The sequence below is a fragment of the Amblyraja radiata genome, chromosome 9 (genome assembly GCF_010909765.2).
Source record: "Amblyraja radiata isolate CabotCenter1 chromosome 9, sAmbRad1.1.pri, whole genome shotgun sequence".
Lineage (NCBI taxonomy): Eukaryota > Metazoa > Chordata > Chondrichthyes > Rajiformes > Rajidae > Amblyraja > Amblyraja radiata.
In genome coordinates this window covers 20346925-20491103 of record NC_045964.1, presented here as the reverse complement: position 1 = coordinate 20491103, position 144179 = coordinate 20346925, and the positions used below count along the sequence as shown (strand labels likewise).

The 144179-nt window shown below is 42.9% G+C and overlaps 2 protein-coding genes across 2 annotated transcripts in view; one reads left to right on the top strand and one right to left on the bottom strand.

The window, feature by feature from the left end:
- Positions 1–937, bottom strand: part of med6 (mediator complex subunit 6) — a 20651-nt gene extending 19714 nt beyond the window's left edge. The window contains exon 1 of the mRNA XM_033026828.1: positions 876–937. Coding sequence (XP_032882719.1) covers positions 876–909 — 34 coding nt within the window. The 5' untranslated portion in view covers positions 910–937. The remainder of the gene's footprint in view (positions 1–875) is intronic.
- A 45816-nt stretch (positions 938–46753) lies between these two features.
- Positions 46754–109622, top strand: ttc9 (tetratricopeptide repeat domain 9). Its single transcript, XM_033026827.1, has 3 exons — positions 46754–47704; positions 98067–98249; positions 107150–109622. Exons 1-3 carry the CDS (start codon positions 47302–47304, stop codon positions 107227–107229), a joined length of 666 nt encoding a protein of 221 aa, XP_032882718.1. The 5' UTR covers positions 46754–47301; the 3' UTR covers positions 107230–109622.
- Positions 109623–144179: the final 34557 nt, after the last annotated feature.

Here is a 144179-nt window from a genome sequence, read left to right as displayed (position 1 = left end):
TATCGATTTCTCTAACTTCAAGTAACCCATGCATCCCCCCTCTATCCATCCCTCCCCCACCCGAGTACATTGTAGTAGTTTCAATATCGTCCCGGTGAGTTTCATTGTCCGTATAACTCGTCATCACCTAGCCCTCAGCCAACAATGGTCTATTGTGGGCTCCACCTTTCCTTGATCGTCGTTACTTTTTTGCATATCTTTCATTCATTTAACCTATATCTCCCTTTATCACCGTCTCTATCTCTCGTATCCCTTTCCCTGACTCTCAGTCTGAAGAAGGGTCTCGAACCCAAACGTCGACCTTTTTTTTCTCCAGAGATGCTGCCTGTCTCGCTGAGTAACTCCAGCACTGTGTGTCTATCTTCGGTTACACCCAGCATCTGCAGTTCCTTCCGACACAACTAATCATTAGTGACTTGGTTACTTCGTAATCGGACCAGAAACACTAGTCTTTCTCTTCTCTCATCAGCTTCCTACTCAAAACGGTGCCTGATCCCAGCTGAGCGCTTCTGCAGTCCCATGACCCACTCCGTCAGCGCCTCCTCTGCCCCCACCGCTAGTGAGCGGGGCCCGGAGCCACAACAACCCACCGCTAGTGAGCGGGGCCGGAGCCGCGACAACCCACCGCTAGTGAGCGGGGCCCGGAGCCGCGACAACCCACCGCTAGTGAGCGGGGCCCGGAGCCACAACAACCCACCGCTAGTGAGCGGGGCCGGAGCCACAACAACCCACCGCTAGTGAGCGGGGCCCGGAGCCGCAACAACCCACCGCTAGTGAGCGGGGCCCGGAGCCACAACAACCCACCGCTAGTGAGCGGGGCCGGAGCCACAACAACCCACCGCTAGTGAGCGGGGCCCGGAGCCACAACAACCCACCTCTATTGTCCGCCGCCGCCGCCACCGCCGCCATGTCAGCTACACCTCGGCGCACAGTCGTGCGTCACAGCCAAATGGCGCATGCCGATGACGATCGTCAGCTGAGCCGAGCCTGAGGAGGGGGCGGGGCGAGGATGGTCTCCTAGCAACGGCCCTGAGCTCCTGGGGCAACCTGCCCAAGGTGATGTGGTCCAGAGCCAGCCTGCCCAAGGTGAGGGTAGCCTACCTGAGGTCCAGAGCCAACCTGCCCAAGGTGATGTGGCCCAGAGCCAACCTGCCCAATGTCAGGGTGGTCCAACTGCCCAAGGTGATGTGGTCCAGAGCAGTGGCCCAGAGCCAACCTGCCCAAGGTCAGGGTGGTCCACCTGCCCAAGGTGATGATGTTGTCCAGAGCAGTGGCCCAGAGCCAACCTGCCCAAGGTCAGGGTGGTCCAGAGCCAACCTGCCCAAGGTCAGGGTAGTCTACCTGCCCAATATGAGGGTGGTCCACCTGAGGTCCAGAACCAACCTGCCCAAGGTGAGGGTAGTCTACCTGCCCAATGTGAGGGTGGTCCAGAGCAGTGGCCCAGAGCCAACCTGCCCAAGTGAGGGTAGTCTTCCTGAGATCCAGAGCCAACTTGCCCAAGGTGAGGGTGGTTCACCAGCCCAAGGTGAAGGTGGTCCAGAGCAGTGGCCCAGAACCAACCTGCCCAAGTGAGAGTAGTCTACCTGTCCAAGGTGAGGGTGGTCCAGCTGAGGTCCAGAGCAGTGATCCCAAGCCAACCTGTCCAAAGTGATGTGGTCCACCTGTGGTCCAGAGCAAATCTACCCAAGCTGAGGTCCAGAGCCAACTTGCCCAAGTGAGAGTAGTCTACCTGCCCAAAGTGAGGATGGTTCACCTGAGGTCCAGAGCAAACCTACCCAAGGTGAGGGTGGTCCACCTGAGAACCAGAAGTGATCCCAAGCAAACCTGCCCAATGTGATGTGGTCCACCTGTGGTCCAGAGCAGTAGCCCCGAACAAACCTGATGGGGTTTCTTGAAAGAACAAAACAATCTCCTGTGGTCAAACAACAGACCCAGAACAACTTGCGACATGCAAACAATGATCATGAAGCACTCATTCTACATTTTCCTTGATTGTCGTCCTCTTTGATCTCTCATTTTCACATCTTACCCTTCCATATCTTTGTATCTGTGTCTCCCTTTCCCCTGACAGTCTGAAGAAGGGTATCGACCTGAAACGTCACCTCCTCTGCCTAAATATTATTCTGCAAGTGGAAAACTTATTCTCTGATACTTTGCTGCAAGTAAAAAGAATAGTTGTTTGAGGAAGAACAAAAGATAAATCAAATAACACTATTAAAGAAGATTTAAAATTGGATATCTCCTTTGTTGGTTTTGCTAAACATAGGCTGTTAATAGCATTCACAGCAACTTCAATCTACTGAATCAATTAAGTGAAATGGGGCAAATTCACAATAAATGTAGCATTGAGGATTTGCACATGGATTCTTATGCTAAAATCTTCCTGAGCAATATCTGCCAAGGTCTCTGTGTCAAGCTCAGTGCTGTCATTTAATAATAATAGATGGGATTTATATATTTCATTGTCACAACGGCTTCTGGAGTGAGTCGGTACTCAAAGAACCTTCCCAATGGAGGCAGCAGTAAATGTTGCCAGGCAAGAGAAGGAAAATGCAGGGAAGTGGGAATGTAGAGGACCAGTGCGACAGGGACCTCTCTTCCCCCCCCCCCATCCTTCCCTTTATATGATCAAGACATTTGTTGATTAGTACAGGTGTCAGAGGTTATGGGGAGAAGATAGGAGAATGGGGTGAGGAGGGAGAGATAGATCAGTCATGATTGAATGGCGGAGTAGACTTGATGGGCCAAATGGCCTAATTCTGCTTCTATCAATACAATACAATACAATACAATACAATACAATACAATACAATACAATACAATACAATACAATACAATTTATTTGTCATTTGAACCTCGTTGAGGTTCAAACGAAATGTTGTTTCTGCAGTCATACACACAAGAAAAAGAACCAAGACACAACACAATTTACGCAAACATCCATCACCGCGCATCTCCTCCTCGCTGTGATGGAAGGCAAAGACTTATCTCTCCCCTGCTCTCCCCATTCCCCTCCCGATGTCAGAGTTAAAGCCCCCGGAGGGCGATGGTAAGTGTCCCGCGGCCATTCAAAGCCATTCAAAGATGATGTAAGGCCCCGCTCCAGGCACTCTTCAACCCCGCAACTCAGGCGGGAGAAGTCGCCGTTGCGGAAGCCCCGAAAAGCGGTCTCCCAGCAGGTGTTACTGTCTACCAGAACTGCGGTAAGCCTCTGAATCTCCGGGGTCGGGTCGCAGCCGAGCACCACCACAGCTCCTCCTGCTCCAAACTTGGCCAGCTCCACGATGGTAAGTAGGTCCGCAGCTCCGCGACTGGAGCCCCAGGTCGTTCCGGTTGGAGGCCGCTCCACGGTGCTCGGCCCCAACGACAACGGAGACCCGACAGAGAAAAGGTCGGGTTCTCCTTACAGGGAAAAGATTTTAAAGGTTTCCCCCACCCCACACACATACCCACACACATACGCAAAAAAATAAATAATAAAAACTATATTCAAACGAGACAAAAAATAATAAAAAGACAGACGGACTGCAGAGGCCGCTGCGACGTGAGTCGTGCCGCCCACCGCCCACATGATCTTATGATGATGAAACGGCCTAATCAACATTTTTCCCGTATCTCCAAATCTGCATGAGGTGTGAGTTAATCTGCCTGACTGATGTGAGATGAGCCACATAGCAAAAAGATGATCATAACACATGAGATGGGTGTGATTCATTCTTCTGTCTCCAGATCAATTGTCTAGATCTTCACATTCCAGTCCATTAATTATTGGGTGATTATACCATATAATATCACATTGGAAGGGGTTATGAACCTTTTCTCACTAATTTGGTGAACTCTTTGTATCTCCGTGGCATTGGAAAGAATTGTTGCAACTTCAATTTTCTTACTGGCCAACGATCCCTTGCCGGGGATTGCCGTAGAAGAGCTCCGACCGCCGGCCTGCGGCCTATAACATCCTGAAGCCTTGGTCTGCGGTAGGAAAGTGGGCACTCCAAGCCGCGGAGTGTGTTTCACCAACCCGACGTCGGAGGTTTGATCATCCCGATGAGAGGGTCTGTACATCGGGCCGTCCGTAGCAGCGACTACGGAGAGTTTATGGCCCTGACCACGGATGAACAAAGGAGGAGGACTGACTTAAATTTGTTGCCTTCCACCACAGTGAAGAATGCTGTGGTGGATGTTTGTGTTAAATTCTATTGTGTATTGTGTGTTCTTTTTAAGCGTATCGCTGCTGGCAAATTCATTTCACTGCACCTTCAGGTGCATGTGACGAATAAAATTTGACTGACTTTGATGCACATTAGTTTAATGTACAATCTAGGCAGGGTTGGGGGTAGTGGAAATCAAGGAATCCTCTTTGGTGGCTAAGCTTGCTTGTGAAAAGTAACATTACATAAGATCAAGGAAGACCTCCTTTCTCCATCTGCATGGGAACACGGTGAGGCTTGTAAAATTAATTGAATATGGAAATGTGAGCCGAACAGAAATGTAATTCACATGGGTGATCCTTTGATTGTTGGCCATGATCATCTATTGCAGGCTTGGCTCTGTTTCTTTTGCACTTAATAAGCAAAGATTGGGCAACTATGACCTTGACCTCCACAGGAAAGCTGTTCAGGCACACATACAACTTCATTAGATTTTGTGGAAGGTCACAGATCTAAGTGAAGACAGAAAATACAGTTTTGAGGATTGACCTTATAAATAGCACAGTCTAAGGGGAATTGGTGTCCATAACGGTTGGCTACTCTGTATTTTACATATTGCAGCACTGGGTGAATTTCACAGTGGAATAAATGTATCAGAATAGAAATCCCACCCCAAAATAATCAACTGACAAATTTCCCAGTGGATGCCAAGTTACCTGGAAATGTGTGAACATTTGCTCTGGTTTAATCCCACTTTCGACAGCACAGTACCATTGCTTATGAAGCTGTGTTTTGGAATTTCTAGGTCATTTCTGTTAAATGTCACAGAGAACTAAAAAATTCATGACCGTTTTTTCTTTTAAACATTTATGAATGCATTGGAACTACTTATAAACATCAATAACGGGTTATTTCCCATTTCAGTTTTTTTGGTTCTGCCCAGAGCTGGCTCTGCAAATTATAAATCCGCAGTACTTTTGCAAGTGAAAAATATATTTTTCAGCTTGTATCATATTTTTCATATTTATCATATTTTTCAGCATGATAGGGAGAAATTAAACTCCCGACAATGGATGCATTTGTGTATATTTTTAATGCACAAATCCTCAGAAATGTGGTTTAATCAGTGGTGGGTTATGCTTGTGTTCATTTCCAGTTAAAATATTTGGATTAGGAACCACGGCATGTGATTCATCTTAGTATGGCTAATGAAAGTATTCTGACAGGATGCATCTCAGCCTAGTATGACAACTGCTCTGCTCTTGACCACACAAACCTCAGAGAGTTGTGAACACAGCCCAGTCCATCACAGGCTCACGGATTCTTTCCATCTGGTTTCTCTTCATGGTGTAGATTCTGCAAAAAATGTTGATAGATTAAGAGAGTGGCCAATAAAAGGTGGAAGTTGACAATTATGATAAGTAAATATTCATTTTAATAGGACGAATAGAGAAATCAAATACATTTTAAATTATGGGAAACGAGTAGATATTAGTGTTCAGAAGAATCTTGGTGTGCTGGTTCATGAAACACAGAAAGTAAACATACAGCAGATAATTGTCATGTAGTTTTTAATGTTGCTTTGAATTGCAAGCCAGTGCTTTGTATACAATGGGTATGGAACATAAAGAAGGCATCCCCATCTTTCTGAGTTGCATCATATACACTGTTTAAATTCCAGTCAAAACATTCTAACAGCTCTCATTGTGCTACAGTTAATTTTGTTTACATGCAACAGGTTTCAGGGCACTTTTCCTGGTATCCAACAGCAGCAAATGCTAGCTTTGCAATTAAGAAGGAGCCAGTAGGTGGTGCAATGAGGATATATTGTCCTTGTCAATCAGTCCCTTTTCAGAGTGATGAACGGGATTTTCACCTGGAAGATTTAGAATCAACCTAAGGACTTTCCACTTTATGTTCTTGAAGTGGTGGCGAATACATTAGTGCTGGTAGAGATTTTATATTGTAGGCCAGACACATACTCCAGCTTGACTCAGTATCGAGCGATTTTGTCACCAAGATGTCAGTTGGCAGGCTTTCATTAAAGGCATGTTGGTTATGGAGTGTTTCAAGTAAAGGGAGGCAGGATCTGGCTGTTCCAACCGTTAATCCCTTTCTCTCTCACATCTCAACATGAATTTGTTGATACAAGGATGCGTTATACCTTCTAAGAATGGAGCATTTTATGTTTGGATATTTGCTGTCATCTTGTACGTTATTTTCTAATGTTGCTATTTATTTTGCTCCCTATATACTGATATGGAAGGTTCATGATGTGGCAGAGGGTGCAGCACGATTCACTGTATTAGCAGCAGTTATGTTAATAACTGGTAAAAATCATTACAGGTCTGAAAGCAACACTGGCTCTACACAAATGTTCACGGTTGTGCGCTTGTAGCTTCTTTTTAATAGAATTTTCAGATAACATTTTACTTACACTAGAATCACATCCATTTTATCAACTAAAACTTCTTAGCGAAAGGGCAAATAAAAGACCATATTGGACCTGAAAACCAGTCCCATTTACCAGCGGTACACAAAATTGCTGGGGAAACTCAGCGGGTGCAGCAGCATCTATGGAGCGAAGGAAATAGGCGACGTTTCGGGCCGAAACCCTTCTTCAGACTGATGGGGGGTGGGAGAAAGAAGGAAAAGGGGAGGAGGAGAAGGAGCCCGAGGGCGGGCGGATGGGAGGGTGGGAGGAGACAGCTAGAGGGTTAAGGAAGGGGAGGAGACAGCAAGGGCTAGCAAAATTGGGAGAATTCAATGTTAATGCCATACGGACGCAAGGTCCCCAGACGGAATATGAGGTGCTGTTCCTCCAATTTCCGCTGTTGCTCACTCTGGCAATGGAGGAGACCCAGGACAGAGAGGTCGGATTGGGAATGGGAGGGGGAGTTGAAGTGCTGAGCCACCGGGAGTTCAGGTAGGTTATTGCGGACTGAGCGGAGGTGTTCGGCGAAACGATCGCCCAACCTACGCTTGGTCTCCCCGATGTAAATCAGCTGACATCTAGAGCAGCGGATGCAGTAGATAAGGTTGGAGGAGATACAGGTGAACCTTTGTCGCACCTGGAACGACCATTTACCAGCCCCATGTCTCCGTCTTTGTATCCCACCCACCTAATCCTGCATGGTTAACCCTCTCACAATTGTTGAAATCTTAAAAGTTGCGCGCTACTTGATAAACACCTTGATCATTTGATCTACAAATGCCCTTTTCTCATTCCTCCTATGATCAAAATAGGCTAAATCCTATATTCTCTCACATTCTTGGAACATGGTTTTGTTGAACTTAAGATATCAGATTCCCCACTTCCCCATGACTCTAGAATTTCTTACCTTCCTTAGTCCTTAATAACAACAACATATTATGCTGCACTTTCAATTCAATAAAATGTGTTACACAACAAGATCTAGGGGAAATGAGCCCCATGCAATGCAGATGGAATTTAATGCAGACAAATGCACGGTGTTGCCTTTTGAGAAGTTAAATCAGCACAATAAATGGCAGGGTGCTGGAGAGTGTTCTAGAACAAAGAGAGCTGGGGAACACTTGTGTCCATTGAAAATGGTGACCCTAGTGATGAAGTAGGCATTCAGTACGCTTGCCTTCATTGGTTAGGGCAATGAGTACAAGAGCTGGGACGTTATGTACAAGATATTAGAGAGACAGCATTTAGAGTATTGTATGCCGTTCTGTATGCCGTTCTGTATGCCGTTCTGGTTGCCACATTATAGGAAGGATGTCATTAAGTTGGAAGGGGTGCAGAAAAGATTAACAAAGATATTACTGGGCTGGAGGGATGAGTTAAATAAAAGAGACTATATAGGCGTGGCTTTTTCCAAAGGAGACTGAAGGGCATGCATTTAGAGACATATAAAATCACAATGAGCGTAGATAAGGTGAATGGTCACAGTCACTTTCCTTGGATAGAGGAGTCTTAAACTAGAGGGCATAGGTTTGCAGTGAGCGAAGAAAGATTTAAAGGGGTCAGAGGCCACTTTTCCCACACGGATTAGTGGGAATTTAGAATGAGCTACCAGAAAAAGTGATGGAGGTGGTTACAACTACAACATTTAAGACATGTAAACAGATACATGGATAGGAGAATAAAAGCATATGCAAGCAAATGGATAGCTCAGGTGGACAACCTGGTAGGCGTGGTTGAGCTGGGCTGAATGTAAATACCATGTTATATGATACCATGTCCCTACGATTCTAATGACAGGGTCACACTCAAATAATGATACCAAGGTAAGAAATAATACTATATCGTGTGGCAGCAGGGTCTGGCTATCAAAGGTTGGAAAGAGGCTTCCTATAATTTTCCCATTTTTAATATTCTACACTACTTTATTTACCCAGTGGTTTATATTTTCTAGCCTTGGTAGAAAAACCTAAACCATATATTCTCTTCATAACTGTTGATATCCCTAACCCACTATCGACCGGAACACAAATATTTGCTGACACTCCAGTACGGTGTTGAGTAAGTGCAGCATTGTTGGCAGGGCTGACTTTTGGATACAATGCTAGACCAATATTTATCCTCTTAGGTGTTGCAAAAGCTCCCACGGTACAATTTCACCACAGTAATCTTGACCAATATTTTATCCCTCATAAACAGATTATTTGGTTATTATCATATTGCCAACACTGAAGGCTCAGTCTATGTAAATTGGCGGCTGTATTTCCCATATTACAACTCATCTGCTGTGCATAACTAGGTTAACTACTCCAGTTCCCTACGTCTCAACACGCTCCCATTCCTCTGAGCATGTTGCCTGTCCTTTTCCTCTCATTCAATCATCGTCTTTAAATATTAAAAGGTAGCTGGTTGTGAGACTCATTCCTGTAATGGCTTAATGGCATTGAGACATAGCGTGTTTATATCCAAGAGGTAAGACCTTATTTTAAAGACAGAATACTTATCTATTTGAGATCTGGAGATAACAGACTGAATGGCCCAGACTTTTTGCAGTAATGATAAATTGCTGCAAGGTGACAATACCTCATGATAACCATATGGACAATATTTTGATCTGGGGAAAACAGTGTATTGATTCTTAAAATTGCGCCATAGTCTCCTTTCGCTTCAGCAAAAGTGAAGTATAAACAACTTAGCTGTTGTTTGTCGGCACTAACAAACACAGCCCACTGCCCGCAGAATGTTCTAGCCCATTATTTCATTGTTGAATTAGAAAGGAATAAATATTTAATTTTCAAAGCTTTCAACTGGTAATGTTTAGGTTTCTAAAATGAGAAGCACAAATTTTATTCGAAGTTTCTATATGGTAAACTCCAGAAGGAAAACAATAACTGTTCCATTTTAAAATGCCAACTTGCACACAATGTCAGATAACTATATTTGTCTCTGATTGGCCTACTGACGTCATTTAGAAAACACATTGAGTTTAGGTGGAACATTCAGTCCGACCAGTCCATGTACATTTCACACATATAAAAATTCAACAAGTAAAGAAATCATCCTGTTTGTTGTTACCACTTTGCTGGATGCAGTCATCATGTGGTTAATCAGGCCAGGGCAGTTCAATACATACCATGGTTTCAATATAAATGCTCCCCACAAGCATCTTGTACATCTCTGGAGCCTTGCCCAAAATAACCATACAATTTCTGCCATCTTAATGGATCTGATCTGAGCCTCTTTAGCTCATAAACAACAGGAGTAGACACATTTCAAGTTTCAGATGCTTGGAATTGACGAAGTACAAATCGATACCAAGTTGGACAGGTTATTAATGCTCATTCTCTCAAGCTTGATTATTGATTTGTTTGCTGGTCGTAAAAGAGGAACAGATACACCAGATAAGATGTTATGACAAAGTTCTACAGTATACGTTTAACAAATAGAGGGAAAGATGCATTTAAATATTTGCTTTGCATGAATAGCAGAAATCATTTCCTTTCGCCTGAATAGCATGTAATTTGAAGTTGCCAGAGTAGCAGTTTCATGTTTTAACCACAGAGCAACTTGCTGACTATTGCACATATTTCCATAGTTACTAACAGCCCAGGCAGCTGAATATTGGAATTTCCTAACAATTGTATTCATTTGTGAAAGGTTAATATTCCAAGCAGTTTCATATTCCTGCACATGTTCATTTTAAAAAGCCACTCCTGTATAACCTGGGTGATTTAATGGAAATTTTAATCAATTCGACCATGTCTGTAGTATTGATAGAAAAAAATCTACTCCCATTTGCTGAACAGTGGAACAGGCTGGGTCTTGCACTATCACAAAATCAACAAAACATTTTTTCAGTTGCAGCGCACGCTGAAGATCGGGCATTCCAGCGATCAACATAACAAATTGTGAAATCTTTTAAGTTTGCGATCCAATCCTAAAGTCCTATCCATTTTGTATCTTGTTTCAGGAAGCTTCTTCGAAGGAAGTGCACATTCTCTGCATTCCTGATGAGCTTGCCTCAACAGCATTAACTATTCTAGCCAGCAGTAAATTGCTCCATTTCTGAGTAACCCCATGGTATTCAGTAAGATTACTGGCTGATTTCAGTGTTTTAAAGTGAGGTCTCAGACCTTTATCCATTGTTGAAAAGCATGTTTTATCTGCTGAATGAATCTTCCAATCCTCGTTATATCAATTATCTGTGTGATTTAGCTCAAAAGTTGCATCAATGTTTTTCACCTAGAAAAGTATTACGGGCTTGTTTATTGATTGAAAGATACAACATAAAAACAGACCCTTCAGCCCACTGAGTCTACACCAACCATCGCCCATTCTAGCTCAATGTTATCCTACTTTCTATACTCCACTCCACACCCTACACACTCAGGGCAATTTACAGAGGCCATTTAACGTGCAAACCCGCATGGGTTTGGAATGTGGGAGGAAACCTGGAGTCATTGTGCAAACTCCACACAGACAGCATCCAAGGTCAGGATTGAACCTGGGTCTCTGGCGCAATGAGGCAGCATTTTTACCAGCTGCACTACTGTGCCACCTCTTTAGAGAAATGTTAATTGAGTAACGCTGAGATGATGATATCTCTGATGGGATTCTTTTATAAGCTGAGTCCCAGGTTATAGAGTGTAACAATTCAGTTTAAATGCAAATTTGAAACTTGAAATGATCAAGTGCTTAGACAAATTTTAAGTATGCCAAGTTCCTGTTATAAAAATTGAAGTTTACCAGATGCTGGAAATCAAAGATAAGCACAGAACATGCTTGAGAAGCACAGCAGGACAGGCTGCTTTTGTGCAGATAGTAACTCCGAGATTGTTACTGTGGTCTCCCAAAATTAAAGGTTGTTTTATTGAATGCAACTATAATCAACTCAAACAGAATAAATAATTGAGTGAGCAATATCCCTGTGATTGAAGGAGAAGGTGACATTTTGGGACTCCAAAACAAAGCAAGCATAAAGATTTCTATTGGAGATTGGGGTCATAAGCATATATCTTTTCACCCAGAGGTTAAAGATGTGTTGTTTAAAGATGGTTGAGGGAGTCGGGAATGGAGGGAGGTTTGATCAATGCAGGAAGTCAAATGATTAAATTTCTAGGAGTACATTCAACATTGGAGTTAACCAAAACAGTGAAAGAATCAAACAGGAATGCATTGCAATAAATGTATTCTTTTTTAAATAGAAAATTGTCGACATATAGCAAGAATTTGGTACCCATATTTTGGATGTTGCAAGAATACTTACAGGCCAAAGAATGGCACGTGTTATGGATACGATTTAATGGCATGTGTCTCATTATTAATAAGTACATTAACATTTGTGCACTGAATGCAGATTATGGCACCAATTAATATGCAATGCGGACACTGATTTGATGCCAACGAGGTCATGTTATAGCTCAACTCTGGAGAATGCTCAATCTTCAACAAGCTTGGCTGAATATTAATAAGTCCTGTCCTGGTCAGTGAGGATAATCTACCTGCTCTTCTTCAAATAGCATTGTGCGATTTTCTTTTTGTTGTCCGACTGAGAGTGAAGTAAATATGTCACATCCAAAGGTTAACACTTCCAATAGTGTGGCACTTCCTCAGTGCTGCACCAGATATGTGGAAGGGCCTTTACATATGCATGTTCTTCCATTTTTATCATTTTCTAATGAAAGCAAGTATTAAACTAGTTACAAGTAAATTAGTTAATGTTCCATTTACATAAGTAGCGTTATGATTTCTCGACATTGATTTTTACACAATATGTTTTTCAAATGGATTATACCAACAGCAAATTGGAGTTGAAAATGGCATGTTGGCCTTCATAACGAGAGGATTTGAGTATAGGAGCAAAGAGGTCCTTCTGCAGTTGTGCAGGGCCCTGGTGAGACCACACCTGGAGTATTGTGTGCAGTTTTGGTCTCCTAATTTGAGGAGGGACATTCTTGCCATTGAGGGAGTGCAGCGTAGGTTCACGAGGTTAATTCCCGGGATGGCGGTGCTGTCATATGATGAAAGAATGGAATGACTGGGCTTGTATTCATTGGAATTTAGAAGGATGAGAGGGAATCTTATAGAAACATATAAAATTATTAAGGGATTGGACATGCTAGATGCAGGAAACATGTTCCCGATGTTGGGGGAGTCCAGAACCAGGGGCCACGGTTAATAATATGGGGTAGGCCATTTAGAACTGAGATAAGAAACATTTTTTTCACCCAGAGAGTTGTGAATTTGTAGAATTCCCTGCCTCAGAAGGCAGTGGAGAACAATTCACTGGATTCATTCAAAAGAGAGTCAGGTACAGCTCTTAGGGCTAGCGGAATCAAAGGATATGGGGAGAAGGCAGGATTGTGGATGATCAGTCATGATCACATTGAAGGACCGAATGGGCCAAATGGCCTACTCCTGCACCTACTTTCTATGTTTCTATTTGGAAATCATAGCTGAAGAGTGCATTAAGGTTTTAAGAGTGGCGTTGAGGATCACATGAGAGAGAGATTATATGAGAAATAATTGCAATGTTGTGGGGATGCCCTGAGCACTAGCATGCAAATGTTAGGGTGAATGCCCTTTATTGATGGCATCGGGCATAAGAGATATACAGCAGAGAAACAGGCCTTTTGGCCTGAGCCCTTTGGCACAACTCATCCATGCCAACCAAGATGCCTCATCTAAATTAGTCCCATTTGGTCCTAGCCTGCATCTCCTCTTACAGCTCAGGCCATCGGGTCTTAGCAACATCCTTGTAAATTTTAACTGTACTTTTTCCAGCTTAATGGCATCTTTCTTATAGCAGGTTGACCAAAACTGAACACAAGATAATATCTGTATCAAAATATGTTAGAAGAGGTGAGATGCTGCTAAATATCCCCCCAGTCAGTTAACCTACTAATGTTCACACTGCATGTTAAGTATATATTGAGCTGCAAAAAGTTAGGAAAACTTCGAAAAGGATTATGGTCACAAGAACCAAGTGTGAGTAATTAGGAATGCAACTCATCAAGTCTTAGATATTGGATTAATAAAGCACTTGCAAGCTTTTAAAAGTGAGCAGAAGGGAGACACTCCTCAGAGTATTCATTGTTATAGCTTTTCCTTTCAGTGAAATGTTGTCTTACTCGGAACACAAAGGCACAGACTGGGAGGTGGAGGCAACAATTGGAATAAAAGGACAGGAAACAGGTTGTAAGGAGGTTGGAATATTTAATGCTGATGCATTTAAGGACAGGTTGTGCAAAGTGAATGAAGGACATTATGCAAACAGTAAGGGAAGATTGTTGCAGGTCTAGTTTTGGAATAAACAGGAATAGACCTTTAAATTCCAGTTCAAAGTCAAAGATCCTCTGAAATTCCAGTTCAAAGTTCCTCTCACAATTTCGTACACCTATTGGCTCTTCTATTTGAATTCTACACCTTTAAACTGGGAAAGCTGCCATTTTGAGAGTTTATTCATGATTGATGTGCGCTGACCGCTCAGGAAAAACGTTGTTGTTTATACTTGTTGGGTAAAGTTGCAGCTGTCTTATTTATTGTATACCCCATATTCCAAATGCAAACGTACACATTATGACAGATTACGTACGACAAGGTACTTCATGGGTACATGGAACTGTAGCTCAACAATGGTCAACGGGTGCCCTTCATTAACATCATTTCATCTCCTTCTCCACCTCTCCATCCAGAATTCCAACACAGATCTTTCCCTGCCCGCTTTCCTGCTGCAGTCTTCAGGCTTTCCTGGAAGACAGCCAGCCTGTTAAGTCAGGCCAGCTGTCAGCCAAGAAATCCATGGAAAAAGTAGGCTTGTTCTCAATTAAAATCCGTGGTGTACTATGGGAGATTCGCACTTCTGAGTTTCCTATCCATTATTTCTCCCCTTGACACAATGAATAGCTTTTGGAGCACATCAAAACCCAGATGCACTTAGAATTTCCAATTTGTACATCTTTAGTTATATTCACCTCAATGTCAGCAAAAAAAGTCAACATTTATTTTAAACTCATTAATTGCCGCAAAAACTAGCAGAGAGAGGAAACGTTGTCAGCTGAATCCCAAAAGTTAATTGGAAAGTGAAGGGTGACCAGGCAAAATTAACAGAGTTTACTTGCAGAAATAGTCTTGTTCTGTTTTGCGATTTTCTAATTTAGCCAAGAAGGTTTCTTGAATAAATAGATGCAGTTACAACTAATAGTCTACTGGTACCTTAAAGCCTAAGTTCAAAAAGCCCCATCAAATGAGCCTGACCTGCATAGATGGAATTAACATGTTGGAAAAAACAAGCTTTTCCCTCTGCCCTAAAGAGCCATGTTTCTATGATTTTACCTCCAATGTGAACAACAATAAGGCAAATGAAAGGCAGTATTAATTTTTTGTGAGCGTGGCAAGGGGGTGATGGCAAATAAATGTCATTAATAATCCAAGTTAGGTAGAGAGTATTGATATCTTTACTGGATGCATTTCAGATCTGATGCATGAAACCTCGATAGCAACACACAGAGCAACAACAATCTATTTTAGTGTTTGCCAGTAAGAAACCTCGAGTCATTTACAGAATGTAACTCCCTGTGGAATACTTAAGCACCAATGATATTATTCAGAGGCGGGGAGAATATAGCTGCAGTGAGCTTAGTTGGCTAAGATCCACATGCTGCAGTGAATGAATGTGCAGAAAAAACTCAAGCCAGGTGGCAAAAAGACTCAGGAGACTGCAGATGCTGAAACATTGAGCACAAAAACAGACTTGGAGTCATAGAGTCATGCAGCATGGAAACGGGCTCTTTTCCCAGCTCGTCCATGCCAACTGAGATCCCCTATCTAAGCTAGTCCCATTTCCCTTCATTTTGCCTTGTGTAGGAAGGAACTGCAGCTGCTGGTTTATACCAAAGATAGACACAAAAATGCCAGAGTAACTCAGTGGGTCAGGCAGCATCTCTGGTGAAAAGGAATAGGTGATGTTTTGGGTTAGAACCCTTCTTCAGACTGTGTCTATCTTCCCTCTAGTCTAAACCTTTCCTATCCATGTACTTGTCCAAATATCTTTTTTTTTAAGCTGTGTTTTAAAGACAGTTTTGGTACCTGTCTCAACTGCCTCCTCTGGCAACTCATTCCATATACACACCATCATTTGGGTGAAAGAATTGCCCCTCGGGTTCCTATTAAAACTTCTGGAATATTTTGGTGGGATCGTGTTGAAATTGGCAGAAGTGACAGAGAATGTTGTATTGGATCTGGAGGCAGATGGGGTGAACTCTACCTCTTTTCTGTCTGGGGGGTGTCGTGGGGGGAAACAATTCCTGGAGAAAGAGGACATCTCAGATACCCTAGAGTGGAAAGCTTCACCTTGGGGGCAGATGCAGCAGATGGTGGAATGCATTTTCCGTCAGGGAACGGCCAATTCTTCAATAAGGAAAAAGGATACATTACAATTTCAGCCAAATTAGTATGTATTTCTACACACAGCCTCACATTTGCTTGGTTTATTGCATTCCCTCAAAATTCACCAATTATTATCAAACTAATCAGGGCAGCATGGTGGCGCAGCGGTAGAGTTGCTGCCTTACAGTGCTTTCAGCGCCAGAGACCAGGGTTCGATCCCGACTACAGGTGTTGTCTGTGCGGAGTTTGTATGTTCTCCCCGTGACCACATGGGTTTTCTCTGAGATCTTCGGTTTCCTTCCCATACTCCAAAGATTTACATAACGCATTGGTTAATTGCCTTAGTATACGTGTAAATTGTCCCTCGTGTGTGTAGGATAGTGTTAATATGCGGGGATCATTGGTCGGCACAAATGGGCTTGGTGGGCTGAAGAGCCTGTTTCCGCGCTGTATCTCTAAACTAAAACTAAACTAATGCTAAGGAAGGGCAGGTGTAAATTTTCCACTTCAATATTCAATATGGTATGGTTCATCATTGTCTAAAAACAAAGTCATTGAGTCTTACATCACAGAAATAACCTGTCGGCCCATTATGTCTTGACCAATCATCTAGTATCCATCTATACTAATCCTACCATGTTTTGGAGATTCAAGTGCTCATCTAGATACTTTACAACTCTTGTCAGAGTAGCCATTTCCATCAGCTTCTCAGCCAAAGCATTGCAGATTGCTCTAAATGATGGCATAAATCTCTGTTCTGCCCAAGTATACTTCTTCACATCACTTTTTCCCCCCTGAATGAACTATATCTCTATTATAAATTGTAGCAATCTCCCGATCCACCAAAGATTTATTGAAACCTCTCTTATTCTTTCTTCCAGGCTGCATGATTTCTTGACTTAGTATCATTAGCAAACTTCAGTGTGAATTTCCTTTCCCAAGAAAACACAGGTAGTTTCAGCACAGATTCTAATCCAAGAAACATTCAATTGTCTACATTTTACTTCCTATCTACTGGCATTCCCTGTATCTTTATAGACTGTATTCTATGTGCCTTAATTTTAATAAAACTTCTTTCACGAGGCAAATTTTCCAATGCCTGCTGAAAAATTAAATCCATTATATCATTCAAGCATGACCTGTTCTTTACAAGTCCATGATGAGTGCTTTGGCTTTCTAAATGTTCATTAATGTCATGTCATATTATGAATTCCAGCTAGACGATTTTGTGCTCCATGCAGTGAGTTCTGCTCAGCCACCATCTATTATGGGGAATTGAGGGTATGATTTTCATATTCGTCAAGGGGCGGAATGAAAAATCACAAATAATGCCGTGGCAGCACGAATCAAGTGGTTTTAGGAAGAGAGGCTAGAAGACAAAAGGGAAGACGTGACAATGTCAAGACATGTTAGGGAATGGAATCATGAGTGATGTATCCTTTAATTCAGGTGAAATTAGGATATTATTCTGCCTGGAGCCCTGTACAGTTATTTTTGTCACTGAGTCTAGGTTTTGTCCAGTCTTCTACGACAACTTTTCCTATAAAACGTTGCCGTGCAATACTTTCACCATCACCTTCCCATCTCCCTCCACAAAAGTTTTCCCCTTGTCTCTTCCTGTGCTCACCAATTTCAGCAGCACTTTACTCTAGATTAGAGATCATGGCGTGGAAACAGGCCCTTTGGCCCATCCTTGCATTGCACATTTACACAGTTTGATTTTTTTTGTACTCTGGTATTTCAGATTTCATTAATCTACCTCTATTTGCACCTCCTCCAGTCATGCTTTCACCATCATCTTTCAGCCAGCATTGCTTGGCCTTCCTTGATCCTCCGCCAGAGATTCCCTTCCACTTTTGTTGATAGAGTTGATAGTGTAGTTAACCGTACAACTGGCATTGGCTTTAGTTCTCTCCACACCCCCCCCCCCCCCCCCCACACACACACTTCTCTGCAATTGAATGCTTATTTCATTTCAAGCTTTTCACAGTACTGAGGAATGTAAAATGTTAACTCTGTTTCCCTCTCTCCACCAACATTTCCTGAATTGGTGAGTATTAGCAGTGGGGTTTTTTCAGATGTCCATTCTATGGTGTATTGACATTTATCCTATTCTTTTTTGCGACTTTGTTCACTCGAGAAGAAGCTGCCACCAACATTTAGTAACAAAACATGTCGTATAATTGGAAAGATTAATAATAGCAAAAAAATAGAATGTATAGCAATGGTTATCAACATTCAAATTAGAAAAGCCAACAAGAGATACTTCATTAACTAAGCACAAGCTCGACATTGTACATCGGCGAGTCCAAGTGCAGGCTCGGCGATAGTTTCGCTGAACACCTCCGCTCAGTCCGCCTTAACCTACCTGATCTCCCGGATGCTCAGCACTTTAACTCCCCCTCCCATTCCCAATCTGACCTTTCTGTCCTGGGTCGCCTCCATTATCAGAGTGAGGTCCAGCGCAAATTGGAGGAACAGCACCTCATATTTTGCTTGGGTAGCTTACACCCCAGTGGCGTGAACATTGACTTCTCTAACCAAATAGCCTTTGCTTTCCCTCTCTCTCCATCCCCTCCCCTTCCAAGTTCTCCCACCAGTCTTACTGTCTCCGACTACATTCTATCTTTGCCACTGACATCAGTCTGAAGAAGGGACTCGACCAGAAACGTCGCCCATTCCCTCTCTCCAGAGATGCTGCCTCACCTGCTGAGTTACTCCAGCATTTTGTGTCTACCCACAAGAGATACTTCCTAGGTTGTTGAGAGATGTGGAAATTCCACTATCAAAGTTCCCTTTGATCTGGGAATGAGATAAGAAAACCAAAGTACATATTGTAAATATTAGATAGGCACGAAGTGCTGGACTAACTCAGCAGGAAAGGCAGCATCTCTGCAGAGAGGGAATAGGTGATGTTTCGGGTCAAGACCCTTCTTCAGACTCCAGTCTTGACCCGAAAGGTCGCCCATTCCTTCTCTCCAGAAATGCTGCCTGTCCCGCTGAGTTACTCCAGCAATTTTGTGTAAAACAGCATCTGCAGTTCCTTCCTATACATACTGTAACTATTAAATCTTTGTTCAAAAAAAGGGAGAGGGAAATTGATGTCCCAGCCTAAACACACTGGTGGGGGCATTTTAGAGCAATTGCAAGGATCACAATTAATTGTCATATGGCTGCACAGAATTTTAGTCCCATTTATTCACCCTTCTTCTGTTGAGCAAAACCTTATCAATTTCAATCTTGTAACAGAAATTGAAGGTGTTAGATCAGTAACTAGGCCAAGGAGAAAAAAATACATTAAAGTGAGGTTTAGTTTGACAGGGTCTACTGGGTACAAATGAAGCAGATGACCTGTCATTGTCAATCAAAATACAACACACTTCTGTGTTTTCCTTTGTGCTGCTTAACACATGAATAAGATTGCAGGCCACAGGCAATGAAAGGCAAGTGAATAGCAAACCATTGCCTCAGGTAACTGAATCTAATTACTCTGCATCAGCATGCAATTTGAAGTGCCATTGAAATTTTTTCTTGGAAGAAGGAGATGCAGTCTGATATTGAGTGATGGTTTGATGTTACATATTGCCCTGACAGCTCTTATATGGAGAATCACAGCAGCTGAAGCACATTTGATATCTATCAGTTCTATTTATTGGTGTTACAATAATAAATGGTCTTTTGAGGGTCACTGGCAGAACCGGCAGCACACTTAGGTACACAAAAATGCTGGAGAAACTCAGCGGGTGCAGCAGCATCTATGGAGCGAAGGAAATAGGCGACGTTTCGGGCCAAAACCCTTCTTCGGCAGCACACTTACATTGTTTTGTCAGTCACATTTCGGGGAAATAACTGGTTCTGTTTGAAACAAATGCAAGCAAAGTGATTTAAAAAATATAAAATAAGCTTAGAAATTATACCATTTAGCCGAAAAAACAAACTAATTTTAGTGCAGAAAATCATCACTGCACTTTATATTTCCCGGTCTAGCAATTATTCAGCACCTGAAAGATATGTTGAAGTGTTTGCAATGGGTAAATCCTTGTTTTGTGAGGAAGAACACAGCTGCAAAATTGCATTGCATACATGGTTCAAGGCCTTGTGTGTAATAGAACAGTTCTTGAATACTTGCGGATGACACAACCCTGATAGGACTGATCCAGGATGGGGAGGAATCTACCTACAGACAGGAAGTGTCACAGCTGGCGTCCTGGTGCTGTTGCAACAACCTGGAGCTCAATGCTCTTAAGACAGTGGATTTGATTGTAGACTTTAGGAAAGCTCCCCCTCTCCTCACCCCACTCACCATCAACAACACCACAGTCACATCTGTGGAGTGTTTTAAGTTCCTGGGAACCATCGTCTCCAAGGACCTTAACTGGGGGGCTACCATCGACTCCCCAGTCAAAAAGGCACAACAGAGGATGTACTTCCTACGGCAGCTGAGGAAGCACAATCTGCCACAGGCAATGATGGTCCAATTCTACACAGCCATTGTAGAGTCTGTTCTCACCTTCTCCATCATGGTCTGGTTTGGCTCAGCCACCAAGCACGACACCTGGAGACAGCAGCGAATCGTCCGATCAGCAGAGAAGGTTAGTAGACAAAAGTGCTGGAGAAACTCAGCGGGTGCAGCAGCATCTATGAAGCAAAGGAAATAGGCAACGTTTCTGGCCGAAATCCTTCTTCAGTCTGAAGAAGAATTTCGGCCCGAAACATTGCCTATTTCCTTCGCTCCATAGATGCTGCTGCACCCGCTGAGTTTCTCCAGCACTTTTGTCTACCTTCGATTTTCCAGCATCTGCAGTTCCTTCTTAAACGGCAGAGAAGGTTACTGGCTGCAACCTTCCCTCCATTGATGAACTGTACACTGGAAGGGCCAGGAAGCGAGCAGGCAAGATTATCTCTGACCCCTCTCACCCTGGCCACAAACTCTTTGAATCACTTCCCTCTGGAAGGCGACTCCGGACTGTCAAAGCTGCCACAGCCAGAAATAAAAACAGTTTTTATCCACGGGTAGTTGCTCTACTCAACAGCCAAAAATCTGTAGCCTCCCTTTGATCTAGTATTTTGTTGGTTCACATGCTTGATCAATGGTGTTTTATCATGAATGTTTTATTATTATTAATGTTTAGTGTTTTCTGAGTCATTCGTGACCATCACTGTATGTTGTTACTTGTGGGTGGAGCACCAAGGCAAATTCCTTGTATGTGAATACTTGGCCAATAGATAGATAGATAGATAGATAAATACTTTATTAATCCCCTTATTCAGGGGAAATTCTGATGTCCATGCAGCACACTAATAAAAATACAACACAGTATTCAAAGAAATTCAACACCAAAACATCCCCCACAGTGATTCCCACTGTGGGGGAAGGCACAAAGTCCAGTCCCCATCCTCTTGTCCACCCATAGTCGGGCCTATTGAGGCCTCCACAGTCGCCGCCTCGGCGCCCGATGTTCTCGCCGGGTGATGGTACTCCGGCGTCGGGAGAACCCTCAGCAGCTTGGGGTGCCAGGAACGGCCGCCTTCCCACCGGAGCCTGCGGCTTCCAAGCCAACAGACCACGCCAGACGGAGCTCCGCACACTGGTGATCTCGGCGAGATGTTAGTTCAAACGCCGCAGCTGGCCGCTCCGCAGAACCGCGGCTCCAAGATGTTTTCCTCGGCGGTCCCAGCATACCGGAGTTCCAGCGCGGCGACCCAGGAAAGGCATCGCCCGCTCCGCAATAGCGCTCCAGCGCTGTGCCGCCGCCAAAGCCGACGTTCCGCGCCGCCGCCGCCGCCGATGTTCTGGCCAGGTCCTCAGGGAAACGTCGCTCCAGGACCCGCTGGTAGGCCGCGAGGACAGGTCGAAGTCGCTGCTCGGAGGAAGGCAACCCCTCAGACCAGGTAGGGACTTAGAAAAGCAGTTTCCCCCTTCCCCCCCACCACCCCCCACACATAAAAGATTTAGGCCCCCTGACTATACATTTAACGAACTAAAAATAATAAAAAAGAAGGGGAAAAAACGGACAGCTGCAGGACAGGCAGCCGTTCAGGACAGCGCCTCCTCCGGAATAAACTTACTTACTTACTTAACATGCTGTAAGACCTTTCTCTTGCTTGCTCTGACATTATTGACGATATGGAGAAAAATGTCTGGTTCACTGGTCTGGTTTATAGGATGCTGAAATTGTCAATGGATGTGAAACACTTGGACTAGAACAGGAAGAGGAGAATTGGTTGATCATTTGTGAGATGGAGGGCCAGGTTAATGCCATGCTTGTAAGGGATTCCGAGGGAAAGCCACTGTATAGAGAGGAAGAAATCAAGCCCTTTAACCCAATCAGACTAGGTTGACCATCAACAACACATTTACAATAATCCTACACTAACCCCATTTCATTCTCCCATCTCCCCATCAAACCTTCTGGACTCTACCACTCACCAATGCACAAGGACCGATTTACAATGGCCAATTAGCCAACTTGCACACCTTCAGTTTGTGGGACTGGAGGAAGCTGCAAGCACTCAGGATAAACTCAAAGCACACCGAGTCACAGGGAGAACGTGCAGGCTCCATGCAAACAGCAACAAAGGACAGGATTGAAGCTGGGTCACAGGGGTTCCACCAGCTGTGCCACAATGACTCACAAGGTATTTTATCTATTTAAATGACACCTACCCACAGCAGTTCCACAATACCTGCTTTCATAGGCTGATATTTTCTCAGGCAGTAAATCCCAAAACTCCAGATGCTGAAAATGTGAACGAAAAACAGAAAAGAGAAAGCTGCAAAAGAGAGAAGCAGGCTCATTGCTAAGCTTAGCTCCACACCGTTTATACAGGTGTCATGGTTATAGTTATAGAGAGATGGAGCATGGAAAAGGCCCTTCGGCCCACTGAGTTTGCACTGACCCTAAACTTACATGTGTTTGAAATTTGGGAGGAAACCAAAGCATGTAAAGAGAACCCACACTGCTAAGGACATAATGTGCAAACTCCACACAGACAGCAACTGAGGTCAGAATTGAACCTGAGTTCCTGGAGAGAAAAATAGAATTAATGTTTTGTATCGATGACCTTTCATAAGAACGTGGTCATGAACTGTTTCTCCTGGCCGCATGTTCCAAATATAACTCCTGGAAATCTCCAAAATGGCTGGATTAATATATGCCTTCAAAGTTCTTTCAGTGTCAATGTAAGAAACATCATCTATGGTTTGTGGCTTTAACAAACTTGTTCATTTTTACATTTCTCTGGCCCTACACCTAGGGTTGCTATTGCCTTCTTTCCTTTCACATACAGCTTTGCTGTTCTGCTCTCTGTCCTTCCCTGGGATATTGAAATTATCAATTGCTCTGAGGTACACTGGCACCCATGCCATGTACAGAATGAATGGTTGCGACCTGTCATACCTCTCCAGCTAACCGCATGTCTGCTGCCTGGAGTTATTGCTGCTATACCTGGAGGCCTCCTTTTTTGCTCACCTTGATTACTTCCTTGCCATTTTCTCCACAGCAAGATCCCAAAGCTATCACCGATGGAACGTCAGTAGGTTCTTCTACATTATTGTTCAGCAAGTCAAGCTAGAGGATAGCATTTCCACCCACACATCCCTTATTATAGGCAAACAACACTCACTGAACAACAGTGGCTGATACAACAAAGTTTCCAATGTCACACCATTGATGGAATGCATATTTCTTAAAGGTGCAGTTTTGGTCTCCAAATTTGAGGGACATTCTTGCTATTGAGGGAGTGCAGCGTAGATTCACAAGGTTAATTCCTGGGATGGCAGGACTGTCATGCTGAGAGAATGGAGTGGCTGGGCTTGTATACTCTGGAATTTAGGATGAGATGAGACATATAACTTTTGGACACGCTGGAGGCAGGAAACATGTTACCGATCTTGGGGGAGTCCAGAACCAGGGGCCACAGTTTAAGAATAAGGGGTAAGCCATTTAGAACAGAGATGAGGAAACACTTTTTCACACAGAGAGCTGTGAGTCTGTGGAATTCTCTGCCTCAGAGGGCGGTGGCCAGTTCTCTGGATACTTTCAAGAGAGAGCTAGATAGGGCTCTTGAAGATAGCGGAGTCAGGGGATATGGGGAGAAGGCAGGAACGGGGTATTGATTGTGGATGATCAGCCATGATCACATTGAATGGCGGTGATGTCTCGAACGGCTGAATGGCCTACTCCTGCACCTATTGTCTATTGTGAAAACACTCTATATGCTAATCATTTTGCACAATTTTTCCATGGCTAAATGGTATAATTCCTAAGCTTATTTTATATTTAAAAAATCACTTTGCTTGCCTTTTGTTTCAAACAGATTCAGAGCTTCACCAGTTATTTCCCCAAAATGTGACTGACAAAACAATGTAAGTGTGCTCCCGGTTCTGCCAGTGACCCTCAAAAGACCATTTAATATTGTGATTGTGGGTCTTAGGTGATAACATGCACAAATGCACTTAGTGATGTGACGCGGAAAAAAAATGTTCTATCACATCACACCTGCTGAGAAAGAAAGAAAAGCCAGCAGGAAAGAAAGGGGAAGGAATACAAAGGTGTCCATCTAAACTAAAACTGACAAACACATGGAGGCAGGGGGTGAAATTCCCCTTTGGCTATCAATGCTAAATGTGCAAAAGGATATTAACTGCCTGCAGCACAGTCTGCCACACATTCTGTCCTAATGACACATTCTGTCCCAGAGTGCAACTATAACTGATTTTATCAAATGCGTTAAATATTGAATACCAGTGATAAATATTCCCCCTGAACTAGCTTCTCTGCATCTCAAGAGATAAAAAAGACGTTATCCTATCAATTTGGACCATCGAGGGAACCTCTGTGGCAGGTCGGAGGCAAGTCTCGGAATCTGTCCTGTGTCAGATGGCAAGAGCTTCCAGGCTCTTTCTTGTGATGTTGGAGTCTGTAGCCGTGCGTTGCATTGCAACAATGTTGAAATGGTTCCTGAAGGTGTTTCCAGCGTGTCTTTTCATTAGAATGCGCAAGATGTGTTGTGTAAAATGATATAGAAATGACTCAGAGTAGTAGGACCTGATGATTTCTCTTGATGAGAATGTGGCATCAACATTATCTTGCATAGATATCGCGTCTTTAAATGAAGCAAAATAGTCTGAATTGCTTCCCAGGAGCATTATCAATAAAATCCTGACATCAAGCATTGGAGATTGATAACCAAAGGCTTAGTTTTAAAGATAATTTTAAAGGAAATAAGTGTAAAGATTGAGGGAGAGAGTTCTAGAAATTCAGCCTTTAACAGCAAAGGATTGGGCACGAACTGTGGACCAATTACATTTACAGACGATTAAATGGCTACAACTGGAGTTGGCAGAGATATCTCAGAAGGATTCAAGGCAAGGAAGATTACAGAGATAGGGAGAGTTGGATCCAGGGAGGGATTGGAAATCAAGCGTGACAATTATAAAACCAGAAGCATGGCTTTCAGTCATCAAACACAGAAGGAATGGGAAACATTAGTAGGTGCAGGTAGGACAGAGAAATCAGCAATTTGGACCACTTCAAATTCACAGTCATACGAGGCTGGAAGAACAAGAATGGACAAGGCTAGAGGTAACAAAGATATGGATATTGGTTTCTGCAACAGAGTATCTAAGGCAAAGGCAGTCAGACATGTCAGTGTTAAAGAGATGGATTTAGGCAATTGTTACAGCACAGCTACATGGGCAGAAGATCATCACAAGGTTGCAAATGGTTCCACTCTAGATATGTGCCAGGGATAGGGATGGAATCTTCAGCTAGGGAATGGAGTTTGCCCTGGGGACCACAGAAGGTGGCTTTGACCTTCCCTATACCCGGCTGGTGGAAATGTCAGCTGATTTACCATCCTATTTTGGTTTGCCAATTTAGACAAAGCAGAGAAGTGGTGTGGAGATAGAGCTGACCGTCATTAGTGCACAGACATTTCATCATGATGTCACCAAGTGCCAGCGTGCAAATGAGAAATAGGAAGAAATGGGATACACCAGAGGTAACCTTAGGATACATCAGACGTAACAGTGCAGCTAAGCGTATCACTGATACCAGCTTTTTATTTCAAGAATTTTATTGCGAGATTCATTTTCAAATTGCTGCTGTGGTATTTCACTCACATTAGGTGATGGCCCTCGAGTCTAGTAATATAATCATTACATGACTGTTCCTTATAATGCATTAGCTACTATAAAAAGCTAAGACCAGGCAAGCACGTGGTTGGCGTCATGAAAGAGCAACTTCTACTTAGACTAATTGTTACAAACAACCTGTTTTTGTGTTATGAATTCAAGATCGTTCTTTGTGAAGAAAGGAATACTTGAATTGATTGGACACGGAGGTATGTTGGCTCTTTGTTTACGAGCAGTTTTCCATCATGTCGAGTTAACACTGCCAGTTTCAGTATGTTTGCTTTATTACTGCATGCCGCAGCCAAGTAGGAAGGAATTGCAGATGCTGGTTTATACTGAAGATAGACATTAAATTCTTGCTATTGAGGTAGTGCAGCGTATGTTCACCAGGTTAATTCCTGGGATGGCAGGACTGACGGCAGCCTCGCCAGCAGCTTGTGTGTTTTAAAAAAACTTTTATGTTCTTTTTGGTGTGTCTAAATGGATGTTTTAATGTCTCTCGGTAGGTTTGATGTGGGGGGTGGGGGGAGGGGGGGGCGTTGGGGGAAACCGTTTCCAGTCACTTATCTTGATGGAGATGCGACCGCCCTTGCGGCCTAACAACTGGATTGGTGCGGTCTCTCCAGACCGAAGACAGGCCCAGGGCTTCAAGCAGCAGGCACGGCAGACTTACCATCGCGGAGCGGGTGATGGCATCCTTTGCCGAGAAGCGCCAGTGTTGGAGCTCCGACCGCGGGTGCCTGTTGACTTTAACATCTTGAGGCCGGGGTCTCCGGTAAGAAGCGGCCGATTCGGGAACTCGCGGAATGTGTTTCGATCCGTTCCGGTGTCGGAGTTTTGATTATCCATACGAGAGAGCCTGAACATCTATGGTGGCGACTGTGATGGGTTCAAGGCCCCGACCACGGATGAACAAAGGAGGAAGATATCTGAACTTTATTGCCTTCCATCACAGTGAAGAATGCTGATTCCACTGTGGTGGATGTTTATGTTAAATTCTAATGTGTATTGTGTTCTCTTTACTAGTATGGCTGCATGGTAACTCAAATATCACTCTACCTTAATTGGTGCACATGACAATAAATGTGAACTTGAACTTGACATATGATGAAAGAATGGGTCGACTGGGCTTGTGTTTACTGGAATTTAGAAGAATGAGAGGGAACCTTATAGAAACATATAACATTCTTAAGGGATTGGACGGGCTAGATACAGGAAAAATGTTCCCGATGTTGGGGGAATCCAGCACCAGGGGTCACAGTTTAAGAATAAGGGGTAGGCCATTTAGGCCTGAGATAAGGAAAAACTTTTTCACCTAGAGAGTTATGAATCTGTGGAATTCTCTGCCACAGAAGGCAGTGGAGGCCAATTCACGGGATGTTTTCAAAAGAGAGTTAAACCCCTGCCCCACGGTACAAGTTCATTCCAAGAATTCTCCAGAGTTTGCCCTGATTCGAACTTGGAGATTTACGGTAATGGCCACTCGTCGGTACTCGGGGCTCTCGTGGACATTTTTCATCATGTTGAAAAATCTTCACAAGTCTTCCCGTGCTTACCTGCCGTTAGCGAGTCTTCCCGAATACCTACCGTTAGCGCTAAGAGACGTCCCCAAGCTCCGACGTACCCACTACGTTCATTCTCTGTGCTTACCACGAGTTTGATTTTTTTAAATCTCGGGAGAGCTCTTGGAATGAACTCGTACCGTGGGACAGGGCTATTAGATTTCACTCTTAGGGTTAACAGAATCAAGGGATATGGGGAAAAAGCAGGAACGGGGTACTGATTTTGTATGATCAGCCATGATCATATTGAATGGTGGTGCTGGTTCGAAGGGCGGAATGGCCTACTCCTGCACCTATTTTCTATGTTTCTATGTTAAAATGCTGGAGTAAGGCTGGAGTAAATGCTGGAAGAAGGGTTCCGACCTGGAACACCACCTATTTCTTTTGTCCAGAGATGCTGCCTGACCCACTGAGTTACTCCAACATTTTGTGTCTATCTACAGCCAATGAAGTACAGTTATTCCAGGAAGAAATGAATGAACAGTCCTTGGGATATACCAGAGGTGACGGTGCAGGGTAAATGTATTGCTGACACCAGCTTCTCATTTCAATATTTCCATCCATCTTTTTATTCCCATCAAAGATGAGAGGAGCAAAGTATAAAGTATAGAGGAAGTGTATGGGGGTGGGGCTACTTCTTTTACACTGTGGTGGATAAACGGATAACGCTTTCAGGATAGTGATGGAGGCAGATATGATAATGGCATTTAGGAGACTTTTAGATAGTACGTGGATATGCAAGGAATAAACAGATAAGACCACAGGCAGGTAGAGGAGGTCAGTTTAACATGGTATCATGTCCAGCACGGATATTGTGGGCCATGGGGTTTGAACTTGTGCTGTACTGTTATATGTATTACTTTCAATGTTATCTCTAATAGATGAACTATCATTAAAAACAAAGATTTTCCTGTCTGTAGTTTGGCACGCATGATCTTGAAATTAGCACCTCCCAGTTACATCAGGCACCAAGGGTAAACCACTGATCAATGGGATGCGAGCTGTAATCATTGTATACTATTCAGAATTTTGATGAACGATTCTATCTTAGACGCCACACAGTGTGGAAATAAAAATGACAGCTGCTGGCAATTCCTGCCATTCATTTGATTCAAACATCTAGCTTTATTTGAAGGGAGGAACTGCAGAAGCAGGTTTAAACCGAAGATAGGCACAAAAAGCTGGAGTAACTCAGCGGGACAGGCAGCATCTGAAGAAAGGGTCTCAACCCAAAATGTCACCCATTCCTTCTCTCCAGAGATGCTGAGTTACTCCAGCTTTTTGTGTCTATCTAGGTTTATATCACAGTCATCCACAGAGCCTCAATCGCTGATGATATTTTCTACTTCTAAAACAGCAACAAGAGCTTGCATTTATATTCCAAACTCTAACACAGAGAACCCACACAGGTACTTACTTCACCAAGGACATCAATGGTCAAAAGACAATCGTGCTTTATTTGTCACATATGCAACTGCACAGTGAAATTCTTTTTGCATATATTATACATGAGGGCACCACCATTCAAAATCCATCGGAAGAGGGCTGCTGAGACAAAGCAGGAGAAATTGGCAAGAGTGGTCCACTGTGTATAAAACAAATATATAACAGAAGATGTTGGATATAGAAATAACAATGGCATTGGTGGGAAGGAAAACAGTTAAATATGTTCAATGTGGTGTTGGGGTAACTCAGCGGGTCAGGGAACATCACTGGAGAACACGGATATGTGAAGTTTCACGTCAGGCTAAAGAAGGGACCTGACCCGAAAAGTCACCTTTCCATGCTCCCCTGAGATGCTGCCTGAGCCACAGATTTGCTCCAGCACTTTGTGTCCTTTTTTGTAAACCAGCATCTGCAGTTTTGTCTAACCCATTATGGCATTATGTGTCAAGTGGATGAAGAATGGGAGATGAATGAATTTTTGATGAGCGTTTCAATGAGTGTCATTTTGGAAGGAGGAGATGAGGTGACTGTGGAATCCATTATCCATTCCATTGTAGATGCCTAATAGAAAGGGAGAATGTGCAAAGACCTGCAGCTGGAGAAATTGGGAGATTATTGTGGGGAACGCAGGGGCAGTTGCTGGATTAAAGGAATTTTTGGTGTAAGTGATGAATGATCCAATGGCAATGCTAGGGTGGGAACTTGGAGGCACTTGGGAAACAGCAAGCAGTAGATGGAGGTAAAGAGAAAGAAAAATACCAGTTATGCCATGAGACTCAAGAGGCAGGAAGGAGTGTTTTATTTTCATATGTCCTGCAACAGAACAAGAGATTCCTACTTCTCGCAGCGTGACATTAATGTAAACATAGTACCCAGTAGACACTATAATAAACAATAAAAAGAAGTTCAATATATAAAGACAAACAGTATAATACAAAGACAAAATAATGCCCCCAACTCCCTAGTGCAATCAAGGCAGTTTATAGTTCAGAGTTTAGTTGGAGTATGTAGTGTTCATCAGCCTGATTCAATAAGGTGATTGAAGTTTTTAAAAACTCAAGTTTTTCTAACAGGAGCACTGATAGCCAGGGGAGCACTGGAATAATCAATGCTCTATGTGATTACTGCATGAATGAGGATTTCAGGAATGGAATTTGCATCAAAGCAAGAAATCATGGTTTTGATCTTCCCATGTTTATCTGTAGGTGGTAGTTATATAATAGCTGTTAGAAACATAGAAACATAGAAAATAGGTGCAGGAGTAGGCCCTTCGGCCCTTCGAGCCTGCACCGCCATTCAATATGATCATGGCTGATCATCCAACTCAGTATCCTGTACCTGCCTTCTCCCCATACCCACATCTAACTCCCTCTTAAATATAGCCAATGAACTGGCCTCAACTACCTTCTGTGGAAGAGAATTCCAGAGATTCACCACTCTCTGTGTGAAAAATGTTTTTCTCATCTCGGTCCTAAAAGATTTCCTCCTTATCCTTAAACTGTGACCCGTTGTTCTGGACTTCCCCAACATCGGGAACAATCTTCCTGCATCTAGCCTGTCCAACCCCTTAAGAATTTTGTAAGCTTATATAAGATCCCCCCTCAATCTTCTAAATCTTCTGTTGAACAGGTTGAACACTAGAGGAGGGACAGAAGTTGGGGAGGAGGACAACAGAGCAGAATATAGAAGTTAATCCAATGTGACATTGTTTGCCAAATGGATGTAGAATTGGAGGGTCAAAGGCTGAATATTTGGGGAAATATTAGTTTTACCCTTGAAGCTGCCACTGCAAAATTCTGCAGCCCTTCCGGCCAGGCTCCCTTGGAGTCTAAAACCACTCGTGCATGCACCCAGATACCCAGTTGCTCAAGGTGTTGGAGGAGGCTGGTGTAATTGATCATGTCAATGACTGCAGAGACGTTGAGGGAAATCAGAACACATAATGTCCACTGCCATAGAGGTTGCTGGTTGTGCTTTGGCTGGGTTTGATTTAGTTCACTGGGAGAGATTCAAAAATGGATCATTCAAAGATAGAAGTGAATAAGAGTTTGTTGTGCTTCACCATAGAGCCTCAACTGGATTTACAGCATGATTCTGCGTAGCTTCTGTGGGAAATTAATCTAAATGTCCTCTTGTGACATTGGCGTATCAAAATGCTCCACTGGTGAAATTAGAGCATGTCCCGGATATTCATTTATTTTTCTTTTATGTAATCAAGAAAACATTAGAGAACTAAACAGCAGAATCTGCAATTATTTATACAATTTTGTTTTATCCACCTATCATTGAAAATCAATGTTAGTTGCTGCTACTAATCGCCAGCTACTGAGAAAACATTTATCTACACTTTAATCTGATCAATGACTTTAATGAGATATTTCTGTTTCTCCACCAGTGTTCAGTGACCTTTCTTAGATTACTTGCATTGTACTAAAGCACGTATAAAGGTTCAGATAAAAAGACTCAAATCTCATTACATTGATCATATTGGACCTAGAAAACCAATAGTAATATAACTGAAAGTTAAAGTGCATGTGATTTTCCAAACAGCCGATCTATCTTTGTTTTTCTACAATTTAAATTCTTAAAAAATAAATTTGTAGCCATAATGCTAACTCAGTAATTTTATGTAGCATGCAAAGTTTCAGTATATAGATTACGCAGTGAAAGTTAGCTTTTAAGTCAAACATGTAAAAGGTATTAGAAAAATGCCTGAAATTATTACTATTTACTGTCAGATTTTCTTTGTTTTTTCTCGTAGATGAGTCCAGCTAATAACCATATAACCATATAACAATTACAGCACAGAAACAGGCCATCTCGGCCCTTCTAGTCCGTGCCGAACACTTATTCTCACCTAGTCCCATCTACCTGCACTCAGACCATAACCCTCCATTCCTTTCCCGTCCATAAACCTATCCAATTTATTTTTAAATGATAAAATCGAACTTGCCTCCACCACTTCCACTGGGAGCTCATTCCACACAGCTACCACTCTCTGAGTAAAGAAGTTCCCCCTCATGTTACCCCTAAACTTCTGTCCCTTAATTCTCAAATCAAGCTGACGAACATTGTGATCTAAATCAAAAAATATCTAAAATTTAATGCATTAATAATTAATGAAAGATAGTACACTAATTTATCAAACTATATTGCACAGATGCATTTGAGTTCTGGTATATTTCTGTTATATTTGTGAAAAATACACAACTACGTCCTAATCATTGAGAAAACTTAATGACTTTATATTTCTATGGCTCCGTTAACACAGATTCACTCTTCTATAAGTCTGTGAAACTGAGGTTATGAATTTTTAGCGTGATCTTGGATGGAGTAATCAAAATACATCTCAGTAAATAAAATCATTATTAAAAAAATATTTTAAAGTTATTTATTTGTTGAAATAAAAACATACAAAATTTTATTGCAGGTCTCATCATTGATGATATATGTAGATTCACAAGTTCTGATAGTCTGTTACTCTTTACGAAGTTTATTTCCAACTTCGTCCTGATCTTGGCAACTCTGCCACTGATATAGCAACAGAAAATAGTTGGAACAGTGGGTCATTCGACCCTTCAAATAGGGTCAGTCAAAACATGATTAGCTAGAGTGAATGTGGAGAGGATGTTTTCACTAGTGGGAGAGTCTAGGACCAGAGGTCACAGCCTCAGAATAAAAGGATGAATCTTTAGAATGGAGACTAAGGGGGAATTGCTTTAGCCAGAGGGTGGTGAATCTGTGGAACTCATTGGGAATCTGTGGAACTCATTGCTATAGATGGCTGTAAAGGCTAACTTTGTCTATTTTTAAAGCAGGGATTGATGGGATCTTCATTGGTAAGAGTGTCAAAGATTACAGGAAGGTGGCAGGAGAATGGGGTTGAGAGGGGTTGAAAACTAGATCAGCCATGATTTAATGTTGATGCAGACTCGAAATGCAAAATGGCCTAATTCTGCTCCTATGTCTTATGATTGTGGCTGATCTATAACATATTTCTTCCCATGCCACTTGATGTCCTGTGTCGGGAGATCTGTCTACCTCCTTAAATATATTCAACAGTGTGGTCTCCACTACGTTCTGTGCAAGGAATTTCAGAAATTCATCAGGAATGTAGAAATCTCCCCTCTTCTCAGTTCTAAATGTCTTAACTGCCCCAAATCCTAAAATTGTGACTCTTGATTTTACTTCGGAGTCACGTGGGTGACTACGTGAAGAACCCGCTCAGTGCGCAGGCGCGGCATTACGCCAGCAGTGCAACAGCGGCTTGCAACGGGAGCTAGGCACTCTCATTACAGCATGAACCGGACCGTCAGGTGAGTACCCTGAGGTCGGGTTTTCTTTTACAGGTGAGCCTTTTTCTGCTTGTGTTTTACAGGCAGAGAAAAAGGCTCTGGAACAAAACTGTCCCCCGTTTTCCCGTTGGGGAGGGGGGCAGCAACAGGCAGTAGGAGCGTTACCCGGTGTTCCGTAATTCCCCGACACCGTGCCAAGGCCAGCCCGCTAGTACCTGAAGCAGCGGGCTGGACGCATAGCCACTCGAGAGGCATCCGGCAGGTGTTCCCGATGTCGGACGGGACGTCTCTCCACCCGCACGGGGGGGAGAGAGAGCCGCCTGAGCCGCTGGAGTGGCTCACGGAGCAGTGCCTGCGAGACGCACTCCTTGAGGGACGCTCTCGCTACTACAAGGCAAAAGCTCCAGAAGAACCTGTCCCCCGCTCGACTCCAGCGGAGGAGCGTTCCATTGCAGGGGGGGCAGCAACAGGCGGTAGGAACAATAACCGGGCGCCCCGCTATCCCCATCACCGCGCCGAGCCCAGTCCCGCTAGTGCCTGAACTGCGGGCTGGATGTCTAGCCATCCGAACAGGCATCCGGCCGGTGGCGTCCGATTCGTCGGACGGGGACATGTCTCCACCTAAATGGAGGAGAGACAGCCGCCTGAGCTGCATCCAACAGCAATTGGAGCAGCTCCAGCGAGATGCGCAGAAAGAGCGCTCTCGCGGAGGGAGGTCAGGCACCCCCTCCACAGTGCCTCATGCACTGCCCTTTGCTCCCTCATTACTGGAGGCTAGCATTGGTGACCAGGGCTGGGCTGGTCTGGAACAGGGGCAGGCGGACGAATTCGGGAGTATGCCAGGGGTGCAGGAACATGAAGAGCTGTTGGGTGTGATGGACCGCTTGTAGCAACCCCACGGGCTGGAGCACCGCTGGAACCAAGAATGGCGGCCAGCATCAACCATTACTGGAAAAGGTGCTCGCTGAGGTGCTGAAACAACACAGCACCAGAAAACGGTGAGGCCCTCAAAGTAAAAAGTGTCAACAGCCAAATCTGGGGGCATGTGGGTCACACATCCAGACCCAAGAACTCAAGCTACAGCGGATCCTAAGGCTCCTGACGTCAGCCATCACAGCCTTTGCTCGTTCCGTGGAGACCACGGAGATGGATACCTGCCAGCAGGATGTGCTGGCATTAATGTGTACCACACAATTTGAGATCAACAATCTCCGGAGGGAAACATAAGACCTGCCCTCAATCCCAAATTTGCTGGCTTGTGTAAAGCCCCAGCTGCGGAGACGGACGCGCTGCCATTTGGGAAAGATTTCAATAACAACTGAAGGAGATGCAGGAAGCATCAAAAACCTTCGGCCTAATGAGGGCAGGCCCCGGGACGAGCAAACCAAGACCTCCGATACCCAAGTGGCAGCACCCCACGGCATCCACCAGTCGACGTCCGCAATATGGGACTGGTGAACGCTTGGGGTCCGCACATTATCCCCAAAGATCTTTCAGATCAGGGCCCGCAGCGGACCCTCTGGAAAATGCGCCTCCCCCCCAACATCACCAGCACGTCAGAACAAAATCTTCAGGAAAATGAAGAAACAGAATCGCCAATAACCATGGAGGTAGGTGGGTCTGGTCCCTACCAGCATATAGAGAATAAGGGTGCTTTATTAACAGGGGGGAGATTACACTTGTTTAAAGAAGCATGGGGTATGGTCACGAGTGACAAGTATATACTCAACAACATTACAGGATATAAAATACAATTCATGTCAGAAAAAACGCCGCCAGTTCAACAATGGCCCCAAAGGGTATTTCTCCCTCCGTCAAAGAGAAACGTGAGGGACAAGCTGAACTGGTGAGACTTATCACAAAGGGGGTCATCAAAAAGACCAAACATGAACCTTTGGAAATTGTATCGAATATATTCACTAAAACCAAAAAAGATGGTGTCTGTCGCATCATCATTGACTTAACATCACTAAACAAATTGTTAAGTATATACATTTCAAAATGGAGACATATGTTACTGCCAAACAACTGAATTCCAAAGGACACTTCATGGCAAGCATTTATCTTAAAGATGCTTACTATCTAGTACCCATATACAAGGATCATCGCAGATACCTAAAATTTATCTGGATGGTACAAAGCATTGCTCTATGGGCGAACTTCAGCCCAAGATTATTCACCAAAATATTGAACCCAGCCATGGCAATACTAAGAAAACAAAAACATATTGTCATGGCATATCTGGAGGATATTCTCATAGTAGGGAAAACGATGGAATTGGCTGTGGCAGCAGTATCAGCTACAAAACAGCTCCTCGAAACTCGGGTTCGTCCTACATCCAGATAAATCTAAGTTGAAGCCATCCACTATCATGGACTACCTGGGCTTCACAATTAACTCAGTCCATATGACTGTTACCTTGCCAAAGGCAAAAATGGTTGAATTAGCACAATCGTGCAACAAATTAATGGTCAACGAGCGACCAACTATTCGACAAGTAGCAAGAGTAATTGGGGAAATGGTAGCAGCATTTCCGGCTACACAATTCGGACCTTTGCACTATCAAAACATTTTACAGAGAGCAAAGGTACGGGCAATAAAACGGCATACAGGTCACTATGATCGTGTCATGAACTTACCCACTGAAGCAATATCAGAGCTACAGTGGTGGGCAGAAAACGTTTGGCATAGTTTCAGCCCTATCTTTATCACTAACCCTACTTTAGTTATTCAAACAGATGCCAGTGCTCAAGGCTGGGGAGCGACTAACTCCATATCCAGCACAAATGGTAGATGGACTAAACTAGAGTCATCATTGCTACTTACACTGGGCATTAACTATCTAGAAATGTTGGGCGCCTTTTATGGTTTAAAAGCATATGTATCTAATATGCAGCACTTGCATGTTCGGTTACAAATTGATAAATACTACGGTGATGGCTTATATTAACCATATGGGTGGCATAAAATCATTATCATGCGACAAATTGGTCAACATGATTTGGCAATGGTATGTCGAAAGACATATTTGGCTATCAGCTACTTACCTACCAGGTAAGCTAAACACCCATGCCATGAGAAAATTAAACGCCAGGGTTGCAAGTTTGAACAGACCTTACCTGGAACTGGGATTGTCCAAACAAACCATCACCACCATGTCGGCATCCCTTCGAACATCCACCAAGAGGCAGTACTTAACCAGCATCAAAAAAGGGAGAAGTACTGCCAGGAAACATGGACAACAGCTACAGCCACCAACATACTGGAGTTCCTGGCCATCTACACCACGATGTAGGGATCAGCTACAGTGCCATCAACACAGCGCAGAGTGCTCTTTCTGCTTATCTCAAACCAGCGGCAGGACAACAGGCGATGGGATCCCATCCACTGGTGGTAAAACTGATGAAGGGCATTTACAATATCAAGCCCTAAGCCCAGGTATACCTATATTTGGGATATCAGTGTGGTCCTGACATATCTCAGGGAATGGCCACCAGCCAGATCCCCCGGCCTCGAGCAAGCTACACTAAAGACGCTTAAGTTGATGGCACTTGTATCCGCTCAGAGGGTCCAGTCACTACACCTATTGCGACTGGACAACATGATCACAGCTCCAGACCAGATCTGTCGTTATCCAGCGACTGGTCAAACAGAGCAGACCAGGAACACCTAATCCAGTCGTGGCTTACCCACCAGAACCACGGTTATGTGCCATGACCTACCTACTATCCTACATAGACACAACCAGAATATTCGAGGGAGATGAAAAGCCTTGTGGGTCAGTCACAAAAACCTTATGGAGGGGTACGAGCCAAACCATTGCGAGATGGCTCAAGCAGGTGCTAGAAACTGCTGGGATAAACACTAACATGTACAAATTTTATTCCACCAGGGCAGCATCCATGTCGACGGCTAAAGAATGGACATGCCTATACACCACATCCTGGCTACAGCAGGATGGTGGGAAGGGAAAAGACCGTTCAGAAATTTTATAATAAGCCATTGGCAAAACCTGGTTTATTTGCAGTAAAGATTTACGAACTGCAAATATTTAATTTAAGCCCAGGGGAGCAACTTAATTCTTTGTTGTTATTGTTTTAAAAAATACCATTGTGTTTTTCTACAAATAGACTCATTGGTTCATTACGATAACACTTCCTCCCTCAAGAACTTCGGCAGTGAGTGAAATGAAACTGTTACACGGTTTGAAATCACAGAGCTTTGAAATCTTCACGTAGTCACTCACGTGACTCCGAAGTAAAATAGTAAGATTAAACGAGAACTTACCAGTTTGAAGTTTGATCTGTATTTTATGAGGAGTTACGATGAGGGATTACGTGCCCTCCGCTCCCACCCTCATTATATGGATCAAACTAATAAATTGATGTCTCCTTATCTTTACTATGTTTACTTCAAAATAACTGTGTCTATCTGTGATTCCACACCGCTGCTTGGAAGTATGCCGCGCCTGCGCACTGAGCGGGTTCTTCACGTAATCCCTCATCGTAACTCCTCATAAAATACAGATCAAACTTCAAACTGGTAAGTTCTCGTTTAATCTTACTATTATAGAATGTTGCTGTATCTCTATGACTCTTGCAATGTGACCCTGTGACACTGCAAAATGCAAACAGGTGAAGGAAGCATAGATGGGGAATTTTGTCTGCATGGGCAAATAGGGCTGCAGAGCCTCTTTCCATTCAGTATGACTCTATAACTGTAAAGGTGTGGAGTCTGACACACTGTAACCTTTACTGAGTCTTTAATCAAGGCACATGTTACACACGTCCCAGTACTGACTGCATCTAGTCTTCAGGCGTACTGGAACCAAAGGGAGGAACAAGGGGAGGATATCACAGTTATACTGATATGGCTGGGCGTGGTTAGTGGTGTTGAGGTAGCTACGTTATAGGTTGCATGCATAAACCATCTACATCCTTTCCCTTAGAAATTTAAAATTGAAGTCATAACAGTGGCAGGGCGGTTATACAACACCTGCAAATCTAAACGAAATCACCGTAACGGTCAGGAGGTTTGACAATCCGACCCGAGCGAGTGCGCAAGGCACCCTCACCCTCCCCCCCCCCGAAAGAAGAGTAGGAGGAGCAGGAACAGCCGGGGAGGAGAAAGCCGGCGGAGACCCAGCCGGGAATGCGGAAGGAGACCCGACCGGCTTTCTCCTTCCCGGCTGTTCCTGCTCCTCCTACTCTTCTTTCGGGGGGGGGGAGGGTGAGGGTTTCTAAGGGAAAGGATGTAGATGTCGGGGGAGAAAGAGGAGAGCGGGCAGGGGAGGAGAACCCCGGAAGAGCAGACGGAGGAGACCGCGGCAAAGCGAGCTGAGGGGTAGTTAGTAGTGGGAGGCTCGAAACGCAGAGGAGGAGCATATGGGGCCACAGGAGGAGGCTTAGGCTCTTTGACAGCCAACAAGTGCTGGCGACTACGGCAGTAGATAGTTCCTTCAAAGTCCACCAAGTAGGATCTTGGTGAATTGTCCACCCCCACCACGGTTGCTAGTCGGGAGAAACCGGTGACAGTCTGCATGCGGACGACCTGGCCAGGCAGTAGTGGTGAGAGAGGGCGGCAGGACTTGTCGTGAGAGCGACGCTGAACTTCGTGTCTATGAGCAATCCGTCGCTGGACGGCAGCAGGCTGGAGGACATGGGCAGAGGGGATCTGACAATTGGGCTATTAATCTGACTGGTGTTGCTATGCCCCGTCGCAAACAAGGCAACTTTCGCCCTACGCCGCGGCCGTCTTATGCCCCTCGGGTCCCGCTTGTCAAGAAGTGTCCCAACTGCAATTATATCCACTCCATGCAGTCGCAATGCCCAGCACTTGGCAAAGCTTGCAATTTCTGTAGGAAGATGAACCATTTTTCAGCTGCCTGTCGTTCCCGTGGGAACGTTCCCTCAGCTCCTAGACAAGTTTTAAACAACCTTCAGCAAGCTGATAGCGATTTCGATTCCCAGTCTTCTGTCGACACTGCCCTCGACTCTGAGCCCAGCTGTTCCATGGGAGATGCCAGTGTTTACACTCTCCTTCATGGCCGATCTCGCCTCCCTGATCCTTCTGTACTCATTACTGTCAACAACAAGTCCTTCTCCGGGAAGCTCGACACGGGGGCGAAAGTGAATGTTATGTCAACATCCCTATTCAAACGGATAAGAAATAATGAGCTGTTGACTGCTGATCGCTCCATATTGCGTGGTTAGTGGTGTTGAGGTAGCTACGTTATAGGTTGCATGCATAAACCATCTACAATAACTGTGACTATAATCTTGAGAGAGGAACTCTCTTCTTGCAATCTTCTATCTTTCTTAGGCCCCTTCAGTCATGGCTGAATCTGGGGTGCTATTTCCTATATGGAGGATGCCCGTGCGTGACTTTGTGTAATGTGGGGAGGCTGGTACACAGACAGCCACCCCACGGTCCTTGACAGATCTGGGTCGGGATCCAGTGGCATGGAGTCCAAGACGACCGGAGACCCTTTTCTGCTGCAGCCTTCATCCTCCTTCCCAGCCGTTGTGACGCTCCACTAAGGTTAGCCATCATCCTCTGCCTGTTCCACCGTTGAGGTCTTGGTTGGATTCTATCAAGCCCTTTTAAAATATTTTACATTCCAATGAGATTCCCTCTCATTTTTCTAAACTCTAGTGAATACAAACTTGGTCAACCCAATCTCTTCTCTTCTAACATTTCTGGAATCATTTTAGTGGATCTTCACTGCATTTCCTCAATGCAAAATCAGGATCCAAGCCCGAGTTTCTGGCACTTTGAGCCAGCAGCTCTACCAACTGTGTCACCTTGTGCCATCCTCAAGAAAATTTACAGCAATGTCCTGGAGCTGAAATGATTGACTTCCACCAACCACAACTATCATCCTTTGTGAAAGTTGTAACTCCAACTATTGAAGTGATTTCTCCTTGAAATTAGGGTTGCTTGATGTGACATTTGGTTAAGGGTGGACATTCTCACCTCAACCCTGGAATTCAGCTCTTTGGTCCACAAGAATATGATGAAGTCTGAGCTGAGTGGTCTTGGTGGAACACTGAGTTTTGGTGAGCATCTTGGTGACTTGGTGCTGTTCGATAGCATTGTCAGCAACATCCTCCTTCAAATATCCTCTACTTAGATGGGACACCCCCATTGATTTTTGTACACTTGGACTTGAAGGAACAAAATTGGTTATAGTTCACGTAACTGATTCCTGATCATTCTCCAGTCCTATTTGCAGGGAAGCATGTTTGCCAATATCAAGGCCTGGATTGATTATTGTTTCGCTCAATAAGCCGTAAGAACAAGTACAGATGTGCAATATCAGAATACTACTCTTACTCTGCCTATCCTTACCACTGCCCTATTACTGCTGGCAATCTTAGAGTTAGAAGCAAACAATGCCCTCTAATATACTGTTCATACTGGAAATAATATTGCATATTCTCAGGCAGGTGATTCTTGAGTTTGTACCTGAAACATGTATCTGCCATTAAAAAGGAGACATCAAATAAATATTTAGCATTAAGGCATGGTATCCATGAACATTCACCCCTGCTCTCATTTAAATAATGTGACCATCATCAAAATGACGTACCTTGCAATTATGGAAACAACATGGCAGAAAGAGATACTTCTCTGCCATGTTTCTATGCTGGTGCTGGCTATTCACTCCAATTGTCTACACTAATCTCCCTTCCTATAACGATTATTTTTTTTCAAACACTTAGCTAATTCCATATTAAATAAGATTGCAGTCTCCACTTCAGTACCCTCTTGTGGTGAAGGGCTGCAAAAATATTCTTTGTTCCTGTTTATCTGCCTTTGTTCTTTACGTTTACAACATGGATATTTTCTGATTCAAGACTGCTGCGTCCATAAATAATAAATAGCGGCGGGTTGTTACTATACAACCTGTACTGTGCATTATGTAGCTTCACAAATAAGTTACATCACAAATGTAAGATCTACTAAAGTATGCAGAGACACTAATATTATACAAGGCTTTACAATTCATATTATATAGACAGCTAACATCATGGATCACAGGGATTACGGATTATGATGATCTTAATTAAGGATTATCAGCTCCATTTAATACTCAAGCAAGAAAGCATGATGCACAACACTAATAAATTGTAATATGGGACATATAGGCTGGTAGTGGGGGTCAAATAGCTGAAACAAACATATAGACTATGGACAAGAATTTAAATATAATTCCATAAGAATTATACTTCTCTGAACCATTGAATGGCACTGCATTCTTAGCATCTAAGGATTTATCAGACAGAAGCTCTAGTATATAATCAGTGATTATTTCAAAGTTCAATGGGATATACAGGTCAAGAGAAATGTAGCATTATCGTAACCTTTAACATAAAAACATGCTGTCAGAAGATTTGAAATTCACAGAAAGGCACATTAGTATATAACCTTGTTCTCCTGACCTTTCTTTAGACTGAGAGTCAAGGGAGAGGGTCAGACCACTTGACCCGAAACGTCACCCGTTCCTTCTATCCAGAGATGCTGCCTGTCCCGCTGAGTTACTCCAGCATGTCTATCTTTGGTGTAAACCAACATCTGCAATTCCTTCCAACATTTTGAGGTAGATCTTTACTGCATCCCATTCATCCCTGTTTATCTAATTGGAAAACATTGTTAAACACCTGCAAATTAGATTTCAGAGCCTAAGCATCATCACACATTTATCTGAGACTGAAAGATAATGCATTGGACCATAAAGTACATGATGCAGTGTTAGCTAAGTTGTACTTAACACCTTCATATGAAACAGCCTGATCTGATATTTTAACAGATTGCTAACCTGTTTATTTTGAATTTGACTCCAAACTAAAAGATCTAACAGCTGTTAAAATGACAAACAAATTAATTTTATATGAATGTACCAAGAATTTCTGTGCAAGAAAGTAAAACTTCAAGCCTATTGCCTGGAGTCGTTCAACAGACATTCATAAAATATCAAAATAATTGATATTTACTTGTACTGGAGTCTACCAGGGAGAAAGCAATTCGGGATTTAATGTTGAACCGGATTTGATAAGGTAACTCGAGGTAAAGGAGGTAGTGCCCTTAATATGATAAGTTTTAATCTACCATTTGAGACGGAGAAGGGAAAATTGGAAGGGTCAGTATTACAGTTGAGCAAAGGGGACCATGGAGCCATGAGGGAGGAGCTGGCTAAAGTTGACTGAAAAGATACCCGAGCAGGGATGACAGTGGAACAACAATGGCAGGTATTTCTGGGAATAATACAGAAGGTGCAGGATCAGTTCTTTCCAAAGAGGAAGAAAGATTCTAAGGGAAGTAAGAGGCGACCGTGGCTGACAAGTGAAGTCAAGGACAGTATAAAAATAAAAGAGAAGTATAACACAGCAAAGATGAGTGGGAAGCCAGAGGATTGGGGAACTTTTAAAAAGCAACAGGTAAGGAGGTATGAAGGTAAGCTAGCCAAGAATATAAAGGAGGATAGTAAAAGCTTATTTAAGTATGTGAAGAGGAGAAAATTAGTTAAGACCAAAGTTGGACCCTTGAAAACAGAAACAGGTGAATTTATTATGGGGAACAAGAAAATGGCAGATGTGATGAACAGGTACTTTGGATCTGTCTTCACTAAGGAAGACACAAACAATCTCCCAGATGTACTAGTGGCCAGAAGACCAAGGGTGAAGGAGGAACTGAAGGAAATTCAAATTTGGCAGGAAATGGTTGTTGGGTAGACTGACGGGACTGAAGGCTGATAAATGGCCCGGGGTATGCATCCCAGGGTACTTAAGGAAGTGGCTCTAGAAATTGTGGACGCATTGATGATCATTTTCCAATGTTCCATAGATTCAGGATCAGTTCCTGTGGATTGGAGGGTAGCCAATGAGAAAGCAATTAAGAAAGGCAGGAGAGAGAAAACAAAGAATTATAGACCAGTTAGCCTGACATCGGTGGTGGGGAAAATGCTGGAGTCAATTATAAAAGATGAAATAGCAGCACATTTGGATAGCAGTATCAGGTTCGGTCCGAGTCAGCATGGATTTACGAAGGCGAAATCATGCTTGACTATTCTTCTGGAATTTTTTGAGGATGTAACTAGGAAAATGGACAAGGGAGAGCCAGTGGCTGTAGTGTATCTGGACTTTCAGAAAGCATTTGATACGGTCCCACATAGGAGATTAGTGGGCAAAATTAGAGCACATGGTATTGGGGATAGGGTACTGACATGCATAGAAAATTGGTTGGCAGACAGGAAACAAAGAGTAGGGATTAACGGGCACCTTTCAGAATGGCAGGTAGTGACTTGTGGGGTACCGCAAGGCTCAGTGCTGGGACTGCAGCTATTTACAATATACATTCATGATTTAGATGAAGGGATTGAAAGTAACATTAGCAAATTTGCAGATGACACAAAGCTAGGTGGTGGCAGTGTGAACTGTGAGGAGGATGCTATGAGGATACAGGGTGACTTGGACAGGTTGGGTGAGTGGGCAGATGCATGGCAGATGCCGTTGAATGTGGATAAATATGAGGTTATCCACTTTGGTGGCAAGAACAGGAAGGCAGATTATTATCTGAATGGTGTCAAGTTAGGAAAAGCGGAAGTACAACGAGATCTGGGGGTCCCAAATTTGAGGAAAAATATTCTTGCTATTGAGGGAGTACAGCGTAGGTTCACGAGGTCAATTCCCGGGATGGCGGGACTGTCATATGTTGATAGAATGGAGCGACTGGGCTTGTATGCACTGGAATTTAGAAGGATGAGAGGATATCTTATTGAAACATATAAGATTATTAAGGGATTGGACATGCTAGAGGCAGGAAACATGTTCACGATGTTGGGGAAGTCCAGAACCAGGGGCCATAGTTTAAGAATAAGGGTTAGGCCATTTAGAACAGAGATGAGGAAAAACATTTTCACCCAGAGTTGTGAATCTGTGGAATTCTCTGCCTCAAAAGGCAGGGAAGGCCAATTCTCTGGATGCTTTCAAGAGAGAGTTAGGTAGAGCTCTTAAAGATAAAGGGATATGGGGAGAAGGCAGGAACGGGATATTGATTGTGGATGATCAGCCATGATCACAGTGAATGGCGGTGCTGGCTTGAAGTGCCGAATAGCCTACTTCTGCATCTATTGTCTATAAAGATTATTTCACGTTATTAGTCTAATTACAAATTACTTAACAGATATATACATATCTTATAAGGGATGAATGATGAGTCAACGAGGAGGAAGTAAACGGGGGTTGGGGAATACTGTAAATATTGTATTCTCAGACTTGCCGGAAACTCAAAATAATCTCCTTCAACATCATGAGAAATATATGGGAGGGAGGTGTTGATAATGCTTTTCATAAGCCAGCTACATGGCTACATAAAACACCATGGTCTAAAAGTAGTGTTTAGTAGAGGACAGCAGAAGGTTAATTTGATCAAGCTGTATCTGTGGATGGAGAAACAATGTCAACCGTTCAGGCTGAAGATTCTTCATCGGAACGATACCAGTGATTCACGTTCAACCTGGACATCCAGTGCTGTCTGTGTGGAGATTGCACGTTCTCCCTGTGACCACCTGGGCTTCCTCCAGGTGCTTCGAATTCCTCCCGCATGAGAAAGATGTGCAACTTGCTAGGTGGCGTGTGGGTGAGTGCATAAATCTGGCATGGGGTGCGAAATTAATAAGAATGTTTGAAGAATAGAATGGTATTGGCATAGGACTGATTGGATTAGCATTGGATGGCATGGACTCATTGGGCTGAGGGACTTGTTTCTGTGCTATGTCTCCATAACACATCTTGTTTCCAATTTCTAGCATGTACATTGTTTAACTTTCGGCGATCTAAAGACGAGATTAATACCTCCCTAAAACTATCAAAAAGCCATTGCACCTGTGGATCATGCAGAGCAGTGAAACCTTTTGATTTATCATTGGCTAGTGCTGCTGATGCTCTAGGAAAGAGGGTGCTTGAGTAATTGGGTTTGCCTTCTCCAAGAAAAAAGAACTGGACTGGGGAAATTAAGATGGGTATTGTGTGTAGGAAGGAACTGCAGATGCTGGTTTAAACCAAAGATACACACAAAATGCTAGTTAACTCAGTGGGTCAGACAACATCTCTGGAGAAAAGGAATAGAATAGAATTGAATAGGTCGGAAGAAGGGTCTCAACCCAAAAGGTCACCTACTCTTTTTCTCCAGAGATGCTGTCTGACCCGCTGAGTTACTCCAGCTTTTTGTACCTGTTTACAATGGACGTTCCCTGCATTTATCATCTCAGTACCATCAATACCAGGAAGGAGATGAGAAGGGAATGGTGATGGTGTATTGTTAAGTCTTTGTCTAACCTCATCCCTTCTTTTGACAGACAGAACGCCATCCTATCACCCTGGTCCAATCCCTCCCTACCTATGTCCAAGATACCTCACATGCTCTTCGTCTCTTCAACGACTTTCCAGGCCCCCACTCCCTCTTCTTTACCATGGATGTCCAGTCACTCTACACCTCCACCCCCCACCAGGAAGGTCTTAAAACCCTCCGTTTCTTCCTCGACTGCAGAACCAATCAATTTCCGTCTACCAATACTCTCCTCCGCCTAACAGAGCTGGTCGTTACCCTCAACAACTTCTTCTTTGACTCCTCTCACTTCCTCCAAATCCAAGGCGTAGCTATGGGCACTCACATCGGCCCCAGCTATGCCTGCCTCTTTGTAGGGTACGTCGAACAATCACTGTTCCTGGCGTACACTGGCCCTATCCCCGAACTCTACCTCCACCACATTGACGACTGCATCGGTGCTGCCTCCTGCACCCATGCAGAACTCACTGACTTCATCAACTTCATGACTAATTTCTATCCTGCACTCAAATTTACTGGAACCATCTCCGTCATCTCCCTACCCTTTCTAGATCTCACCGTCTTCATGTATGTTTTAGACTCCACTGCCCTGGGGCAAAACCTCTGAACATTCACTTTATCTATACCCCTCATAACATGTATACCTGAAGAAGGTCACCCCTTCCGCCTCCATCATGCCAGGGAAAACAGCCCCAGCCTAACCAGTAGACACAAAATGATGAAGTAACTCAGCGGGTCAGGCAGCATCTCTGAAGAAACGGAATAGGTGACGTTTCGGGTGGGAAGAAGGGTTTCTCTAGAGATGCTGCCTGGCCCGCTGAGTTGCTCCAGTATTTTGTGACTATCTTCGGTATAAACCAGTATCTGCAGCTCCTTCCTACACATTTTTGCCAGCATAGCAAGAGCTAGGCTGAGGATTTTAACATGGGTGTTGCGTTTCAGAAATAATCGTTTTTTTAAAAAACGTTGATTTTTCAATGCAGATTGTGTGAGATGCAGTTACTGTTTCTCAATTCGCCCTTTCAATTCCGCATTGGTTAGTTAGGATGCGTGCAAACTCTGTGAACGGGAGACCCTCTGCTGCGGTGATGAGATTAGATGTCCCGGTCTTGGGTCGTAGACTACATCCACAACCCGCTGCCCCTCGCCCCTCTGTCCATTCGTGATTCTTATTGAGGTTCATCGTTTCAACCAAAGATACTAGAGGAGTTAGTATCTTTGGTTTCAACTCAACACCGCTTCAGGTTGGATACGTGTGGATTGATCCAGCTCTTCCGGGTCAGGAATACAGACCTAGGCATCTGCCCCCACCCTTCTTCCAATAACACACACACACAGCCACAGCAGCGGAGCTCAGCCGATCAGAGGCGGCGGTGCATCTGCCGGACGAGTCCAGCCTGCGGAGCCAGGCAAACGCCAATACACACCCATCAGGCGGCTTGTTTGTTTGCAGCGAGCGAGCACCATGAAACAGTTCGGCGGCGGCGGTGGCGAAAGCAGTAGCAGCAACAGCAGCAGCAGCAGCAGCAGTAGCAGTTAAGAGATGGAAGATAAAAAGCCAGCTGGCATCAGGCACATCCCCGACCCTGGGCGTCCGAGAGATGCGGGCAGAGCCGGGAGAGGAGGGGGTGGCACTGCCCATGCTGTGTCCAAGTGCGAGTTGAGTGGCGTCAAGGGAGAGCAGCCGCAGGATACCATCCGGCGAGTGTTGGACTTCAAGAGCCAGGGCACCCAGTGCTACAAGGAAAAGAAATTCCGGGATGCCATCGGCAAGTACCACCGGGCTCTGCTGGAGATGAAGGGTTTCCTGGCGGCGGGCGAGTGCGAGTCCTCGTCCGCTGCCGTCCTGGTGCAGCCTGCCCCGGGGAGGGCGCCGGTGAAACTGAGCGAGGAAGAGAGGAAGGTGGTGGAGAGCAGTGAGATCGAGTGTTACAACAGCTTGGCAGGTGAGTCGCCAGCCCAGACGCGGGATCCCGCTGTGTCGCCGAGTGTTTCGATAAGGTGGTGAGGGAGAGAGTTCACCTTTCTACTTTCGGGAAGGGAAGAAGAGGTTAACACTATTCACTGCCCCGTAGGAGGATTGTTTTGGTGAGAAATCACACTCGAGGGCAGTTTGACGAACGCAAACAGTCTGATAGAATCTGAACCGAAATGCACATTTTCGCGTTTATACCTTTGCCGTGGCTGTTCATTTGCCTAAGATAGACACAAAATGCTGCAGTAACTCAGCGGGTCGGGCAGCATCTCCGGAGAAAAGATTCCTTTCTGGAGAAAGGTTCCTGACCCGCTGAGAAAAGCTTATTTTTCTCCAGAGATGCTGACTGACCCGCTAAGTTACTCCAGCATTTTGTGTGTCTATCTTCGGTGGAAACCAACATCTGAAGTTCCTTCTGAAACTGCTATTTTGCCCTGTCGACCATCCATATGGTTTTGTATGTTGACATTTGTCAATGGGATTTGCAGAGACCTCATATTATGGAAATAGTGAATCACTCGGTGTAGATTAATGTGATGGTGTAGAGATATCGACCATTAGAAATGATTCACATGGATGTTATTCAACGAGATATTCCTCATCACACCAACATCCTTGTCAAATACTGACGAATACGTAATTGTCCATGAAAATAGCAATTCCTCCGTCGAGCTAATAAATGTTTACAAATGCATGAATCAAAGGCAAGTTTGAGTTTGGATGGCTTAGTGTTCAAGTTCTGTCATTCTATGTTTTTGAAGGGAGCCTGTTACCATGTGGTCTTAGTATCAACTGGTGATGTGGCACATGCTGGCAGTTTACAGCACTTGGAGGTTATGCCAGACCGACTACCCAAGCATGAAGCATAAAACAAAGGATGTCAAGATCCTTTTAATTTTGCGGCAGAAAACTTAAAGGCTGTGCCCACCCATACAGTCCTCGCATTTCCTGTGGGTACATGCAAGATCCACAGCAATCTTGATGTAGGGGTGGCACCAGGCTCTCCTTCTGAGCTGTTGCTACTCATTGAATAAAGTCTGTACATTCTATGTTATGAATATTTCAACAACAAAAAATGTTAATGACAGACCCGAATGCCTTTGAAGAAAGAAGAAAACGCCAATAGATATGTTAGATCAAAACACTGGCAGCTTTTAGAGGTAAATGTTTTGGGCACAGTGCTTATGACTCAACATTAACATAGAAAATAGGTAGTTAGTGCTTGCCTGCAAATTCAAATGATGTCAAGCAGAGATCATGCATTAATTGGTTTCATGCCAAATAAATACATTGGAATGGTGAAGTGGCTTCAACCTGATCACAGGAAACTGAAATATCATTGAAAAATATGGCCTCAATTTTCTACAGCAATAATAACAGCTCAACATTACACTGCTGAGGATCTTAAAGGTAGCTTGTAAGTGACCAGCCAGAGTCATATCCGCTCATCCATCTAATCAAGAAATGGTTGAAATAAAGTAGGCAGTGCAAGGAGGTTTAGAGCCAGCCTCTGTACTCCAGGGGTTTTAATCTTCAGTTTTGTACTAATAGCTTGTTTCTAGTTCATATTTCATGTAGGGCTTGGGGCATTCTCAACGGTTGTGCAATTTGTATGCCCACTTCATCTTGTCGTGCTGTCGAGGGATGAAGCCAGGCAAACAGAGAAGTGGATGATGGGCTGCTTGGTGAAATGATAATATCATCAGCTGACACCTACCTGTTATGACACGCTGAAAACAAAGTGACACTCAGTTGGAAAGAATGTCTTGTAGCCACAGTCTGTTCCAAAATACATCACGAGAAGTTAATGTGCAGGGGAGTTCCAAAATCAGTCTACATTTTGGTTGGCAATAGAACAACCATAAAATAAAATCTAACAGTAATAATTGGACGTAAGTGAAATTATTTTTACATTGCGATGTGATATCTTATTGTGCCCTAAATACTGATCCACTACGCCAAAGAGCTTGTTGCAGTATTTAGCTGACTCATGTACAGTCTGTGGAGAAGTGCTTAGAATGAAGAAATGCAGATACTTGTAATTTATCGAGGTAATTTAAAATGGCACTGGTGGATTCTAGTACATTTTAAACTGACTTCTTAATTTTAGGAGAAGCCAGCCTGGATATTTGAAACGCATAGATGGATAGCTTCTTGATTAGTATGGGTATCAAGAGTTATGGGGAGAAGGCAGAAGAATGTGGTTAAGAGGGGAAGATAGATCAGTCATGATTGAATGGCAGAGTAGACTTGATGGGCTGAATGGCCTACAATCATGTATGAACGTATTTACTTGTGAAGTCAAAGAACTACAAGTTGGCAGAGATGTATCATGGGTGATAAAATTAACAGTGTTGTGTTAATCAAAATTTGAATGGCAAGAAAGTGAGGACAACTTTGCTGATAGGTTTGGATCTGCTCTGGGCCAGTAGAATCACCTCCCAATCCCATACTGACCTTTCGACCCTGGGCCTCCTCCAGTGTCAATGAGGCCACACACAAATTGGAGGCACAGCACCTCATATTTCGCGTGGGCAGCTTACAACCGAACAATATGAATCTTGATTTCTCTAACTTCAAGTAATTCCTGCAATCCCCCACTCTCCACCCCTCCCCCACCCTAATCGTCCTGCCAGTTCCACTGTTCGCATCCATATTTTCCTTCGTTTTCACCTCTTCCACAGCCAACAATGGACCATTGGGGCTCCACTTTTCCTTGATCATTGGTGAGGGCTCTGATTTGTTCTGAACCTTTTCATAGCTCTAGTTTCCCTCTCCCCTGACTCTCAGTCTGAAGAAGGGTTTTGACCCAAAACGTCACCTATTCATTTTCTACAGAGATGATGCCTGACCCGTTGAGTTACTCCAGCATTCTGCTTCTTTTATGTCTACCCATTATTTACAGTATACCTGAATTGGATATTTGCTTGCAATTATAACTTTGTTTGACTCCAGAGGATGCTCCTGATGGTGTGGAGTTCATTTTGGGCATCTGTTCTGACCTCTGCTGGAAAGTCCAGTCAGTGTGTGATGATCAATTACATATATAATATACAATCTATATCATTGAAAGATGAACTATGCTCTACAATTAACAATTGATCAGATAAATTAAAATTTGATCACACAACCTGAGCTGAAATTAGAAACAGGGTGAACTGAATTACATTGTGTCATATCAGCATTTCTGTAGTTATTGATTTACCCTTGACTAGAACTATCACCCTTTTAAAATACCTTGCTTCCATTTTATTTGATTGAATGTGACCTGATTTCTATTTTCCCTAATTCTTAAATCATTTCTCACTTGCACTATGTAAACTTGCCTCACGTCCTTAATTCATAAATGTTAAATTCAGTTGCAATTCCCCCTGAATATTAATTGCAACACCAACCTTGCATTGTGGCAAAGCACTCGGAGATAGTGCAATTTGTTAAGCATGTGAGCTTTATCAGAAATAAAACCAGTTCCAGAAAATGCTGCTTATGTGCCAGAGAGGCTACCAGAAATATTGTGGTTTTACATCTCCACAGCAGTCTTAATAGGTCGCATGAGCATGTGGTGTTGTGTCAGAGTAGAAAATGGGATTTGTTGAGGAGATGGAAGGACAAAATGCAATCGAGGATTTTCAAATACTATAACAAAGTTACTACTCGATATTGAAGATAAATACAAAAATCTGGAGTAACTCAGCTGCTCAGACAACATCTCTGGAGAAAAGGAATAGGTGACGTTTTGGGTCGAGACCCTTCTCCAGTCTGGGGAAAGTTCTCGAACTGAAACGCCATCTATTCCTTTTCTCCAGTGATGTTGCCTGAGCCGTTGAGTTACTCCAGCATTTTGTGTCCACAGTGTCTTGGGTTTAAACAGAAGATAGACCAGCATCAGCAGTTCCTTCCTCCAAATTAGGTTTGAACAACATCTGCTGTTTCTTCCTGCACATTTCTACTTGATATGATCTGCTAGATTTCGCTAGGTGGAGCTCTTGTGTCAGAGGGAGCCTCTCCATACAAAGTTACAATCACCAAGTGGTCTGCTGTTTCCACAGATATCAGCAGAGCGAAAGCAGTTGCGAGTGTTTGTGCCCAGAGGGTTGTTTTTTCAATGCACCCGTGCCATTAGGAACTCTTGCCATTACAGTGAGTTTTCTCACTGCAATGCAGACATAGTGGTAACCTTGTGGCCGGACAACTTAAAGCACAAATTGGTGTGGATAACAAAACAACATCAACAGCGGGCTTTTTCATCCCGTCTTTGCTACAGAAAGATCTCCCAAAGCACTTCACAGGAGAATTATCAAATAAGATTTGACACTCAGCTATAGGGAGAAATATTATGTATAGGAAGGAACTGCAGATGCTGGTTTACACTGAAGATCGACACAAAATGATGGAGTAACTTAGTGGGTCAGGTAGTATCTCTGGAGAAAACGAATAGGTGACATTTTGGGTTGAGATCCTAATTCAGACCAGTCTGACGAATACAACAGTTTCATTCTTACACTTAACATGTATACTATCACCGAATGCTTTGCAACAATGCAAAGTTGGTATCACAATTAATAATCAGGGGGAATTGCCACTGAATTTACGATTCATGAATTAAAGACACGAGGTGAGTTTAAGTGGCGCAAGTGAGGAAATTAGTTAAGAATCAACGAAAATAGAAATCAGGTCACATCCAATCAAAACGTTACTCTATGACTCTGTTACATTTATTTTCACAATGGAAAGAATTTCTGCTGCTTCACATCAACAATTAAATCCATAGCCCTCAGTGTAGAAAGAACCTCAGCCAGCTCTTCAGCCCATTTAAAATGCTCCAATCCATGGTGTGGAGAGGTATATATGGCTCTAGTTGTCACTTTCCCTTTGCTGCTCTTACATGGCAGCCGTGTGGCTTTTTCTTGGGTCATGGACAGCTCCTTGTAATCTTAGTCTTGCTACTGAATTGCCTGTCATTTCTTGGATTCCAGCCTGTTCCATTTAAGAGGGCACCTGTTCCTTGCACGTCTCATTAATATTGGCGGTGCTAATCTTGTTAAGTGGGTAATGTTCCTGTTTTAAGTGTAAACCTTTTGCAGCGTATTGAACCAATGTGACAATTTTGAGAGCCTCTGCTGTTTCCTTTTGAAAATTCATCCTTTCATCCTTTCTCTAAAGATGTCAGTTTCACCACTGTAAATTATTGTCATTTTAATAGGCCTGCTTAGAGTGCTGGTGGAGGTCCAAGTTGTCGACACACTGGAGGATTGTAGGAAAGAAAAGCTATTTAGAGGCTGTCATTCTCTCCCGGTGCAGCACTAGGGGTGGAAAACAGCTTCTATCGTGGATGATAAAGACACACAAAATGCTGGAGTAGCTCAGCGGGTCAGGCAGCATGTGGGAGAACAGAATCGGTGATGTTTCAGTTCAGGACCCTTCTTCAGTGATTGTGGCGGGTGGGGGGGGGAGAAACTGGAAGAGAGGAGAGGCATGACAAAGTAAGGCAGGTAATAGGTGAACACGTCCTGGTTGCCCTGTGTTGATGCATCTCTTCATGTCACCTCCCCTTCACCACCAACCCCGCATCCCTCAATAGATCAGCAATGACCTTTTCTTTTGATCAGGTTGTTGTGTATTTCCCTATAAAGTGGGGTGATCCCTACAACTCCAGTAGTCCAGCATATGAAATGAAACTTCATCTAGAAACAACAAACAACAAATTGCTGGCGGAACTTAATGGGTCAAGTACCATCGAGGAGGCAACAAGTTAGTCGTTCTACAGGATCTGAACCCGAAACATCGACCATCCCTTTTGCTCTGCAGATGCCGCTTGACCTGTTGAGTTCTTCCAGAGGTTTATTTTTTGCTCCATATTCCAGTCACGTAGGTCTCCCTTCATCCAGAAACAGTACTGAAAGGTGAGGCAGGTGAAAGGTGGCCCAGTCCTGCTCCTGGATTCTTGTGTGTTTATAGAATGCATTAAAGACGGTCTTTGCATTGTTCTCTTCTTCACGTAGCATAGACTTTATTGATATAACGAATCAGCTGTTCAAAAGCTTTACCTATGTTCTCCCTCCTCTTGCAGCTATTATTTGACAGGTTTTCTTTCAGGAAGAACATTATGCAGGTGAGCTGCATAGACCAAGATGGTTCCTTAATTTTGATCTGAAGATAGATCCTGACCCGAAACGTCACCTATCCATTCCCTCCACAGATGCTGCACGACCTGCTGAGCTAGTCCAGCACGTTGTGTTTTGCGCAAGGTTCCATCATCTGCAGTCTCTTGTGTCTCCCAAATTATGATTCTAAGCCAACAAGCTGAATGAGATAATCCCATGAAATGGACACTTACAGTTGGCCGCAGAGTTGGGCAAGTAGAATATTTTGGGATGGTTGTTATTGATCCATATAAAGCATTGAACAATACAGCACAGGGACAGGCCATTTGGCCCATAATGTTTGTGCTGAACATGATGCCAAGTTAAACTGATCTCATCTGCCTGTACGTGATCCATGTCCCTCTATTCCTTGCACTTCCAAGTGCCTATCTAAAAGCCTCTTAAAGGCCACTATCACATCTGCCTCCACCACCACCGCTGGCAAATCATTCCAGGCCCCTACCACTCTGCATAAAAAGAAAACTGGCTCTGCACATCTCCATTAAAGTGCCCCCCTCTCATCTTATAGCTATGCTCTTTGATGTTGGACGTTTCCACTCTGGGGAAAAGGTTTCTGACTGTCTACGTATGGACTGACCCTGACTGGAAGGGTACAAAGGGCTGACACCACTTACCTAGGTTCACGGAGGCATGGCACTAGTCTGATTTACAGGAAGATTGGTGCTTTCTATATGGCAATGGTGACTGGAATTAGTGCAGATGGGGCGTATTGGTCAATTTTGAGAAGTTGCACCAAATGACCCGTTTCCATGCTGTGTGACTCGATGAGTAGGGTGTTGAGCCAATGGATATTTCTGGATTGCCACACTCAATTTATTTCGGATTACCATCCAGTGAGAAAAATATAATTTATTGATCCATTTATTTGGAGGAAAGGAAAGTTCAAAAGCTAATGGGAAGTGGCAGGAGAAAGGGAGGAACAAGAAGCGGAACTAAGCAAGCTCACTTTTGAAAGTGCAGCAGGGAATGACTACTGGAGCCTAGATTGACCCAATTATATGTGAGTCGGATAGTGCCAGCCAAAGATCTAATATCTTTGGTGCCAGCCTAGTTCAAACCTTTCTCCAGGCAGGATGGTTTGACTGGTATTATTCCATGCATGGTGAAAACATGGTCTGAAGAAGGGTCTCGACCCGAAACGTCATCTATTCCTTATTTCCTGAGATGCTGCCTCTCCCGCTGAGTTACTCCAGTTTTTTGTGTCTATCTTTATTTCATGCATCCTCTGTTCTTGATCAGAGACTGTGTGTGTGTGTGGTCTACAAAAGGGCCTTTCCCTCCACTTAGCTGCAACTGCCTCCAGGTCGAGCATAGAGAAAGTAGTCTGGTTTAGACTAGGTTTTAACTTTTGACCGTGAAGTTGTTAATGTTAATGTAAATCCTGGAGTTGAATGATTTTTTAGTTATTAAATCTATTTTGTGTTTGTTTATTATATTATCTGTTGTGTACTGTGTTTACAAACATGTTGCGCTGTTGCTGCAAGTGAGAATTTCATTGTTCCGTTCCGGTATGTATGACATATGAACACTCTTGACTCTGATGACAGCCTTGCCAGTATACAAAGGGAAACGTAATTCATTGGCAGAGCAAATGTTTTGGTTAAGAAGTGACATGTAATGCAGAAACAGATTCTTCGTAGCTCAGTAAGAGCTATCTCTTTTTTGCTTCTGTTCATTTTAGCTAATCGATCCATGACACTGCACTCACTCTGCCTCTTTCACTCACTACCTGCCTTTAACACATCAGCCCCCCGGGAAATTTTTAAGCAAAAACTTAAAGCTGTAAATGGCACTGTGGGAATTAAGTGGAGATATTCGTGATCAGCTGTCAGCTGTGACAAATCACTCACCCTGTTCATTGGTGTCTTGTCAAGAAATGTTGGCAGGGAAAATCAGGGAAGGAATAAACTCATTAAAGCATTGATAAGAAGTGTTTGACAGACAAAAGGATTCATAGAAGCATATGGGTGAGTCTGAACAGGAATGTTCTCGCCTGTCAAGCTGATGTGATCTTTGGCACAGAATTTAAAGACTCCCACGTTTTGCTCCCACATTGACAGCTACATTCACACCCCCCCACCCCCCCCCCCCCCCCCCCCCCCCCCCACACACACACACATTTTTAATGGGGAGCTGCTGCCATTCGCAGTAGTAGTGTCACAACGTAAATCTTGACAGCTTCCAGTTGCATCTGTTTTGGTCGTTTTAAATAAATGCGGATAGCAGCAGTAGAGTTGCTGCCTTACAGCGCTTGCAGCACCAGAGACCCAGGTTCGATCCTGACCATGGGTGCTGTCTGTACGCAGTTTGTACATTCTTCCCATGACCGCGTGGGTTTTCTCTGAGATTTTTGGTTTCCTCCCACACTCCAAAGACATACAGGTTTGTTGGATAATTGGCTTGGGTTTGTATACTTGGTATAAGTGTAAATTGGCCCTAGTATGTAAAGGGTAGTATCAATGTGCGGGGATTGCTGGTCGGTGCGGACTTTGAGGGCCAAAGGGCCTGATTCCGCGCTGTATCTTTAAACTAAACTAAACCCCTGTGGACATCTCTTGTTGGAGGTCATTGATTTAATAGCAATTTGCCTTTCTATCTCAACTATTGCAAATACTTAGCACTTCCCAGCCAATGCAATATTCTGAATGCTTGACATTGGTCTATAGCACCAGGTCAATACATGGTAAGATCCCAGAAGCAAAACACTATAGGAAGGACACGATTGCACTGGAGATGGTGCAGAGGCAGTTCGTCAGGCTGTTGGCTGGGATAGACCTGTTGACACTGAATATGATGGGTTTGTTTCCCATGCAGCAGAGGGGAATAGCTGAACATCTGAGATTGGAGGAACATCAAATTATGAGCAAACATAGATTGAGTAGATAATAACAACATTTTCCTGATGGTAGGGATATCCAAAATTGAGTGGATATCTTTGAGGGTAAATTGAGGGTTTAGGATAGGAGATGTGGAGAGGATCAGAGGAAAAATTCTTTCACCAAGAGATTGAATTGCATCTCGGGCACTCCATGAAGTGAAGGCAGTCCTCCACAAGAATTAAGAAGCATCCAGATGACCACTTGCTTTTCCAAAACATAGAATGCTATGGGCCAAGTGCTTGAAAATAGTGTACATAGATAATTAAAGATTAGTACGACTTGGTGGACCATAAGGTGATGCCCCATGACTCTGCATGAAGAGCACTCGGTCTTACATAGATACATAGACAATAGGTCCAGGAGTAGACCATTCGGCTCTTCGAGCCAGCACTGCCATTCAATGTGATCATGGCTGATCATCCACAATCAGTACCCCGTTCCTGCCTTCTCCCCATATCCCTTGATTCCGCTAGCCCTAAGAGCTAGCCTCTAACTCTCTTTTGAATGCATCCAGTGAATCAGTCTCCACTGTCTTCTGAGGCAGAGAATTCCACAAATTCACAACTCTCTGTGTGAACAAGTTTTTCCTCATCTCAGTTCTAAATGGCCTACCCCTTATTCTTAAACTGTGGCCCCTGGTTCTAGACTCCTCCAACATCGGGAACATGTTTCCTGCCTCTAGTTTGGTTAATTGAAATTAAATGTTACTTAGGATACCAGGGATAATTCCTTGAACTGCCACAAAGTAATACAGTGGGATTTCAACATCCAACCAAAGTGAGCAGACCAGGCCTAGCTTGTATTATGTCCAGGAAGGAACTGCAGATGTTGGTTTATACCAAAGATAGAGGCAAAGTGCAGGTGTAACTCAGAGGGTCAGGCAGCATCTCTGGAGAAAAAGGATGGGTGGCTTTCCGGATTGGGATCCTTCTTAAACTACCCAGTGGAATAAGTGCACAGACCTCCAGTTTGCATAATCATGGGGAATTGCAGCGTGAAACGGGGCCTTCAACCAACCAGCACAGGATTAGTATAAATGGGTGCCTGCTGACCATCTGGCAAACATGTATTCTAATCCTACACTAATCCCTTTTTGTAACCCGTAACTGGGATGTATGTACCCTGTCCACTTATGAAAAGGGAAGGAATGTATGCATGTTGATCCCATCTGTTACTCACTAATGCTTGCATTTTTTACAGGAATGAGGAGTGGGATCTAAAATGACTTTGTACTCCGTACATTGTCAGTATACCCCCCACCCACCTGCAGGGTATAATTAAGGACCACATTAGCTCGGGACAGGAATTAAGTAGGAGGCATTTCATTTAGTACGATTGCCTCAGGCAATCTTTTTAAAATCCGGTGCAAATGCTTGTGGACCAGCTGGCAGCGTTCAAATGTTTTGTTATTGAGACAATTCCCTAGATACTGTTGTTGAGCAAATGAACCATTTAGCTCAGGTGTCTGAAGTGCTGGTCATGGAACATCTAAAGGATTTGTTTCACTCTCTTCTGCCAATATCCATGATATTGAAGGGTTCCCACCTGAAACGCTGTTTTTATGTCTGGCTGTGGCAGCTTTGACAGTCCGGAGTCGCCTTCCAGAGGGAAGTGATTCAAAGAGTTTGTGGCCAGGGTTAGAGGGGTCAGAGATGATCTTACCCGCTTGATTCCTGGCCCTTGCAATGTACAGTTCGTCAATGGAGGGAAGGTTGCAGCCAATAACCTTCTCAGCTGATCGGACGATTCGCTGCAGCCTCTGGATGCCGTGCTTGGTGGCTGAGCCAAACCAGACCATGATGGGAAGGTGAGAACAGACTCCACGATGGCCGTATAGAATTGGACCATCATTGCCTGTGGCAGATTGTGCTTCCTCAGCTGCCGTAGGAAGTACATCCTCTGTTGTGCCTTTCTGACAGTTGAGTCGATGGTAGCTCCCCACTTAAGGTCCTTGGAGATGATGGTTCCCAGGAACTTAAAATACTCCACAAATGTGACTGTGGTGTTGTTGATGGTGAGTGGGGTGAGGGGAGGGGGAGCTCTCCTAAAGTCTACTATTAATTCCACTGTTAAGAGCATTGAGCTCCAGGTTGTTGCGATGGCACCAGGACGCCAGCTGTGTCACTTCCTGTCTGTAGGTATCTGTGGAATCTGTGAAATTCTTTTATCACAGAAGGTGTTGGAGGCCAAGTCGGTGGTTATTTTAAAGGCAGAAATAGATAGATTCTTGATTAGTACAGGTGTCAGACGTTATGGGGAGAAGGCAGGAGAATAGGGTTAGGAGGGAGAGATAGATCAGCCATGATTGAATGGCGGAGTAGACTTGATGGGCCGACTGGCCTAATTCTACTATTCCTAATGACCACAGAGCACATGAAAGCCCCAGTTCACTTGTTTGAAGCTCTGATTTACATTATCTGTGTACAGTGGCTCAACACCCACTGGAAGACATGATTTATGAATCCTTGAGGTAGGGTAGTCATAGAATCATAACCGTTCAGTGTGTATGCTGTAATGACATGTACGATACTGTCTGCAGAAGGCTCCCGACCCAAAATGTCACCTATCCTTTTCTCCAGAGATGCTGCCTAACCCGTTGTGTACTCTCGCACTTTGTGTCAATCTTCGTTTCTACCATTACTTGGTGCAATCATCCCTTCCTCATTTAATCCTTCCTGCCTGGCATCACATCACAAACCTCCCCCATGCTCTAGCTAACCTTCCCCACTTACTCTTGCTCTTAAAACCTCCTTATCTCTATTCATCACAGGTTCCATTGGAAGGTCTTTGACCTGAAACATAAACTGTGTTTTCCCCCTCTGCAGATTCTGCCGAGTGTGTTTATTATTTTCAGCAATTTTTCTTCATTCAGATTTCTAGCAGCAAACCATGAATAAAGTGACCATTCTCAAATTGTGCATTTTGATATTAAGTATTGGTTGTTTAAAAAAAACTCAATGAGACATTGCAGGCACTCAATTCTACCTTCTCTGCATCTGTGCTGATTATAGTGATCAAGAGGGAGAGAACTATGGCAGATTTTCTTATTCTGTAGTTTAAAGAGCTGCATCTATATTTAGTCTCTATTCTGTGTCAGCTAAGACCAGCTCAGTCCGTGCAGATAGGAGGAGAGCCTGCCTTGCAGAGATATGAAGCCTTAAATTGGTACACCTGGAGGATCTCAGTGCTCAAGAATGCACCTCATCAACAATTTCTGTGGGGCAATTAGGTAGGCGCAGTATATATTGGCCAGTGACACCCTCTCCCATGAACGATGATTAAAAACATCTGAAGATAGACACAAAATGTTGGAGTAACTTGGCGGGACAGGCAGCATCTCTGGTGAGAAGGAATGGGAGACGTTTCGGGTCGAGACCCTTCTTCAGACTCGACCCGAAAAGTCACCCATTCCTTCTCTCCAGAGATGCTGTCTGGCCCGCCGAGTTACTCTAGCATTTTGAGTCTATCTTCGGTTTAAACCAGCATCTGCAGATCCTTTGAAAACATTTTAAAAATGTGCATCAGTTATCGTCAGATGGATCCCATTTCAATCTCATTGCTGATACATCTGGGCTCTAACGAGGTGTAACTCTGCTTTCACCACACACTTGTGATTCCATATATTCGGCATTACATATATACAAGCAAACATGTTAAGAGCAAGCAATGTTTTGATTTTTAATAAGACCACTGACTGTGTATTTCATTATAATGTTATCACCATAACATAACTCTAACTTCTAGCAACTTATCATTTACATATCTCTTATCGGATACAAAGACAATTTCCCATATACTTGAAGTCATGTGGTGCAGCTAATTAATCTGCTCCAACTGCTTGTAAAACGGGGTTGGTGGTGGAGTGTACAGAATTGCTGAGGGGCGGTAAAAAAGGAAGCTTTAGTGAAGGGTGTGAATTGCAAAGATGAGGCTCCTAAGCCCTCCCTGGTGATTTCTGGTGTTATATGAACTTATCGTGTGACACGGTTGGCATCAGCCGACACAAGATGGTCTGATTCAACCGTCTGCCTGATTTAGAATGGAGATGAGAAAGACAGTGAATGAAAATACTGGCGAGTGAGAGGGTGATTGTCCATATGATCCCTGCCCAAACCACGCCCTCCAACTGCAAAGGTACACAAAAATGTTGGAGAAACTCAGCAGGTGCTGCAGCATCTATGGAGCGAAGGAGATAGGCAACGTTTCGGTCTGAAACCCTTCTTCAGACCGATAGGGGGTGGTGGGACTGGGGGAAGAAAGGAAAAAGGAGGAGGAGGAGCCCGAGGGCTGGGGTAGGAAGGGGAGGAGACAGCAAGGGTTAACAGAATTGTGAGAAATCAATGTTCATGCCACCAGGACGCAGACTACCCAAGCGGAATATGAGGTGCTGTTCCTCCAATTTCCGGTGTTGCTCACTCTGGCCATGGAGGAGGCCCAGGACAGAGAGGTCGGATACGGAATGGGAGGGGGAGTTGAAGTGCTGAGCCACCGGGAGGTCAGGTTGGTTAGTGCGGACCGAGCGGAGGTGTTCGACCAAACCATTGTCGAGCCTATATCGGTGAGACCAAGCGTAGGCTTGGCGATCGTTTCGCCGAACACCTCTGCTCGGTCCGCACTAACCAACCTGACCTTCCGGTGGCTCAGCACTTCAACTCCCCCTCCCATTCTGTATCCGACCTCTCTGTCCTGGGCCTCCTCCACTGCCAGACTGAGCAACACCGGAAATTGGAGGAACAGCACCTCATATTCCGCTTGGGCAGTCTGCATCCTGGTGGCATGAACATTGATTTCTCACAATTCTGTTAACCCTTGCTGTCTCCTCCCCTTCCTACCCCAGCCCTCGGGCTCCTCCTCCTCCTTTTTCCTTTCTTCTCCCCGCATCCCCCCACCCCCTATCAGTCTGAAGAAGGGTTTCGGCCCGAAACGTTGCCTATCTCCTTCACTCCATAGATGCTGCTGCACCCACTGAGTTTCTCCAGCATTTTTGTGTACCTTCAAATTTCCAGCATCTGCAGTTCCTTCTTAAACCCTCCAACTGCAAACCCTACAAGCCATCTTGGAACTTTGGTTGACCTTTCAAGTCCCGTCCGGGCGACTAGAACAGGACAATTTCAAATGCAATAATTTTTATACATTAATACAGTCCTGGGTGAAAAAAAACATTGTCCCACCATGCCCATGCTGACCATCATCAAGTGTCTATCAGTACCAATCCCAAATACCAGCACATGGTCCATGGCTTTCAGTTTGTTGGCCATTCGAGTGCTCATTGGGATGTTGTTGGAGTAGCTGCCTCCACCAACCACTCCAGCGGTGCATTCCAAACAGTGATCACCCTCTGGGTGGAAAAGTTATTTCTCAGATTCCCTCTAAGCTCTTGCCCCTTACTCTAAAATTACGCCTCTGTTATGCAGAAATATCTCCTATTACCTACCCTATCTTTGCATCTATGCAAGTGTGCATTGCCCTGTTAGAAGTTACCAACATGCCACCGATTAGTGGAACTCTACCATCCCAGCAAAACCTGTCAAGGTGCTCTGGAATTTCCTTGACCTGCCTTTGTTGTCTTTCCAGCAAAGCTGCCTTCAGAACTGAGGGAGATTTAAGGCTCAAAATAAGTCTGATGTAAATAATTTTAAATGACAGGATTAAAGAGGGAGAACCATTATACCACATTACTAGATCATAAATAGCCTTTTATATAGGTAATGTTTCTGGCAATCTCTTGTTCCATTCCTTTCTGATTACAGATGGTGTTTTTCTTAATAAAACTTAATTTAGACCTTCTGTACCTATCAGAGCAGAAGCATGCGATAAATAAAACCTCACCTTTGTATTATTTCACTTGGCAAACTGCATGGTGGCCAAGAAAAGCAGAAGAATAAAACGTGGAGCAGAAATCTAACCATGTCCATGAAGTGATACATTTAGGTTCCTGCTTTGCCTTCTCTGTCTTGCGTCCTTGACTGTGTGCATCCCTTCTACGTAAGAAATGCATTTATAGAATATAGACTAAACACATCACAGCAATGAACTCTACAGCCATCCTGTCTGCACCAGCCATGATGTGAACTAATCTCATCTGCCTGCACATGGTTTGTATCCCTCTGTTCCCTGTCTGATCACGTCTTTGTCTAAATATTTCCTCGCAGTTGCTATTGTGCTTGTAGCCTCCAAGTTTAGTCTCATTGTGTGAGCTCGATTTCACTATGCATCCCTCTCTGTGTTATGATTCCACCTTGTCTGACTTCCAATTCTCATTCATTTGACATTTTGTTTTTAAAATACACCGTGCCACAACATACCGTAGACACAAAATGTTGGAGTAAATCAACGGTTCAGGCAGCATCTCTGGAGAGAAGGAATGTTTTCAGCAAATAAAAAAGGCTGAGCCATGTGAAATAATTAAGTGGGTGGATCTTAAGGAGCTTCTTTAATGGAGGAGAGATAAACTGAGATTATTTGAAGGAATAATGGAACTGTGATCATTAGCAGCTAAAGACATGATCAACAATTTGGATGGGCTGCAGGGTGGGGTGATTGGTGGGTGGCTTTGGACAAGAGGACATGATTACCTGTTTTTAGATTCTTGGAAGATTTAGAGTGGAGGAGGCTGCAAAGGTAGGGAAGGTTGAGGCCAAGGCAGATTTCATCAGAAAGGTAAACATTTTGAAGGACATTTAAGACCTTGAGCGAAAATATGGTTCTATGACCTGGATCATGTTTGGTGTAAATGATTACAAAATGTACGGAGTGACTGCAGGGGAGTGCTCATTACCTCTGTAAATTCCCTACACTGTCATCTTCACAGTGAAGTCATTTTCTTCGCAAATTGCTGAATTGTAGATAACCAACGCTGCAAGGAGATGTTTTTAGTAACCGGTTTATTAGCTGCTCTTATTACAGAGAAGTGCTGATGGCAGCTGTTAACAAAGAAACATTCAGTGCTTTACTCAAGGTATAATCAATTTGAATAGGGTAATGTACCTCTTCCAGCAGTTACTCATGCCTCCAGTACCTTTCTTGCATTTATATGCTGTCTTTAACCAAGTGAAATATCCCAAGATGCATAATCAGCAAACACTTATTTTTAGAGAAACAGCGCGGAAACAAGCCTTCGGCTCACCGAGTCCATGCCGACCAGCGATCACCCCGTACACTAGCACTATTCTACACACTGGGGATAATTTATAATTTTACTGAAGCCAATTAACCTGGACATCTTTGGAATACGGGAGGAAACGGGAGAACCTGGAGAAAACCCACGGGGTCACAGGGAGAACATGAAACTCGGTACAGACACCACCCATATTCAGGATCGAACCCTGGTCTCCGGCAACTCTACTGCTGCACCACTGTGCTGCCCAAAACACAAATGTCAGAGGAAGAGGTATGAGCACAGGTGACCATAAACTTCGTCACAAAGGTTAGCTTTGAGGAGCGCCGTGAATAGGAGAAATGGAGAAGTTCAGGCAGGGAATTCCAGAGCTTGGGATTTTTGCCGCCTCCAACGGGATCCCACCACTAGCCACATCTCATCTCCATCTCTTCCCGCTTTCTCCAGAGACCATTCCCTCTGCAAATCTGTTAACTCATCCCTTCACATCCAAACCAGGTACTTCCCCCTGCAACCGCAGGAGATGCAAGGAATTGCAAATAGTAAGGCCCAACGCAAATTGGAGGAACAGTCCCCCATATTTTGCTTGGGCAGCTTACAACCCAGCGGTATGATTTCTCTAACTTTAAGTACCCTTGCTCTCCCTCTCTCTCTCTCTCTCTCTCTCTCTCTCTCTCTCTCTCTCTCTGTGTCTCTCCCCATCCTAGTTTTCTAACTAGTTTCATTGTCCTCCTGATTAAATTTTACTGATTGCCTGCCTCGTTGTCACCTTCCCATCAGCTAACAATGAACTAATCTCCATTTTCATTGATCATTATCCCCAGTGATTTGTATTTTCACACCTCATCCTTCCATATCTCTGTGTCTCCCCAGACTCTTAGTCTGAAGAAGGGTCTCGACCCGAAATGTCACCCATTCCTTCTCTCCAGAGATGCTGCTAGTCCCTCTGAGTCACTCCAGCATTTTGTGTCTACCTTTGGTGTAAACCAGTATCGGCAGTACTGTCCTACCTAGTTTTTGTTACTTCATTTGTTCACCCTTTCACCTTCTCCCCCCACCTGGACCCATCTTCCCCTCCCAATCTGGTTGTACCCATCAACTGGCAGCCTCTGCTCCTTCAACCACCACCCCTCACCCCTACCCCTCCCAGGTACTTCTTTCCTCTTCTCTCTCCGGTCTGATCAGGGCCTTAATGTTTGTCCCCACAGATGCTGCTTGACCATTTAACCATTCTATCAATAACTAGAGAGAGGTCCTGAGCTGCTAACTACTTCATTGGAGACCCTCAGACTATCTTTAATCAGACTTTACTGGACATTCTCTTGCACTAAACATTATTCCATTTATCATATATCAGTACACAGTGGATGGCTCGATTGTAATCATGTATTGTCTTTGCACTGACTGGTTAGCACGCAACAAAAGCTTTTCACTGTACCTCGGTACACGTGACAACAAACTAAGCTAAACTAAGCTAAACTAAACTAAAGCCTGCTGGGTTTTTCCAGCGTTGTGTTCTTGTTCCAGATTTTGGCAACTGCATTCTCTTTTGGCCTTCATACCTGCATCAGCACATAAAAGTAGGGTGACAAGGGTAGCAACCCTCAAATTAATTCGTAGCAAACTCACTCTGACATAATCACTGTTGTCTTGGATATTGTATGCAGTTAATCTGGCTAAATGAGGTTTCATCTTAATAGAGAAGCAGCCAACCTGATTGTAATGGGATGTTGTAAAATGTGTGATTTTAACAACAACATCAGTTCATTACAAGCAACATAAAAACATTAGATAAAGGAGTAGAGTCATAGAGTCAGACAGCATGGAAACAGGCCCTTCAGCCCAACTTGCCCACACTGAGCAACATGTCCCAGCTACACTAGTCCCACCTGCCTGCGTTATCACTCTAAACCTGTCCTATCCATGTACCTGGCTGAATATTTCTTAAACATTGCTATAGTCCCTGCCTCAACTACCTCCTCTGGCAGCTCGTTCCCTACACCCACCACCCTTTGTGTAAAAAAGGTATCCCTCAGGTTCCCCCTCTCACCTTAAACCTATGTCCTCTGATTCTCGATTCCCTTACTCTGGTCAAGAGTCTGTGTGGGTCTACCTGTTCTATTCCTCTCATGATTTTGTACACCTCTGTAAGATCACCCCTCATCCTCCTGCATTCCAAGGAATAGAGTCCCAGCCTACTCAACCTCTCTCTATAGCTTAGGCCCTCAATTCCTGGCAACATCCTTGTAAATCTTCTCTGTACCCTTTCCAGCTTGACAACATCATTCCTATAACATGGTGCCCAGAACCGAAAACAATACTCTAATTGCGGCCGCACCAACGTCTTATACAACTGCAACATGATCTCCCAACATCCATACTCAATATTCCAACAGATGAAGGCCAATGTACTGAAAGCCTTTTTGACTACCCTATCTACCAGTGACAAGTAAGAGGTGGGCCGATTGCCCTCTTATGCCAACTATACCATTTAATGTTTATTTGTGTTTATGCCCAGATGTGAGTATCTGACTGGCTACTCCATATCAGAATCAGAGTTTAGTGGAGAATCAGAGGGACTTCCAGTAGGTTGAAGAATCGGAGGTATCAGAGATTGCAGATGACGGCATGTTGAAGGGTGATGAATTGATTCAGAAATGTCCCTAAATGTGCCTTAATTTTAATACGATTATTGAGTATGCCCACTTAGTAAATAATGCAGAATTCTTGTGTGATAATAGCTCGGCGAGGTGCCAGGATCTGGTAACGGGGGATGAACAATATGAAGTTGGTATATCCCTTTTTGCGTGGTTTTTTATAAGAGCGATTGTTTCTCTTTCTTTCTTTCTTTCTTTCTTTTCTAGGGTCTATTTCTTAACTTTCTTCTCTAACTCTTTTTCTAATGGGCTTTTTTTTTCAACACTTTCTCGCACTATCACGACTCTTTCTCACTTTCCTTACTTCCTTTATTTCTATCTTTCTTAAAGCTCAAAAAATGAAGGAGTACAACAAATGTGATAAGATATATGTGGTGTGTACTACTGTAACTTATTGTACTTCTAAAAATAAATAAATAAATAAATAAAATTAATAAAAAATAATAGCTCGGAGCCGCTGTGCTCCATAATGTTATTTGTTTGTGTTCTCTGTCGACTATTATCCTTGTTGATGTTAGACGGCCAGGCAAGAGGTGGTGGCGGTTAATCTAATTCTACTAATCACTACTTTCAACAGTTACGTTTAATAACAAGGCTTCAAGATCCCTTGCATGGTAAGCAAGGCGGGAATCTCTGATTCATTTTCATCGAACTCCTGTTGAGCACGTAGGTTAGAATTACTCAAGCCCTGTGAGATGGTGACAACTTCTTGTTTAAGAAGGACCTGCAGATGCTGGAAAATCGAAGGTAGACAAAAATGCTGGAGAAACTCAGCGGGTGAGGCAGCATCTATGGAGCGAAGGGAATAGGCAAGTGGCAACTTCTTGTCACTTGGCTGCATGAGGAAGACAGTATTCCTGTTTGATAAGAAATTGCAGAGTGCTGGAATTTTCTTCCTAATTCATGTTGAAATGCTGTGGCTTTGAAACAGCATGGTTGCTCAGAAGACAATTTAATTAGAACTGTTAATTATAGAGAAAACAGGCTTTTTATTAACGAATTAACTCTGCTATCTTGGTCTTTCTGCCTGGCAACAGAAGCCTCTATCAGTGTGATTATGAGCCAAGCAAAATAAAATGAAGAGGATGTTTATTCAGCATCGTTGCCTTGCATGGGATTTTTTTTAATGGTGCAGTTTTTTAAAGTTTTATTTTAACTCCATCAAGCACCAATTTTACACAAATCTTATGCTGAAACATTTTATTCTCCCAATATTTCCATGAACTCGCGCAAGATTTTTTCACTCACCTACACACTAGGTACAATTTACAGCACATTTGAGGAACCAGGAGAACCCAGAGGGGACCCATGGTCACAGGGAGAAGGGCATCAAAGGTTACGGGGAGAAGGCACAAAAAATGGGGTTGAGAGGGAAAAATAGATCAGCCTTGATGGAATGGCGGAGTAGACTCCATGGGCTGAATGGCCTAATTCTGCTTCGATGTCTTACGATCGAATGGTTAAAACACCACAGAATCAGGTCAGAATTGTTAACTCCCATCTTATTCTCCCCATGTTCCCATCAATGTTCCCCTAGTTCTACTACTAACTTGTACACCAGTTGCAATTTACAGCAGCCAACACACCTACCCATACACGCAGTTTTTGGGATGAGAGAGGGAACAGAAACACCTGTGAACCATGCAAGAAGAACATGTAAACTCTGTCTGCATGGAGTCTGCATGTTCTCCCTGCATGGTTCCACAGGTGTTTCTGTTTCCTCTCTCATCCCAAAACGTGTGTGTTAGTAGGTGAGTTGGCTACTGTAAAATTAAGATTCAACCTAGGTCACTGGAACTGCAATTCTGCTCCCTGTAGAGGGGAACTACAGGGGATTTGGGCGTGGGGATTGAAGGCTTTGTGGCAAAGTTTGCAGATGATACGAAAATAGGTGGAAGGGCAGGTTGGGAGAGTGGGTAGAGAAGTGGCAGATGGAATATAGTGTAGCAAAGTCATCCATTTTGATAGTACGAATAAAGGCCTGGACTATTTTGCAAATGGGGTGAGAATCGACTTGGGGCTGCTGGTGAAGGATTCCCAAAAAGTTAATCTGCAAGACGAATCGGTAGTAAAGAAAGCAAACTCAATGCTAGCATTTATTTCAAGAGGGCTTGTATACAAAAACGGGGATGTAATGTTGAGGCTCTATCAGGTGCTGGTGAGGCCGCATTTGGAATATTGCGAGCAATTTTGGGCACCAGATCTGAGGAAGGATGTGCTGGCTCTGGAGAGGGTCCAGAGGAAGTTTACAAGAATGAACCCAGGAATGAGTAGGTTAACATTTGATGAGCATTAGCCGGCACTGGGCCTGTACTGCCTGGAGTTTAGAAGAATGAGGGGGGGCCACATTGAAACATACAGAATAGTGAAAGGCTTGAATAGAGTGGATGTGGAGAGGATGTTTCCACTCGTGGGAGATTCTAGGACCAGAGGTCATAGCCTCAGAATTAAAGGTTCTTTTGGGAAGGAGGTGAGGAGCAATTTCTTTAGTCAGAGGGTGGTGAATCTGTGGAATTCTTTGCCACAGAAAGCTGTGGAGGCCAAGTCAGGGGATATTTTTAAGGCAGAGATAGATAGATTCTTGATTAATACATTGTGTCAGAGGTTGTGGGGAGAAGGCAGGAGAATGGGGTTAGGAGAGAGAGATATGTCAGCCATGATTGAATGGTAGAGTAGACTTGGTAGGCCGAATGGCATAATTCTACGCCTATTCTTTATGACCTTATGGGAAAGATTTAAAAAGAACCGAATGGGTAAGTTCTTCATACAGAAGGTGGCAGTTAAACAGAATGAGCTGCCATGTTACGTGGTACAGGCACATAGAATTTAAAAGACATTTGGATAGATGCAAGGATAAAAATATTTAGACAGATGTGAGCCAAATGCAGGAGAATGGATCTCGCTCAGGTTGGTCAGTATGGACAAGTTGGGTCAAAGGACCAATTTCTGTGTTGTGCAACTATATTATTAGCGTGTTTGTGGTGTATAAAAATTTGATAATATTTTGGTCTGAGAATAAGATGGATTTGGCCATCGTGGTATCTGAGTCTGGATCTAACTAGGGTAGCTAAGTCTTAAAACCATGTCTAAGTCTAAGTATGTTACTTCACAGCTTATAATAAATCTGGCTTCTATGCATTGTTTTTTTTTAAAATATCGATAAATCATTTTAAAATATAGATCTGATTAACTATTAATGGTGGGGATTTAATTCCAGTTTGAATAGAAGATCTATATATATATTTTAATTCTCATACTCAATTCTCAATTTTGCCACATACCAGATATAGCAGGTATCAGTAGTTCTGTGTGGTTAATATCTGGAATTTCCTATGTTGTGCAGTAGTTCAGGTGATTAGCAGGGGCAGCACAGTGGCGTAGCGGTAGGGCTGCCTCCTTACAGCGCCATAGAGACCCAAGTTCAATCCTGACTATTTGGGTGCAATTTGTACGGAGTTTATACATTCTCCCTGTGACTAGGTGGGTTTTCTCCAGGCGCTCGGGTTTCCTCCCATATTCCAAAGACGTGCGGGTTCGTAGGTTAATTGGCTTCTGTAATATTGTCCTCAGTGTGTCAGATAGAACCAGTGTGCATGTGATTGTTGGTCAGCGTAGACTCAGTGTGCCAAAGGGCCTATTTCCATACTGTATCTCTAAACTAAAAGTCTCAGAATAAACTAAACTAAATAAAACACAGATAATTGTACATCAAAACTTGGGTTCATGAAGGAAAATGGTATGCTTAAAAGATGACAAGAAATAGTAGGTTAGGAGCACAGACTGGTTGTCGAAAATATCCTGTGCGATATGTTTTTGCATATTGTTTAAAAAAAAATTGGTGTAAGATAGTTGTTCTAAATGCAATGCTCTTCACGGTCTCCTTGGGCTGACTGGTCACAGTCAACTTCAATTCAAACAGAACCCTGGCAATAAACAAATGCACCGCAATTGATGTGACTTGATGTGACTTGATGTGACTGAAGGAAGGAACATCGCAACTTTCAGTCAATGTTTAAAATATTTTCCAGGACACAAAATAATGATTACAGCATTCACATAAGGATAGAATCTGAAATATCAGCTTTATTTAAAATACTTATCTGAGTCATTTCAATCCACACACAAAATAATTGCATTTAGGGTTTTAGTTTAGTTTAGAGATATAGCATGGAAACAGGCTCTGCAGCCCACCGAGTAAGTGTCGACCAACGATCCCCGCACACTTACACTATCCTGCACACACTAGGGACAATTTACAATTATACCAAGCCAATTAGCTTGGGAGTCATTAATTATGGTTTCATTAATTATGGCTTGGGTAATCTGAAAGTGAATCTGATCTGTAAGTACCTCAAGTTAGTGTCCAGTTCCTTGGATTCAGGGGGAAAGGCTGTAAAACAGTACAGATCTTGGAGAAGCTCAGAACCACAAATAGCACCTGTGGGATCGCTGTTTGACATAACATGTTTAATGAACATGTTCTTAAGGACGACATTGTGGTGTAGCCAAAAGAGCTGCAGCATTACAGCTCCAGAGATCCAGGTTCTTTCCTGACCTCTGTGTGCAGTTTTGACATCTCCCTGTGACCACATGGGTTTCCTCCAGGTGCTCTAATTTATTTGCACATCCCAAAGATGTGCGGATTTGTAGATTAATTGTCCCTGTAAAATTATCCCTCGTGTGGATGTGAAAGTGGGATATCATGGAACCGGTGTGAATGGATGATCGATGGTTGGCTTGGACTGAAGGGCCTGTTTCCAGGATGTATATCCAAACTAAACACTGAAGCTACTGCCAGTTTCAGTGTAACAGCAGTGAGAACTGTCGCAGCGTTTAAGAAACATTTACACAGGTGCATGGATAGGAAAGCTTTAGTGGGATATGGGCCAAACGCTGGCAGGTGGCCCTAGTGTAGAGCTAGTGTAATGGACATGTTGGTCGGTGTGGACACATTGGGCCAAAGGGCCTATTTCCATGCTGTATGGTCCTATGACTATAAAGTTCCATAGCGGGACAGGCAGCATCTTTGGAGAGAAGGAACGGGTGACGTTTCGGGTCGAGAGACTTCTTCAGACCCTCGACCTGAAACATGGTCTGAAGAAGGGTGTCGATCCGAAATGTCACCCATTCCTTCTCTCCAGAGATGCTGCCTGTCCCGCTGAGTTACTCCAGCTTTTTGTGTCTATCTTCGGTTTAAACCAGCATCTGCAGTTCCTTCTTACACACTATAAAGTTCCAGTTCTTCGTTCGCCTCAGATAATTTTGGACAGTTTTTTAGTTTTACTTTCCAATGTACAGACACAACACCAGCATAATTTGTGCCCTCAAGTTTGGTGACATTAACATTATTTGAAACACATTCCCATAAGGATTTCTTGATGCTCTCAGCCTTTGTCTCCGTCCCCTCGTTTTCTCGCATAATGCTTCTCTCTGACTCAAATTACTTTGTGCCTTCTCAGCCCATCTGATTGTATAATGCTCTCAGGCACCTGTAATACTTTTTTTCTCTTTAAAGCCAAGCCTGAAGAAGCTGGAGAGAATCTTTGAAAGCACCTTACAAATCTTTTAACAAGCAAATAAAAATGCAGCAAAGCTGACTCTTTGCATTCATAACTGTGGTACTTTTCCACTCTCAGATGTAACATTAGAGGAATGAACGAGTCACCTCTATTAATACCATCACTCCTCAACACAGAAGCTTATATCACAGAAAGTGGAACTGAAAAATAAATTTAGAGTGTTAACTCTTTGTAACGGTTCACCTACATTGAAATTGAAGTGTTAGGTCAAACTGAAAATCTGTTTGATTTATACAAGACAAATTTCTTATCTGTTTTCTGTGAGTTGTTCAAAAAGTTGTACTCATACTTTGAGACTCCGACTGTGTGTAAATTCAATCGCACCCCCACACAATGTCCTCAAGATGGCTGTGGTGCAGGCCAACGTGTTACTTAGGTTCCAGTGTTCTGTGTGTTTGCTAAGAAGGTTTGGATAGGGATACGAAAATGGTCATTGTCGAGGTTCAACATCGGGAGAAAAATGGAGAGCAGGGGAGAGAAAAGACTTTGCCTTCCATCACAGTGAGGCGGAGGTTCACTGTGATGGATGTTTGTGTGAATTGGTTGTGTGTCTAGTAGGAATCGTTTTTGTTTGTATGGCTGTAGAAACAGAGTTTCGTTTGAGCCTCACTGAGGTTCAAATGACAATAAATATTGCATTGTATTGTATTGTATTGGATCAATGTCCAGTGAAACTAGGACCCGAGATTGTCCCCACAGAGCCTTTGTGGTGGTTGCTCTGAGCCTCAGTCCATCCTTGCACATGTCCCTGCACCTTGGAATTCACCAGTCTGCACCATTCTGATGCGGACATCTCCTTGCACTGGACGACCAACTTGAGGGACGTTGGTTCCAGGAGAGGGACGTAGGGTCAAGGAGGGGGACAGTGGCTCGTATGCCAGGCAGCCACATGACATAGAATATTGTTCTAAGTATTGTCACACGGAGATAAATGTCAACCACTGCTGCGTGATAATCAACATGGTGAAAGATGCATGTTGCTCTGCATGTATCAGTGGTTCAATGGTGCTTGATTTGCCATGTGTGCGCCTGCACAGTGAGATTCTTTTAGCATATTTCTACATGCAGGCGCCACCATTTTTTGGCGCCGTTTCCAAAGTCCGGTCCGCTCGCACGCTTGGTCTACTGGAGCAGTTCCTGACCCAGGAACCCAGGATACTGCAGGGCCTTCCTACGTCACCTTTGATCAGAATGGCATACGAGCCACTGTCCCCCTCCTTGACCCTACGTCCCTCTCCTGGAACCAACGTCCCTCAAGTTGGTCGTCCAGTGCAAGGAGATGTCCGCATCAGAATGGTGCAGACTGGTGAATTCCAAGGTGCAGGGACATGTGCAAGAAGGATGGACTGAGGCTCAGAGCAACCACCACAAAGGCTCTGTGGGGACAATCTCGGGTCCTAGTTTCACTGGACATTGATCCAATACAATACAATACAATACAATGCAATATTTATTGTCATTTGAACCTCAGTGAGGCTCAAACGAAACTCTGTTTCTACAGCCATACAAACAAAAACGATTCCTACTAGGCACACAACCAATTCACACAAACATCCATCACAGTGAACCTCCTCCTCACTGTGATGGAAGGCAAAGTCTTTTCTCTCCCCTGCTCTCCATTTTTCTCCCGATGTTGAAGCCCGATGTTGTAGCCCCAGGCCTGGGCCCTGACTAACAGCTTCCCAAATGCTTTAATGATGCATTAGTACTGCAAGGAACAATATAGAAATGTTTGTACAGTAAATAAAGATAAGACAGGTCCCAATTGTAATGTGTGTATATATATATATATTTTCAAAATTGTATTTTATTCATTATGGCATACGAAACATATATAAAATGAATAAAATACAATTTTGAAAAAAAAAGTAAAAAGATCATCATGTGTGGATTCTCTGAGAAAATAGTAGTGGAGAAAACCCTAAAATAATTTTTGGAAAAATCACCTGTTATATTTTGTTTAAATTCTTTCCTGAGGCGTGGGTTCAGTTTAGTTTATTTTACAGGTACAGCGCCGAAACAGCATGATTCGGCCCACCGAGTCTGACCGACCATTGATCCCCGTACACTAGCATTATCCTACACACTAGGGCCAATTTACAATTTTACCAAATCAAATTAACCTACAAATCTGTACATCTTTGGATTGTGGAAGGAAACCGGAGAAATCCCATGCGGCCACGGGAAGAAGGTACAAACTCTGTACAGACAGGACCAAACCTAGGTCAATGGCGCTGCTCTACTGCTGCACCACCGTGCTGCCCCAAACGGTATTGTTGGGGTATTGTGTAGAAATGTATTTTCGCTATGAGGCCGAGACTCTGGAACTCTATACTCCAGAGGGCAGTGGAGCCTAGATCATTACAAGTATTTAAGGTGGAAATAGATACATTTTTGTAAGATCAGATAATTGAGGTCATGGAGAAGTCACAGAAAAACGGAGATTAGGCCTAGGGCCCAACAGGCATGATCATAATGAGCGGTGGGGCCGAATGGCCTACTGATGCTCCTGTTTCCTTGTGTTCTTGCTGGCATTGCCTACATTCATTATCTACCACTAATGGCCCCTGAACTGAGAAGATGCTCATATAGGAAGGAGATGAGGAGGAATTTCTTTAGTCAGATGGTGGTGAATCTGTGGAATTCTTTGCCACAGAAGGCTGTGGAGGCCAAGTCAGTGCATATTTTTAAGGCAAAGATAGATAGATTGATTCTTGATTAGTACTCGTGTCAGAAGTTATGGGGACAAGGCAGGAGAATAGGGTTAGGAGATAGATCACCCATGATTTAATGATTGATGGACTGAATGGCCTAATTCTGCACCTATCACCTTATGATCTTTATGATCTTATGATGCTTTATAGTCAATCCTCTGTGGTGTTGTAAATAGATCAGACACAGGGCAAAGATTGTAGATTTCCTTCCCTGAGAGTTGGGTTTTTAATGGCAAAACTGCATGTTTCATAATTGCCATCCCTGAGAACTAGTTTAAAAAAAAAATCAAATTACTTTAATGAAGTCTCAACTTCATGATGGCTTTTGTGAGATTTGAATCCATGCCATTGGAGCAGTAGTCCAGAATTCTGACAACCAATACTTTATCCTCTGTATCGCCCTGCTGAGAAGATAATTCTGGATAAATGAGCTGACAGAATGCAAATTATGTTTTGCAAGTTAGTATTTGAGGATTTAAGTGATAATACACTTCTGAGACTTTGGGGAATATTTTCTGTTCACCAGAGACTAAGTGGCCTGAATAAATACATGATTATATTCATTATACATGGTCTATGCTGGGAGCATAATTGATGACTGAAAAACCTTGTTTTGGTTATTTCTCCTCTTTCTGAACAGTAAAAACAAATACATGCAATGAAAATATGTCCAATATATTTTGTGCAACACAGTGGTCAGGCGGTAGAGTTGCTACCTTACAGCACCAGAGACCCGGGTTGGATCTTGACTACGGGCGCTCTCTGTATGGAGTCTATACATGGATTTTCTCTGTGTGCTCCGGTTTCCTCCCACACTCCAAAAATGTACAAGTTTTAAGTTAATTGGCTTCTGTAAATTGTAAATTGTCCTTAATGTGTAGGATAGTGTGAGTGTACGGTGTGATCGCTGGTCGGCATAGACTCGGTGGGCCGAAGGACCTGTTTCCATGCTGTATCTCTAAAGTCTAAGGTCAATCAAATAATACAGAAGTTAAAAAGAAAACAAAATATCTTTAAAGATATATATATATTCAGCATGGACTAATTCCAGCATCCACAGGTATTTTAACATAATGGTGGGTGAGAAATTCAACTGCATGGTGGTCATTGCTTGGGCGTGAAGGGCGTTGAATTGATATCAAGATCGTAGCTAATGCAAGTCATGTTGAATTGTGACACCGAAATAGGCATCATTTAAGGCATGTAACAACAACACCCACCAAAAGAGTGAGGACTGGCCTGATTATGCCATTAATCATTATGATTTGACCCCACTATCAAACTGGTTCTCCACATTCAAGCTAACTTCATGCCCCAACCTCATTCAACTAAGCATGTTCAGGAACAAGCTCTTTTTAAAAGATTCACCAGTTACTTGAAGGTTGGTTACTGATTAATTTCTCTGGAGTGTTGGTTAAATTGTAGGAATGTCTTCAGTCTACATGAAGAAGAATGTCAAGAGTTCCAGGAGTCTGTGTTGACTTCAGTGTTTCTGCATGTCCCCTTACGTTCCACATCGTGGGTGCATTAGCAGAGATACCTCCTGGAATTCTTCATTGCAAAGGAAGTGAAGAGAGGGTACACAGAGTATGACCACTTGCTGAGCGAGGGACAAAGTGGACACATGCCCTCAGCAGGAATTCAAACCCTGCAAGTATCTTCTTGGGCCACATTCACTTAAGCATGGAACAATGCTTGAGGTGTCTGAGAAAAGGCCATCGCATTGACCTACTGTGCATGCTTGAGCCATTGCTACAGCCTGAGGACCTGTTTACCAATGATTACTAAAGTATTAATTTCAATCTTTCAGGTTCCTTCCATGTCAGAGAAGGGAGGTCACAAATGTTTTCCATTTCAAGAGAGCCACACAGGCTGCATAGGGTCTGAAGAAGGGTCTTGACCCAAAATGTCACCTATTGAGTCTGAAGAAGGGTCTCGACCCAAGACGTCACCTATTCCTTCGCTCCATAGATGTTGCCTCACCCGCTGAGTTTCTCCAGCATTTTTGTCTATCTCCAGCTTTTTGCATCTGCACAGGCTACACTCCCCCTTGTAAAAGAGCAGTGGATTAAGTGACCACTCGCTCTCACCATGATCTTGGGCATCCCAAATTTGCAAGCCACCATTAAACATACTCGCGGCACCTCAGAACAAAGTAATGCAGTCAGAAGATATTATATTCACTAAATGCCCAGTGTATAACTATACACAGCATACCCAGTAGCTTGGTGCCTGGTGCCGAGACAACAACTGAATTCATTTACCTTGCAGCATTCTGCACTGCCATCAACACTTGAGCCCCTCTGTCAGGCACTAAGCATTAAGAATTGAAGGGAATCATGGTTTATGGAGTCAGCCAGGAAAGTCTTAATATTTGTGATTTTATCACTTCAGGCAGTCTGCCCTCCACAGCCTTCAACCATATCGTTCCCTAGCCCCGCACGGCCCGGTGTTACCTTCTCCCCAAAATCCATAAATACAATACAATACAATACAATTCAATTTATTGTCATTTGGACCCCTTGAGGTCCAAACGAAATGTCGTTTCTGCAGCCATACATTACAAACAAATAGACCCAAGACACAACATAATTTACATAAACATCCATCACATTGCTGTGATGGAAGGCCAAAAAAACTTATCTCTCCACTGCACTCTCCCCCCCGATGTCAGAGTCAAAGTCAAAGTCAAAGCCCCCGGCGGGCAATGGCGAATTGTCCCGCAGCCATTAAAGCCACGCCGGGTGATGCAAGGTCGCGCACCGGGTCTTGATGTTAGAGCCCCCGGCGTGCGCTCGCAGTCCCGCAGCCATTCCAAGCCGCGCGGGGCAGTGCTGTAAAGCCCCGCTCAGGTGCTCTTCAACCCCGCAACTCGGGCGGGAGAAGTCACCGTTGCGGAAGCCCTGAAAAGCGGTCTCCCTCCAGGGAACCGCGGGCTCCCGGTGCCGCCCGCCAAACCCGCAGTTGCAGCCACTGAATCTCCGGGGGTCGGGTCGCAGCAGCGTCCACCACAGCTCCACCCGCTCTGGACTCGGCCAGCTCCGCGACGGTGAGGTGAGTAGTCGGCACCACAGCCCCCGGTCTTCCTGTTGGAGGCCGCTCCTCGTTGCAGCCCCAACGACAACGGAGACCCGACAAAGAAAATAAACAAAACTGCCCTGGCAGAGCCATCATTTCTGCCTGCTCCTGTCCCACTGAAATCATTTCCACGTACCTCAACTCCATCCTGGACCAATCTCTCCCGACCTACATCCAGGATACCTCACATTCCTTCGTCTCTTTAATTACTTCTGTTTTCCAGGCCCCAGTTCCCTCATCTTTACTATGGACACTCAGTCACTATACGTCCATCCCCCATCAGGAAGGCCTTAAACTTTCTCAACTGCAGAACCAGCCATTTTCCCTCTACTAACACTCTCCTCCACTCAGCAGAGCTTGTCCTCACTCTCAACAACTTCTCCTTCGACTCCTCGCACCCCCATCAAATTATAGGCATAGCCATGAGCACTCGCATGGGGCCGAGCTATGCCTGTCTCTCTGTAGGGTACGTCGAACAATCCTTGTTCCAGGCATCCACTGACCCTATCGCCAAACTCTCTCAGCTACATTGATGACTGCATTGGGGCTACCTCCTGCACCCATGCAGTACTCATGGACTTCATTAGCTAGGGCAGTTTACAATCCAGCGGTATGAATATTGCTTTATCTAACTTCAAGTAACCCCTCCATCCCTCCTCTCTCCATCCCTCCCCCACCCTAGTCATCGTACTAGTTTCACGATCATCCTGTTGAGTTTCACAGTCTGTATAACTCGTTATCACCTACTTCACAACCAACAATGGGCCATTGTGGGCTCCACCTTTCCTTGATCATCATTGCTTTTTACATATCCTTCATTCATTTGTCCTATGTACCTTCTATATCTCTTGGTTCCCTTTCCCCTGACTCTCAGTCTGAAGAAAGGGCTCGACCCAAAACATCACCTATTTCTTTTCTCCAGAGATGCTGCCTGACCTACTGAGTTACTCCAGCTTTTGTGCCTTTCTTTAGGTCCGACTATGACCAGTCTGAATAACTACGAGTGGCAGAGTAGGCTTGAGAGATTATTTGTGTGATTTCACTCTTATGTTTTATACATGCAAATCTGCTTTTTAGAAATTGCAGCTGCCCTCCACCCATGTAAATAGGTGAGAGAGTCACCAATTTAGCAGCATGGCTCCTGCACCACAATCTTGTTAATGAGCAGGCAGCTTGTAGTTAGAGTCTTGCCTTCAGTGGGTCATTCGGCTGCAGGTTAATCATGCATTCTGATCTCCACACCCACCACTACTCTCAGCAGCTTATCTAACAGTAATATTTTTTCTTCCCTTGCATTGTATAGTCTGCGACTGAATGAAAGTGCATTGTCGTTAAGTGACTTAACCATCTGCTTAAAAATCTCAAAAGAAACATGGGGAAAAATATTTGATACATATACATAAATGTTCGATCAATGCTAGACATAACTTAAATCAATTTAAAATATTACATAGATTATATTATTCCAAAACTAGGTTGAATAAATTTTATCCAAATATTTCTCCCATTTGTGATAAATGTCTTTCTCAAAATGCCAATATTACGCACTCATTTGTCTCTTGTTCAAAACTTTATAAATTTTGGTGTGATATATTTGATATATTCTCAAAGATATTTAAGACAAAAATGGAACCTAACACTGAAATGATTATATTTGGAGTAAGTGGAGATGGGAACAAATTAAATACACACCAAAACTCATTTTTCAATTATGGGTTAATAACAGCAAAAAAACTTATACTTAAATTTTGGAAAAATGCTAATATACCAACATTTAAAATGTGGATCAGTAATATGCTGGACACAGCACATTTGGAAGAAATGAGACTCCTCCTAATAGACAAACAAGACCTATTCTTAAGGAGTTGGTCCCCATTTATTGATTTCTTGGATTCATGTGGTAACATAGTATCATGAAAACCAACAGTTTCAGGTATGGGTGAAAGATGATTTAGAATATTTAAAAAAACATCTCACTGTGGCAATGGAATAATCTCCCTCCTGCTTTCCTTCTTCACTTATTCCTTCTCTTTCACTTTTTCTTTATTGGTTTTTCACCCAAGCTCACTAATCTATTCTTCACTTTTCACAACCTCTTTTTCTTCTCTCCTTTCTCACCTCTCTTTAAAAAAAAAACGGGTAAGTTGTACAGAGAATGTAATATGTTAACATCGTTTTTGTACCAATGCATTGTACTCACTTCTAATAAATAAAATGTTAAAAAAAAAAAAACATCCGCTTGGAGTGATGCAAGATTTCATTTAATTTTGGTTGGGTGAGGGAGTTTTCATTTAAAATCCGACTTCAACAAAGCACCCGTTTGCTTTAGGTGCCTAACCCTTTTTAATAGGTACATAGCCAATTTCAGTTCAGGCTCACTTAATAGAGCAGTGTAAAAAACGCAGCCAATTATTTTCATTCAAATGCACTTGAGTTGGTTTTGTCACAGTTTAAGCAATTCAGCAATTTTCAGTTTGTTCTGATGGTTCATAGTCAGCCATTCTGATGGGGAATTATTCATGAGGTATCTGGTAGAGGGTGTTAGGGATTATTCAGGAATTATAAAATTACGTGGATACAGCCAGCATTGATTCACACAGGAATCTGGCTTCACAAAAATCTGTTGTAATGCACATTCACGAGCAGTAATCAGTTTGAGATTAAAAGGAGAGCTTTGTAAACAAACCCTGCTGTCTGTCGATGTTCCCGTATGCAAGAGCTGAATGTAATTGTTAATTGTCCTACATTAAACCGAACATCCTCGTTGTAATGGAGACACAAGAACTGCAGATGCTGTAAACCTGAACAAAACACAAAGTGTTGGTGGAACTCAGCGGGTCAGGTAGCATCTGTGGATGGAATGGACAGATGTCCTTTTGAGTTAGGCCTCCCCCTTTAGACTGATTAGATTAGGGGGGTGAAAGTTGGAAAAGTGAGGTGGGACCGGGACAAACCCTGTGAGTGATAGGTGGATCAACCATCCTCTTCACACCTGTGTCCACCTATCACTTGCCAGGATTTGTCCCAGCCCCACTTCTTTTTTCTCCTACTTTCATTTCCAAGCCCCCTATCGCCTCATCTTTACCATGGATGTCCAGTCTCTTTCCACTTCCATTCCCCACTACGAAGACCTCTGTGACAGTCTGTTTTTTCCTTAAACAGAGACCCAAATAGTTCCCCTCAACCAGCGCCCTCCTCTGCCTGGCAGAACTTGCCCTCGCCCTTAACAACTTATCTTTTGACTCCTTTCATTTCCTTGAAGTCAAAGGTGTAGCCATGGGCACTCGCATGGGCCACAGATATGCCTATCTTTCTCCCCCTACTACAATCGGTGTGAAGAAGAGGCCTAACCTGAAACGTCGTCTGTCCATTCCTTCCACAGCTGCTGCCTGACCTGCTGAGTTCCTCTAACTCTTTGCGTTTTGCTCAGGTTTCAAATATCTGCAGTTTCTTGTGTCCCCTTTAAACTGAAGGTGTCTGGTATGATATAGACCCATTAACATCCCCATCATCTTACACTCATCTGATGCATATGTTTGCTACGTTGAACACTCCTCGTTCCTAACATACCCCGGCACCATCTCCCAACTCTTTCTATACATCGATGATTGTATGCAGAACTCTTAGATTTCATCAACTTTGCGACTAACTTAAGCCTGGTATCAAATTCACTTAGACTAATGCTGACGCCATTCTTCCCATTCTTAATTTCTCTATCCATCACAGGGACAGTGGCCCAGTGATAGAGTTTCAGCCTTATAGAGTCAGAGACCCAGGTTCAATCCTGATTATGGTTACTGTCTGTATGGAGTTTATATGTTCTCCCTGTGACTGTGTGGGATTTCTTCGGGTGGTCCGGTTTCCTCCTACACTCCCAAAGACATGCATGCTTTGTAGGTTAATTGGCTGCTGTAAATTGTCCCTAGTGTGTAGGAATGCGTATGTCAGGCTGTGGTTCTTAGATTACAGCTCGTCATTCAACACAATCATACCCTCTAAACTCATCATTAAACTCAGGGAGTTTAGCAATGACATTTAAGTGAATTGGCAATGACGTTTCCTCCTCGATGGTCAACACAGGAGACCCTCAAGGATGTGTGTGCAGTCTCCTGCTCTACTTTATCTATACCCATGACTGCAAAGCCAGGATAGACCCAAAATGCTGGAGTAACTCAGCAGGCCAGGCAACATTTCTGAAAAGAAGGAATAGGTGGCGTTTCTTGTTGATATCCTTCTTCAGTCTGAATGTCACCCATTCCTTCTGTCCCTCTGAGTTACTCCAGCATTTCGTGTCTATCTTTGGTGTAAACCAGCATCTGCAGTTCCTTCCTCCAGACTGTGGAGCCAGGTACAGATATAGCACATCTTTAAATTCACCAAGGATACCTTCTTCGTTTGACGAATAACAGGTATTGATGAGTCAGATTACTGGAAGGAGATTGATAACCTGATTGAATGGTGCCGGAACAATAACCTTGCTCTCAATCTTTGCAAGACTAAGGAGATATTTGTTGATTTAAGGAAGAGAATGCCGAGGATCCATGAATCTGTCTTCATCGACAGGACAGAGGGAGGACAGTTCCTGGGTGTGCATATCTCTGAACATCTATCTTGTGCTCAACACATCTAAACAACCACAAAGAAAGCTTAGCAATGCCTCTACTTCCTTAGAAAACTCGGTATGTCACTGAATACTCTCTAACCTTTACAGGTGTTCAGTAGAGAGCATACTGCTAGTCATTTCACAGCCTGGTTCAGAAACCCGAACACCCAGGAACAAAGGTGTCCACACAAAATGGTGGACTTTGCTTAGCAATGTTACAAAATTTTGAGATTGAAGTCTGTAATTTATCCTATCAGATAAAGCATAAAAAGAAGTTTAATTTGACACCTAATTCACTTTCTTATCTTCAGTATTAAAAAAGTTATGGCCATTTTCATACTTAGAAATTAGCATCTTGTTCCCTATTGCTTTTCTATTGACTTAACACAAAAGCTGTGATCGAGAACAGTCAAAAGCCCATAACTTTCTTAAAAATTAAGAGAACTGAAAGAAATGTTCAGTTATTATAGATTGAAGCATTCTGAAACAAATATGAAACAATCTTACTTAGATGACTTGAAATTAAGCATATAATTAGTTAGTTACCTAATTGTAGCTAATTACAACATTCAATTACTAGATCTAAACCTGTCCATTTCTTAAGAATAGATTAACATTTTTAAATAGCCTAAGTGTCCAAATAACATTCACACAAGAATTCACAATATAACATAATTTTTAAATCTCATTGTCATAGGTTTATAGCTGTTTAATACCTGTAAATTAATGGCCATTTAAATCAACTTGCGAGTGGGTTTTTCTGGAACGTGATCAATTGGAATGTTGCGGTTGTGGTGGATTTAAACCCGTATCGGCAGCAAAAATACTGCCGGTTCGTACGGGGGAAAAATCACCGTTTCGCAACTTAAAATGTGAATTAAAGGCATTTTAAGAAACACTTTTATACATAAAAATAAATGACTTTCTTTTACCTGTCCCCTACGTAAAATCCGTCCCCGTTGTCGGCGTTGACGGCTTCAGAAGCTGATTTTAAAATCACTCCAGCGATGAACTTGTCGGGTGAATGTTTTTAAAAAAGACACTGAACGGCCGTCGGAACGATTCTTCAGCAAAAGCTTGCACTCCAACAAAATATAATCCAGGACAAGGTAGGAGAAAGCCACGTTTTAACCACGCCCCCCCCCCCCCCCTCAAACGCGCCAAAATCACGCATACGGCCAGTGGCAGAATTGCAGCGCTGCTGAAGGTAAGTATTGTAACATACCTACATGCTGGTCCTTCACCAGTGTTGACCTCCCCACTATCGAAGGGATCTATAGGATGCTCTGCCTCAGAAAGGCAGCAGATTATAATCAAAGACCACCCTGGCCACGCTTTCATCTCGCCACTATTATCGGGAAGAAGGTACACAAGCTTGAAAACTGTTACCCACAGGTTCAAGAAAACATTCAGACTCTTGAACACTGCATCATGCTAACTACAACCCTATGTCAGCAACTATGATCTACTATGGAAAAATACGATCTACTGTGAACTTTGTTTTGGTTGCATCCCATTCTTGGTTTTGACTAGTCTGGTTATTGAATATTTCTGATCATTAATTTAATTATGTTATTGATTATTGTTTTTTTTGTTTGCTATTGATTTAATGAGCATGTAAAGCTGCAACAAATAAGAATTTAATTGTTCCAATGTCAGAACATGTGATAATGAAACACTTTAGACTTTAGAGAAATAGCACAAAAACAGGCCTTTTGGCCCACCGAGTCCACGCCAACCAGCGATCACCCTGTACACCAACAGTATCTACACACTAGGGCTAATTTTACAACTTAGCAAAAGCAATTAACCTACAAACCTGTACATTTTTGGAGTATGGAAGGAAAGCAGAAAAACCAGAGAAAACAAACATGGCTACAGGGAGAACGTACTAATTCAGTACTGTTGACTCTATCTTGACTCTTGAAATCTCTTGACTCTTGAAATTGATTTCTCAAGGTGTCACAGAGAAAGTATACCTCTATATTCAATTGTGTAGGGAGATCAGACAGTTTAAAAAAGATTGAGAAGAGTAACAATGCTTGCAGTTCTTAGATGGAGGAGGGCTGGGCACAATAAATGCTATTCCCCCATGAATGGGTTTAATTGAATATTGAAAATAATTTCATTATTACTTCTAATTTTAACAAAGTGGGCAGAATCCTGAAGGGTCCTAAATCCTTATTGAGAGGAGAGTGGGCTTTCAGTTTTGACTTTATCTACTGTGTGAAGCAGTCTATGTTGGCCAAGGTCTCCTCATCCTGGTTGCCGCATAAGGCTGTGTGTCAACATTTTGACCTCAAAGAAAATTGGCAGATCCTCTGAGTTGTGGAAGCCCAACACCACACACCAAGAGTGGAAGCCCAAACAGATCCACAGTAAAGGTGAGTCCACAGGTGTTAGAGGCAAGTGTTTTAAACCGAGATGGGCACGTGAAATGCAAAATATAAGAAATCAGGAAGGAACGAAAGGGTTGTAGGATGAGAAAAATCTGCCAGTAGATCTGAAGACAGCTATGTTATGAAAATAGTTTCTTCAGCAATTTGGTTGACATCATAAGCCGTCAGAGTAATTTTTTGAGTTGCATTTGAACTCTGAGGTATCACCATGTCTCATTACGCACTAACCACTGTCTCCAAAAATGCCACAGTCTCCATAAGATGATGAAAGATGATAATGGTGGAAGTAAATTAATTTGAAGCTGTTAGATCATAATTACATGAGTTAGAAGATGGTTATAATAGAGATCCCATTATACATTAGGTAGCAATTTAAAGTTGTTGCGCACAATGATTGATTAGGCAGCAGCCACAGTACTGTGCAGATGCTGGTTTAAACTGAAAACAGACACAAAAAGCTGGAGTAACTCAGCGGGTCAGACAGCAGCTCTGGAGAAAAGGAATAGGAGATATTTCGGGTGGAGACCCTTCTTCAGACTGAGAGTCAGGGGAAATGGAAACGAGAGATATAGATGGTGATGTAGTTAGATATTTCTCAAATGAATGAAATATATGCACAAAAGTAACGATGATCCTTGATTTAGAGGAAATATTCTAGCCTTGGAAATAGTGGATACATTTGGTGGTCATCATCCAAATGTCGTTATAGTAGAACATTTTCCTGGAGTTTGGATTGGAGGGTGGCAAATATTTAGTTTAGTCTCGTTAATTATTATTGCCACTTGTTCTGAGGTACGGTGAAAAGCTTTTTTTTGGTGCGTGCTATCCAGTTAACGAGAAACTATACATGATTACAATCAAGCCGTCCACACTGTACAGATACAGGGTAAAGGGTATATTATTTAGTGCAAGTTTAAGTCCGATTGAAGATAGTTCAAAGGTCTTCCATGAGGTAGATGGTAGGTCAGGACTGCACCCGGTTTAGTGACTGGGTGGTTCCATTGCTTAGTAACAGCTGGGAAGAAACTCTCCCTAAATCTGGAGGTATGTGTTCTCTAACTTCTGACTCTGACCCCCCTACTTGAATAAAGGAAGAAACGAGAAAACAGGTACTACGAGGAGGGATAATGCTAGAATCTGTCATCATGGATAACAGGGCAATTTCTGTCAATGGAGTAAGAGTGGGGGCGTTGGTGCCGCCTCCGGAGCCGCAGGGATGAATCTCAAGCTAAGGCTGATGCCCGACTCCCGACTCCCTCACCTCCCCCTGACCCCAGCTGGACATAGAGCACCTGGGCTGACCCGTATTCCGGGGGTGGGGGGGGGGGGGGGGGGGGGGAGGCGGGGGAAAGAGATGGAGGGGGGGAGAGGGAAATGCTCCCCGGTCATCGCCAAGTGTCCGAATGTCTGCTCACTCTGGGTGTTGTCGCCGCTTCACTGACACACACACACACACACAACCTAACACACACACTCACACACACACACACACACACACACACACACACACACACACACACACACACACACACACACACACACACACACACACACACACACACTGGCACACACACACTGGCACACACAAGGTTTAAAGGGATATGGGCCAATGCGGATAAATGTGACTAGTTTAGATGGGGCATCTTGATCTGCATGGACAAGTTGGGATGAAGGGCCTGTTTCCATGCTGTAAGACTATTACACATTGTAGAAAGGGTGCAATTGCAGATGCTGGTTTAAACTGAAGATAGACACAAAAAAGTTGGATTAACTCGGGAGAGAAAGAATGGGTGTTTTGGGTTGAGACCTTCAGACTGAAGAGGTTGAAAAACAACCATATAGATGAAAAAAACAATGACTGGAGATGTGTGTATTCCAACTAAGGGTAGAAATCAGAATCATGTGGTCACCTTTATTGACATGACACCATAATATATATATTACAAAAAAAATAATTTAATGGGGTGGCACAGTGGCGCAGCAGTAAGGTTGCTGCCTTACAGCACCACAAACACAGATATGATCCTGATTGCGGGTGCTGTCTGTACAGAATTTGTACATTCTCCCGATGACTACATGGGTTTTCTCTGGATATTACGGTTTCTCCCACATCCAAAAAAAGTGCAGGTTTGTAGATTAATTGGCTTCTGTAAATTGTCCCTGGCATGTACGATAGAACTGGTGTATGGTAGATTGCTGGTCGGTGTGGACTTGGTGGGCCAAAGTGCCTGTTTCCATTTATATGTTTTACATATATATCTTAATTTGATTGAACCATATACTTGGTTGAATATGTGGCATTATTTTTGTCTTGTTTCTATAGTCAAAGGGTAAGATTGATTACTTTATTTGTGCAGAACAGTGATGGAAGTCCGACTCCTCTTGCCTTGTTTCTATGTTTTATATATATATCTATATTACTAAAAGTCTGATCTTGACCACTTCCTGTTGTTCTGTACATTGATTTTAGAAAAAAACGCTGCCACTTCGGCTGTGATTTTTGGCATTCTTACTCAGAGTCCCCCTCTGCTGTGCAGGACAACAGGATTTTTCCCATCGATGAAAAATAACAGTTATTAGTGTTTAAAAAAATGTTGAGAAAATGAATAACATTGAACACATGTCTACTAAACTGCAAGTGTGGTTTTATTGACCTTGGGTTCCCTTAATGTGGTTTGAAAATGAAAATGTGGTTGGTTTGAAATAAAGCACAGCAAATAGTTGGTGGTGGTTGGTTTGAAATAAAGCAGCAAATGGTTGGTTTGAAATAAAGCACAGCAAATGGTTACATAGAAACATAGAAACATAGAAATTAGGTGCAGGAGTAGGCCATTCGGCCCTTCGAGCCTGCACCGCCATTCAATATGATCATGGCTGATCATCCAACTCAGTATCCTGTACCTGCCTTCTCTCCATACCCCCTGATCCCTTTAGCCACAAGGGCCACATCTAACTCCCTCTTAAATATAGCCAATTCTCGCAGCGTGACATTAATGTAAACATAGTACCCAGTAGACACTATAATAAACAATAAAAATAAGTTCAATATATAAAGACAAACAGTATAATACAAAGACAAAATAATGCCCCCAGCTCCCTAGTGCAATCAAGGCAGTTTAGTTGGAGTATGTAGTGTTCATCAGCCTGATTCAATAAGGTGATTGAAGTTTTAAAAAACTCAAGTTTTTCTAACAGGAGCACTGATAGCCAGGGAGCACTGGAATAATCAATGCTCTATGTGATTACTGCATGAATGAGGATTTCAGGAATGGAATTTGCATCAAAGCAAGAAATCATGGTTTTGATCTTCCCATGTTTATCTGTAGGTTCTAGTTATATAATAGCTGTTAGAAACATAGAAACATAGAAAATAGGTGCAGGAGTAGGCCCTTGGGCCCTTCGAGCCTGCACCGCCATTCAATATGATCATGGCTGATCATCCAACTCAGTATCCTGTACCTGCCTTCTCTCCATACCCACATCTAACTCCCTCTTAAATATAGCCAATGAACTGGCCTCAACTACCTTCTGTGGCAGAGAATTCCAGAGATTCACCACTCTCTGTGTGAAAAATGTTTTTCTCATCTCGGTCCTAAAAGATTTCCCCCTTATCCTTAAGCTGTGACCCCTTGTTCTGGACTTCCCCAACATCGGAAACAATCTTGCTGCATCTAGCCTGTCCAACCCCTTAAGAATTTTGTAAGTTTCTATAAGATCCCCCCTCAATCTTCTAAATTCTAGCGAGTACAAGCCAAGCCTATCCAGTCTTTCTTCATATGAAAGTCCAGACATCCCAGGAATCAGTCTGGTGAACCTTCTCTGTACTCCCTCTATGGCAAGAATGTCTTTTCTCAGGAGACCAAAACTGTACGCAATACTCAAGGGGTGGTCTCACCAAGACCCTGTACAACTGCAGTAGAACCTCCCTGCTCCTATACTCAAATCCTTTTGCTATGAATGCTAACAAACCATTTGCTTTCTTCACTGCCTGCTGCACCTGCATGCCTACTTTTAACGACTGGTGTACCATGACACCCAGGTCTCATTGCATCTCCCCTTTTCCTAATCGGCCACCATTCAGATAATAGTCTACTTTCCTGTTTTTGCCACCAAAGTGGATAACCTCACATTTATCCACATTATACTGCATCTGCCATGCATTTGCCCACTCACCCAGCCTATCCAAGTCACCATGCAGCCTCCTAGCATCCTCCTCACAGCTAACGCTGCCCCCCAGCTTCGTGTCATCCGCAAACTTGGAGATGTTGCATTCAATTCCCTCGTCCAAATCATTAATATATATTGTAAATAGCTGGGGTCCCAGCACTGAGCCTTGTGGTACCCCACTAGTCACTGCCTGCCATTGTGAAAAGGACCCGTTTACTCCTACTCTTTGCTTCCTGTCTGCCAGCCATTCTCTATCCACATCAAAACTGAACCCTCAATACTGTGTGCTTTAAGTTTGTATACTAATCTCTTATGTGGGACCTTGTCGAAAGCCTTCTGAAAGTCCAGATATAACACATCCACTGGTTCTCCCTTATCCACGCTACTAGTTACATCCTCGAAAAATTCTATAAGATTTGTCAGACATGATTTACCTTTCATAAATCCATGCTGACTTTGCCCAATGATTTCACCACTTTCCAAATGTGCTGCTATCCCATCTTTAATAACTGACTCTAGCAGTTTCCCCACTACCGATGTTAGACTAACTGGTCTGTAATTCCACGTTTTTTCTCTCCCTCCCTTTTTAAAAAGTGGGGTTACATTAGCTACCCTCCAATCCTCAGGAACTACTCCAGAATCTAAAGAGTTTTGAAAAATTATCATTAATGGATCCACTATTTCTGCGGCTACTACCTTAAGTACTCTGGGATGCAGCCTATCTGGCCCTGGGGATTTATCGGCCTTTAATCCATTCAATTTACCTAACACCACTTCCCGGCTAACCTGGATTTATCTCAGTTCCTCCATCTCATTTGACCCCCGGTGCCCTGCTATTTCTGGTAGATTATTTATGTCTTCCTTAGTGAAGACAGAACCAAAGTAGTTATTCAATTGGCCTGCCATGTCTTTGTTTCCCATGATCAATTCACCTGTTTCTGACTGCAAGGTTTTAACTAATCTTTTTCTCTTCACATATCTATAAAAACATTTGCAGTCAGTTTTTATGTTCCCTGCCAGTTTTCTTTCATAATCTATTTTCCCTTTCCTAATTAAGCCCTTTGTCCTCCTCTGCTGGACTCTGAATTTCTCCCAGTCCTCTGGTAGGCTGCTTTATCTGGCTAATTTGTAGACTTCATCTTTTGTTTTGATACTATCCCTGATTTCCCTTGTTATCCACGGATGCACTGCCTTCCCTGATTTATACTTTAGCCAAACTGGGATGAACAATTGTTGTAGTTCATCCATGCAGTCTTTAAATGCCTTCCATTGCATAATCCACCGTCAACCCTTTAAGAATCAATTGCCAGTCTATTTGGCCAATTCACGTCTCATACCCTCAAAGTTACCTTTCTTTAAGTTCAGGACCCTTGTTTCTGAATTAACAATGTCACTCTCCATCCTAATGAAGAACTCAACCATATTATGGTCACTCTTGCCCAAGGGGCCACGCACAACAAGACTGTTAAATAACCCTTCCTCATTACTCAATACCCAATCTAGAATAGCCTGCTCTCTCGTTGGTTCCTCTACATGTTGGTTTAGAAAACTATCCCGCATACATTCCAAGAAATCCTCTTCCTCAGCACCCTTGCCAATTTGATTGGTTTGAAATAAAGCACAGCAAATGGTTGGTGGTTGTTGGTTTGAAATAAAGCACAGCAAATGGTTGGTGGTGGTTGGTTTGAAATAAACACAGCAAATGGTTGGTGGTGGTTGGTTTCAAATGGCAAATGATTAAAAGTCTAAACCTGACAACTTCCTGTTTCCACTGTATATTGATTTTAGATAAAAAGCTACCATTTACTGCTGTGATTTGTGTCCCTTACTCAGTCCCCCTCCGCTCATCAGGTGTAGAGGATTCTTCCCATCAATGAAAAATAAAATTAAATTAAATTAAATTAAATTTCTTTATTTATATAGCACATTTTTAGTCAACTTGCATTGACCCCAAAGTGCTTCACATAATTACATCCACACACACAGGCAAAGGTGGGTGAAGTGTCTTGCCCAAGGACACACACAGGCAAAGGTGGGTGAAGTGTCTTGCCCAAGGACACAACGACAGTATGCACTCCAAGCGGGATTCGAACCAGCTACCTTCCGGTTGCCAGCCGAACACTTAGCTCATTGTGCCATCTGTCGTCCCCGCGACAATAAAAGTGTTATTAGTGTTTAAAAAAATGTTGTGAATCTCTCTCTCCTGTCATGAAGACCACGCCCCTTCCGGTGGGATGGGGAGGGATTATAAAACCCGGAAGTGTGGGTGTGGCTCAGTCCCTGCAAGATGGGGGAGGGAGAGGTAACGACTCTGTTTGAGCTGTGAATCAACTGACACACTGAATGCCTACTGAACTGTGAGTGTGGTGTTTCCTGGTGTTTTGTGTGGTTTTATGATGGTTTATGGTGGTTTCACCCTGCTTGAAATGGTATGAAACTGCATTTGAATGTGGTGGCCTTGCACCCTGCATGAAATGGTATGAAACTGCAATTGAATTTGCTGGTCTTGCAACCTGCTTGAAATGGCATGAAACTGCAATTGAATTTGGTTGTCTTGCACCCTGCTTGAAATGGTATGAAACTGCACTTGAATTTGGTTGTCTTGCACCCTGCTTGAAGTGGCATGAAATTGCACTTGAATTTGGTGGCCTTTCACCCTGCTTGAAGTGGCATGAAACTGTACTTGAATTTGGTGGTCTTGCACCCTGCTTGAAGTGGCATGAAACTGCACTTGAATTTGGTGGCCTTGCACCTTGCTTGAAACGGCATGAAACTGCACTTGAATTTGGTGCCCTTGCACCCAGCATGAAATGGAATTTCAAGAAATAGCCGTGTCAATTGCCAGCCCACCAGCCGTGAGTGAGCTGCCAGCACATCAGGCTTGAGTGTCTGAGCTGCCACCCCAAAAATCAATTTGGCCCACAATGTCCATACTAGCCCTCTGGAAACCAGTCCCTTCAGCCCACAACACCCATACTAGCACTCCAGAAAGGCACACCCCCCCCCCCCCCAACCCCACTGGCCACCCAACATTGGAATTGGTGGAGAGGTGGAATATTGCGTTGGGGGACCAGCTCTCCCGTGTGATGCTGGGACCCAACAGGTCCCACTTAGTCTAATATATATAAATATAGCAGCATGAATTATAATCTGATCTCCATACATGAATATACTAAAGTCATTCATGTGCTACACCTGTTAGAGCCTGGCCCTACTGTGGAATGTAATTAGTAATGTAATTAAGCCTAGTTATGAATATCCAATCCAATTTAAAGCATAAATGTTGCATTCGAGTAAGTTAAAATTGTTACAGTATGCACCAGATTGCACAATTTCAAGCTGAAAAATGCAAAAGCTTCCTAAGTGCCGTTTAATGAATGCCCACATTAATATTGTTGTCCATTTATTTTTCATTTTCCTTCCTTGCAAATTGCGAGTGATATTTTGTCACATAAAAGGTCATTGCCCTAGAACAGCCTTCATTGTCAAATGTATTTAGTAATGAGACTGTGAAATATAATTGTCTGGAAATTGGATCCTGTAGTGCCGTTTTGAGAATGGACTTTAGCCAGAATCAAAAGAAACGTGTCCTTCGCTGGGTCACACCCTGTTGCTCAGGAAATTGAACTCAGTACTTCTAGTTACGGTGCAAGCTGACACACCTGATGAGTTATCCACACTAGAAGCGGACACAGAAGTGCCAGTCCTCTTACTGTGTCACATTAGAAACATAGAAACATAGAAAATAGGTGCAGGAGGAGGCAATTCAGCCCTTCAAGGCAGCACCGCCACTCATTGTGATCATGGCTGATCGTCCCCAATCAATAACCTGTGCCTGCCTTCTCCCCATATCCCTTGATTCCACTAGCCCCCAGAGCTCTATCTAACTCTCTCTTAAATCCATCCAGTGACGGCCTCCACTGCCCTCTGTGGCAGGGAATTCCACAAATTCACAACTCTCTGGGTGAAAAAGGTTTTCTCACCCCAGTCTTAAATGGCATCCCCTTTATTCTAAGACTGTGGCCCCTGGTTCTGGACTCGCCCAACATTGGGAACATTTTTCCTGCATCTAGCTTGTCCAGTTCTTTTATAATTTTATATGTTTCTATAAGAACCCCCCTCATCCTTCTAAACTCCAGTGAATACAAGCCTAGTCTTTTCAATCTTTCCTCATATGACAGTCCCGCCATCCCAGGGATCAATCTCGTGAACCTATGCTGCACTGCCTCAATCACAAGGATGTCCTCCCTCAAATTAGGAGACCAAAACTGGACACAATACTCCAGATGTGGTCTCACCAGAGCTCTATACAATTGCAGAAGAACCTCTTTACTACTATACTGAAATCCTCTTGTTATGAAGGCCAACATTCCATTAGCTGTCTTCACTGCCTGCTGTACCTACATGCCAACTTTCAGTGACTGGTGTACAAGGATGCCCAGGTCTCGCTGCACCTCCCCCTTGCCTAGCCTAACCCCATTGAGATAATAACCTGCCCCCTTGTTTTTGCCGCCAAAGTGGATAACCTCACATTTATCTATGTGGACTGCATGCAGGAGGAACGGATGGCATTGACCCAAGGACCAACCATCATTTGGCAACCGCAGGCCAATCAAGTCTCCATTACACTGTTTGCTTTGTGATAGTAGCATTGAAAGGGACAATTCCTCCTGAAAGGTCAATCACATATGGCATACGCCCATTTCTTATGCTGTAAAATCTGAAATAATCGACGGAGTGTGTAGTATATACAGAGTAAGTATATCGTCATCAAAGAGCAGGGACACATTTTTTTTCTGACTAAAAATTGAGGGAGATGTGGAAAACTAACATTGGCCAGAATGTAATTATGAGTTGGAAAGTACTGCCTGAAGGGGCAGAGGAAACAGAATTAGTCAGTACTTTCTGTTTTTCATCTCTGACTTTTGTCCACCATCTGCCTATTGAACCCACCCCCCCCCCCCCCCACCCCCTCACCTGTATCAACCTATTACCTGACAGGCTTTGTCCTGCCTCTCCTCTCTTCCCGCTTTCTTTTTCCATTCCCTGCAATCAGTCTGAAGAAACGTCCCGATCAGAAACATCACCTGTGTATGCTCTCCAGAGATCGGACCCACTGAGTTACTCCAGCACTTTGTGTTCTTTTTTGCTTGTAGTTGTGTCTAGACCAGACACAATAGGAAAACAGATTCTCTTCCCTGAAAAAAGCAAATTAATTATGTAAGTTTGTGTAAAGATAAGGTTGTTTTGTGGCTACCATCTTTGATAATAGCTCTGGATTTATTTGTTTCATTGGTTTAAATTACTAATATGTCATGATGGGTTATGACCTCCATTCACTAGGTCATTAGTCCAAGCTTCTGAATTGTCAATTCAATAATGTAACCACTGTGTTGCTATTCCTGTCTACAAAAGCAGTTCATAAATTCATAAGTGATAGGAGCAGAATTAGGTAATTTGGCCCATCAGGTGTACCCTGCCATTCAATCATGGCTGATCTAACATCCCCTCTGAACCCCATTCTCCTGCCTTCTCCCCATAACCCCTGACACCCATATTAATCAAGAATCCATCTATCTTTGCCTTAAAAATATCCATTGACTTGGCCTCCACAGCCATCTGTGAAGCATACTTCCCTTCTGAACAGTGCTCTGGTCTACATTTCCTTCCCTTCTGTGCATGAGTTAAATGCCTTTGCTGAGGCAGGATTGTTGAAGCATGCACCAAGCCACAGGAAACTTCTGCTCTGACCATCGCTGGTACTGTGGGAGGTTAAATACAGTCTCTCCTTGTGCTGACAGCCAGCTAGAATGTTAGTTACAATTTAAAGTTTCTTTCTCATTACCAGTTTTGATTTATTATTGTTATATGTACCAAGAAACAGTGAAAAACTTATTGTGCACTTCTCATTACCAGTTTTGATTTATTATTGTTATATGTACCAAGAAACAGTGAAAAACTTATTGTGCACTTTTTATCCAGTCAATTCGTACCAGGTATGAAGATAGACACAAAATACTGGAGTTATTCAGCGGGACAGGCAGCATCTCTGGATAGAAGGAATGGGTGATGTTTCGGGTCGAGACCATTCTTCTGAAGTCTGAAGAAGGGCGTCGACCCGAAATATCACTATTCAGAGATTCTGCCTGTCCCGCTGAGTTACTCCAACATTTTGTGTCTATCTTCGTTGTAAACCAGCATCTGCAGTTCCTTCCTGCACATACTGGATATGAATATAGTCAAGTTGTACACAGGTACAGCACGTAGTGCAAAGAGTAAAAAATAACTAGAGTGGAGTAGTGTTACATCATTATAGTTTTACAACTGCAGAGAATGTGCAGATAATAAAAAAGTGCGAGGGCGGCGATGAGGTAGGTAGGGAGATTGTGAAATTGTCAAAACCCTTAGGTTTTGAGAAATACATTCAGTGGTCTGATAAAGTGGGGAAGTAACTGTTCCTGAAACTGGTGGTGGGTGCTATGAAGGTACTCCTGACTGAATAGAGAGGGGAGAAGAAGAATGACCGGAGAGTAAGTCATCCTTTATTATGTTGGGTACTTACCCAAGGCAACGTGAAGTGTAGATGGAGTCGGTAGGGGAGGGGGAGTTGGCTACTTTGTTTGATTGGCCTCACTGCATTAACCACTCTCTGAAATCTCTTGCTGTCTTTGACTGAACAGTTTCCAAACCAAGCTGTGATGCACCACAATAGGACACTTTCTATGGTGCATCTGTAGAAATTGATAAGTCATGGAGACACACCACATTTCCATAGTCTTTCTTCTTGGTAGAGGAATTATTATTGGAGGCACGTTTCAAAACAAATACCAACTTTCTCAAGGCTCTTGAGAAAAGTAGTGATTTGGAAAATTAAACTTATCAATGGATGTGATTAGTGCTGTGTAATTTTCCAGGTGAAGAGAATGGCTATGATTAGGCAGATGGTCCCATTGGTTACACTGTGCAGTAAGGTCCTTTGGTTGCAAGTCAAGATATCTCCTGGTTTAGGATTATTTACCCCTCATTGACTTTGAAAGTAAAATACAATGGTGTAGCAAGAGTTGTTTTGTCCATGCATTCTTGCCACATGTGCGGTCAAATAATAGGAAATATGATTTGACCACAGAGCAAGACCATTTGTGCTATTATGTCTGCGCTGGACAAAAAAGAGACACCCAGTTTATTCCTACATACCAACATTTTGTCAATAACCTAACAGATCACAGCTCCACATTACTACCCGACTGGTTTTTTTTAAGTGCGATCAGATTTTCTGCCTAAACCACACCTAGGTCTGAAGAAGGGTTTTGACCCGCGATGACACCCATTTCTTCTCTCGAGAGTTGCGACTATCCTGTTGAGTTATTGCAGCATTTTGTGTCTTAGAAGTTGTAAGTTGCCTTTGACTGTCCCATCTAATATTTAGAATGACGCAGAAGGAGTCCATTTGTCCCATCAGATAATGCTTGCTCCCAATAGATCAATTTCATTTTCTCTTTCCTTAATTCCCTGTACTTTGTTCTCTCCCCTGTGCAAATATAGTTGATCACATTTTTAGAGGCTAATCTGCTTCACTCTTCCTTCCCCAAGTGCCTTTAAAATAAATATCTCCCTCCCTGTTAATTAATATTACAGATTCTGCTTCCAAATTATATTTATTCTGGTGTTCCATATTATAATATATTTAATATATAATATAATATATTTCAAATATTCATAATGCAAAGATTATTTTTAAGCGCTCCCTTTCTTCAAGCAATAAGATACTTTTGGTGGAAAGATTGTAAGATCCATTGCACAGTAATTATTTTTTCATAGAAGGATAATGTCATCCTGGTAACAGTACGATACTGTATGTAACAATGTAATTTACTTTAGACTTTAGAGATACAGTGCATAAACTAGCCCTTCCGTCCACTAAGTCAATGCCGACCAGCGATCACCCTGTACACGAGCACTATCCTACACACCAGGGACAAATTGCTATTTTACCAATGCCAATTATCCTACAAACCTGCACATCCTTGGAGCGCGGGAGGAAACCGGGCTCCCGCAGAAAGCTCATGTGGTTACAGGGAGAACGTATAAAGTCCACACAGATAGCACCCATAGCCAGGATCGAACCCTGGTCTCTGACGTGGTGAGGCAGCAACTCTACCATTCCTTCTCCTTCCTCAACCGCGAGATTCCTGGGGATTTCCACACTCTTGTAATCCTGGTCACCTGCACATCCTTGGCTTCAGTGCACTGGTAGCAGCTGTGCCTAGAGACATCTCGGTCTAAATTCTAGAATTCCTTCTCTGAACTTCTCTACCTCTCCCCACCTTTAAAATTCTCTTTAAAAATTCTACCTCTTTGAAGAAAGTTTTGATCACCTGATCTAATATCACTCCATTGGCACGTTGTTGAATGTTGTTTGATGACACCCTTAAAAGTGTTGTGCGACATTTTAACTGCATTAAAGGCACGCTATACTTGCAATTTGTTGAATGTTTATTAAAATGTCTGCTGCAACGATTTTGATGAGTAACAGGACCTCAGGTGCTGTCTGTGGAGGTTGCACATTCTCCACATGACTGCTTGGGTTTCCTCCCACATCGCAACTACTTGCGGTCGGTTGGTTAATTGGCCATTGGAAACTTTCCCTGGTGTGTGAGCAGTAGAATGTGAGGGGAGTTGATGAGAATGTGGAATTAATAAAAATTGGTATTAAAATTGGATTAGTGGAAATGGATGGTTGATAGTTGGTGTAGATTCGGTAGGTTGAAGGACCTGTTCCTGTGTTGTATCTCTCTAAGACTCTGCGAGGAATGATCTCAGCCAGTTGGGCATTCATTTTCACCATGGTGTACCTACCACCCAATAGCCAAACAAAACCAAGGGGAGCAAAGCCTCATGTTATCTCTTTTTGTGTCAATGTTTTAAATCTATAATTGCTAATCTCATGTGTTCTCTCTTCTTCATTTTTCTCAAAAGCGTGCTTACTACAAGCGGAACTCGTGAATTACGAGCGAGTAAAGGAATATTGTCTCAAGGTCCTGAAGAAGGAAGGAGATAATTTCAAGGCTCTATATCGCTCTGGTGTGGCTTACTACCACCTTGGGGATTATGACAAAGCTTTACATTATCTGAAGGAAGCAAAGAACCGAGAGCCAACAGGTAAGGAATCGTTCACTTTCCTCTGTCTAACGAGATATACACAGGTAGGTGCAAAGTTAAATATAGTCACCATTTTGATTCACAGACATATTGAACCATCTTTTTCCAAATGTCAAAGTCAAAGTCAATTTTAATCGTCACATGCACCCAAAGGAGCAGTGAAATGAATTTGCCAGCAGCGATGCACTTAAAAATAACACACAATACACAATAAGATTTAAGACAAAATCCACCACAGCATTCTTCACTGTGTTGAAAGGCAACAAAGTTCAGTCAGTCTTCCTCCCTTGTTCACCCGTGTCGGGGCCATAAACCCTCCGCAGTCGCCGCTACGGACGGCCAGATGTACAGGCCCTCTCGTCAGGATGATCAAACTCCGACGTCGGGACGGTCAAACATGCTTGGAGGTCCCGAATCGGCACTTTCCTACCGGAGACCACAGCTTCAGGATGTTGTAGGCCGGCAGTCGGAGCTCTTCTCTGGCGATTCCTGGCAAGTCCACACCCCGCCCACGGCTAGAAGCTCCACAGACCACGTTCCCATGATGCCAAAGTCAGCAGGCCAGCTGAGCCCCGGCAATGTTTCGCCCCGCTCCGCGATGGAAAAGTCCATGCTGCGCCTGCTGCTGATGCTCCGGGCCCGACTCCGGGAAAGGCCAATCCATGCTGATAGGCTGCGAGGGAGGCGACATGGAAAAAGTCGCCTCTCTGTCGAGGAGGCGACCGAAAGCAGTTCCTCCCTTCCCCCCCCCCCCACCACCCCTCACACAAGACACACCAAGAGCCAACTAAACTAACATTAGACACATTAAAAAAAACAAAAAAGTCGAAATAACAAACACGCTGCTGGCAGGGCAGCCGACTCGCAGCGCCCCCACCGACCTGGGGATACATTAAACATGACACTTAAATTTGAGAATGTGATGTTGCACAAGGATGCTTTTTATAGTAAAACGTGGCCTTCCCGTCCCTCATGTCATCTAAATGGGTGGATTGCAAAAGAGCTGGTAGTTCTCCTAATGCACCCCCTAGTTAACCCAGACAGTCTAATTTCCAAATGATTCAAGAAAGGGTGTAGCCATTATCTTTTGTGTTGCGGAATGCATTTAAGGTCAATTTTTGGGGGGAAAAGATTGGAGAAAGGAGGGATGGATTCCTATTGCCATCTTCTGTTTACATTGACCTTAGATTCTGGGTAAAATAAGTCAGATGTGTACTTGCCTAGGCTGCAGTTGTGTGAGACTCTGGATGCGGGAAAGGATATTCACATCTCATTGTTCAGGTGGCGGTCAGTTGGGGTGGTGGGGACAAGGGCGTAGGTACAATGGTGCATCAGAAGCTGGCGATGAGCTGTCTCAGGACTATCCACAATAAGGTGGATAGATCTAGCAAGATGAAACCACACAGCGCCAAAATGTTTGACACCTATTGTAAGAAAGTTTGGAGCACTTGGGCCTTGTTTTTCTCAACCAAGCGGATGCAGCCTCTTAACAAGAAAGCATCTTGTCCGGGAACATTACCATCTGGTTTGGGAATTGCTCTGCCAAGGACAAGAAGGCTCTGCAGAGAGTAGTGCGTTCGGCCGAACGCACTATGGGAACTTCACTTGCCCCCCTGCAGGAACTATACATCAGGAGGTGCAACTCCAGAGCCAACAATATCATGAGAGACCCCTTCCACCCCTGCAACGGACTGTTACAGCTGCTACGGTCAGGCAAACGCCTCCGTTGCCATGCGGTGAGAACAGAGAGGTTGAGAAGGAGTTTCTTCCCAGAGGCCATTCGGACTGTAAACGCCTATCTCACCAGGGACTAACTCTACTGAACGTTTTTCCTTCCATTATTTATTATGTAAAAGAATATGTGTGTTATGATTGTGTTTATAGTTTGTTTGGTTGTTTGGTTGTTTGTCTTTTACACAAAAGTCCGCGAGCATTGCCACTTTCATTTCACTGCACATCTCGTATGTGTATGTGACAAATAAACTTGACTTGACTTGACTTGACTTGAATTTGCTTATGCTAAAGTGGAACTGTTGTTGGGTCACAAATTACCCAGTGCAAGAAATCACTGTGAGAATTGTACATTTAATAATTGTGTGAATTGTACATTCTCTCCCCCTCTCTCTGTCTCTCCCTCTGTCTGTGTGTCTCTCTCTGTCCCGGTCTCTCTCCCTGTCTCTCTCCATCCCTCCCTCTGTCCCTGCTTCTCTCTCTCTCCCACCCTCCCTCTGTCCGCTCCCCTGGCCCTGTTCCCTCCCTTGCACTTATTCCCCTCTGCTCCTCCACTCTTTATTTAGGCCTTACGGAGAGACTGTGCCTGTATTAATACATGCTTACTCTGATGGTTTTGCTGAGGCTTGGAAATCTGGCCATTGATAAAGCAGCTACCTTCTCCTGGTACTCGTTGCCGACCACGTTTACTCCCCAAGTCTAGTTGTGTTAACTTTTATACACACCTGCGTTTGATCAGTTCTCCACCATCCCAACAGCCCACTTGCTCTGCCCCCTACTTTGATCCCCCTCACCCTTCAATCTATCTTTCTCTCGCCCGCATATCCATTCACAGATCATCTGCGGCCTTGAGCCACTTGCCCGATTGATGAGATTTGTCCCTTTGACGGGCCAGAAACTTGCTGAAAATATCTGACGGGCGACCTGCGGTTAATTTTGTTGAGTTGGCAAGGCAGCAACTACCTTGGGTTTTCAATCTTCGGATATAACCATATAACATATAACAATTACAGCACGGAAACAGGCCATCTCGACCCCTCTAGTCCGTGCCGAACACATAATCTCCCCTAGTCCCATATACCTGCGCTCAGACCATAACCCTCCATTCCTTTCCCATCCATATAACTATCCAATTTATTTTTAAATGATAAAAACGAACCTGCCTCCACCACCTTCACTGGAAGCTCATTCCACACAGCTACCACTCTCTGAGTAAAGAAGTTCCCCCTCATGTTACCCCTAAACTTCAGTCCCTTACTGCCCACCAATCTCAAACCATCCCATCTCTTCCCACCCCTGAGTGAAGTCCCAGCCTGGTGGATCACTAAAATAGATAAGCACAAAGCTGGAGTAACTCACTGGGCCAGGCAGCATCTCTGGAAATAAAGGATGGGTGACGTGTTGGGTCGAGACCCTTCTTCAGACTGACAGTAGGGGGTTGGGAGGGGTGTAACTGGAGAGCTGGAGGCGAGAAAAGACCAGGTAGAACACTATCGATCACGAGAACTGATTCCTCAATAGGTGAAATCCGTGGGCTGTCAGGGGAGGTAGGATAGGTCTGAAGAAGGGTTTTGGCCCAAAACGTCGCCTATTTCCTTCGCTCCATAGATGCTGCTGCACCCGCTGAGTTTCTCCAGCATTTTTGTGTACCTTCGATCTTCCAGCATCTGCAGTTCCTACTTGAACACGAGGTAGGATTGCAGCTGTGGAAAGATGATCCATCAGAGTGTCCTCCAACAACTCTTGGCACTTTCATTCTGACCAGCTTAGAGTAAGCAATTCTGGCTTTTTAGGTCCATTTTGCAAAGGTTGATAACAATTTGCTGTAATGTAGTCAGGCAAAATTACCAGGGTCATTTCAAACGTAAGTGGATGCTGAGACTGGGGAGCTTTGAGTTAGTAAGGATGTGCTTCCATCGGTCAATTGTCGTATTTACATTTGAAACCATCTTTCGAATTTTCTTTCAGTCACAAATAGAGAATCACTTCAAACTCATTCAGGGTTACTCCGAGTGTAAACCTATACTTTTAGTTTTTAGTGAAGAGATGCAGCACGGATGCAGGCCCTTCGGCCCACTGAGTCCACGTCAACCAGCGATCCCCTATACGCACATGGGACAATTTACACTTATACCAAGAATACAGAGGAGAGGAGTAAGCAAACCTTGAGGCGATTTTGCAGTGCAAGTCCATATAATAATGCTCGAATATACAGCATATAAAGAAAAATTTGATCATCTCATTCTCAATATAAATCTGTGTATCCATGTATTTTGTAATTGTGGTTTGAAATACGATTACAGAATATTTCACTCTCTTTCTCTTTCTCATTATCTAGACACATTGTCCTTTTGATTTATTATCATCCAAAGCAGCAACTATCTCCTGTGGACAATATACATGAGATTCCATTTTGTTTCAACATTATTAGCTTTGACTTTTCTCTTTTATATCACCAGTTCAAGGGACCCCTACAGTCATCAACCTTCTTGTCCAATTAATTTTTCCACAAATATTTTCACTGTAGTAAAAATGTTGCGATATTCAAGAGAAGAGCAAATGTATATTTAGATTTTAATTGGGTACTTGGCCTACTTTATAAGTTCATGATAACCTTTGCCGTATTCTCTTTATTCGGTAAAGTATGTTGAAATATTCTCGACATTTTAGACAATAACGAACCTCAGCAAATTGTGTGCCATGAGCCTAATTTATTTTGGTGCTTTGTCTTCAAATAAATGATCATTAATAACTGTGGGTGGCACAGTGGAAGAGTTGCTGCCTTACAGCATCACGGGTTCGATCCTGACTATGGGTGCTGTCTTTATGGAGTTTTACATTCTCCCTGTGACAGCGTGGGGTTTTTTTTCTCCAGGTGCTCCGGTTTCCTCCCACATTCCAAAAGACATACAGCTTAATAGGTTAATTAGCTTCAGTAAAATTATAAATTTTCCCCAGTATGTAGGATAGTGTTAGTGCATGGGGTGATCGCTGGTCGGCATGTTCTCAGTGGATCGAATGGCCTGTTTCCTTGCTGAACCTCTAAAGTCTAAACTAAAAGATGGACAACAGTTGGTGCTGCTGCCTCACTGCTCCAGGGACCTGAGTTCGATCCTATCCTCAGGTGGCATCTCTGCTAGTTGCACAATCTCCCCACGACCATCTACCTACCACTGAGTGCTATAGTTTCCTCCCACATCACAAAGATATGCTGATAGGTTAGTTGCCAATTGTAAATTACCCCTTAGTGTAGGTAGGTGGAATGAGCCAATGATAGGCATGAGAGGGAGAATAAGCTTCAAAACAGATGGAAAATGGGACAATTGACATGGTGTACTCTGAGCAGGCATGGACCCGATGGGTTGAATGGCCTTCTTGTGTTTTGTAATAAGCATGTGTAGAAATCGTACATAATTAACGGGCAATAGCAATAATATCATCGATGGTGCATGGAACAGTACAACAAAAGAATAGGTCATTCAGCCCACAATATCTGCGCCGAACTTGATGCCAGGAACATCACTTATCTGCCTGCACATAATCCACATCCCTCGATTCCCTGCATATCCATGTGCCTATCCAAAAGCCTCTTGCATGCCACTATCGTATCTGCCTCAACCACTATCTTCTCAGCAGTGCGTTCCAGGCACTCGACCTCTTCTGTGCAAAGAAAACGTGTCCAGCACATCTCCTTTAAACTGTGGAGAAGGAGTGGGTGACATTTCGGGTTGAGACCCTTCTTCAGAATCAAGGGCCTGTCCCACGATATACGAGTTTACCCAAGAGCTCTCCCGAGTTTAAAAAAAATAATCAAAGTCGTGGTACTTCATCACGAGTATTTTTTTACTCTTGGAAATTTTTCACACTGTTGAAAAAACTTCACGAGTTTCACGAACTTACCGCGCTTCCCGATTACCTGCCGTTAGCGATACGAGCCGCTACAAGACGTCCACGAGCTCCGACGTACCCGCTACGTACTTACTACGAGTTTGATTTTTTTTTTTTACTCGGGAGAGCTCTTGGGTAAACTCGCATCGTGGGACAGGCCCTTAAGTTAGGGAAGAGGGAAACAAGGTATGGAAGGGTACGAAGAACATGTAAGGTGTGAAAAAGAACAGATGTTGATCAAGGAAATGTAAAATGGTTCATCGTTGGATGAGGGGAAGGTGACAAGGGAGGCATACAATTAGTATATATTAATTAGGAGGACAGTGAAACTAGTAGGAGAACTAGGATGAGGGAGGGACATAGAGAGGGGAAAGCAATGGTTACTTGGTCAGAGAAATCAATATTCAAATCACAACATGAGGTGCTGTTCCTCCAATGTGCATTTAGCCTCACTCTGACAGTGGAGGAGGCCCAGGACAGAAAGGTCAGTATAGGAATAGGAGGGGGTGTTAAAATGTTTGGCAACTGGGATCTTGCGTAGGCCCAGAGTAGTTCAGTGTAGTCAAGGAATGAGTTAGCCAGGGAGTTGCAGGAGGCAGGGCGGGAAGAAGTGTACTCTAGATAGCAGTGGGTCAGCAGGTTTATAATAGACATTAGTCGCTGGTCTATCTCCTGTGATGGGGACATGGGATCAAGAAAGGGGAGGGAGATGTCGGAGATGGTCCAAGTGAATTTGAGTGCAGGATGGAATTTGGTAGTGAGGTTAATGAAGTCTGTGAGTTCTGCATGGGTGCAGGAGGTAGTACTGATGCAGTCGTCAATGTAGCAGAGATAGAGTTCGGAGATAGGGCAAGTGTACGCCTGGAACAGGCAGGCATAGCTAGGGCCATGAGAGTGCCCATGGCTATGCCTTGGATTTGGTGGAAGCGGGAGCAGTCGAAGAAGAAGTTGTTGAGAGTAAGGAGGACTGATTATTAACTGGGACTTGGTTTTACAGCATTTTACTGTGCATTATCATTACAATGCTAAACTATTAAAAATTTTAACTGGCTACCTCATAGCCTTTTGGCATAACCTTGACGAGGTGATATAAATAGACAAAACAACTTTTTGAGCTCACTTTTAGGAGCCAATTCGCAGCTACAGAGTAGATTAGAACATCAGGTGTCCTTGAGACTCTTGAAAGGCGCCCATAAATAAAATTTATTATTATTATTATTATCAGAGTTAGGACCATATCGATGAAGATTGAGAGATTAAAGCATTTATTGACAACATCTATGGGAGGAATGATGTATGAACATTCAGACAAGTTTATAAATAATACACCGTTCAGCAATGTCTTTTTATTTTTGTATTCACTGTCCATGTGGCCTTTCCAGTCAAATTTTCTTCACGTCATCATCCAAATTATTTATCATACATTTATTAATGCTTACATTAACACTCACTTTTACCAAGTATAACACATGTAATCTCTACTGTCGGGCAGTAATGTTGTCTATATCAAATAAGATTTAAAGTGTTCTAAATAAGAATTTAAAAATTCCATGTTTTTATGGAACTCCATGTACAACTGAACATTTTGAATGCATTACTATATACCGGCAGTACTCTGATTGCAACATTGAGATCTTTGTTTTGCAAAGCTGTGGGGAGTAAGTGGATTTCCCCATTAAGGTACAACTGATGTTTTCCCCTCAGGTATGTTGACCTAGATGTGTATGAGGCACCGACGACTTCCATTCGTTTCCCCCCAATTTCACATTAAATATCGTTTTCAAATATAGCTTCTCTAACTTGTTCCACAATCCTGATCGGATTAATGAACTGTAAAATCAGCCAGGCTTAGTAATCAGTGCCGCTATACAGCCACATAGGTCTTAGTTCAAGAGTTATGTGTACTCCGATCCAATTTACATGCAGTAAATTAGGCTCCTAGGGACAGATGAAATGACCCTTAGTGCAAAATGCCACCAGTGAGGTAACTGCATCAATTATGTGCTGCCATGTTACAATAACTTTTGTATTCTTCAGCGTTGAGCACAAATATAAAAAGTATTAAAAATAACCATCTTTGGTGCACAACACAGTTCACAGGAATCCAAATGCATGTGGATCCTGGCAGGAAAACTATTATTAGACAATAGGATTCACAATAAATTAACCTGACAAGTACTGGCCATTTGTGGTGAAGGAATAGACTGGGGCAATTTGAAGGGTAGGATTCCACAAGGATTTGCTAGCACTCATTTGCTTTGAGATTTCCCGATTTAAAGGATGTCTCATCATCCTTAAGGGCTGCAGCAAGAATTTCGGGAAATAACTCACACACAAATTGGGCTGCACTGCACCTGCACAGAGTTTACAGTATGCAAAGCAGACACAAATGCATCAAATTCAAATTCTTTGGCTTTCATCCCTTGAAAACTCTACATTTCTCTTTTGTTTCTTACTCTACCCTTATTCTTGTGTTTTAATGACCTGGAACGGTGGGGCGGCACAGTAGCATAGTAGTAGAGCTGGTATCTTACAGCGCCAGAGACCTCTGTTCAATCCTGACTACAGATACTGTCTGTACAGAGTTAGTACGTTCTCCCTGTGACTGTGTGGATTTTCTCTGGGTGCTCCAGATCCTCTTACACTCCAAAGACGTACAGGTTTGTAGGTTAATTGGCTTTAGTAAAATTGTAAGTGCACCTAGTGTGCAGGACATTGCTCGTGTACAGGATGATCACTGGTCATCGTGGACTCGATGGGCCGAAGGGCCTGTTTCCACACTGTATCTCTAAAGTCTAAAGTAAAATCTAAAGAAGGTACAAAGAAAGCCAAGGAAAAGAAGTGTGTGATGGCTTTTCACAGGGGGAAGTATTTCCAATTTTGAGCATAATACACAGCTCTCTGTAATATTGGAGGTCTAAGGACAGGATGGTTCAAAATCTGATGTCTGGTCTCTGAACAAGGTGGATACTTTCATTGCAGGAGACGTGTGTTGGTCTAATTGACACATTAGGCACAGAAACTCAGGCACATTGGTTGCTGAAGAACTTATTCCCTTCACTCCCTCCTTGCACTTGATTGGAGTTTGAATGAAGCCAAACCATGCTCAGTTTTAATGTGCAAGATGGTAAGATAGCCTATCAGCATGATGCATTTATCTTTGTACATGGCGGTTGGTTATTTAGGTGGAGAGTGGAGAAGGGGAATCTTTTGGTTACTAAACTAAAACATTATTTGTGCATGCGCATCTTTACTCTTGTTCTTCTCTTGTTCAAATGCAGATACAAATGTGATCAGATACATCCAGCTAGCAGAGATGAAACTCAGCAGAAGCTCACAGAGAGAGAAAGAAGCGCTGTAAGGAGATGAGACACCCCAGGATTGTGAGTGGACATTTGGAATGCTGACTGGTGGGCTATGATTCGGCGTCGACCTTGTTCCCTGGATCGAATGCTTGCCTGCACATCACTGACTCTGGTTCCTCAGCTGAAGACTGCAGTACCACGCAACGCACCAAGTTCAGCAACTTTGTGGAACCGGGAATGGTTTGGAAGTGAGCCCAGGCTGTGATGTCATTGCAAGACCTGAGGCAAGCTTGGTTAGGAAATTTTTTTTTACCCGTCTTGTTTATCAAGGAAGGTTATATATTGAGGAAGTCCTATATATACCGGCATTGCCAAATGTTAACTGACATGAAACATAAAAGGCAGAATGGTTTCGTTCTTCACGAATTGGGAGAGAAGTGCTTTTGCAATGACATCACAACAATCCCATGAAATGGTCAACTCCAAATAAACTGATTGAAAACTGGGCATGCGAGTCCATCTCAAAACAATTGGTTTTGTAGAAAGAATACAAAACATTTGTGCATTCCTGTACATTTGCGCTGTCATTTAACCTTTACTTGTTGAAGGTTTTGGGATGGAAGGAAAGGTTGAGTGTTACTGTTTATTAAACTAGGTCTCATTTAAAATAATACACAAGAATTATTATATAGAAATGTTTAAAATCCTGTACAGACAACGAGAGAAAATACGTATCTACTATTATCGGTTTTGATATTTGTGCTTTAAATTAAAAAGTATAACTTTTCCTGAAGTGGAATTAGAAGTGAAGAGACATGAACATTGAGTGTGCTAAGTGGAGTGGCTAAAGCAAAATGGAGGATGAACCAAAGCTGAAGAGTCTTGAACCATGAACACTGTTGCACACTGACACAGTACCTCAGGTTCCTCTGTCAAATATTTTAGTGGAGATATTAAACTATAAGGAAAATCGATACATTTGGAAGCTGGAGAAGTGAGAGAGAAAAAGAGAGAAAAAGTGAGCGACCAAGAGGAGGTGCTTGTATTGTGGCAAAAAAACAAAAAAACTGCCACAAGTGAAGTATTTTTAAACTTAACCAATAAATGTTAGTTGCTGCACAAAAACTGCAGATGGGTGTTCTAACACAATGTATCTTGGAAATCTAGTGAAATGAGCATCACAATAGACCTACTGCCCAAGTTAGGCATGAATAAGTCATTGATTTTGAGTTGTTCAATGATTTATGGTGAGACTGTCTCCATATTCCACCAGGCCTATTGCAAGTGACCTCATGATTTAAATTCAAGTATTTGTAATGCTGCACGACAATTTTCCAACAATTGGAAAATTGATTTATCTTTTAAAAGTCTATGTTGTCAACAGGAAATGCATGGTGAAGGTAATGCCACAATTACTGGGCATTCACACTATTTTCTCTACTACTTTAAAATGGCCGACATTTGAAAATGTTGGTTTCAGTGGTACAATAAAAGTGTAGTTAAAGGGCAATACCATTGCAAAATAATTGCAGCGCTTTACATTTGCGCCATTGAATCAACTTAATGCAATTGGTTCATCGGTCCCTTGATAATCCCAGTATTAACTATTGTGTTTTGCCAGTGCAACAATCACTTTGGTGGCTTGGGGCAGTGTGGTAAATAGTACTCTGTGTTTTTTTTAAATGCACGACTGAATATATTGTCTAACATCTATATCCTTAGATGGTAATTAGATCTTCAGCAACTGTGTCAAGAATTAAGCTGTGTTTATGAGATGAAAGAGAAGTTACTTTAGCTAATGTATTGGTTTGAAGATGGAAACAGCATCTACAAAAATAATATGAAGAATTTTGCATTGCTATTGCTTACTCATTCCCAACCTTGCAATTCATTCTAAGTAAGTAATTTCCCATTTCAAGAGAGAGTTTTATGATTAGCTGAAATTAAAACAATTAATATAATGTACATAATATAATATAATGAAATTAATATAATGTCTCAATCTTATGTCAAAGGTCTGAATGCGCTTCATCTATTGGCATAGGGTGCTGTAGTACAGAACTGGGTCTTCAGTCCACCACATTCATGCTGACCTATTTCCCTGTCTACACTAATCCCATTTGTCTGCAGTGGACCAGTATCCATCTATGCCTTACCTATCCCATGTCTGTCTAATCACTCTTCATAAGTTCTAGGAGCAGAATTCAGCCCATCAAGTCTACTCTGCCATTCAATCATGGCTAATCTATCTTTCCCACTCAACCTTATTCATCTGCCTTCTCCCCATACACCCTGACACCCTTATTAACCAAGAATCTGTCAATTTCCACCTCAAAAATATCCATTGACTTGGCCTCCACAGTCGCCTGTGACATAAGGCAGCCTCTTAAACATAGGAATGCTGTCTTATTCCACCATCTCCTCTGGCAGATATCAACAATTGCCTGTAGCAAAACCCAAAAAACTGAGTTCCTTAATAACTCTTTATCTTAAATGTGGAAAGTTTTGGAGGGAAAGATTTTGACCATCTACCCTATCTGTACTTCTCATAATCTTATATATTTACTTTCTGCACTTTCATAATTTGCTTCAGATTTATTTTGGCAAAATGTACCAGATTCTTTCCACATCGGTGCTCACAAGCATCAACATGAAGACTGAATACTTAATCTGGCTATTTGATGATGCCAGTTGAGAGGGAGATGTGTAGGCACTTCATTCACCAGAATCAAGGGAACAGATGGATGGTCGCATTGTTTGAAGCCTCATCTGAAGTACAAGCATCGAAGAGTACACCATTTCCTTAATGCTTCTATCATTTGGATGATTTGTTCATCAAAGAGCAGCCTTTGATCGTACCCTACTTGAATGTGTAAAGGCACTGGACCATGATATAGACAATAGACAATGGGTGCAGGAGTAGGCCATTTGGCCCTTCAAGCAAGCACCGCCATTCAATGTGATCATGGCTGATCATCCACAACCAGTACCCTGTTCCTGTCTTCTCCCCATATCCCATGACTCCACTTTCTTCAAGAGCCCTATCTCGCTCTCTCTTGAAAATATCCAGAGAACCGGCGTCCACTGCCCTCTGAGGCAGAGAATTCCACCGACTCACAACTCTCTGTGTGAAAAAGTGTTTCCTCATCTCCGTTCTAAATGGCTTATCCCTTATCTTAAACTGTGGCCCCTGGTTCTGGACTCCCCCAACATCAGAAACATGTTTCCTGCCTCTAGCGTGTCTAAACCCTTATTCCTATATGTTTCAATAAGATCACCTAAATTCCAGAGTATACAAGACCAGCCGCTCCATTCTCTCAGCATATGACAGTCCCACCATCCCGGGAATTAACCTTGGAGTGGAGAGAATTTTGCTCTGGTGGAATCCAACCTCATGAAGACCACAATGTAACCATTTCAAAATAAAAAATATACGGTCCCATTTTGACGAACCAGGTAATCTGTTTTAATCTATGATTGTAAATATCAGGTGGTGGCTCTCATTTTAATAAAATATACCATTTTAGTTGGTCAGATTGAAGAAGATACTGATTTCTCATCAGTGACCATTTCATAAATGTACTACATGCTATGAAGTTAATAACACCCTAATCCACCACCCCAGTTTACTGTCAAACCTTTATTTGTAAGCTCTTGACAAAGCATCTGGTTACATCAATAGGTCACCTGTCCTTTTTCTCCAGAGATGCTGCCTGATCCACAGAGTTACTCCAACACTTTGTGTCTATCTTCAAGCAGGCTCATTGATCTATTAACAAAGCAATCCGATGGATCTTCTAATTCTTCACAGTTCAATTTGCTTTTAAATAATTGAACTTACTGCAAACATTTTTTTAACCAGCATGAATGTAAAAGTGCTAATCCACTATGATTTGTTAATGGCTCTGAGGTGCACTGGAAGTGAAGACCATGAGTTCATTAGCCAGTCCATGTTGAGATAAATCCACCCAAGCAGCTACTGGAAGTGAGATTGCAAATATGTGAGATTTCTGCTTGTCAGTAGTTAGTGAGCTCTGCAAGGAATTGTACGCATGTGGATGAGAGCGAGATCAGACTCCGCTGTATGACTCTCCACACTGAAAATAACCTAAATAGACAACCGTGAGGAAAGGACATCATGATCTATTTTCCCTTTTTAACTCCGGGCAGATGAATCAATTGCAGCAATCAATTGTTGATGTAAGGAAACTCTGCACAGACCTGGGAATTGGATCTGCAAACCCACAGGCTATTCAGCTAATCGGTCGATAAACGGCAATCAACAAGAAAGTTACAACAGAAATGTAACTTGTTTATGACACTACAGGTAGCTGTTCAGCCCATCAATGTGTATACTGGCTCGTGACAGAGCAGTCTTTGAAGCACCAAACCCCTTCTCTTTATTTCCCTACAGCCCGACTGCCTACTCCCTCTTACATGCTCATCTACTCCCCTTTGATTCTTTGACCACCTACCCATGCTAAGGGGGAAGTTACAGTAGCCATTGAATCTATCAACACTTCTTGAGGTTGTAGGAAATCGTAGATGGCCAAATCATATGTTCACGAGTTCTTAAGTCACAGGAGTAGAATTAAGCCATTCAGCCCATTACGTCTACTCCACCATTCAATCATGACTGGTCTATCTTTTCCTCAACCCTATTCTCCTGCCTTCTCTCCATAACCTTTGACACACGTACCAATCAAGAACCTATCAATCTCTGCTGTAAAAATACCCAAATACGGCCTCCACAGCCGTCTGTGGCAAAGAATTCCACAGTCACCACCCTCTGACTTTAGTCTAACTCTAGTCCTAGACTCTCCCTCTAGTGGAAACATCCTCTCCACATCATCTGGCAGCAACCCACACAGTCATGGGGAGAACATGCAACATCACATATAAAACAGCACTCAAGGCCATGATCAAACCCATGCCCCTGAAGTTGTAAGGCAGCAGCAAGAACTGCTGTATCACCTTCTAACTCACCTTAACAAACATAGTTGAAAACAAACCAAATGTATTATGGTTGTTGTGATTGTAGCAGTGCAGATGGCAAACTTGTACTGTTCGTGCTTTACTGATGCGCAATTGGGCAAGCAATGGTGCTGTTCGCAGACTGGTTGAAGCTCCTTAACCTATGAATGTACAATCTATGAATGCACAAACTTAAAAAAAACACACAGAATGCTGGAGTAACTCAGCGGGTCAGGCAGCATCACTGAAGAACATGGAGAAGTAAAGTTTCGGATTGGGACCCTTCTTCAGACTGATTGTTAGGGGGAGGGGGCATGGGGTGAAGAAAGTTGGAAGAGCCAAAGGGCATTTATTGCCACATACACTAATTGGTGCAATGAAATTTGAGTTACCATGCAGCACACAAATAAGATAAACACAACACTATAGAATTTAACATTCAACATAAAAAACATCCCCCCACAGTGGAATCAACGTTTCCCACTGTGAGGGAAGGCAACAAAGTTCAGTTCTCTTCCTCTTGTTCACCCGTGGTCAGGGCCTATTGAGGCCTCCGCAGTCGCTGCAACGGCGGCAGATGTTTCAGGCCCTCTCGCCGGATTATGATACTCAGGTGCCAGAAGAACACTCTCAGCGGCTTGGAGTTCCGAATCGGCCATTTCCTACCGGAGACCGCGGCTCCCGAAGTCTACAGGCCGAACTGGGCGGAGCTCCAATACTGGCAACCTCGGTGAAAGATCCCAGGGCTTCCCCCCCCCCCAATCCCCCAAATAAAAAGACTAAAACACCTCCAAAACAAAACCTTTTGACAGACTACAAATTTTTTAAAGGATGAAAGGACAAACAGCTGCCACACCCGATGGCGCCACCACTCAGACGGGCAGGTAATGGGTTGATACAGGTGAGGAGAATTTTTGGTAGGCAGATGGTTGGACAAAGGTCAGGGATGAGAAGACACGAAGGTGTGAGACAAAAGGATTGAAGAGTTGCGAATCGTGAAGCTAGTGGAAGGAACATAGGGGGAATAATAATAATAATAATGGATGGGATTTATATAGCGCCTTTCTAATACTCAAAGCGCTTTACATCGCATTATTCATTCACTCCTCAGTCACACGGTGGTGGTAAGCTACTTCTGTAGCCACAGCTGCCCTGGGGCGGACTGACGGAAGCGTGGCTGCCATTCTGCGCCTACGGCCCCTCCGACCACCACCAATCACTCACACACATTCACACACATTCACACACAGGCAAAGGTGGGTGAAGTGTCTTGCCCAAGGACACAACGACAGTATGCACTCCAAGCGGGACTCGAACCGGCCACCTTCAGGTTGCCAGCCGAACACTTAGCCCATTGTGCCATCGATGGGGAAGGGGAGAAGGAGGGGAGAAATAGTGGCGAGTTCAGGTTGGGCACCGTTTATTTTTTCAGGGTTCCTTGTTTCTAATGTACAATCTTGTTTTGGTCTGAATTTCTTGAAAGATCATGTTGCCAGCTAACACTTTTCTGAGTGTGATCATTACCTAGGATGACCTGATTGTAAGAGATCTTCAGTTACAGCCATTCTTGTCCACCGGTACAAATGCAGCTACCACATGTGTTGCCAATTAAGTCTTATTATTGCACCTTGGAAGGTCAGTCCTGCCATGTGAATGACCAGTAAAGTGAAATCTCAGGCTTAACACGAGGACCTAGGCTCCACTGAAGTATTTTGTAACTTTTATGTGTAAGCCAGAAAGGTGGCACTCAAGTTGGATGAGTTTGGTCATGTGTAAAACCATTTGATGAAGTGCATTGGCTATATAGGAAATCATGTCCCATGAACCTAATAGACTTCATTAAATAGGCCACCAAGAAGATTGATGAGATCAAGGAAATAGACATTATGGAGTTTAGCATGGCCTTTGACAAGATCCCACACGATAGGCTAGTCAAGTAGGTTTTTCTTCACATGGATTCCAAGGCAAAGAGGCAAATTGGATTCAAATTTGACTTGGAGGAAGGAGTAGTTGTGGAGGGTTGTTTATCCGATATGTGACTTGTGACCAGTGAGTGCCACAAGGGTCTGCTTGGGGTCACTGTTTCACTATATTAATGATTTGGATAGCTATGTATATTATCAGTAAATTTTGCAAATGTCACCAAAATTGGTGGTATAGTGGAAAATGAGGAAGGATATCCAAGTTGGGAAGAGGGGCAAAAGAAAGACAAATAGAATTGAATTCTGACAACTGTGAGGTGTTGAATTTTGGTATGTCAAACCGGAGCACAACTTGCACAGTAAATGTTAGAGCCTTGGATAGTGTTATAGAACGGAGAGATCTGGGAATAGAGATGTGATGTTCACCGAAAGTGGTGAGTCAGGTGGACAGGATGGTGAAGAAGTTCACATAAGGCTGGACTAACTCAGCATGTCAGGCAGCATCTCTGGAGAAAATAAATAAGTGACGTTTCGGGTCAAAATCCTTCTTCAGATCTCAATCCGACATGTCACCTATTCCTTTTCTCCAGAGATGCTGTCTGACCCGCTGAGTTACTCCAGCCTTTCGTATCTGTCTTCACTTTAAACCAGCATTTGCAATTTCTCCCTACACATGGTGATGGTGGTGTTTGGTTCACTTTTCTTCATTGGGAAGGAGTACAAAAACTGGATGCAGCTGTTCAAGTCAAAGGTGAAACCACACTTAGAGTACAGTGAGCAGTTCTGATCACACACTATTGGAAGAATGTCATTATGTTGAAAATGGAGCAGGAAAGATTCAGAAAGTTATGCGTAGGAAAAAACTGCAAATGCTGGTTTAAACCGAAGATAGACACAAAATGCTGAAGTAACTCAGCAGGACAGGCAGCATCTCTGGAGAGAAGGAATGGGTGACGTTTTGGATGGAGACCCTTCTTCAGAAAGTTACCTGGACTTGCAGGCTTCAGTAATAGCTGGGACATTTTTCTTTGGAGTGTAGGAGGCTAAGAGGGGACCTTATTGACACGAGAGCCATAATAAAGTGAGTGTTCACAGTCTTTTTTTTCGCAGTATTCAAAAACTAGAGGGCACCATGCCCATTTATTGACTCTCCACTTCATATGCACCTGTAGTACCAGATCTCTCCATTCTGCAACACTTTCTAGGACTACAATTTACTGTGCAAGTCCTTCCCTGTTTGACATACCAAAGTGCAACACATCACTCTTGTCAGAGTTATATTCCATTTGTCATTCCTAGGCCCATGCTTATAGTGAGAGGGGAGAGATTTAAGAGGGACCTCAGGAGCAACCAGTGCACTCAGAGGGTAGTCAGTATTTGGAATGGTCTGCCAGAGGAGCAAGTGGATTCAATTACCGACTTTCAAAATACATTTGCACAGATATATGGACAAGAAGGCTATTGAGAGCTTTGGGCCAAAGATGGACAAATGCGACCAGCTCAATATGCCATCTTGAGTAGCATGGATAAGATGGGCCTAGAGGCCTGTTTCCATGTTGTATAATTTTATGACTGTAAAATATAATATTTAATTTTTTTTTACAGCAGTATCGGAATTTTGTATATAGTTAAATTCATCATAGCATTTACTTGGGGCCCCATAGCAAACAGTAACCCATGGAGCACTTTGTTTGGAGAAGCATTGCTAATAATTGCTGAAAATTATTTTCCTGTTAGTAAGCAGATACAATAGAGATGAGAGGCCAGCTCCATGTTGATTACGCTTCTATGTGGCATTTGGTATGTTTTACTTTGTTGAAGGCACTATACAATTAAAGGTTATTGCTGTATTGTAGCTGTTGCTTGATGCATGAATAGGACTCAGATCCACGGAGACAGAAATCTGATGTCCATTGGTATTACTATGCCACAGCTCATATCTGTAATCCTGCAAAAGCCTTCTAAATAAATACATTTGGGGGCTTATTTATAGCTGTGGAGCAAGATAACTTTGTTACCATATTAATTGCCAAAAGGACATATTTTTAAGAACAATTGAAAGGAGGAAGAGCTTTCTAACATTTTCACCTGCACTTTGAAGAATATCTAAATTTCGCAGCACAGGCAGGGTTGTGGGAGCTGGATGTGGGTAGCCAGTCATTATCGACTGGTCTCCATTTTGTTTTTGTGAATATGAATGTTTGTTTCATCAGTGCTGATTGGGATATAATGTGCAGAGGAGTTATTCCGTGTTCAGCGTTGATCTAATAAACAAAATGACCACTGGGGATGAAAACAACCTTGCAGGTTTCAAAATTGCAATTCACTGTGAGCTAATACAAGACAATTGGCGACGGAGCACAGAGAAAAGAAAAAGCTAAAAAAAACGATTACCCAAATTCTACAGAATTTCCTCAGGAACAGCAGATGATATAGAATTTAAACTGAAATAGATAATTAACAATGAACACACTGAAGACAGAAATAAATTGAAGCTGATGATTATTTCGCATTATGCCTTAGAAGCTACGATGCTATATCGCTAGCTAGTTAGTTTAAAGTGCTTGTCTATTTTGAGTCGAGCCCTGAAGTGAAAACTAATAGTTAATTTAGTAGCCTGTACCAGAAGACAAGGACATTATTAAAGTAGCAGTAGGTGTAGCTCTTGATCTGTTAAAAGTACTTTATTTTCTTAGTCATTGTTAGTTTACTGTGACAAAAACCTTCTGCTGACTGGTTAGCACACAACAAAAGCTTTTCACTGTACCTCGGTACATGCGACAATAAATAAACATTGTAGAATCCAGGAAGGATCAGCATCAGCATCATAACCAGGAAATTACTGCAACCACAATCCATTCTGAATGAAAACGATTAGTTATCTTATTCCAAGGCACATGGCCTGGGTTGCATTTGAAATCACTCCCCACAAGCAAGCCACAATTCCACTGCACAGTCCCAGTTTCAGCAGAGCAGGGTTTTTAATACAAATTGTACAATGAGGAAGAACATCAATTTTACCATGACACTAAATCAGCGGAATTGCTGCACAGGATAAAGGCAGATGGTAAATGAAGATGCATTTAATACGGAACTGGCACTACCAATTAGTCAGTGCAGGAGAAATAAAAACATTGTGAGAGCGATTTTCTTCACAGTGTAAGAGATTAATTGAATTTGAACCACTCAGCTTTCTCTTGTCTCTCTCTTGTCTCTCTCTTGCATCAGCCATTTGTTACCATTTACCAGTAAACTCTTTTGACCAGGGTGAATAAGCACACTTTTAATATAATAAAGGAGAAATGGTTACATTGAGTCAGTATATTTTTTTACATCTTTACACAACTGTAGTTAACGGTTGGCCGTTCTTTTTGTTCAGCTTCGGAAATTGTGTTTTGTTTTTGCATTCTCTCTGCAACATGAGTTTGTTCCACGTGGCAGGATCTTCTGCCACCACACAACAATATCAACAAAAGGGCCACATCTGCATTTCATAGTGCGTCAAGCATTGTGTGCACCTCCTCCAAGATCACAAAATCAGGAAATTCAACTGGATTTGTTGGGGATTGTGGAACAAATGGGGAACAAAGTCTTAGAAATAAAAACCTAAGGAAACAGTTGAAAGTACAATCACAAGGAAATTATTTTTAAATTAAAGGATCATGGGAAGGGAATGCAGTTGACCCCTATAGCATACACTTTCTCAGAGTATATTGCAGAAACAATCTGTTTACACGTACACCGTGTAAACAGGCCCTTACAACTTACGCATTATGATCAACATGTCCATCTACATTAGCCCCACCTACCTGCGTTTGGCCCATATCCTTCTAAACCTCTCCTATCCTCTCCTTTTTATAATCCAAACAAAACCAGAAGTCATGGTCGATCCCTGGACCCTCTCATGAGGCCAAAGGGTTATTTTGCCGGGATCAGCAGTAAATTGATTTAGTTTCTTTTCGAGATTTTTTGTTTGTTGCTAATTGTTCTCAGATCATCTGCAGAGCAGCGCAATGTGGAATATGGAAAGTTAGATATACAAGGTATGCAGATGTTTTGAGATGATCAAAACAAAAATAAGGACCATTTAAGAGGTGTAAAACACCATGTGGTTTACTGCAAATGCAATATAAGCAAGGTGAGACAAAACATGGTAGCTATTACTCGAAGGGGACCATGAAGTACACTCAAGTTACAAGCATACATTTTCCACATTCCTAAAGCATAGGTATAATGACATAATATTCACCAAAAATATTACTAAACAACATGTTGAATGTTTATATCATTACGTAGATGTGTATAAATAAGCATAAAGCAAAAGGCCCTGTTGATGGCCTTTGGTTTCAAAGTGATCTAAGCACGCGCTCTTTGAAATGGAGAACCAGAAATGGAAGTATCAGATCATGTTGATCTTGTAGACGGGGGAAAAAGGGTCTTGGCCCAAAACGTCATCCATTCCTTCTCTCTAGAGATGCTGTCTGTCCTGCTGAGTTACTCCAGTATTTTGTGTCTGTCTTCATAAGATTATAGGTGACTTGGGCTTCAATATTTAAAAAAAATATCTGAGTTAACCTCAGAGCCAAGTCAAAAAACAACATGGGAATTGTAAAGATTTATTTGATACATGTTATAAAGCGAGTTTCCTTCGGGCTTTCTCATGGTTAAAGCTTGGTTGGTTAAGTACCGGATATAATGGGTAACTAGGATTACAGATCAGAAATTCCTGACAAGGTTAATGTCTTTACATTCAATTGCATGGACTGCTCTCCAAACTCACCCATTGCTGCTTGCAGCTGCATCTACAAAAATATATTTTGACTTGGGAGCATAATAAATTTTGGGCTTTGAATAAATTTATATTGTATATTTATGTATTGTGCAATTGTATCCATGGATGATTCAATAATGTTTCCTAGTAGGTTGCTGTGAGAACAGTGATTAATGAAAGCAATGAAATAATACAAGCTGTACTTCATGCTATAATAATGTATTCTCATAAAGGATCGCCATCAAAGCCTCTCCCTGTTACATTCAGATTGTCTTAGGAATATTGTCAGCACCATAGACAATCTTCACTTTGGCTCAGAATGGGTAGTAACAATTTGCAACAGTACTCTAAAGTAAAGCTGCAACATATGAAATGAATACCTATCAATGTGACTGAAATGTTGGCAGTATATAGTGATACACATATGAGGTATGGAAAATACGTTGCAACAATCAGGGTATAGACCACAGTTCAACTATGATTAAAATATCAAGCCACCATGTCCATCTACTTGGTCTGTAATAAGCCCTTAGTGCTAGTACCAATAGCGTGGTGAATCTGTAGAATGATTTGCCATAGAAGGCTGTGGAGGCCAAGTCAGTGGATATTTTTAAGGCATAGATAAATAGATTTTTGATTAGTGCAGGTGTCAGAGGTTATGGGGAGACAGCAAGTGAATGGGGTTAGGAAGGAGAGATAGACCAGCCATGATTGAATGGCGGAGTAGACTTGATGGGCCAAATGGCCTAATTCTACTCCTATCACTTATGGCCTTGTGATCCACAAGGCAATGGCCATTAATACTGCGGTAAAGCCCACTCAATGAATTTTCAGCGTATGTGACTCACAGTGTGGGCAGGCCTCCACAGGTCATTAAACCGGTGGGGTCAAAGGCATCACAAAAGTAGCAAAGGACTATAGTTGGTGGGAAATGTGGGTAAATCAGATGACACCACTTCACCATACATCGTTTGTAGCTCCAGCTAATATACCAATTATTCATTGTCTTAACTCAGTGGAGTGAGAAATTTAAATGACTTGTGGCTTGGAGAATGGTGGTACAGTTATGTACAGTCATTTGATGGGCTCTGACCTTTTAAACCCATTGTCACAATAGTGGGTAATACTGAGGTTCCAAAAGGCTCCATGTATTTTCCAGAGATGAAAACGTGCCAGTTGTCATGACTCTGCTGGTATTCCTGGACTGGCAGTGAATTGGGATCATGTGTTCACGGTTAAATGGTGACGTTGGAGGCTTGTGGAGTCGATTGTTCTCTTTTTAGTTTTACTTCGTTTGAACAGCCCCTTTGGCCCACCAAGTTCACGCCGATCAACAATCACCCATACACTGTCCTACACATTAGGGATAATTTACAGAAGTCAATTAACCTCCCTACAACCTTCGTACAAACTCCCTACAGACAGCTCCCATAGTCAGGATCGAATCCAGGTCTCTGGCATTGTAAGGCAGCAACTCTACTGCTGCGCCACAGTGCCACCCTTATTATGTCTGCTATTGAACTCAACCTCTGTGACAAGGAGTTCCACATGACACCTTTTTGTTTGTCGAGTTAATCAGTCACTATCTAAGATTCATAATCCCCAAGGTAATTCGGGTACAAAAGTGTTTGATGCAAACTATGTGTTCTATTTAGACCTCCATTATCAGTGGAGCATGCTTCAAGAAATTGCTAATGAAACTAGGTGGAGCATTCCTTATGGGACTTCTGGAAAGAAGCATTGGATCCCACAGGATATTTGTCCTACAGAACAAAGTTACAAGGTGAGCTTTAGTGCAACAAAGCGGGCGAAACAGGGAAGTGAATGCACAGCTGAAAGAAGGCACATCAAAGCATATTCTTCAAGAGTTAACATGGAGTGACTTGAAATTTGAATGGACACTTCAGATCCAAGCTGCTGACACTCATGCAAAGGAGAACATGCTCATTCACTTAGCTTATTCTGCCTAGAACAACACAGAACAGTGCAGCACAGGAACAGGCCCATCGGCCCACATGTCTGTGCCGAACATGATGCCAAGATCAATTAATCTGCCTGCACATGATCCACATCCCTCCTTCTCTGCACATCTAGAGAGCAATCCGGACCTAACATCTACCTCATTGGAGTTCCACGGACTATCTTTAATCGGACTTTTCTGGATTTTTTCTGGCACTATACGTTATTCCCTTTATTCCCAGGCAATGATGGTCCAATTCTACATGGCCATCGTAGAGTCTGTTCTCAACTTCTCCATCATGGTCTAGTTTGGCTCAGCCACCAAGCACGACACCCGGAGGCTGCAGCGAATCGTCCGATCAGCTGAGAAGGTTATTGGCTGCAACCTTCCCTCCATTGATGAACTGTACACTGCAAGGGCCAGGAAGCGAGCGGATTAGATCATCTCTGACCCCTCTCACCCTGGCCACAAACTCTTTGAATCATTTCCCTCTGGAAGGCGACTCCGGACTGTCAAAGCTGCCACAGCCAGACATAAAAACAGCTTTTTTTCCACGAGTAGTAGCTCTACTCAATAACCAAAAATCTGAGCCTCCTTTTGCTCTGGTATTTTATTTAATTCACATGTTTAATCAATAATGTTTTATTATTAATGTTTAATGTTTTATGTGTCGTTCCTAACTGTCAATGTATGTCATGTTGTCACTTGTGTGGCGGAGCATCAAGGCAAATTCCTTGTATGTGAATACTTGGTCAATAAACTTAGTCATTCATTCATCCTGTATCTGCATTGTGGACAGTTCAATTGTAACCATGTATTGTCTCAACAAAATCTTTTCACTGTCCTTCGGTACACACATGACAATAAACTAAACTAAAGATTAATAGAGCATAATTTTGGACTCAGTGTTCCCTGTTTTGTGGAGGTTTGAGTGGGATGGAGATTAGTTTCAGTTCCTTTGTTTGGTTACATCCAATGATAACTGAGGGAAAGGGAATGCAGATGAATGTGGACAGAGACCTGGATCAGTCGTGATTGTAATGGTCTAGAGTGGAATACACTACCATGTCTGCTGCAAACTAAGCCATGGTGACTGGTCCGAATTAACCCATTCTCTTCCAAATGAGATTAAATCTTATTCTATAAAACGCCCTTCAAAAACTTCCCTACTACTGACATGACTCTCACCGGCCTATAATTCTCCACATGATCTCTACTTTCCCTCTTAAACAAAGGAATAACATTGGCTACTCTCCAGTTCTCTGGTACCTTTTCTATAGCTCAGGATGTTGCAAAGATCATCTTCATTAATAATAATATTAGAAAAAGGGTGGAAGATTACAGCCTTCACGTGGTTCCCCCTGTTTCGACGAATGTAATCAACCCGGCGTGCACAATCAAATACGATCAAATAGAACAAGTTGTCCTACAACTTTAGGCTGTGCACGCCATATGCAAGAAGATATCAGAAAAGTTGGAAACATTCAGCAGGGCGGGCAGCAACTATGGAAAGAGAAATAGAACCAATATTTTACAATGCAGGTTGAAGGCCTTTTCAGAATTATCCATGAATTAGAATTCGTCAAGACTCGAATTGGGTTCCAGAATTGGAATTGTATTCAAGAACTGGAAACACCCATTCTTCATTAAATGTAAACGTATTTGATGGGAAGGCCAATTTACTAGCAATAATCACAATATGCAATTAAGCTTGATACAAATGGGAAAATGCCATGGCTTAAGACTTTAGATTCGGATGAAGATGGACCACCAGCCAAAAGGGAGTCTTTCTGCCAGCCTGCTTAATAGCTTTACAATACAGGAAAAGCAGGTCAACAGTATCTATGTGGAGAGAAGCAACTAACATTTCCATGATGCTTTTGAGCTTAGCATCATGCCACAAGGGCGACATCCTGGCACAGTGGTAGAGCCACTGCCTCACAGCTCCAGCGACCCTGGTACAATCCTTACCATGAATGCTGTCTGTGCAGAGATTGTACGTTCTCCCTGTGACCTTGTGGATTTTCTCTGGTGCTCTGTTTTCCTTCCACACTCCAAAGACATACGGGTTTGTAGGTTATTTGGTTTCTGAAAGTTCCCCAAAGTATGTAGGATATAGAACTAGTGTATGGGTGATCGATGGTCAGCTTGGATTCGGCAGGCCTGTTTCCATGCTGTAATTCTAAAACTCAAACTAAAACTCAAACTTTGGAACATAGTATCACCCGTAACTTCTGAAATGATGTCAAATTATTCCTTCACAAAAGTAGACGTTGCAAATTTATACTCAGACTTAGTTTGGTAGATGGAAGCCAATTAACAGGGCACCAAAAATACAAATGAGGCACAAAAATACGAAAGGAGTCCACTCTCGTAATCCACTCTGCCACTTTCAAGGAAGCATTGGCTAAAACTTCTTTCATATGACTCCGAAATAAATAATGTTATGGAGTTGAAATTAAATCAGGTAGACTTGGAGTAGAGCACCTTTGCACATCTTAACAGCCGTCGGAAAATTTGATTCCTCACTCCCATTTCACATACTACTTTTTTCCACAAATGGTGCAAATGGCCTTGAAGGTAGTGTGACACTCAAAAGTTCAGCTGCAGAGAGACCTTCCATCTCACAGCTCCGAAAATAAAGTATGGTGCTAGTTTATTTTCAGATCAACCAACCAAAAGCATTTACTTCAAACGATGCTATTTAAAGGGCCAACGCTCAAATAATCTTTGTCCTCGTTAGGATTTTTCAGCAGCAATTTCATGTGTATGGGCAGCTTCACTTGTTGGGGGGGAGGTGTCAAGATCATGGTCCATCTCAGCTTCCAGTTCCAGAGCCATTCCAGGCTGCTCGGTGAAGGAACTTACTCAAATTCCATGTCCAAAGAGATGACATTTTGTCTGCTTTTCCCTCATCCCGCTGGAGGAGCAGAGCAACAATCAGACATTTAACCATCATCATTCAAGAGATGACATGTGTCTTGAGTAGTTTTCCCATCAACCTTCTTCCAAGTGGATCTGGCTACTGCTGGAGATTTACCATGGCCCCCACGCACAAAACACATGTCTTCTGAATCACTCTGAGAACGTTCCGCACCAACACCACACCCCTTCCCCAACCCTCCATTGCAGTATCCATTCTGGTCCAAACCCCTCAAGCAGCCAGACACTTCAAGAGCTTGGTTTAAATCAGTTGAGAGCTGCAGCATGGAAACAGGCCCTTCAGCCCACTGAATCCATGCCAACCAGCAACCACCCCATACACTAACACTATCTTAAACACTAGGGACAATTTACAAATTTACAAAACCCAATTAACCTACAAGCCCGCACGTGTTTGGAGTGTGGGAGGAAACGGGATAACCCGGAGAAAACCAGCATGGTCACAGGGAGAATGGACAAACTCCATACATACAGCACCCACAGTCAGGACAGTCAGGTCTCACCTAACCTAGCCCCACCTTACCAGCAAAGATTGAATTTGTCATGCTTCACACTGTGAACAGTGGAGGTTTGCACCATATTAGCTGGCACTGAAATCTACCGCATGAGGGTCAGATAATTCTGGCTACAAGTGAGCAATTCCAAGTTTCAGGCTAAAAAAAGGAAAGAACGCACAGGTATATAAACTAACTTTCAAAACACCTTGAAGCATTCTAAACCCAATGGAAGATGTTTGAGTGAAGTCATTGTTGCAGAACAGCCAATTTGTTTTTAGAAAGGCCCATAGAATAAGCAAGATAAATGATGGATAATCTGCTTTGATTCAGAGTTTCTCATGGATAACACGAGCAGCCATATGGGACTGGGGCATGCAACACTTAGAGTGATCTATTAAATATTAAAGCATTTATTTTATGCTGGAAACAAAGTCTATTAAAATGGTGTAGGGAGGAATTGCAGATGCTGGTTTATACCAAAGACAGACACAAAAAGCTGGAATAACTCAGAGAGTCAGGCAGCATTTTTGAAGAAAAGGAATAGGTGATGTTTTGGGACAAGGCCCTCAAGCAGGGGTGGGAGGCTTTGTATGGATGAGAATAACTCAGGGAGATAACCAAATCGTGGTAAAATAAAATGATTAAGCATGAGAGATTCAGCACTGAAATGGATTCAGCTTCGGCCCACCAAGCCAGTGCCAACCAGCAATCACCCTGAACGCTAACATTATCCTATACACAAGGGACACTTTTACAATTTTACCAAAGCTGAATAACCTACAGAACTGTACATCTTTGGAGTGAGGGAGGAAACGGGAGCACCCGGAGAAAACCCACACGGTCATGGGGAGAATATACAAACTCTGTACAGACAGCACACGTGGTCAGGGTCGATCCCGAGTCTCTGGTGCTGTAAGTCAGAAACTCTACTGCTGCGTCACTGTGTCGCCCCTAATAAATGTGAATGAGAATGATCTGGCAGCACTAACTCATTGCAATAAAACAACTGTTTCTGCACAGAATCTGCTGTTTTGGGGGGGAAACATATGGCAGCAATGGCTGCTTCTCGTGGCTTGGAATGTTTCTCAATTATTCTCCTCCCCATTCTCACAATGTCAGGGTGACAACTTCACCTCAGCTCATCAGCTCGCATAGCACACACCCACAGAACAATGTAGCTCCATCAGCAAGCGCTGCTGTGCTGGAGTTAAATTGAGCCAGGGCATTAATGAAACCTATGCATCAACCACTGCAGTCAGAAGCAGAAACCACCTCATTGGCTCTGTGAGTACAGAATGATGAATACATCTGACTTTCTAATTCAACTTTGTGATTTACTACCATAGAATATTTTGGAAATATACTCCCTTCAGTTAATATTACAGCAAGTCAACACTTGCTCAAGTCAACACTCCGACCCCAGGCGCATGTGGCAAGGAATCAAATCCATTGCCAATTACAATAAAGTTAACAACCCCCCCCCCAGACAACGCCTCCCTTCCTGACGAGCTAAACCATTTCTATGCTCGCTTTGACCGGGACAACAAAACTCCAGACATCAAAGTTGCTCCACCCCCGAATGAACAACCCCTCAGTCTCTCCACCTCTGCTGTACAAGATGCACTGAGCAAGGTGAATGAGCACAAAGCTGCCGACCCCGATGGCATCCCCGAGCGGGTGCTCAGGGCATGTGCTGGACAACTATCCCTGGTCTTCACTGACATTTTCAATCTGTCACTGGCCCAGGGTGTTGTCCCCACTTGCCTCAAGACATCAACCATTGTGCCAGTGCCCAAACAATCAGCTACAGGGAGTCTCAATGACTTCCGCCCAGTGGCACTCACCCCTGTCATTGCAAAGTGCTTTGAGAGCCTGATCTTGGCTCGCCTCAAAGCCAGCCTCCCCCCCACACTGGACCCCTATCAGTTTGCCTACCGGACCAACAGGTCTACAGAGGACGCCATATCGGCGGCCCTACACTCTGCCCTGACCCACCTGGACAGCAATACCACCTACATCAGGATGCTGTTCATTGATTTCAGCTCTGCCTTTAACACTGTCATTCCCGTTAGCTTGATCACCAAACTCAGCGGACTTGGCAACTCCACCTCCCTCTGCAATTGGACACTGGATTTCCTCACCAACAGACCACAGTCTGTTAGGGTCAACAACCTCACCTCCTCCACTATACACTGAACACCGACGTGCCACAGGGCTGTGTGCTCAGCCCTCTCCTCTACTCCCTCTTCACCCATGACTGCATCCCTAAGAATGGCTCCAACGCCATCATTAAATTTGCCGACTACACCACGGTGGTAGGACTGATCAGTGACAACGACGAGTCAGCCTACAGGGATGAGGTCCAGCACCTGACAACCTGGTGTGCCAACAATAACCTCGTCCTCAACTCCAAGAAGACGAAGGAAATTATTGTTGACTTCAGGAAGAACAGAGGGGGCAGACATACCCCCATCCATATAAACGGGACTGAGGTGGAGCGTGTCTCCAACTACAAATTCCTCGGGGTACACATCTCGGAGGATCTGTCCTGGTCCCTCAACACCTCCAAGCTGATCAAAAAGGCGCAGCAGCGCCTTTACTTCCTGAGGAGGCTCAAGAAAGCTCACCTGTCCCCCCAGATCCTGACCAACTTTTACCGCTGTACCATCAAAAGCATCCTGACCACCTGCTTCACGGTATGGTACAGCAGTTGCACCGTAGCGGACAGGAAGGCACTACAACGGGTGGTGAAAACCGCTCAGTACATCATCGGTGCCCCGCTCCCTGCCATGGATGCCCTCCACCGAAAACGGTGTCTGAGACGGGCCGGGAAGATCATCAAAGACCCCTCCCACCCTAACCATGGACTGTTTGCCCTCCTCCCATCAGGGAGGCGGTACAGGAACCTCAGGTCTCGTACTAGTAGGATGAGGAACAGCTTCTACAACAACACTATCACATTGCTGAACTCGGAGTCCCGCCGATAGATTTCTCCAGTCTCTCCGTCCACATTGTTTGCTTATTCTGTATTTTGATTTCTATATTGCACTATTACTACGGACTGACGCTAAACTGCATTTCGTTGTACCCATACTTGTATCTGTGCAATGACATTAAAGTTGAATTGAATTGAATTGAATTGAACACTATTTTGTCATTCCTCACCACACCACAGGCACCGATCAGTCCTTCTCGCACCATCATCTCCCATCTCAACCACAATACATGTGCTGATCATTTCTTCACTGTGCCTCACAACAACAAGGGGCACAAGTGGGCAAAAACACCAGCATTGGTCTACAACTCCTATAGTAATAGGGCACCGAGAACAAAGAGGGACCCAGTGGATGGGCCGAAGAGAGAAGATAAGACTGCACAAAGAACGTTTGTAACTTTATTGGCGTCAGAAACGTGCCGAATTTTGTGTACATCTTGGATGAAGTCTGTTGTTTGATTTTACCGGATTTCGCCGTGACCATGATTCGTTGAATCATTGAATCATTACGCAGCAGTTGCATTCCTCATGTGAACAGTTAGCTTGCCACCTCCCCACATAAAAATATTTCATGCTTCACCTGCTGTTTCACGTTAAATAATTTACACTCTAAAAAATTGGAACATTCAGATGAAACTGCAGTTCGGAAAGTCATTTTGTTTGATAGTTCAGATAATTGAGCAGGTAGTTTAACACGTTGATTCAATCTAATTGAATCTTTTATTTCTCTCTGGTCCCCAAGAGGCTACGTTCAATTGTTGCATTCTGTGTACTGCATAAGTGAATTATTCTTGCATGATTTAATTAATTCGAATAGACCAGTTTTTTTTTTTAATGAAAGTTTATTGCCTTCAACATTTTAGATCCCTGTTATCTGCTTTCCCTAATACAGAACATTATCTTGCTTTTCTCTCTTGGTAGGTGGGTAAGTTGACAGAAGAGGTTTTCAATAGTCCAGGAATTCAATTCAAAGCACTCAAACTGTGCTCATCCCATCTAATTGTCCTTGAGGGTATTATTTAAGGAAACAGAGGACAAGACATTGGATACAGTTGAAAAATATCATTAAAACATGGTAGCAGGCTTGAATGTGCCAATTGTGGAGATACCGCTTCTATTACAGTATTTAATTGCCAAGAATTAAAAGGATGCTTGCAAAATCAAAATCAAACTCTGTCTAGTTTGAGCAACGGAAGATAGACACAAAGTGCTGGAGTAACAGTGGGTCAGTCAGCATCTCTGGAAAAAAAGGATGGGTGACGTTTTGGGTCGGGACCCTTCTTCACACATGCTGCCTGACTGGCTGAGTTACTCCAGCACCTGGTGTCCATCTTCAGTTTAAACCAGAATCTGTAGTTCCTACCACCAGGGGGCGCCGACGATGGCAGCCTTGCCAACAGTCTGTCTGTCTTTCCAGTGTTTTTTCGTTATTTGTAGTGTGTTTTAAAATTTGTTTTAATGTTCTCTGGTTTACTTTATGTGGTGGGTGGGGGAGGGGGTCGGCGGAAACAATTTTTCAATCTCTTACGTTGCCGGAGATGCGAATGATTTCCGGATCGTATCTCCGGTCGCTCTGCGGCCTAACATCATGGAGCTGGAGGCCTTGCTTGGGACTGACTTTGAACCCCCTCCCCCCCTGCGGGAACGTGGACTTACCATCGGAGCCGATCTCTTGTCTGAGATCGAGGAGCTCGCAGTCTCGAGTAGAGACCGATGTCGGGATGCTCCAAACGGCGCAGAAGGTTTCGACCAGCCACGACCCGGGGTCAGATCGCCCGGCACTAGGGAGCTGAGATTTCGCCCCCCCTCCGATGCAGGAGCTTGATTGCCCCGACGCAGAGGGCTCGACCACCGGCTACGGGAGCCAAGATCGTCCCGTCAACGGAAGGCTCAAAGCCTCTGACCACGGGAGGAAAAAGAAGGGAAGAGATTGAACTTTTTTTCGCCTTCCATCACAGTGAGGAATGTGGAGGAGTCACTGTGGTGGATGTTTATGTTAAACTGTATTTTGTGTGTTCTGTTGCTTTTTATTGGTATGGCTGTATGGCAAATGAAATTTCTCATATGTTGCAAAACATACTTGGCTAATAAAGTATTATTAAGTATGATTATGATTATGATTACACATTATTTTGACAACAGCTGTGTGAAAAATGATTCTAATATCAAACACCTATTGGTTGCTTGTCCAGCTGCTAAACTATCAAACTAACTGGGTTTCGCATTTAACGGAGGCGTAGAGAGATACAGCACAGAAACAGGCACTTTGCCTACAGAATGCACTTCAACCATCAAGCAGCCTAAGTTCCAGCAATCCAATTCCAAGTCATTTGTGTCCACAGAATAGTGAAAGGCGTAGATAGAGTAGATGTGGAGAGGATGTTTCCACTAGTGGGCTAATCTAGGACTAGCCTCAGAATTAAAAGACGTTCTTTTAGAAAGGAGATGAGGAGAAATTTCTTTAGTCACAGAGGGTGGTGAATCTGTGGAATTCTTTGCCACAGAAGGCTGTGGACGACAAGCCAGTGGATATATATAGGCAGAGATAGATAGATTCTTGATTAGTAGTGTCAGAGGTTATGGGGAGAAGGCAGGAGAATGGGGTTGGGAGGGAGAGATAGATCAGCCATGATAGAATGGCGGAGTAGACTTGGGCCGAATGGCCTAATTCTACTCCTATCACTGTATGACCTTATGACCTTAAATCAAGAGTGTGATCAAATACTCTCCACTTGCAGTTCAAATAACACCCAAATAATTAGACACCACACAGGAGAGAGCAGCCTGTATGATTGGTATCTCATCCTCCAACTTAACATCCATTACTTTCATCAAAAGCCACACAGTGGCTGCAATGTGTGGCATCTACATAATGCACTGCAGTTGATTGTCCAGATTGTTCTGTTGCACCTCCTAAACCCATAACTTCAAATACCACAAAAGACAATGGCACCAAGCACAAGCGAACACCACAACCTGCAGATTTCTTTCCAAGTCACGTACCATCCTGACTTGGAAATACATCACCAGTTGTTCATCTTCACTGGGTCTAAATTCTAGAAAACCTTATCCAATAACACTGTGGCTGCACCTTCACTCGAAACACTGCAATGGCTCAAGAAAGCAGCTCACCATTATTTTCCTTCAGACAATTAGGAATGGGCAATATACACTACCTTGGCCAGTGACACCCAAGTTCTCAAAAATGACTAACTAAAATAGTTAAATACCCAGGATATAAATTAACATGTTGCAAATTTGAGATAGACACAAAGTGCTGGTGTAACTCAGCGGGTCGGGCAGCATATCCGGAGAAAAAGGACGGGTGACGTTTCAGGTCGGGGCCCTTCTTTAGCCTAGAATATTTTAGTCTTGTCACTGGTATATCTGGCTCAGATTTCATAGAGAAGCCTACCTTGATGTGGCATTGAAGGATGGAGATGTTGGATAGTTCACACATCTTATGCTTGAGGGGCATTTAATGGAAATGTTTATAACAAATGATACTGAGCAAACATGTTCATTTAGGATATGTTACTGTTTTCAGGAAAAACAGCAGGCATTGATGAGAAGACTTACAAAATCTGTAAATATCCCCAAATCCTTTCAGTGCAATTAATTACTTTGTAACAGATATATGGGATCTATTTTGTTTGCAGCAAGATTCTACAAGTAGGAGTGAACTATGAATGTCTGCTAAAAGTTTTGAGGGAACAATATTGAATGAGACTCTGAGAAACTTTCCACTTTCAGATAGTGTCATCTGACTTTTGACTCTTATCTATGTGACCCGATTAAGAATTTAAGACTTCCATCTCATGTTCCATTTGAGATTGTGCACTCCAGCTTCCTGGGTGGATATTGCACTGGAATGGAGCTTGATCCTGAAGCATTCATACTTCAAGATGATTGCATTTCCAACCAAGACATAGAACAGCTAAGAGATCATTTGACACTGTTAACTACATCACCAACACACAGGGATTTGACAAATGAAATGCTGCACATGTACGAATCCTGAAATTAAAAGTAAGAAAATGCTGAATGTAGGTTTGGCAGTATCTGTGGAGAAAGAATCGGAGACTATTTACTCAGCACGTCAAGCAGGGTCTGTGCAGAGAAGAAAAACAATGAGCAATTCAGGACAATGATCTTTCATCAAGTTCTGATAATAGTAATTAATTTGAAAGATTGACTCTATTCCCTTCAGCATCGATGCTACGTGCCCACAGCATTTTCTTCTTTATAATCTAGTGAATTTGATTGAGCTTTTTGAAGAAGTGACCAAAATGATTAAAGAGGGAAGTGCGATAGATGTTGTCCACACGGACTGGAGCAAGGCAAGGTCCTGGGAAGTGTTGTAGACCAGAGAGTCCTAAGTTTTCGTGAAGGTGGCATCACAGATGGTCAGGGAAGTGAAGAAAACATTTGACATGCTTGCCGGAATTGGCCAGGGTATTGACTGCAGGAATTGGGACATCTTATTACAGCTGTACAAGATGCTGGAAAGTCTTCATTCGGAGTACCATGTACAGTATTGCCCATCCTGCTATAGGAAGGATGTCATTAAACGGAAAAGTGTGGAAAATGATTTACAAGGATTTAACTGGGTTTGGAGGATTTGAGTATTAAAGAGAGGCTGGATAGATTGGGGCACAGAAGGCTGAGAGGTGACCTTATAGAGCTTTTTCACACAGATAGTGGTGGGTATATGGAATGAGCTACCAGACGAAGTGATAGAGGTGGGCACAATCACAATATTTAAAAGATAGTTGGACAGGCACATGGATATGAACGGTGTGGAGGATTTGGGCCAGGTGCAAGAAAGTGGGACTAGCTTAGTTAGGCAATTTGGTCAGCATGAATGAGTTGGGGTGAAGGACCTGTTTCCATACTGCTTAGCCCAGTGACCCTATTTTAGAATATTTCTGGTATCTTTTGTATTATGTCTTTTAATTTATCTGATCAAAGAGGATTCAATGATCCTGGATGTAGAAAATGGAAAAACCTGTCTTTATCCTTCAAGCTGTGCTGTGCATCATGTAGAACCAATCTATTAAAACATAACACAAGAACAAGAATCCTAGATCCAAGTGTAATAATGAAGGAACAAAAATACCTAGGCTTAATTTGGTCGCAAATGATCTTTCATTTGTACTCCTTCATATTCAGCAGCATGGGGAAATCATTCTAATATCATCTGTATAATAAAGCCTCATTTATAGATTAATCATAATAGTGTGAAATGCAAAATTCTAAACTAGGCCCAGTTTGATGTATATAACACATGAAAATAATTAGATTTTTTTAGCAGAAAGCCATGAAATAGAGTCTCATTCTTCTGGCCTCAATATTCCGTTACCAGTTATTAAGCAGCATTTTTTTATTGCAATCAGTAACCTTCATCAGCGCCTAAAAACAATTAAGTTTATCACCAATAGCACAGAAATGAAAGAAAATAACTCAGATGTTCTCAGAAAGCATCATGTTTATTTGTGCTAGGTAATACAATTTCAATATAAGAAATCATTAGGAGGAAGATCATTAACCTGAAATTAACCTCTCTCTCAGATGCTGCCTGACCTGCTGAGCAACACAATCATTTACTATTTTTATTTTCTCCATCAAAAGGTTTTTGCTTTTAATTTACCTGATATAGTTGGCCAATTTAGCATGATATGTTTATTTCATAATGCACATTTTAATAGTTTAATATGATTCTAAATACATTCTATATTTTATTTGTTACTGTAATTTTATCATTTTACATTATTTAAATGAATTTCAACTGTTTTTAATTTTTTCATCTCATCAAGTATTTAAAAGCAGTTTCACAAACCCTGTGTAGCAAAACCTCTCTAGATCCCTAAGCAATAAACAATAACATTCTGTCAGCTTTCATAATTATTTCAAGGTGTGGCAATACTTGCAAACTGATCTTTTTCAATCCGTCCATTTGGATACAAGGTTTCTCCGCAACATGGACTTTTGCAATCTATCATTGTTTAGATAATCTGCTTAATGTTTGTTTTTCCTGCCATAATTAATACTTAAACATTTTCTCTCAATTTTTAATATCTTGCCTGATTTACTGAAACTCCCTTTGTGCTCCCTTTATGTCCTTTTCACTACTTACTTTCTCCCCTTGCCTTGTGTCATCAACAAATATATTTGTTTCCTGCTTTCTGCCTTTCCCTTTTTGAATAAAAGAGCTAGATGAAATCTTCTCGAAATGTAGGAAATGTTGGAAAATTAAAGATAATGCATCACTAGTTACTTCCCTTCAAATGAAGACAGAACCAGGGAACTTCTCAATTCATGGTTTCAGCAAGTCACTTCATACTATTTCATTCGTAATTGCAATGTCAAATTCCTCCCTTCTTTTAAATACCCAGTTAACAACTATTTTTGGAATGTCACGTGCATCTTTTATAATGAAGGCTGATTTTTTTTAAATTCCTGCCATCTCCATGGTTTTCATTATTAATTGCCTAGACTTATTTGATTTAGCAACAGCACTCATTTTCTATCGCACCAATACTCACTTAGTAAACTCCTCCATTTGAAATAGAGTGAAATCCTTACTATCAGTTTTTTATGTTATTACCTAGCTTCATCTCATACTCTCTTTTTCCTACCTTAATCATCTTTTGATTATCCTTTGCTGGTATTTGGGATCTACCCAATTATCTAATCTGTTTCTGGTCTTTGCACAATCATGTGCTTTTTTCTCTAAGTTTGGCCAACTATATCTGGGGTAAATGAAAAGCAAAAAAACTGTAGGTAATGGAGACAAAATAAAAATAGGAAATGATTGTGTTGCTCAGCAGGTCAGGCAGCATCTGAGAGAGAGGTTAATTTCAGGTTAATGGTCTTCCTCCTAATGATTTCTTATATTGAAATTGCATTACTTAGCACAAATAAACATGATGCTTTCTGAGAACATCTGAGCTATTTTTCTTTCATTTCTGTGCTATTGGTGATAAACTTAATTGTTTTTAGTCGCTGATGAAGGTTACTGATTGCAATAAAAAATGCTGTTTAATAACTGGTAACGGAATATTGAGGCCAGAAGAATGAGACTCTATTTCATTGCTCTCTGCTAAAAAATCTACTTATTTTCATGGGTTATATACATCCAACTGGGCCTAATTTAAAAATTTGCACTTCACACTATTATGATTAATCTATAAATGAGGCTTTATTATACAGATGATATTAGAATGATTTCCCCATGCTGCTGAATATGAATGAGTACAATTGAAAGATCATTTGAGACCAAATTAAGACTAGGTATTTTTGTTCCTTCATTATTACACTTGGATCTAGAATTCTTGTTCTTGTGTTATGTTTTAATAGATTGATTCTGCATGACGCACAGCACAGCTTGAAGGATAAAGACAGGTTTTTCCATTTTCTACATCCAGGATCATTGAATTCTCTTTGATCAGATAAAATAAAAGACATAATACAAAATATACCAGAAATATTCTGAACTAGGGTCACTGGGCTAAGCAGTACGGAAACAGGTCCTTCATCCCAACTCTTTCATGCTGACCAATTTGCCTAACTAAGCTAGTCTCACTTTCTTGCGCCTGGCCCAAATCCTCCAAACCGTTCCTATCCATGTACCTGTCCAACTATCTTTTAAATATTGTGATTATGCCCACCTCTATCACTTCCTCTGGTAGCTCATTCCACATACCCATCACTATCTGTGTGAAAAATCTGCCCCTGGGACCCTGTTAAATCTTTCCCCTCTCACCTTAAACTTGTGCAGTTTTAGATTTTTCTACTGTGGGAAAAGACTGTTTCTCTTCACTTTGTCTGTGCCTCTCATAATTTGATATATCTCGATAAGGTCACCTCTCAGCCTTCTATGCCCCAATCTATCCAGCCTCTCTTTAATACTCAAATCCTCCAAACCCAGTAACACCCTTGTAAATCTTTTTCCACACTTTCCCGTTTAATGACATCCTTCCTATAGCAGGATGGGCAATACTGTACATGGTACTCCGAATGAAGACTTACCAGCATCTTGTACAGCTGTCCCAATTCCTTCACTCAATACCCTGGCCAATTCCGGCAAGCATGCCAAATGTATTCTTCACTTCCCTGAACATCTGTGATGCCACCTTCAAGAAAACGTAGGTCTCTCTGGGCTACAACACTTCCCAGGACCTGCTGGTCGGCACGGACTCGGTGGACCGAAGGGCCTGTTTCCATGCTGTATCCCTAAAGTCTAAAGAAGGTGGACAAGCCTAAGCAGTGATTACCCATTTTTAATTGTCCCTTCAGCTGAATGACCTGTTTGGCCATTTCAGAGTACAGTTGAGATTTAACCACAATGGTGGATCTGGTGTCACATATAGGCTGGACAAGGTGGTACATTTCCTGCTCTGAAGTACATTAGAGAAATGGATGGGATTTCACAACAATCTGGTCATCTCTTTATCCTCATTATCAATATCAGATTTAGTTAAATAAATCAATTTAAATTCCAAAGCTGCCACAGTGGAATTTGAACCAATCTCCAGATGAACAGTCCCCTTGACTTCAATTAAAATTGTAATGGAAGCATGACGATTTTCCTGAGGATTGCATTACTATCCAATCTGTTATCATGGGTGTGTAACAGTACGATTAGGCTGTGAAAGAGTGTAGGAGGTATTGAAGACTAAGCTATTACACGGCTCTGAACTGCTGGGAATGAAATATGACATAGTGCAATCTGTCCCATTTCAACCCTTCGAGAACATAAGGAAAAGCAGATGACGTGAAAAGGTAAGCTTGTCATTGTCATAGAATCATACAGTACAGAAACAGGCCCTTCAGCCCAAATTGTCCATACAGGCCAAGATGCCCATCTAAGCTAGTTCTATCTGCCTGCATGCGGGCCCCATTAGCTCGTAAACCAGTCCCATTTGCATGAATGCTGGACCCATTTGCCATAAGCTAGTTCCATTTGTCCGCATGCCAGTACTAATTCACACACACTAGTCCAATTTGCCAGCAAGCTCGTCCCATTTGCTCGCAATGTGCTTAAAAAATTGACTTTTCTTAATCTCAACCCACCCTAACAATAAATGAAACACTTGAAATGTGGGGAAAGCAGCAGCAATTCTGCACATTGCAAATTTCCTCAAACTGGACTTTAAGGTAGTCATTTAACCTGATGTTAGTGATAGCAATTGAGTGACCAGGATCTCTGTGACAGAGTGCTCTTTGTCTCTTGTCTCCTCTGAACAATATCTCCTCTTATATTGCAGCATTACTATTTCAGAGACACAAGAAACTGCAGATGCTTGAATCTTGAGTAACAAAGTAAACTATTGGAGTATATTTAGGAAGGAACTGCAGATGCTGGTTTACACCGAAGATAGACACAAAATGCTGGAGTAACTCAGTGGAACAGGCAGATGCAAACTGTTGGAATAGCTCTGTAGGCCAGGCACCATCTGTGGAGAGAATGGACAGGCGTTTTGGGTTGGAACCCTTCCACAGTCAGTAGAATGGGTCCCAATCTGAATCAATGTCTGTTCATTCCTTCCACGGATGCCACCTGAGCTGCCTTCATAAAAAAAAAAAAAATTTTTGCCCTTCTATTTCCGTGCTGCACCAGTTTTTTGTTCCCTTTGCTCAAGTGGGACTAGAACACGTAGCCTTTGATTCAGCTTCGAAGGTACCTTCCACTGAAACTGAATGAGGTGAGCTTGTGAAGAGAAGGATCTTGTAGAAGCAAAGAATTGCAGATGCTGGTTAATATACAAAAGGGCACAAAGTGCTGGAGTAACTCAGCGGGTCAGGCAGCATCTTTGGAGAACATGGATAGGTGACATTTCGAGCTGAGACCCTTCATCTCTTTCCCCAATCCATGTTCTCCAAAGATGCTGCTTGACCTGCTGAGTTACTGCAGCACTTTGTGTCTTTTTGAGAGAAGAATCTTGCTGTTTTTGGATCTCCTGGTTAAAATTGGGGTTAAATAGTCTTTGCCTGTGAATGTTCACCACAGTTCGAACAGAGCTTGCGTTGAGGATTTCTGAACCTTCTAACTAGAATTTTATGAAGCTTGCATTTTATTTCAGCATACATTTTTTAATAAAAAGTATGTAAAATGTTAGGAAAAATCTGAATTTCCAGCACATTACTGTGTAAGTTCATGAGCACTGCATGGCATCACACATTGTCAGTCTTGTCTCTTCTGTTTTCTATTAATATTATTCCAACTATCTGGAGTGAAGCACCCTGGCTGAAACTACATAATCCCTCAGTGTTGAGATTTTCAAACCCACTACTTGGCTCTGGTCCAGTTTTATAAAATGGGAAAGGGCACAGGTTAGGCAGTTTAAAATCTCAGAGCAAATTTTAAATTCTGTCTTCTATGCCTGATGGCGTAAATAAACAACAAACCTCGCCACAACAGAGTCTTTTCGAATCCCCACTCCACTGTGCAGGTACTCACAATCTCACTTGAGAGTCAGGGAGCACTGACATAAATCAAACTCAGTTCCGTTAACGCAATCTTTATACCCTTTCAAGGTCAGAGACATCCAACAATGACAAAAATAATAGATCTTCACCTCGATACATTTACCAGATATAGAATTGGGAATATTTTTTTGTTGCTGTTCCAAGCACTGTCAGGAAGATAGGAACAGCAACAGGCCACTATTGTGATTATTTTTTTGCGGTTTTGGCATTGGTGGCAAAGGCAGCATCTATTGCTCATGCTGAATTGCCCTTGTGAAGATGCTGGTGAAATGCCTTGTTAAATTACTGCAACCCCTCTGATGTGGGGAGGGAGTCATTGGTTTTAGAGCCAGTGGTAAAGGATCTGAGTCTGAAGGGTCTTGACCTGAAAGGTCACCCATTCCTTCTCTCCAGATGCTGCCTGTCCCGCTAAATTACTCCAGCATTTTGGGTCCATCTTCAGCAATAGAATTCTGTTTATTATTGTCACGTGTACTGAGGCAGAGTGAAAAGCTTAGTGTGGTGCGGTGTGGCGTGGTGTGGTGTGGTGTGGTGTGGTGTGGTGTGGTGTGGTGTGGTGTGGTGTGGTGTGGTGTGGTGTGGTGGGGTGGGGTGGGGTGTGGCTGCGCCTATCGGCAGTGGTTCGACTGCAGTCCGTCTGTCTTTTTTTTAAATGTTTGTCTCATTAAATGTATGTGTTGATTCTAGTTTTTATTATTTTTTAGCTGTGCATATGTGGGGGATGGGGGAAAACGTTTAATCTCTTCCCTGTACGGGGACCCGACTTTTTCCCTGTTGGGTCTCCGATGTCGTTGGGCCTAACATCGTGGAGCCGGCGGCGGCCTCCGGCCGGAACTAACCTGGGGGCTCCAGTCGTGGGAGCCTGCGGACTTGCCATTGCGGAGCTGACCGATTTTGGAACAGGAAGAGCTGTGGTGGCGTGCGGCTGCAACCGGACTTCGGAGCTTCGGAGGCTCCGGCCGCAGGCCTGGTGGACAGGAACATCGGGAGCTCGCAGGTCCCTGGTGGGAGACCGCATTTCGGAGCTCCCGCAACGGCAACTTCTCCCGCTTGAATCATGGGGTTTAAATGACTAGGAGCGGGGCCTAACATCACCCGGCGCAGCTTAACGGCCGCGGGACATACCATCGCCCGCCGGGGGCTTTAACATCAGGAGCCCCAGTCGCCATGGCGTTACAGTTGGACTGCTGGACCACGGGAGAAGAACAAAGGGAAGAGATAAGACTTTTGCCTTCCATAACAGTGAGATGTTGGAGATTCACTGTGATGGATGTTTGTGTAAACTGTGTTAAGTGTGGGTCTTGTTTTTTTTTTGTAATGTTAAGACTGTAGAAATGCAATTTTGTTCAAACCAAGCTGTTTGAATGGCAATAAAAGGCATTGTATTCTATTCTATTCTATTCTATACTATTCTTCTATCCAAACAGATCAGATATACCATACGTTACAATCGTCAAACTAATAGATCAAGCAAAGGGGAAGATACAGAGTGCAGAATACAGTTCTTAAGATTTTAGTGTATCAATTTCATAGGAAAAGTCCAATGTCTTAATGAGGTGAGGGTGAATTGGACAGCACTTTAACATAGAAGAACCATTCAGAAGCCAGATGAAAGAGGGGAAGAATGTCACTGAATCTGATGATGCACACTTTCTGTACTTTCTGCCAGGTGGGAAAGAGGAGAGGAAAGAATGACCGGGGTGGGCCAAGTCTTTGATTATGTTGGCTGCATTTCTGAGGCAGTGTGAAGCGTAAATGGAGGCAATGGTAGGAGGTATGGTCTGTGTGATGGACTGGATGGAACAGTGATATATTTTCAAGGCAAGGTGGTGAGAGACTTGGAGAGGAACTGCAGCTAGTGTTCTTCCCATACACTGGTTGTCCTTCTTGGTTGTACCGGTTGTGAGTTTCAAAGTGCTGATGGACTTGATGGAGTAGAATGGCAGTAGAGAGTGATGTACCTTGAGTTGAATGACTTGCTGGGCCATTTCATTGGGTAGTAACACATTGGTGGGTCTGGAGTCACACACATTCCAGCTGGATCGCATCCTATGAAGGACATAAATAAGGCAGGTGTTTTTTTTCCCCCACAAGCCAGAAATAACAGGTTTGCCCATTATTTTTGGTATGCTGGGTGCATGATAATTTGATAAAATTACCTGTTCCAGAACCTGCATCTGTTGTGGACAGTTAAGTTAAGTAAAGCATACAGAAACATCTTAGGCCGCCTCAAACCCACACAAGTTGATGACCTGTACCTGCTGTGTGGTATTGCAACCCCTTCCAATCAGAAGAGCAGTATCCTCAAAAGTGGAACACACCAAGCAGGAGGATGACCCTCATCACCCATTCTTCCAACACGTCCAGGCACCACAGAGGTTAAAATCCAGAAATAGCTTCCAACATGCAGTTCAACCCCTGAATGATAACCCCCGCACCTGCAGGATAGATGCTTGGGTGACAAACCTACAATCAAAACCCCACACACTGACACTATACCCTGAGGAGTCCCTTCCATTGGGAGCGAAATAGACATGGCCAGTCTGGCTCTGCCCCAACTGCCTCAGAACATGGGTCAGATGGTGCAAAGTCCTCATGCAGAAGTGGGGGTACAACAATGATGGACCAACCGAATGTGACTGCGGGAGACAACCCAAACTATGGAGCACTTACTTACATGCCCCCTCCTCCCAGAGCCCTGCAAACCAGAAGATCTCAAGGTCTTCAACCCACGTGCCAGAGCCTGTGTTATGCAGTGACTTGGAAAAGTGAAGCAACACGACAAGAAGACATTTAAGTTTAATCAAGTTTGTAAGACGAGACATGTAGTGGGCAAAACTATGCTGACTGTCCCCAATTAGCACAATCCCAAACACAAATAAATCCTATTCCCATGAATCCTCTCCAATAGCTTCCCTACCATTGATGTGAAGTTTATCAGGATATAATTTTCTATCTCCCCACTTCAACAAAGGAAAAACATTGGTTACTCTATAGTCATCGGGAACTTTGCCTGTGGCTATAGAAGATATAAAGATCCTATATCCATGTTCTATCCATGTTCTCCCCACTGTGTTGCTCTAGCACTTCGTGTCCTTTTGTGTAAATGAGCATCTGTAGTTTCTCATTTCTCTATCACGTCCACGCTGACCATCGATTACCCATTCACGTTATTTTTGTGTCATCCCACTCTCTCATCCACTCCTGACACATGAGGAGAAATTGCCCCACCAACCCATACATCTTTAGGAATGTGGGAGGAAACTGGAGCACCCGGAGGAATCCCCTGTGGTCACAGAAAGAATGTGTAAATTACACACACACAGCGCCCAAGGTCAGGATAGAACCTGGATCTGTAGCGCTGTGAGGCAGCAGCACTACTGGCTGCATCACTGTTGCAAGTATATGATTGGCTCTAGAGTTCTTGTGACTGCACTAGTGAACTGTCCTACTCCAGCTCTTAGTTCATTGCTAACTGATTTTATGAGAAAATCTCTATTTTTCCATAGAGATTAACAAATGACAATTTCTTGGATTACCTTATTGTCTTTCCAAAACTGTTTTTCATTCTATTCAATTTGTTAAGGCATCCTTTGGTGACTGAAGAAGTAAGGCACTGACAATGAGTTGTTTATTATCTTTGGAATTGTAGCTCATTGATTTTCACAAATGGGCCAAACAGATGATGGAATAGAAAAGGAAACTGAGTGGAACCAGGACAAAATTACCTTTTCACATTCAATCAAAAACTTACGAAAGCAGAAGTCCTAACCTTGCTTTCCAATATAATTGCTGTATTCAAGAAAAAATCAGACCAGATTAAAAATTAAGCATCTCCAATAATCCCAGTCTAATTTTCCCTGATGAGGAGTGTAAAAGCAAGCAAGACAGTTTCTCGCCATATACATCTTTGCTTCGAGCTCTAATATATTGGACCCAGTTTAACAATAGTGACACAGCACTATGGTGCTGGAGCATTTCTAGTTCTGATTATGATTCTCCTATATGTTGCCTGGTGATTTTTGAATCAGCCAACAATCTTCTGAACATTGGAGCTGAGTGGTCTTCAGTGCTAAAGTACTGTTCTGTGCAGCATAGAACGCCACAGAAGATCATTTTCTCTGTGGCTATCAAACTGTATAACTCCTCCCGTTTCTGTCGTGGAGTAGACTAACTGCCCTTCCCCCTCCCCAATCTTTGCACATCCCCAATCCTGGACTTTCGACTCATCACTTTATTTTGATGTTTCATGTATCTGGTGGTATTCTATCACTGTTGGCAGACCAATTTCTCTCCTGGGATAAATAAAGTTCTATCATATCATATCATATCATAGAGGCAGACTGAACTCGATTAACTAACAGTAAGAAGCTCAGCAAGAAGCATTTCTGCTTTCATTATTTTCAGACAAAGAGTATTTCTGTCTATTGAGAAATGTATTCTGATCTACATTGTGTCAGAACCACGGTTGCTTTCTGTACTTTTGATATGATATGAAGGTAGAATTTCTGAAAACTAGAGTTTGATTTGCCAGCACTGGGCCTAGCTGAGAAAGTGTCTGGGTGAGTTTCCAGCTCTCGAATACAGAGTACAGGAGAAAACAAAAGACATAATTAATCAGGAACTAAACAGTTCACAATCTAAACAGTGAGTTGTAGTTACTGTGAGTAAATAGTCTTGCTCCTCTTTGTACAGCTAAACATATTCTTGGCAGTACGAACGTAGCAATCTCCAAATAGTGATTTCTTACAAAAGTTCTGACAAAACTTTTCAAGAAACTTATCAGCAGACTCATGAAAGTTGTTCTTGCAAATCTGCAGTAATCGATGTGGATGTACAAAGTTCTTAAAGTGACTTAATATCTTAAAAAAAAAAAAAAAGAAACATTCATTGGTTTCAGAAAACAAGATGTCATTTGTTCTGAAGATAGACACAAATTCCGGAGTAACTCAGCTCGTCGGGTAGCGTTTCTGAAAAAATGGAATAGGTGACGTTTCGGGTCGAGACCCTTCTCTCGGAGCAAATCGTCATCTATTCCTTTTCTCCAGAAATGCTGCCTGACCTGCTGATATACTCCAGCATTTTGTGTCTATCTTCAGTGTAAGCCAGCGTCTGCAGTTCCTTCCTACACATTTTGTCATTTGACGCTGGAAATTTTGCTCACGTGTCAGATTGCTACATGGCAGAAACTTGTCATTTTCAGAATAAGAAGCTAATTCATGATCCAGTTTTGAAAGAACCTGTTCAGATTATCGATATCCCAAAAAGACCACCAATCAAGTGCCTGGAAACCTATATGGCACTTTTCCAATCAGTTACAGCAGCTAAAAAAGTGATTTGTTTTGTTGAAGAATTTACTATCAAACCATGCAGGATAATGATATTTTGGGAATGCAACTGAAGGCATAGCAGAGTCAACAGGAAAGCTTTGGTTTGTAATCTTATTCAACCTAACCATTTTCTCCATATGGACGGTCATCAAGCAACTTTTAATACTCTCACGTGGCAGATTATTCAAAGACAAATGCAGGGCATGGAGCTGAATAATCTTACAGAAGTTCTTTAATATATCTGGCTGAGATAACTGACAGTTGTCACCCCTATTTAACAGGAAAACATAAGTTCATGAGTTCATGTCGTAGGAGCAGAATTAGGCCATTTGGCTCATTCAGATGAGAAAGGGGAGGGGGAAGGATGAGATGGGGGGGGGTGGGGGGTGTGGGGGTGTGGGTGGGTTGTTAGACGTGACAAGTTCACAAGTTATAGGAGTAGAATTAGGCCATTCGACCCTTCCAGTCCACTCCGCCATTCAATCATGGCTGATCTCCTGACCTTGTGATCTCCTAACCCATTTTCCTGCATGCTCCCCATAACCTTTGATACCCGTTCTAAAATTGGAAAATTTATTGTTCATACTGTTGTTTTGTAAGCTACCCTACCCAAGCAGAATATGAGGTGCTGTTCCTCCAGTTTGTGTGTGGCCTCACTTTGGCAATGGAGGAGGCCGAGGACAGAAAGGTCAGTATTGGATGGGAAGGAGGGTTAAAATTGTTATACTGCTGCAAATAAGAATTTCATTGTCCATTTGTCAGTACATTTGATAATTAAACATTCTTGACTCCTGATAAGATGAAAATATGATATTTAATCAGTTGTTCAGTGAATGAGGGATGAAAAATTGTGCCAGCTGTTACCTTTCCATATATACAGTATCATCCTTCCAAATAATGATCTCCCATCTTACATTACAGCTAAGCGATCTCACCTTTGGACAGCAACCCATATTCAGAACAGCATTAGGGCTAAAAAATATATCTTATAAAATCTACACACATTTGCCCCTGAAATAGATGTTTTCTCCCTTCTTTATTTATTCCACTTATTCACACATATCCTGCAGCAACATTGTGTTCACTTGGTTGTGAGGATTGTAGTCATTCAGAAGAGCAGATT

Bases quoted from the DNA above. Each gene is read 5' to 3' on its own strand.
- ttc9 (XM_033026827.1), top strand. From the start codon at position 47,302: ATGGAAGATAAAAAGCCAGCTGGCATCAGGCACATCCCCGACCCTGGG. The intron at 47,705-98,066 runs GTGAGTCGCCAG...TTTTCTCAAAAG, and splicing joins GTGTTACAACAGCTTGGCAG to CGTGCTTACTACAAGCGGAA. The intron at 98,250-107,149 runs GTAAGGAATCGT...GTTCAAATGCAG, and splicing joins AAAGAACCGAGAGCCAACAG to ATACAAATGTGATCAGATAC.